General features: G+C 42.5%; 1 protein-coding gene across 1 annotated transcript; it reads right to left on the bottom strand.

Moving 5' to 3' along the window:
• Positions 1–13,783: 13,783 nt before the first annotated feature.
• Positions 13,784–75,298, bottom strand: CD28 (CD28 molecule). Its single transcript, XM_077448529.1, has 4 exons — positions 75,015–75,298; positions 30,293–30,625; positions 28,387–28,508; positions 13,784–16,816 (listed from the first exon to the last, which is right to left on the bottom strand). The coding sequence occupies exons 1-4, from the start codon at positions 75,067–75,069 to the stop codon at positions 16,694–16,696; spliced, it is 633 nt and encodes a 210-aa protein (XP_077304655.1). The 5' UTR covers positions 75,070–75,298; the 3' UTR covers positions 13,784–16,693.
• Between the last annotated feature and the right edge of the window lie 68,881 nt (positions 75,299–144,179).

Consider the following 144,179-nt stretch of genomic DNA (forward strand, 5'->3'; position numbering starts at 1 on the left):
CGCTGATCGAGCGGGCAGACAGCGATGACTCGAGTATAAGCCGAGGGGGGCACTTTCAGCCTCAAAAAAGAGGCTGAAAATCTCGGCTTATACTCGAGTATATACGGTAAGTGAATGAGAGCCGTCTTAATGTACACTACTGAAGTCGCTCCGACTTCAGAAAAGGTTCCTGTACTACTTCAATCCGACTTCTAGGCAACTTGTACCCATTGATTTCAATAGAAGTTGCCTCCAAGTCTGATCTCCTGTCTTAACTGAAGCAACTTTCCAGGAAGTAAAAATAGTTTTCTAGGCAAACCCCTCCCTCCCACAGAGCTGATTATTATGTGATTGGCCACTGGTAAAGTCTCCTCTCCTGGAAGCAACTTCAAGTTGCCTTGTAAGTTGCCTCAAGTGGTGCTGTGATTCATACTCAAGTCGTGTCCAAATTGCCTCCCAAAGTCTCGCTCAAAGTCGTGTTGCCCCTGTGTGAACGGACCCTTAGTTAGCATAAAGGACTAGTAATTCAGTTCATGCAAAAAATAAAGTGAATCCACGCTGTGCTATGTGAAGGGTTAATCCTGTGAACAACCCCGGGATAGTTCCACCAGTGATCTTGCAGCTCCTCAAACGTGGGTGCTCACACACTGAGTGCAGTGGGTACCTTACCTCACTGCTGTCAGTTAGACAGCAATATGCTCCAATATATCGGGTATATCCTCGATTGGGATGTATGTCCTCAGTAGGTATAGGTACACTCCAATGATTTGCGGTGTATATCCTAAGTGCAGTGTAAGCGCCCCCAAAACTTTTCCTCCAGATACTCCGCAAAGGATCACAAGTCAGACCCAAGAAAGAGAAAAAGGGGCTCCAATAGTGAAGTACGTCACACAAATACTTTATTATAAAAGTATTTTATAGTCTCTTTTATAGTCCCGTCGTATGCGGCTTACGTCACCGTGTTCTTGACGACCGTAAATTCCGACAACTTTGTCCGACCGCGTGTAGATAACACCAGTTTCGGACAAAATCTGTCGGAATTTATCCAATGAATTTGGTGATTGGAATGTCCGACCGTGTGTACGGGGGCTAAGACAACTGAGGAGTTGGTGTCATCTGAAATTACCCTGTTGTAGAAGTGTGTGAGAAGGTCTGTTAGGAAGTACTTCTGTGGGTCAAGGCAGGCATGGAAGGTCCTCTTTAACTCAAAATCCTGCTATTTGCTTTCAGGATTTTTAATTATTTAAACAGTCCTGAATTCAGGTATCACTGCTTTAATAGGTAGGCATAATAAGGGAATGCAAATGAAAAATGCTGTAAAAAGAAAACTGTAAATAGCAGATTCTGCTACATTCCAGTTCTAGCTCCCATCACCTGGACCCAGAACGGTTGATAACTCGTGGCCTCTAGGAGAACTGCCCTGTAGATACTGATGGCAACAGTGTCTTCATCCAGTTTTGCTGAAAACTCTGCTGACCTTCAAACTTAGTGCAGTGCTTTGGCATATGATGAACACAAAGTCGATTTAAATCCTATGTGGCTATTAAGGAATATATTTAAAAGCAATGTTTTGCGCCCAGAGTTCAGCTTTAACCACATAAGCCCCGGACCATTTTGCTGGTCAAAGACCAGACCACTTTTTGCGATTCGGCACTGCATCGTTTTAGCTGTCAATTTCACAGGCATGCACTGTGGCTCCCCAAAAAAAAATTCTTCCTTTTTTTCCCACAAATAGAGCTTTCTTTTGGTGGTATTTGATCACCCCTGCGTTTTTTATTTTTTGCACAATAAACAAAAAAAGAGACAATTTTGAAAAAAACACATTATTTTTTACTTTTTGTTATAATAAATATCCCCCAAAAATGTATAAAAAACATTTTTTTCCTCAGTTTAGGCCGATACGTATTCTTCTACATATTTTTGGTAAAAAAAATCTCAATAAGCGATTATTGATTGGTTTGCGCAAAAATTATAGCGTTTACAAAATAGGGGATAGTTTATGGCAGTGATGGCGAACCTTGGCACCCCAGATGTTTTGGAACTACATTTCCCATGATGCTCCACTACACTGCAGAGTGCATGAGCATCATGGGAAATGTAGTTCCAAAACATCTGGGGTGCCAAGGTTCGCCATCACTGGTTTATGGCATTTTTATTAATCTTCTTTTTTTTTTTATTAGTAATGGTGGCGATCAGTAATTTTTATTGTGACTGCGACATTATGGCGGACACATCGGACATTTTTGACACATTTTTGGGACCATTGTAATTTATACAGCAATCAGTGCTATACAAATGCACTGATTCCTGTGTAAATGACACTGGCAGTGAAGTGGTTAACCACTAGGTGGCAGTGTAGGGGTTTAGTGTGTTCTAGGGTTGTGTTGCTAACTGTAGGGGGTGTGACTGTGTTTTTACACATCACTGATCTCTGCTCCAATCACAGGGAGCAGAGATCAGTGTCATTGTTGCTAGGCAGAACAGGGAGATGCTTGTTTACTTTAGCAACTCCCCGTTCTCCCTCCCCGTGAGACGATCGCGGGTATCCCCATGGTGATCGAATCCGCGGGACCCATGATTGGAGTCACATAGGTCCCAACCGGCGTGCACGCGATGACACAGTGGCAAATTTAAAGGGATGTACCTGTACTCCCATTTGCCTGTCCATGCCATTCTGCCGACGTACATCGGCGTGCGCCGGTCAGGAAGTGGTTAAAGTAATTGTAAAGTCTTGCTTAAAAAATAAAAATAAAATAACAAATATGTTATACTTACCTGCCCTGTTGCAGTGGATTTGCACAGAGCAGCCCGAATCTTCCTCTTCTCGGGTCCCTCTTCTCTGCTTCTGGCCCCTCCCTCATGACGAGTGCCCGCATAGACCAGCAACTTGCTATGGGGGCACCCAAGCCGAGTCAGAGCTCCATGTGCCCATTCAGACATGAAGCCCCAACCCGGTCCCGCCCCCTCTCTCCCTTGATTGGCTAACTGACTTTGGTTGACAGCCGATGAAGCCTCCTTAGACTTTCACTTCAAGGTAATGACCTTATGGGCATTAAAAGGCAACAGGAGGGGTCCTCCCCTTCTTGGGTCCTTCTTTGCTGCTCCTGGCCCCTCCCTCATGATGAGTGCACTCATAGACCAGCAGCTTGTTATGGAGGCACCCAAAATGATTTAAAGCTCTGTATGTCCAGTCAGACATGGAGCCCCGACCCGGCTCCATCCCCTTTCTCCTCTGATTGGCTAACTGGCTAATGGCGCAGCGGCTGTGCCCCAGCCAATCAGGAAGAGACTCCCGGACAGCTGAGGGAATTGTGGCTATCGCTGGAGAGAGATGGGGCTCAGGGTAAGTATTAGGGGGTGCAGGGGTGGCTGCTACACACAAAAGTTTTTTTTTTTTATCTTAAAGTGGTTGTAAACCCTTACAAACCACTTTGACCTACAGGTAAGCCTAGATTAAGGCTTACCTGTAGGTCCAAGAAATATCTCCTAAACCTATACGGTTTAGGAGATATTTACCTGAAGACAGCCACGCATGCGCCGTAGACAGCGGTGCTCAGGCGCACTGGGTAAGCCGCAGATCGTGGTGATATGCTGCAAGTGTCGGCTCCCGTGCGCATGCACGGGAGTGACGTCATCGCTGCTCCGGCGAATCACAGCATGGAGACCCACCAAGAAGATGGAGGCTCGGAACTACAGCGATGACTTTGCTGGCTCCTGTATCAGGTAAGTGACACATAATGGACTACTATGTGATGCATAGTAGTCCATTATGCTTTACCTTTGCAGGGAATCAAAGAGGAAGTAAATCCAATTTTTTTTATTTACCACTGAAACAGGAATAGAAGGGAAATCTTTCAAACGGGGCACTTGTTCCCATGACAACTGTCTGGGGGGGGGGGGGGGATTTCCCTCAGATTAGAAAGATCTCCTCTCACTGCCTGTTGAGCCTGTGATTTATCTCCCTAATGAGACACAGACCTTCTCCTACTCTATTCAAAATGGAAAAAAATGGCTTTAGATATACTTCTATTTTTGACATTTCCCAATATATATCAATAAGATATGTTTTAAAAAGAAAAAAATACTTTTTCTTTATCATTAAAACAATATTAAACCCAAAAGCAAACATTTATTATGTTTCAGCTTACCAGCTCTCCAACAGAATGTATAAATGTATCAGTTGTATCAGTTTGGATGAGACAAACCAACTAACGTTGGGAGGGGTAATTAAAATGATCAAATCATATTTATTAATACGAAACCTTTACCCAGATGAAAAAACAAAACAGTTTGCTGTAACTAATAATAAAGTATTAGCTGAAGTTTGCCTTGAGTTTGTTAGTGTATTTAAATATGCTAATACATGTAACACTATCCTCCCCCCAACTGACAATTCTGCTGTGCCCCCTGCCTGTGCTTATTCATCAAGAGTTGTGCCTCACTAATACAGGAGGTGTGTTACTGGCCAGATCACCAGATATTACAGAGGGGAAAAAAACCTAAGAAAAGGAAACTGAGGCAGCCACCACATCTAATGTTTGGTAAGCTGAAATATAAAACATGTTTGGTTTTGGGTTTTATACCGTTTGTAAAAGCAGTCCTTAAGTCCTTAAACATGCTTAGGTCCAAGAGGAGCATCCTGGGAGAAGGACCGTTGGCTACAGGCAGAAGAAAATAAAGTATCTCCTTTCCCAGAAATGAATCACTAGTACAATTGTAACTTTTATGCCCCGCACACACGATCTGAGTTTTCGTTGGAAAGATCTTGGATGGTTTCACACAAAAGTTCTCTACACTTTCGACTGTCAATAATGTGGTGATGTACAACACTACGACGAGCCAAGAAAATGAAGTTCAATGCTTCTGAGCATGCATCGCATTGTTTCCAAGCATGCATAGGAATTTTGAGCATCGGAATTGCTGCAGACGTTTGGAATTTCTGATCGGAACTTTTTCCACCAGAAAAATAGAGAACCTGCTTTCAATCCGCCAGCAAAAGTCCAATAGAGCATACACATGGTCGAAATTTCCGACCAAAAGTTCTCATCTGACTTTTCCTGACACAAAGCATGACAGCATACACGAATGAGATAGGCTCTGCCTCCCGCCCAATCAGGACTGGTTATACTATATTTAAATAAGTCGCCTCCCGCTAGGCGGTATTCTCTTTTTTTTCTTCAAACGCTCAACTGGTTATAACTGTGAATCAATGAAGATTTTTATTTTTTACCCTCACCTGCCGGATTCATCTGGCCAGCCGCACAGGTTCAGCCTCTTTCCTGTGATGAAGCTCCTCCGTTCGGTTGCAAAGCTTCCATATGAGGGAGACCCCTCCAGGTCCAGATACTGGGGGGCTGGGATACTGGTCTCTGGATGCAGGTAAAACAGTTCTGTCTTGTGGTTAGTTGAGACGGATCCAGTCTCTCCTCCCTGGTGAGTTGTGGCCCCACACACACATTTTGTTGTTAGCTTGGCTTTGGATATGTTGGTTTCCCTTACAAAGATGCTTTAAGTTTTTTTTTGTGGTCAGGGCTGCCCCTTCTAAGATGGCTCCTTGTCTGTTTCCTGTAGCTGAAGAGTGAGATGATATAGGGGTAACTTCTGGCCCACTATAGCAGTGGCCGGGAGCTCCAGGCGGCTGCCTGGGAATGCATTGGTGTCCACTTGTCAGGTATGGAGCCTCTCCCACCCCCCTCCCTCTTAGAGCCAGTCAAGGAAGGGTGTTGCATAGAACAGGTAATCTTTCCATGGGCTGTCATGGTGTGTCTGAATTATTATGCTTTTAATATACAAGCTGCCAAAGTAGGTTAAACTGCTGAGTATAATTCATTTCAGTCTCATTTGCTTCACAGGTTTTGTTTGTCGGTCTATAGGACTAATGTGCTGCAAAGTTGAGTCTTTCTATCAACTCAGCAATGGCTGGCTTGGCAGGTTTTGGATCACCGTAGCAATGCCCTAATGCTTGGATTTGCAGTTTTAACCTTTGCAGGGCAGTTGCCTAGTGTAGGTGATCCTGCTAGGTATATTAACCCTTCATTGCGCTGCTTTTGACGACAGTTGGGATGTCACTGCTATGCATTGTGTTGCTGCTATGCGTTGTAGGGTCTGCGTTTAGGTGCAATGTGTTTAATGATTGCTATGCATTAACCTATTTTTTTTATGTCTAAATGCAAACGTAAAAAAATAAAAATAAAAATAAATTCAGTGTTCTGCTAAGGTAACAGTGCTTTAGTTGTTTTAGTACACTACTATCTGTAATTGCTTATGTCAAAGGGTTTATCCCTTGCTCACAGCATATAGATCCATTTGCTGCTTCAATGTCTGCAATTGGGTGTGTGGATGGCCACTGAGATTATATTAAGGCTATGTCCTAGCCACCCAGTTCTGCCAGGTATTTTATTATGACCACAAACCTGCAGCGCATATCTTGAGCCATAACCTTACCCAGAGACCAGCCATGTTCAATAAGGTGAGGGTCAGGTAGGTACGCCTTCATATACAAAAGAGTACGTGGGCAGTATGGATTGTAAAACTCTCCAGCCCTTAAGTACCAGCACCACTCCCCAAAGGAAAAGTGGCAACTTGTTCTTCCAACAGTTACAGGTCCTGTTTGGCTCTAAACTGCTATACATTCAAAGTGCTGCCAGAGGGGGCAGGCTAAAAGAAAGCATAAGGACCGTCCTGGGCGAAATGGGAGTGTGGTGAGCTGACGTATATAAGATGCTTTGCCAAGTTGTATATCAGGCGGCAGTAAAAAACAATGGCAGATGTGTTCACTCAAATGAAAACTGACTGGGTGGATGTCTAGTCGCTAAGGCTCAGGTACTAAGCTAATCAAACAGCTGAGTCTGTTTAAAGGGTACCTCCTGCCTCAAAATACGGGCCAAAGAGCATTCAACAGATTGGCCAGATGTGTCTTAATGACAGCAGAAGAGGCAAGATCCCCTCTGTAAAGCCCAACTCTTACCGCAGAAGCAGTTGGCCAAGCCAAGTAATCTTCATCAGACCAGCCAGAGGTGCCAGTCTGCCAGCGGATGATGTGATAGCCTTCGCAAAAACATGGAAACAACAATGGAAATTAATATTTATACTACCATCAAGGATTATGGTACGGCCTGTGTTGGAGTGCACTTCAGTAGCCAAGGCTATCTGATTCTCAGAAGACAAGTTGAGGGCAAACTTGGCCAGTAATACACCTCGGTGGTGTTTGGGTCCATGAGTGACATTAGACTGACCAGTGGGGCAGTGTAACCACTATGGAAGCAGCAGGCTGTTCATCTTACTATTCTGTGGGGTTAGTCAAGCCCTATGTTGTATCCCACTGATGGCATATACCTCTTATAAGTCGATTGGAATATGATTTAAGATGGAATCGGTGACTAATCCCATAGGCTATTCACCTAGGCCCAAAACAAAGAGTTGGTGGCAGGGCCTGAGAAGAGCTAGAGAAAAGATTGGAAAATCCATGATCGTCTTTAAATGCCTAAACTCAAGTCTGATCCGCTCGAGGAGCAGCAAAGTTCCTTTTCACTCAAATGTGTCCAGTAGGTGTTATATTGCAGAGATGTAATGCAAAGTTGGGCAAGAGACTCAGGATCAGTGGAGTTCGTACAGTACTTCTGTGTGTGTGATCTGTCTGCAACAAAACCTTGGGACAACAACGGAAGATTCCAGGTGTGCTGGCAAGTTGCATTTGGTGCAGGAAGGAAGTCAATAGAATCTCTTCCCACGCTTTCAACTACTCTAATTCCCACTATGGTTCCTTAGAGCAATCAAGAGTTTAAGAAAATGTTACCAAATCTTGTCCAAAGGAAACAATTGGTCCATTGTTGTCAGTCAGAAAGCAGAGTCAGTTCTCTAGACGGGTCAATTGCGCACTTTGCTACGCACAGTCTTCTGAGAATTTCACTTCGGGTTTGTTCAGCAACCATTGACCTTTCCACATTTTCCAGAACATTGCTTCCAGTAGTGTCGGTCTTGTAGAAGCAAGGGCTTCAGGTTCTTCGTGTGAGGCAACAGATGCGGGTGGCTCAACATCCTCTAGGTCCTGGAAAACCCTGATTCAGAGGGAAGGCCAATTAATGGCATTATAATAATGACATTTAGATGTTCAGGAGAATACTGTAGAATTGCCCCCACATAAGTCATAATACTGTCACCCTTCATGCGGGCAAGTCCTAGCTCTTTCCCATCTGTTTGTATCCTATGGTCTCAAATGGTCAAGAAGATTAAGAACATCATAAACTGGCCTTCTAAGGTAATTAAAGATTTTGCTTTCTATTCCAGGGAAGATTACCTCACATATGAGACTAGTCCCAGCAATGGTGACTAGGGATAGTTAAGCTTATCAACTTTCAGAAACTTCCAGATGTAAAAATCATTAAAGTCTATTCACCTTGGTGACCTCCTAGCTCAAGTCAATGACATAGGCCAGTGAAGATGAAGTGTCTAAGAGCAAGGGTTACAGTAATTCCCAAGTGGGGAAGTCGTTTGGGCAACACAGCCTGGGAGGCCTCAGGTATGCTCCAAACAGATGGCTATAGGTAATCTCCTATTGTCATGGCAGGAGGCATATCCTATTCAGGTTGCCAACAGTGAAACCTGTCTCATCTCATCACGCTGTGTTCTAGTGTCTCAGAATTTCCTGTCAGATATGGTAAAATACGAAGCCTTGGATGTTAAGGGTGGTCAATAGGAAGAATGTTCCCCTTAAAAGGGTGCTCAGAATGCCACCGTAGAGACAGCTAAAAAGATATTTTGTGTCATGCTGCTGGTTTTGCAAAGTGATACTGAACCTTGAACTCTGTAGGCACCATCAAAAAGGTAGTTCATCAGCCACAGCTCAAGGAAACCCTAGCAACCTCTGGAGGAATTCCAGGGGTCCACAGAACTCTGGTTGAAAATGGCTGCCCTATACCAACAAGCAGCTCAATGAATCTTAACCTGGCAGTAAACTCAATGGTCAGGAATGGAAGTCATTCCTGCAAGAGAAGCTTCTCTGCAGTGGAGCTACTAACATCCAGCTGGGTCAGCAGGTTAGCCTGTATAGCCACCAGACTCGTGATCTCTAAGCTCCTCGTCAGGAACATAGTGCATGGTTGGGCAGGTTGAAAAAGGACACAAGTCCGTCTAGTTCAACCAGGATCTGTAGTCATACAGCTGGGATAAGGACAATTATCTGGTGGCCTTGCAGGCCATGTTGTCCTCAAAGTACAATCTTTGGCCCAAGTTCCTCCTATTTTAGTCTTCCTGAGATCTCAGACCTTGCACATCAGAGCCAAGTGTATCCAAATTCAGCCACGTTACATCTAGCAACTGGGAGACCAAGTTAGAAAGGCTCATTGAGGGAGCTCGCCTTCATTTAAAAACTTGTGGAAGCCAGGGGAACCGGCGGCAAACTCCAGCTATACTAGAACATGGAAAATCTTTCAGAATTTCAGGATGAATCCTCTGCTCCCGACTGCAACTAGGGTCATTCTTCTGAACAAGACTACCTCAAGAGGTTCAGTGACACCAAAGTAGTATTTCTTAAGGACATCATGAACTCTTTCAGAGATCCAAGCGTCAAGCAGTAAACTACCTTATTGCTACCATGATCAAACAAAATGGCTCTGATTTCTTCTTCACCAGCACCAGACAAAGGTCTGCATCTTTGCTTCTGGGTCAAGACATCTCCCTTCCGGCATGTCCAAACTAGGATGTCAAGCGTCACTACAAGCTGGAGTAAGGGACTCTATGTGGAAGAAATACATGGAAGTAGTCCTCTAAAAGGTCAGACAGTGGCCTCTACAGGCCTGGCAGTATCAGAAGTAGACTTACACTGTCCGCTAAGGCAACAGCATTATCTCGGGTCAGAGTAGCCTAAAGGGCTTACAGAAGGAAGATAAATTCATCAATCTAGTGCAGAGCTCACTTTATCAGATGGATGTGCTCATGGGCAAAATTCAGAGGTCCAGAATTTTATAAAATACCAACCAGGTTCATATACTACAAACCATTTTTTTGCCTATTGCAAAGTCAATCAGACAACATTGGAAGCAAGGGAATCAACTTCAGTTCTAGTCTAACAATATGTTGATTCAAACGCTTCAGCATGGCCCTCCCTTATAGGTTTTTGTGGGCGAGCTACATCCAATTCGTGTATGCTGTCATGCTTTGTGTCAGGAAAACTGAAAATGTTATACTTACCCTACGGTAATTTTCCTTGCAAAGCATGACAGCATACAGGTCCCTCCCCTGTGCGTTTCGCATTTGAGTATAGTTACGAGACTGCCGCCTAGGGGGAGGCGACTTATACTATATTTAAATAACAAGTCCTGATTGGGCGGGAGGCGGAGCTTATACAATTCGTGTATGCTGTCATGCTTTGCATCAAGAAAGGAAAATTACCGTCAGGTAAGTATAAAATTTTCAGTTTTGCTGGCAGGATTTCCGATCGTGTGGACAGGGCTTAACTTTCTGGGAGTTTATAAAGTGATAGGAAGCACCAAGGGAGTGAAGTTGTGTAGGACAACATGTATACATCCAGGCAAGTGTAAGCTACTATGGGAACTCTGGATTCCACTGTACTGACAGTACTGTGATATTTCTGAAAGGTAATAAACACCTGCAAATGTTATAATGATTGTAAAGGTAAAACCGCGCTGGTCAACACTGGGTACTGGACAGACAAAAAACAACAAATCCGGGATGAGTACTATATGTGTAAATAATTATAGGTTGCTGCCCCCCACAAAAAGAAAATCCCCGCTAGGGGTTTCTTCTACCAATAAAAAGAATCTAACAACCGGGGTATCATGTGTAGAGAATTTTGATCGGACCAAGTGCCACGCATGCTCAGATCAAATTCCTACATCAAAGCTATTGGATACTAGCCTGAATCTAGTCCCATCGTAACGAAATTACGTCATCACGTTCTGAAAGATCGGATTTTTCTACAACATAGTCCGACCGTGTGTATGCAACAGTTTCGGACACAATCCGTCAGACTAAATCTGACGGACAAAATCCGACGGATTTGGTTGTGGAAATCTCCGACCGTGTGTACAGGGGCTTAGAATGCATCAACTGAACAGAATGTTATAGCCCATTTTAATACCTCTGAGGTAAAGATTAAAATATATGTTTTATCACTTGTAAAATGCTTCCCGGACTTTCTGTACAGACATCTTAGATAGTAAACCTTGTTTATATGTTTCAATTCTTAATTCTGATTTAAAATCCAGATTTAAACTTCACCTTTTTTATTATTTTACGTATATGAATACAGCATTTACTTTGACACTGTATTTCCGCCAATATTTTGTATATTTCTTTTGCCCCTGATAGAATAATCTATTAGCATCTCCATATGTATATACAGTATCTTAAAAATAACTAAATAATCTCTGGGCAGCAGAAAAAGGCAAACACATACTGAACATCAAACATTGGTAAATTTATTACTTCAGGGTGTGAATAGGAAACAATGTAGATGTGATTTTAGAAAACAGCTAGATAAGAAATGTTAACAAATGGATGTTTTGAGAAATTAACTATAACATTTTCAAATAATAGTATAATCATTTTTTTTTTCCTGTTAAAACAGATGAACAAGTGAAGAAAAAACAGACAGCAGTAAAAAAAATGACAGAGATTTTAACCCCATATTCCCATTGTTGAGATTTCCTCCATCAATTCCTATATTGGCACCCTGTCACTAGTAGGGATGAGCCGAACACCCCCCCCGGTTCAGTTCGCACCAGAACATACCGAACAGGCAAAAAATTTGGCAGAACACACGAACACCGTTAAAGTCTATGGGACATCAACATGAATGATCAAAAGTGCTAATTTTAAAGGCTTATATGCAAGCTATTGTCATTAATAGTGTTTGGGACACTTTTAAAAATGGAAGTTTTTTCGGGAGCAGTGATTTTAATAATGCTTAAAGTGAAATATTCCTTTAAATGTCATACCTGGTGGGTGTGTATAGTATGCCTGCAAAGTGGCTTTATTTTAAACAGTCCCTGCACAAAATGAGATTTCTAAAGGAAAAGTAGAAATCATTTAAAATTAATCACGACTATAATGAATTGCCCGCCTCTCTAACGCCCCAGGAAAGCCATGGGGAAGTCCCCGTGCGTCAGAGGCGGGCGGGGTCACCCAGGAACGTCACCGTGTGGCCCCGCCCTCAGTTATGAAAGAACTGTCACCTGCGAGGATGCGTTATTTTTGAATAAAGGACTTGTCCCAAGTTGCGTCTGGTCTACATTTGTACCAGTTACCATTTCACACAGGGGGAAGGCCAGGATCTGGGGGTCTCCTTGTTAAAGGAGACTTCTAGATGCCGCTAAGCCGCCCACCCGCAGACCCCCACAACCACTGAGCAAGGGTTGGGATGAGGCCCTTGTCCCCATCAACATGAGGACAAGGTGCTTTGGGGGGCTACCCCATAGCACCCTCCCCATGTTGAGGGCATGTTACTTAGTACGGTCCAGGAGGGGGTATCCATAACAGGCCTGAAGGGTCTGGTATGGATTGGATTTTGAGGGGGGTTTTGTTTTAATTTTGGCATGGGGTTTCCCTTAATATCCATACCAGACCTGAAGGGCCTGGTATGGAATTTGGGGGGACCCCCCACAAAATTTTTTTTTAAATTTTGGTTCAGGGTTCCCCTTAATATTCATACCAGACCCAAAGGGCCTGGTAATGGACTGTGGGGGAATCCCATGCCATTTTTTTCAATGACTTTTATCAGTATTGCTGAGACCTGACAATTCATTATAGCTGAGTACTTTTAAATGACTTTTTTCCCTTTAGAAATGTAATTTTGTGTAGGGAATGTTCTAAACACAGGAAAAATGTGCCACTTTGCCGGCATACTATAGATACCCCCCAGGTACGAAATGTAAAGGAATATTTCACTTTTATTGTCGCTTCCTGAAGACGTGAAAACGAAACGTACGTCGAGGCGGTTCCTGGTCATATTCGTATACACAAATTTCCGGTCCTCTTGGTTGTCGGTCACATTCGGTGGAACGCACGCTGTATACAATGAGGAACCACGAGTACATCACAAAACGATCTGTTAAGCAAGTAGCCCCAGTGCCAGGTCGGGCACTGAGTAATGTAAGCAGCAATTTGGCTTCATGTTTTTTACATTTTTGTTTTAAATAAACAGTATTATGCTATGGATATTGTTTGCTCTTTCTTCATGCCCCGTCTGAGCTTATGAGGAGGAAGGTGTTTTCCATAGAGTCCGTATCATATTCCGTGTGAGCAGGCACTCACCTGCACAAGCTCAGCCGACTATCTTTTTAATTAAAGTAGTCACTACAATCTAGTAAGTAGACTACTGTATCTTCACGATTGGGTATCTTCATGCTCAAAGTTGTGGTGAAGGGAGTTTTCACTAATTTCAGAAGATTTCATTGTATTCTGGCAAATGGAATTAGATGAAGCTTATCACAATTACCGTATATACTCGAGTATAAGCCGAGATTTTCAGCCTCTTTTTTGAGGCTGAAAGTGCCCCCTCGGCTTATACTCGAGTCACCGCTGTCTGACTGCTCGATCAGCGTATCGAGCAGACAGACGGCGGACATTAAAATTCAAAAGCCGCGCCTCCTTCTCCGCCTCCGCCTGTGATAGGCGGAACACTGAATTTCCCAGCAGTCAGTGTTCCGCCTATCACGGACATCCGTTCATTCTCATACTACGGACGAGTATGAGAGGATGTCCGTGATAGGCGGAACACAGGCTGCTGGGAAATTGAATGTTCCGCCTATCACAGGCGGAGGACGGAGGCGCGGCTTTTGAATTGTAGAATGGCCGCCGAGAAGAGCGGCGATCCTGGAGCGGCGATCCATCGGCACGACACGGGACGGAGGAGGCACGGGACGGAGGAGGCACGGGACAGAGGAGGCACGGGACAGAGGAGGCACGGGACAGAGGAGGCACGGGACAGAGGAGGCACGGGACAGAGGAGGCTCGGGACGACGGCGGCTCGGGACGGAGGCTTGGGACACAGGTAGGCTGGACACACACACAAGGCTGCACGGACACACACACACACACACACACACACACACACACACACACACACACATGGATGGATGGATGGATGGATGGATACACACACACACACACACACAGGGATGGATGGATGGATGGATGGATACACACACACACACACACACACACAGGGATGGATGGATGGATGAATACACACACACACACACACACACACAGGGATGGATGGATGGATACACACACAGGGATGGATGGACGGACACACACACAGGGATGGATGGATGGATGGATGGATGGACACACACACAGGGATGGATGGACGGACACACACACAGGGATGGACGGACACACAGGGATGGACAGCCATGTCTCACCCTCGGCTTATACACGAGTCAATAAGTTTTCCAGTTTTTTGGGGGTAAATTGGGGGCCTCGGCTTATATTCGGGTCGGCCTATACTCGAGTATATACGGTATATCTGTGGAGTTTAATCACTGCATGGACTTTGGCTTTATGTTTTCTTCCAGTATCTAATTGGGACTATATAATTAATTATTTTTGCAATTGTTTTTTGTTTTTTTGCTTATTAATGTTATGTTTTAGTGAGTTGGTACACCACTACAATCACGTATGGGTGTTATTGCAGTATTTTTCACTCCTATAATGTAATGTCTAAGATATGAGTTTTTTTCTCTTTTCAAAAAGCGCCCCTATTGTCACCAAATTTCACTTTTATTGTTTCACTTTAAGCATTATTAAAATCCCTGCTCCCAAAAAAACAAACACTTTTTATGATAATAACTTGCATATAAGCCTTTAAAATGAAAATTTTAGATTTTTCATGTTAATGTCCATTGGCGGTTATTTACGAAAGGCAAATCCACTTTACACTGCAAGTGCACTTGGAAGTGCAGTCGCTCTAAATCTAAGGGGTAGATCTGAAATTAGTGGAAGCTCTGCTAATTTTATCATCCAATCATGTGCAAGCTAAAATGCTGTTTTTTATTTTCCTTGCATGTCCACCTCAGGTCTACAGCGACATTACTTCCAAGAGCACTTTTAGTGCACTTGCAGTGCAAATTGGATTTTCCTTTAGTAAATAACCCCCATAGACTTTAACGGTGTTCCGGCGGCTTTCGAATTTTCCCCGAACACCGCATAATATTCAGTGTTCTGTTTAACACCCGAACAACCAAAGTTTAGCCAGAACTTATGCTTGGGCCAAACCGTTCGCTCATCCCTAGTCACCAGTACAGAAAGCGAATGGAAACCTCCCCAGTAGAGATACAGACAGCAATACAAACCTGAAGAAGATCAAACTTTTTTCAAGAAACTATTCTAAACTAAAAAAAAAGGTTCCAGTTAGATTTGGACATCATTTGTGTCAAAGCGCCAATTTCACAGTTTAAATACATATATTGTTAGCTCTTTTCCTTGGCATTCTGCTCAGATTCCCACGTCCTTGACCTCCATGGAGACTAACTTCCAATTAGGCTTTAAAGCCAGGTCCAGGACTTTCCCTAACATGTGACTGGTCAACAAAGAAGCAGCAGGAATTTCTTCACTATGATCTTCCTTCTTATAAGTATATGCTCTAGGCTCACAGAAGTGTGCAAAAGAGTCTGATTGCCTTAGAGTGTTGACTCGTGCTTTACCAGTCTGAGGGCTGCTGTGCAAGGGATGGAAGGAGACTGAAATGTGAGTAGTCAAGAAAACCACTAGCTCAAGAACCATCAGAACTCTTTCAGAAGTGTTGGATTTCTGGTTCCCCGCTGCCCAATGTGTTCCCTCCCACTGACCGCTAGGTCACTACAGAACAGAGCTGACTCTGGTAGGTCAAACTACTGAAGAAAGAAAGACACCAAGAATCTGGAACTTCCAGATGTGTTGGATTCTGACAATTCTCAAGCTGAGAGTTTCACTTGACTACAGAAGATGTGCAGGCAGCAGGAGAGGTAAGTACTAAGGAGTTGATTTACTAAAGACAAATAGACTGTGCACTTTGCAAAGCGAAGTTGCCCTCTGTAAGTGCAGTTGCTCCAGAGCTTAGTAAATGAGGTAAGGCTTCACTTTGAAAAGAGTACCCAATCATGTTCAAGGAAAATGTAAAAAAAAAAAAAAACTGAATTTTTGCTTCCACATGATTCGATGATGGAAGTCAGCAGAGATTCTGCTCATTTACTAAGCTCTGGAGCAACTGCATTTTGCAAAGTGCACAGGCTATTTTCCTTTACTAAGTCAACCCCTAAATATCATCTTTGCACAGAACAGTCACTTTTATACATTTATTTTAGTGACAGCATCACATTAATAATTAATATTAGTGTGGCCTTTTACACACATAATGTATGTTTGCTAATTCTTTCAATTTGTTTAATTTTGTACAATATTTAATGCAATATTTCACTGGTGTAATGTGAAAAAAAATGCATTCGTTCTGCTACTGTATCTTTACAAAGTTTACAAAAAATTTTTTTACTTACTGTACAATTATTACTGCTTAGCTTTGAGAAAAATATAAGAAAAAAAATAAGAAATATGTTATTTTTAATGATTAATGCAAATATGAAGAATTTGATAATCAGAATGTAAGAAAACCCACAGAATCAACTGGATACCCAGGTTCAAAAGAGGTATCTTGTTGAGGTAACAGTCCATGTAAATACCCTCAGATGGAACAGCTGGTCAGCTTTGGTAGAAATCAGCGAGAATGACAGTTAGCAGGAGTGGTAGCGTATGCTACACAAGACAAATGAGGTCGTGGCCGTCGTGGCACAACATTAATATATTCACTCTGTTGAATTCTGGTTCTTCTTCCTTTTGTCTGTAAAATAAAGTGTTGATTTAGAGTTAGAGTTGGTGTTAACAGGTATAGAAACAATAATAATGAAGAGATGAGGAGAAGGGAAAGGTGTTCTGTATTTCTAACACTTCCTTGTCCAGTTTGCTAGCATAACACAAGCCATAGCAGCTCATCTGGCTGGCATGGGGCCTGGGGTAGAGGGGGGGGGGGCATTAGGAAGGATGTTGAGGTAAAATAAACTGTGAAGTCTCTAGTCTAGTAGCACTGACTTCAGATGCACAGAAGGAGTCTCGAGAATTGCCACTAGTGACAGATCCCTCTGAATTTTCTATGCAATCAGCACCAGTGTTTAGTTGTCCGAGCAGGAAAGATTTATTTCCCTTTGACCTTCTGCTACACCTCAGCCACACTGAAATTATTGCTGTATGACTAATTAGTCTTTTGAGTCTATAAAAAAATTATAGTGTCTGGACCCTCAGCTTAAACCTGATAAGACAGCTGAGGTTTGAAGTTCTGTAAAACATTTTTATCAGGGTTTTGATGTAATTGTGTGCCAGAGCACTACTTATGTAATCATATATCATGTATGGATGATTATTATTATTATTGCTACTATAATATTAATAACTATTGCTACCATACCACATCTTTCTGAGGTAGCGGGTTTATTTACTAAAATTGGAGAGTATAAACACTGGTGCAACTGTGCATGGTAGCCAATCAGCTTCTAACTTCAGCTTGTTCAATTAGGCCCCTTTCACACGGGATGGATCTGTAATGATCTGCCCCATGATGATCCACTTGCTCAGCAGGGATCGCTCCGTTTATCCCCGCTGAGCCGGCGGATGACAGGGCGGTCCCGGCACACTGTGCAGGGACCGCCCTGTCAGATCTGTGCTCTCCTCTATGGGGGATTGGATGAACATGGACCGTCTGTCTGTGTTCATCCAATACACTCTGCAGACAGATAGAAAAATAGGATTTTCCTCCGTCTGCAGAATCGAACAATAGCGGAGACGGACAATATCGGGTGTCTGCAGATGTTCATCCGCAGACACCTGCTATCCCATAGGAATGCATGTATGTCCGTATTTAATCCGCAAATGGATGGATGAAATACAGATATACGGTCCACATGTGTGAAAGGGGTCTTAAGCTTTGACAAAAATAAAAATAAACCTGGAAGCTGTTTGGTTTCTATGGAGAGCTGCACCAGATCTTGCACTCTCCAGTTTTAGTAAATCATCCCCACGTGTGTGGGAGGGCTTTGATTTTTGTACTAACCTTTTTACCTAAAATAAAATAAAATACTTGTGAGTTAATGAAGACAGGGTAGTTATTTGGTTAAAATTAAGGTTATTGGTTAATAACGTGCACTGATGCCCCCTTCTTCCTTGACAACTTCTATCCACAAAACTGGTCTCCGGTAATGTACTGTGCTATTGACTATATTGACAGCTTTCCTACTCCCTGTTCTTGATTTAGGCATACTTTATGTAAGAACTAATTATAGTATTTTGTTATTGTCACTGCCAGGTGCACCAGAAAGGTCACTGGGGGCCCCACCAAAATGTTGTGGGAGCCCCATGACCTGTACTTTAGAACCTGGTAATGTAAGTGACCCTTGTCAAGTTGGGACAGGAAGTGTGTTATTGGCAGGATCACAGGTGAAAGTAAAGAGGGGAAAAAAAACCTGAAGAGAGAAAACAGAATACAGCCACCATTAGGGCCGATAAGCTGCAATAAATTCATTTTTTGGGAGGTTTAGATACACTTTAAAGTAAAACTTCAAGCAACTAAATAGACAGTTAAATACACACACTTTCTGATTTGCCTGTCAAACTCAAACTTTTAGTTGGTAAGTTGGGTGACATTGAATGTATCTGTGGTTAACTTTATTATGTTCATCTGGTGTGTGGAAATTAAACCCACAACAGTAAAATCTGTATATACAGCATATCATGCTTGTTATACTCACTGTGGAACTTAAGTGGTTAATCCTCTGCATTGTGTAAAAAGGCTGTCTATCTGGAGGGGAAGGCCAGCTAACACAGGCAGGGTAGCCAACCTGCACATGCTCAGTTGTGTCTTTTATGCCGAAGAGAATATTTACTTGTTCTCAGAGATAGCTAGGTCACATGATATTGGCATCACACATGTGAGCATGTATACAGGCTGAAGTGGAAATCTGCTCCTTCCTGAACTCTCAGCACTGGAGAAACTGTGGAGTTAATCACTGAACATGGTATACAGATCATCCAAAAAATATATAGTGGCAATATTTTAATGTAAAAATAATAATTTTTAAGCTGTGGGCACTGTAGGGGGGGAGGGGGAGATGACTATTTTCATATTACTGGGTTTAGTAACACTTTAATTGGGTTCCCTTGTGGCTACTCAAGTCATGAAATGAAAAGGTGGTGGGGTCATCTGAACTGTATTACAACCACATCTAGCTAAAGATTAGAAAAAATTAGAAGCCACATCTCAGTTACAAACAGCTTTAATTGACACATACAGTACATAAAGAAATGTTTGATTCCCAGGCACTCTCTTCTTCAGGGCTGTTTGAAGTTGATATTGTTATCTAGTCCAGGCTTGAACGTTCATTCATTACTTTCATTGTTCTGAAGAAACTGTTGTTTCGTTTACCATGTGATATCTCAAACCTAGCTTCAGCTTATTTCTAGGCTTGTGCAATTTGTTTCGTAACTAATCGAAATTCGGCCAAATTTTGCATCTTTCGGACATTCGGATGCATTCGAATGTCCGAATAAAAAAATATTGAATAACAACGAATACGAAAGAAATATAACAAATTAATTCAAATGAATTCGACATGATTCAGTAATTCTTTAAAGATCTAATGAAACAAAAGGTCAGCTCAAAGTAAATCTTATAGTCCAATCAGCTAATTAATTTTGTGCCGGAGGATGGATTACTGGCAAAGTGCATTCCTGAGAACTGAGTTAGAAGGGTGTTGTATTGTATTTGAGCCGAGGAGAAGAGACGTTGTCATTGTGTGTGTTAAAAGATTCAATCAACAAAACTTTCCAAACTACAAATCATTATTACGAATGTCTATACATACATAAATAGCGAATTTCAACAAATACGAACAAATGAATTAGACACTCTACGAATAATAACGAATTATCCGAAAACGTATTAACGTAACATAACGAAAATATAACAGAACGAAATGATGTATTTTACGAATGACAACGAACCGAAACTAAACAAAATTTTCCGTTGTGCACAAGTCTACTTATTTCCATATACTTTCAATAAAAGAACGGAGATATGCCTTCTGATATTTCTTTTGCTACTCCTGCCATGTATGTGCTTTTGGTAAAGACAGACTTATGATTTACACACACTATCCACACTGCATAGTGAGTCACGCACATTGTTCCAGATTAGGCAACACATCTTCCTGGTTCAGCCAAGCAGCTTCCTGTGCCACCTCTCTCTCCAGATTGCTCATTGGACAGAAAATCAGCACTATCAACTCAGTTCAATTAGTGTGAAATTGACCCAGGAAGATGTGGAATGGAAATAGACATACATATGTGGTGCAAAAACTATGGTAGATCCTGTTGCATAAAAGTCTATGTAGTCCTTGTAGTTCCACAACTGTGTGCTGTGGCAAACAAAAGAGGGGTGAGTAAAGGAAGTCCAATATGTCAGGGGCCAGGGCCAGCCTTAGGCAGGGAAACAGAAGAAGTCATCAGGATATGTCAGAAAAGAAACAAATGCAGGCACCTCTGAGTATGGACTGTTACAAATTGTAAACCAAAATAGTAAAAATTCACTTTTAATTACTCAATGACAGGCACATCTTAAATGTATGGTCCGGATGATGCATCTGTGGCACTGGTCTGCATGAAGAGTCTTCCTGGCCGGCAAGATGGTGGTATGTAGGAGGAAAGCCAAGAGAAAGGGGTGGAACACTCTCTGGATCACAGATCTGGTAGGGGTGATGTCACAGGTGTGTTTGCAACGCGTTTCCAAGTGAGCGCACCCTTTTGGTGGGAGGAATGCACGTACCTTTTTCAAGCAAGTAATACAGAAATAGATGTGCAGTATTTATACTCTACTAGTGCTGCCATCTAGTGGGTAAAGTATAGAATTGCTGTGGGCAACATTATTAGAGGTGGAATACGACCACCTAGTGGTACAAAGTTAGACTGTCAATAATAAATGTTCAAACTTTGGGACGATTAAAAATTAATTAGTTATATACAACAATAAAAGGAATAATTCAAGTAGTAATTAATATCTTGCAATTTTTGTATGTGGTCTAAAAAATCATGTGTACATAAGGATTAAATAGATCATTTCAAACAATTGTGAATGTACCATAAATTAGATTCAAATGGCAATAAAAGGCAACAAACAACAATTTAAAAAATATATAGTTAATTACTAATAAATAAGTGATAACATTGCTGGACATCAGTTGTATACCTTTATTAGATATGTGTGACTAAACCCATGGATCTGTGCATAATTCATATTGGCGATTATGCAGTATTTGTTCTATGTGATTGTATCAGCGTATATCCCCACTAAATGGCAGAACAGTAGACTATAAATACTGCACATTTATTTCTGTATTGCTTGAACAAGGACCGCGCATTCCTCCCACCACCAGGGTGCGCTCGCTTGGAAAGAAGTGGCAAACACGCCTGTGATGTCGTCACTACCAGCTCCATGCTCCAGAGAGCGTTCCACCCCTCTCTCTTGGCTTTCTCTCCTACACACCACCATCTTGCGGGCCAGGACAAGCCAGGACAAGCAGTCAGAGCAGCCAGGGTGACTCTTCATGCAGACCAGATCCACAGATGCATCACCATACATTTATTTGCCTGTCATTGAGTAATTAAAAGTGAATTTTTGCTATTTTGGTTTACAATTTGTAACAGTCAATACTCAGAGGCGCCTGCATTTTTTTCTTTTCTTGGATGTGAAATTGATCCAGGAAGCAGTAATGCTAAACAAGGGAGTAGCAGTGTTCTTAATAACTAGCAGAGGTAGCTGGCACAAATAATTAATCTATTAGCAACTGACTATTTTAGCCCACTATTTACCTTAATATCATTTTTTCAAAGCCAAAGTAAGGAATTGTATTAGACTAAATCAAGACTGCAAGCCTGTCAGCCACCTCTTTTTTATACACAAGTGTCCAAGCTGACAAGCCCAGTCAACTTGACATGCAACCAAGAGTTTTTATTAATGATTTATCTCATATATTGCATTATCTAGCATGCTAGTTTTCAACCTTTTTAAAACCGGAGACAGGAAAATTATTTTTAAACCTTCCATGCCCCAACAGAAATAAACTTTATACCAATACAATTAAAGAATGAACCAATGCTTGTGGATACTATGGAGGGTTCTGCAGCAGGCTGGGGGGACTCTGTAAGAGGCTGGATGGCACTGTTGGAGGTTAAAGGGCACTGTAGGGGATAAGGGCTCTCAGAGCCTGGGAACACTGTGGGCCACTGTGGAAGTTGGAAGGCATTGTATGAGGTTAAATGATCTGCAACTGGCTAGAGACCCAAGGGAAGGGAGCCATGGCCCAGTAGTGGGCCACTGTCTGGTGGTTGTGACTTATTAATCTAGAATATGATAAGGGGCAATCTGTTTCACCCTTGGTCCAGCTCTTTTAATAAACAACATTGCTAAGGTCAGTGGGCAGTCATAGCATTCTAGCCAAAAATTATAATGCTGTCTTTGTTAAAATTTACAAAATAGACTTCCGGTTCCGGTGCCACATGAGGAGGAGGTAAGCGGCCACAGCTCCCGCCGCATACCCCCTATAAGTCAGCTACAAAGCAGCCATCCACCTCGGGAACCCACCCGACTATCTGGGGAAGACCCTGTGCCCTTGATGGACCGATTTGTAGAGCGATCCGGACACCGATCGCTGACCGCCACGATGTCCGCGAGGGCGGACGCGGCCGAATCCTCGGCCAATATGGCGCCGGCTCACAGCCTCACGGAGCCCTCGCAGACATGCCCTCTGCTCCCAGGCATGGAAGCGATTCCCTCGGCCGACATAGCCCAGGCAGTGGTCGCTTTACTTACGCCCACGCTGACATCCTCTATTGACTCTGCAATACAAAAGGCTATGGAGCAATACCACAGCGAACTACAGGCCCAGGCGCAGCGCCTTACACAGGCTGAAGAGCGGATCTACCTCATGGAGGATGACACCACTGCTCAGGCTGCTGCTCTTGCTCGCCTCACCCGTTCTACCAGAGACCTGTGGATCAAATTAGACGATTTTGAGAACCGAGCAAGGAGGAACAATTCGAGAATAGTGGGACTACCTGAGTCTGTCTCCACCGCGCAACTAATGGACCTCTGCATGGTAACTATCCCTGCTCAACTGGGCCTTTCTACTCCGTGCGTAGTGGAACGAGCGCACCGCCTAGGCCAGCCCTCAGAACAGCGCAACAAGCCTAGAGCGGTCATTGCTAGATACCTGAATTACGCGGACAAACATGCCATCCTGCAGAAATTCCGCTCCCAACGCACCCTAACTGTTGATGGCGTTAACTTTCTTCTGTTCGCTGACTACTCAGCTGAAGTCATGAGGCTGAGAAAAGCGTTTTCACCAATCTGTGCCTCCCTCTTTAAGAACCATGTCAAGTTTACTCTGGCCTATCCGGCGGTTCTTCACGTTACTTCTCCCAATGGCACCCGACGCACTTTCAACTCACCCTCTGAAGCGGAACGCTTTCTCAATTACCCCGCAGACATGGATACCACGAATGACCCCTCGAAGAAGAGTCCCTCTTCTGGACTGGCGACCGATACTCAGGCTCCCACCGCTAACCAGCTGAGCCCTTCCAAGCCACCATACAAGCGCAGTCGCTCAACCACCCAGCATCCACGTACTGAGCTCCACTGAACTCGACCCTTCCTCCCTCCTGGTTCCCGACCTGGATGTTGGTAATGTTAGGATGTACTTCACATTGCTGGTACTGTCCGCCACTGATCTTGTTGTGCGGTCCTTCATGGGATGCTTGCCAATGAGACTGTGCCTACACACTGTTGTTATGTTTGGCGTTTCTCTTTTATTTCTTTAATGCAGGGGCATTTGCTCTTATTGTCAAACTGTTCATGATATGTTTTTTTTAGTTCCCGGAGATAGCCCGCCTAGTTCACCTACACGTTTAATTGTCACATTTTTGGCATGCCGATATCGTGCTGCTCTTTTGGGGCTCTAGGGTCTTCCCCCCTCCCCTTTCCCACCCTCCCAGTCCCCCCCCCCTCCTCCCCTGGGGCACTGATTTGTGTTCTCTCCCCTCTCTTACCCCCCCCCTCCCCGAGGATCATATTCAGCTTCTCCCAGGGGGTGCGTGCACCCGCTGGGAGACTTGTACCTTAGATGCATCTCGTGTGGAAAAAGGTGAAGTGGGCTACGGCTACTTTATGGTGTATACACCAAAACTGTTATTTTTTATTACATGCTGTTTAGTTCTGTCCCCTTTTCCCCTCTCTTCTGTGTCCTGCTCCCCCTTTTCTTTCCTCTCTCCCCCCCTCTTGTACTTGGGTACCCTTAGAGGCTTCCCTATCTTTGCGTACTCCCAGGTGCCTTTCAATCTATCTCAGAATTGATTTAATGGTTTTATTTCCACCTATTACCACCCCTACTGATCCCTATGGCTGACACCACTAGAGACCAATTTACTATAGTGTCGTGGAATGTTAAGGGCCTTCGGTCACCCACCAAACGCATGAAAGTTCTCCGTCACCTGAAGCGGTTGAAGGCTGACGTGGCGCTCCTACAGGAGACCCATTTAACCGACGGAGATCTTTCACGCCTCCACAAACTTTGGGTTGGCGAAGTTCTTGGTTCCCCGGCCGAAGGCCGCAAGGCGGGGGTGGCTGTTCTGCTCCACAAACGCCTACAATATACCACCCGTAACGTTCGTACAGACTCATGTGGTCGTATGATCACTTTGCACCTTACCCTGGCCTCTAAAGACATTGCTATAACTAACATATATGCGCCCAACTCCCCCGACTCGTCGTTTTTCCAGGAACTGGGAGCCTGGATCTCCCAAACACCTGAGGCCCTCCACCTGATAGGTGGGGACTTCAACTCTGTTATGTGCCCTTCTGAAGATAGAACTTACCGAGACTCCCGTACACCTGCACCCTCGGCCCTCGCCAACACTGACGCCACCCCCCTTGCCCGTACGATCTCATCGCTGAACCTCACTGATGTCTAGCGCTTGTCCCATCCTACAGAACGTGAATTCACTTTCTTCTCACCCCCCCACAAGTCATTCTTGCGTCTTGATTATGTCTTTGCGTCCCCGGCTCTCCTGCCGTTGGTGGGAGATCCCGACATCAAAGACATGGTCATCTCCGATCACTGCCCCGTAACGGTTAGCCTACTAAACGTGAAACCTCCCTCATCTTCACCCGTATGGCGCTTCCCCTCCTATCTGGCTGATAATGAGGATTTCAAACAGATGCTACTTACTAGTTGGACCGACTATGTAGAAACGAATGGTGAACACATCGCCACTCCTAATCTCTTCTGGGAGGCTGGAAAAGCCTTCCTCCGAGGCAGAATCATAGCTTATGTGACACAATATAAGAAACACTCAAAACAACACTATTTGCAGGCCAGTGAAAGACTTCGCTCCATGCACCTTGATCTCCTTCGCAACCGCACGCAGGCTAACATTACTGCCTGGCAGTTAGCCAAGCAGAACTTTGACCTTTGGGCGGAAAGGCAGGAGCAGATTGCCTCCTCCTTTTTGAACATGCGACTTCACAAATATGGCAATAAAGCGGGCAAGCTTCTGTCCCGGCTTTGTGCGGGCTTCAAACGGCCCACCCATATCCACGCCCTGAAACACACCGATGGCTCCATTGTTACCTCCCCTAAGACGATTAGCAAACTTCTGACCGACTATTACACATCCTTATACGCGGAAGACCCCATAAATCACACAGTCGCTGACCAGTTACTTTCAAGGGTGAGCTTGCCACAACTGACCGGACCACAGTTAGACGCTATTAATGCTCCCGTCACCCTGGATGAAATTAGGTTTACGATAAAATTGATGTCCCCTTCTAAAGCACCAGGCCCCGATGGGTACTCAGCCGAATTCTATAAACTTACCCGAGACTTTATCCCCGCTACCCTATGCAAAGTATTCACCGCCCTCTGGGAAGGTGGGTCATACCCCCCTACGGGTTCACAGGCCCACATTAAGTTAATCACCAAAAATGGCAAAGACCCCTTACACCCAGGTTCGTATAGGCCCATTTCCCTTATAAATGTTGACGTTAAGATTCTATCCAAAATTATAGCTTCACGCCTAGCCACCATTCTCCCCACTCTCCTGCACCAGGCCCAATCAGGATTCACAACTGGTAGATCGGCAACTTTGAATATTCGCAAAGCACTACTGGCATTGGAAAGAGCAAAACTATGCCCAGAACAAGATTTAGCCATCATATCCATTGACGCTGAAAAGGCCTTTGATAACATTAGTTTTGCCTGGCTATTTAAAGTGTTGCAAGCCTTTGGCTTTTCAGGCCCAGTTACACACTTCCTATGTCAGATGTACAACGCCCCGACTGCCAGATTAGTTACTCCGGACTTTGTTTCGCCCACTATCCCTCTCACCAAAGGGACGAGACAAGGCTGTCCCTTGTCTCCCCTTTTGTTCAATCTAGCGATCGAACCCTTATCTAGACTTTTGAATTCCCCCGACGGCGTCAGTGGAATTGCGATTGTGGACCAGAACTTACAGTCTGCTCTATTTGCAGACGACATTTTACTTTTTTCGTCCAACCCTGATTTTGACAAACTTTGTGGCCTATTTGCGTCGTATCGCCTATGCTCAGGATTCAGAATCAATTTTGATAAGAGTGAGGTTCTTTCCTTAAATCCGCGAAAAGCCATTGCCTGGCAATCATCTTCACCCTTCGCAAGGGCACGGCACCATATCACTTACCTGGGAGTGCGCATAGGTCGGGAGCCCTCTTCTCTTTATACCCTTAATTACCCACCCTTGATTGCTAAGATTACGCAAGAGTTAGAAGCTTGGGCAGGCCTGCCGCTATCACTCTTTGGAAGATGTCATCTTTTCAAGATGGTCTCCTTTGCGAGACTGCTGTACCCGATGCAAACCATCCCACTTTTACTTAAACACTCTGATGTACAGAAGATACACAGGGCCCTATCCACTTTTCTCCATCTCTACCCTCTATTCCCACCTAATCATGTACCAGGCGGACAAGTACCACATTACCCCTTTTAAGCAATGGGCCTCTATTTTCAATGACATGAACCTACCGGAAAGAATCCTGAAAGGATACAGACTTGTTCACAAACTTGTCATCTCTGAGAAATGGCGGGAAACTCAATTTAAGATCACTCATAGAGCTTACTACCCCTTCCGCACAAACAATGTGGATCCCTCGCAAGCCAAATGTCCATGGTGCTCCCTGGATCGTCCCACTCTACTGCACCGTTTATGGGACTGCACCTCAATATCGGCATTTTGGGACTCGGTTCTGGACTATATCCTGCACATCAACAAAACACCTGTACCTAAGGACCCACTTACCTGCCTGTTTAGCTGTGATCCTCCACCCCTGTCGCAGATGTCTCCTCGTCCAGTTACCCTTACTCATTGGTCCCACATATGCCTGTTGGCAGCTCGCAGGACTATTATGAACTGCTGGATTTCCACGACTCCACCAAGCCTACCAGGTGTTAAACAAACCCTGCTCTCCCTGTTCCACATAGAACGACTTGATGTTATTTCATCCCACTTCAACTCTACTCCCCGCTTCTTTGCTAGATGGAGGGACTTTATCGAGCAATCATTTAACTCGGAGGAGATCACATCCCTTGTTTATCCCTTTCGATATACAAGCTGGTACCTACGCCACAATATCGGCAACGCACTGGGGAGACTCAGGCTGGCGTCCTCACAAGCCAGCTCATCTCCTTCAAAGGACTCTGCTCTCTTGCTGAACCAACTTCCACCAGGTATACTCGACCCTATCTCTACTGAACCGGATGACATGCAATCCTCTACTCATCCCTCTACATTTCCATAACCCTCCCTGGACTCGTGGATATGCTTATACTAGTACTGTTCTCATGTCCTACATGTAGGGGACTTGTGTTACTGTTTTTTGCTCTTGTTTTTATTCCTAAGTAGGGGTGTTATGCCTGCCGAGAGCTGTCTTTTTCACTACCCTTCCTCAACATGATTATGAGAGGGTTCTCGCCTCCCTGGGTACCGTTCCCCATCCCCCCTTCTCCCCCCCTACCCCCTCTCCCCCCCCTCCCTTCTATTTTTTCTTTCTTCTCTTTTCCTTTTCTCTCTTTTCTCTTTGTTAACGACTAAACTGCTTGATGTCGCGACCCTTCGGGTCATCAGGATGTTGTATTCCTTTTTTCTTTTCTACCATGATACTGTCATACTGTTCAACTGATATGTATTGTCAATTTTTCAATAAAAATATGTTAAAAAAAAAAAAAAAATGTACAAAATAAAAAAGTAACCCTTGGATGAAAGAACGTATGTTTGTCTTACCACAATATATAGAAAAGCCGTAGTGATTATAATACTGTATAATGCAAAACATCCAAGTGCAATAAATAAGATCAAAGAAGGATCAGGATTATTTTTAATCTCTGGTTTGTTGCATGGAGGCTCTGAAAAAAAAGTTAAAGAAAAAAAGTTAAAGAAAAAAAAAAAAAGTTTCAAAATGTCATATAATCTGATATTTGTTTCAAACAAACTTAGACATTATTTTAAACATATTATTCACATTTTTATTCAGGGGTATAAAATAACACTTTTTTTTAATATCTTGGATCTATGCATAAATGATGCAGAATGAAAAATAAGGATAAGGTAATATTAAAATTTGACTAAAGCTGAAATTTAGATAAAGGTATTATATATTATTCATTTCTGCTCAACCTACAACTATGCATAAGTACCCAAAAACAAAACATGTTAAAAAATATTTTATCATATGTTTTAATATCAGTTTAGCTTATGATCTGTTAAATTAAGGCTGGGTTCACACTGCTATGCAGAAGAGCGGCTCATAGCAGGGATCTAGTGCATCCCTGTTCTCCGTTTTCAGGGGTGATCTGGCCTGAATTTTTTGGCTGGATTTGGACCTGAAACAGACCAGAAGATGCACAGGACCTCTGTGTAATTTGTTCTGCATTCGCCCAGAGCTCTGTGGACTGGCTCCATTGAGAGATAATCACAGTCTCCAAACATGGAAACCCACATCCCATGCTCACTAGTGTGAACCCAGCCTTACACTTGGGTTTATTAGCCTCATTCACACGGATGTAACAAAACACATTTACAAGCATTTTTTATTTATGGATTTGAATGAAGCTGCATTGTTATCAATGGAGATATTTACATGGATGCGTAAATTTATACTGCGTTCAAATCTGTAACCAAAAATCTGCATCTGAGGACATGCGTTTAGACGAATACCATTAAGAAAACAAACTGACCATTTATATGCTTAAAAATGATCTACTGATCATTTGCGCGGGAACTTTTGTTCAATAATGGGCAAAAAAAATGTACAGCCGTGTTATAGCCACGTGAATATAGCCTTATAACTGATAAAATATGGTATTCAAAAATATAATTTGACAAATGTAAAGTGCCTTGTAGTCTTCAGACCCAGAAGCATATTTGTTTTAGGAACTTCTGAGATGATTTGTCCTGTGTATGGGTTGTTTGTAACCTAATTTAGTTGCTCAGCTTTAACTGCTTCTGAGGTTTAGAAACATCCTGCACCCAGCATATTCAGCCTTGTACTGTAGATAGCTACTTTAATAAATCAAAGGATCCTAAACAGCAGTATTACACCTGGATATGCTGTCTGTTTCTTCTGAAATATACAGTAAGTGATGAAAAAAAGGCAAATAACAGGCCATGGACCAGCACCCATGTGGAGGTAACTTGTTATCCCTTGAAGCAGAAGATCTGTTTGTATGTCCCAAGTTTATTTCTGGTTCTGATGTGCATCAAGCTGATTCTGAGCTGCACTGGGTTGTTTCAAGTTGCTTTTGCATTACCATTAATTTGCATAAGTAAAAAACAGCTTGGAAATAAACAAACAAAAACATGTACAATTGCCCTTAAAGTCATAATAGACTGCACTACCTCCAACACCAAGTAAGAGTTTCAAAAGATCAGTGATATCAATAATTAGAAGCAATGCAAATGTTTACAGAACTAATTACATGATGCATAATCTGGATACCCATGTTTACCCTTCATGTAGAACTGTAGGCGTAGATCTCTCATTTTGGATAAAGTAAGGAAGGGATGTAACCCCTGTCAGGTTTTTGCCCCATTGGTGGTATTTTTAAATGTATAAAAAAGTTAAGAATATTTTCCACTTTCATTGATGCTTTGTGATAACCGTAAAACATTGAACTTTTTTTTTTTTTACCTTTTATATGAATAATAGTGCCATTATCCCATTCACTCTTGTAAGGTGGGGGATACATCTTTTCTTTGTGGAAAAAGTAAATGTCTGTATCAGTTATCCTCAGGTAAAAAGTCACATGGCGTTCCACTTTTGTCACTCGGCAGTTATTCTCGTCAAATGTTATCTGGGTGGAATTGAAGAATACTACACAAACAGTCTCTGCTTTGTTAACTCCTTTGTTCAAAGACACCATGAATTCCTCGTTTGTGTCATTAACGTCATGGTAAAAAGTTAAATTGATGATGTTACCTGGCAAGGCAGAGTGAATGTATCCTTGTGTACTTGGTACAGTATCTACAAAATTAGAAAATGACAATTAGGAAAATGATTAGCTTTATCAAAGAAGATAATGCTTATTTTCTTATACAGTGCATTATATTTGTGCATAAGAAAAAGTGTATTATATTTAGTACAGAACTGCATACAGAGGGCACATCATACTTGTCCAGAGCCAAGTACTTCAGGCTACTCTATGCCTAGAAAACCATGCATCTCTAATTATTCTGGTATTATATGCAAAAAAGATGCACAGTAGACCTCGGGAAAAGGCTGTATTGTGCAGAATGGCTAATACAAGCTTTTACCCCCACCCAGAGGATCCCAAAATGCACCATTAAAATTAGAAATTATTATATAAAACTAAGATCTGTGAATTAGATGCAAGTATAGTGACAGGGTTTTCTAATTTGTATCAGCAATTAACTAAATGATTTTATCTGATTCTCTTTTTATATGTGTGTTTCAATATGTGTATTTTATAAATGTAAGACCCTATCATTTTTATATTCATCTTCCATCTAAAATACTTGGTTGATCCTCCCAGTCACTTTTCTTCCATGTTCTAAATTAGCCTGGTCAGTTTGCATCCCATAACTAACCATTCAGAAGTACAGGACACTGTGTAGACTCACTGCATGACTGTATTGGGTAGAGTGGTCAGCCACCCCACCCTGGACCAATCACAGCCTGCTTCTGGCACACATCCTCTTCCAAGCACACCCTGCTTCTTGAACATGCCTCCTGCTCAAGCGTAGGCTGCATCTAGCCTCAGGATGAACAGACTGTGGAATACATGCATGGTCACATGAAAGAACATTTTAACCTTGTTAAAAAGGTAAGATCATTTCTGGAACTAAGCAAAAGCAGTTTTGGTACATGCATATCTGTCATAGAAAGTGTCTATTACATAGTATTTTCACAATGACTTTAAATTCCAAAAATGTAGGAAGTCAACTACTCCCCCCACACTATCCTCATGGAAGCAATTAGTTAACGCAATGATACTCCTCTATAAAGCAACATATCTGTCCTGAGGATGCCCCAAAAAATATGACAAGGTCTGGCATTTGTGGACAGACTCAGATTCCACAATAGATGATCAGCCCTCGGGGGATCAACCCAGATAGATCTCCTCTATCTCTGTCTAGCTTTGCTGAGCGCTGAAGCCTCGACCCCAGATGGATAGTCGGAGATGCTAGCCTAAAAATCAAAACCACTACATTTAGGTCCCTATAGAGTCCAGGGGCAATAACTAAAATCGAGAGACAGTCCCCCAAGAAACAGCATTTCATAACAAAATCCTACCATGTGTTACCTGAGCAGTGATTGTGTTGTGTTTAGTTATGTTGATTTTAGATAATCTGTTAGTAGTACTATGTTATGCACATGACTATGTGCACCAGTTGGCCGGGGTATGCCCCAATGACCCTGTTCTGTACTACCAAAGAAAAAATTTGAATGAAGAGAAATAAAAAAAATAAAAAAATAAAAAAATTCCAGAAATGTAAATCTTCATAAAAAAAGTGTTTCAAAATGTCTCTTTATTAGGATATGGTTATTGTTAATTTAATAGGACCCCTTTCACACTGGAGGCATTTTTCAAAATAGCGCCTGAAAAAAGCCTCAGCTGTAAACCCAATGTGAAAGTCCAAGTGCTTTCACACTGGGGCGCTGTGCTGGCAGGGCATCACAATAAGTCCTGCCAGCAGCTTCTTTGCAGCGATGTAGGAGCGGTAAATACACTGCTCTTCCACCGCTCCTGCCCATTCAAAACAGTTGGGCAGCGCTGCCATACCGCCGGCAAAGCGCCACTGCAGTGGTATTTTGCAGGTGGATTTAACCCTTTTTCGGCCGCCACCAGGGGATGAAACTGCTAGCAGCAGAATAACACCGCTAAAATTACGGTAAAGCAACACTAAAAATAGCGCCGCTTTACCGCCGACGCACGGGGTGGCTCAGCATGCAAGGGGTCTAACAAATATTCCGTGCAAGAAGTAATCATTTCCCTAAACCTGTGACAATAAGAGATTTATACATTTGTTACTGTGCATACTCTATGTCAGCGGTTGTCAAATACAAATTGTGCTTGATGGTTTTATTTTCATCAACACTGTCTATTTGTCCTTATTTGTGGTGGGAAAGTCCATCCGTAAACAAAAAGCAAAAGCTTTAGCAATATACATCGTATATACTCTGTATAAAACATTGCCAAGTATGTTAAGGTTTGGTTAAACTAAGCAAGTTATCTTGTACATGATTCATAATTCATATTAAAAGGGGTAAAATAGCAATTAGGAACAGGCAAATGATTCGGGCCAAGCGTAAGTTCGGCCTGAACATTTGCCGTTCAGGTGTTCGCCGAATACCCACATTTTCTGTGCACTCGTGGGATGTTCGTCAATAGATTGTTAAGGAGCGGGGCAGGGAAGCATCGGCACTTGGTGACATCACCGACCTAGCATGGCAAAACCATTGCACAGAGCAGGTAAGTATAACATGTTTGTTATTTCGAGAAAAAAAAAATCAAGACTTTAATATCTCTTTAACCACTTAAGCCCTGGACCATTTTGCAACTAAAGGACCAGGCCCCTTTTTGCGATTCAGCACTGCGTCGCTTTAACTGACAATTGCGCGGTCGTGTGACGTGGCTCCCAAACAAAATTGGTGTCCTTTTTTTCCCACAAATAGAACTTTCTTATGGTGGTATTTGATCACCTCTGTGGTTTTTATTTTTTGTGCTATAAACAAAAATAGAGCGCCAATTAGGGGGCAGTGTAGGGGTTAAGTGTGACCTAATGTGTTTTTTTTTTACTTTGGGGAGCGTGGCTTGGTGTGTGATGTCACTGATCGTCTTACCTTATGACAGGGAACAGACGATCAGTGACAGCCTCACTAGGAAGCACGGGGAGAGGTATGTTTACACTTACCTCTCCTCGTTCTTCAGCTCTGTGACCCGATCGCTGGACATTGGCGGCGAGCGGGTCTGCGGGTCCCGCAGCCACGGTCACGGAGCTCAGGACCGCTCGACCCACCGCTGGGCTCTTAAAGGGCAACGTACCTGTACGTGTGTGTGCCCAGCCGTGCCATTCTGCTGACATATATCGGCGTGAGGCGGTCTTTAAGTGGTTAAGACTATAAGGTAATGAGGGAACCATCTTGTTAACAGACATCCATTTTGGGTAATGGAAAATTACTGTCAGCATGACATAGAAACCTATTGCTTAAGGTCATATGTGTTTTTGCTTGTACAAGGTTAGATATCTGTTCAGAACAGATGGATGCGGTTAAGCTACTTCCCTTTTTAAGAGCAGAAGTAACTTCATGGCGTTAGACCACAGGCCTGTCTTGCATCACACCTAAGAAACATTTTAAACGGAATATATATTTATATATTTAGCTTTTGTTACTAGGCAGAAATATTGCTTGTGCAAAAAACCATGATGACGTAGTAAAATATACTATCTTGCATATTTTATGTGGCAGTCCCTGATTGGCTAAACCACAGGGCTGTGTTTTAGCTCAAACTGCATAAAACTACTGTGTGCTCCAATAAACCCACAGTCATTATTCACGTACAATCGTGTATGTGTGATGTCTGTCCACCGGTGATCGGGACCTCCGCTCTTCCATCCTAGCCTAGGCTACCAGGGGTATTATTAAGAAGACGAGAACCTAACAAAGACAATCATTAACATTTAGAGAATATTTATTTACAGGCATACCCCACTTTTACGTACACAATGGGGTTTATTTACTAAAGCTGGAAAGTGCAAAATCAGGCTCACTTCTGCATAGAAACCAATGAGCTTCCAGGTTTTATTACCAAAGCTTAATTGAACAAGCTGGGGTTCGAAGCTCATTGGTTTCTATGCAGAAGTGAGCCTGATTTTGCACTTTCCAGCTTTAGTAAATAAACCCCTTTGTGTACTTAAAAGTGGGGTATGCCAGTATAGCCTTTTTAACCAATAACAGAAAAAACAAGAATAGGCTGTAAGAGAATTTTTCCCAGAGCTTAGTGAATGTGGTGAAATTTCACACTGCAAAGAATACCCAATCATGTGCAAGGAAAATAAAAAACAGCATTTTTGGATGATGGAAGTCACCAAAGCTTCACCACAATTAACCTCCCTGGCGGTATGCTTCAGTCTGGATTTAGGTGCTGAAAGCGGTACAATTATTTTGCATGGAAATTTGGCGTCTTATATTGTAGTCCTGTAATTCTTAGGAATAACTCTCTTAAATATGTTCAAACCAGAGTCTAGCAGACATCCCAGGTATGATAAAGTCTATAATATAATAAAGAATAATAAAAAATATTCAATAATGTAATCAAATCCTAAAACACTGAAAAAGGGACAGTTTTTGGTTGCTATGGATAATCTCCAAATTCCAGGCAGAAAAAACAATATTTATAATATAAAAGTGCATGCAGGGCATTTCACAGACCACTAGGGACAAAGGAGGTGTGTAATTTTGTAATACAGCACTGTAATCTGTAAGCTTACAGTGCTGTGTGTGTTTTGTGTACTTTTACTTTTTTGAATTTGCCGCAGTTCTCCGCTCCCGTGCGTCATAACGCCACAGGCAACGGAGCTCGGCGGCATTCAGCATTGTGAATCGAGCGGAGGACGGCTCGCTCACACAGCGCGGATGACATCGCTGGATCCAGGGGACAAGGTAAGTCTCACTGTGTCCTCCCCTGCATACAGCGAAGCGATCCCGAGTCTGGCTCGGGGTTACCGCTCCTATCAGTAAATTCCTAACCCGAGCCAGACTCGGGATTACCGCTAAGGGGGTTAAAAAGCTCTGGGATGATTGCTTTGTAAAGTGCAGATTCCCTTGCAAAGTGAACAGTCTGTTTGCCTTTAGTAAATAGACCCCATAACATTAGTGTAGTAGTTTTAGGCATTTTAGAAATGTTCTTACACTTTCCCAAGTATTTACTATTTCAATACATCTTTCAATGGTAGCGAGTTTGGCTGCCATTATGTGCATATACTATTTAGATGCTATACCTAAAGCTAGGTTTTTGATATTAAGACACATCGGGGTTGATTTGCTAAAAGGCAAAGTGCATTTGCTCCAGGACTAGAGTAAAGCTTCACTTTGAAAAGAATACCCAATTACGTGCAAGGAAAATAAAAAAAATAGCATTTATGCTTGTACAAGATTGGATGAGGAAAGTAAGGAGCTCTACTAAGCTCTGGAGCAACTGCTCTTGCACAGTGCCAGAATGTAAAAAAAAAATGGTGTAGGGCCCCCCCCCAAATCCATACCAGACCCTTATCTGAGCATGCAACCTGGCAGGCCGCAGGAAAGGGGGGGGCCCTTAAACCGTACCAGGCATCATGCCCTCAACATGGGGAGGGTGTTTTGGGGTAGCCCCACAAAGCACTTTGTCCCCATGTTCATGGGGACAAGGGCCTTATCCCCAGAACCCTTCCCCAGTGGTTGTGGGGATCTGCGGGCAGGGGGTTTATCGGAATCTGGAAGCCCCCTTTAACAAGGGTGGTACACAATTATATGATACAGCCTTGACATGACTACAGATTAACATTACTTGTCATTGCATTTTTAATTAGATTCACTGTATGACTTTAGAAATTCCACCATTTGTTCACAGCTTGTAAACTAAGAAAGCTGTGTAGACAGGAAAAGGGTACTGCAATGGTGTAGCTCAATCCACCAGAGCATCTTCCTATATCTGGCCAGTGGTTGGAAACAGATTCAAAATGTTCATTACAGGGACTTCTGGACTAATAATTGAAGGACATAACAAGAACATAATATTTTTTTTCTTTTATTTATTATTACAGGTACTTATATAGCACTGTCAATTTATGCAGTGCTTTACATATTTATTGTACATTCACATTAGTCCCAGCCCTCATGGAGTTTATAATCTAAAGTCTCTAACTCACATTCATACATACACATACCAGAACCAATTTAGACAGGAACCAATTAACCTACCAGCATGTCTTTGTAGTGTGAAAGAAAACAGGAATACCTAGAGGAACCCCACTCGGGACAGGGAGAACATGCAACTCCAGGCGGGTAGTGCTATGGTTGGGATTCGAACCGACAACCCTATATATGTGTTTTATTGTCAGCACCTCTATAAGCATTTTATTGTTGGCACCTTTGTGCTGCGTGTGGATGTATTTACAAAGCCATTGTTATTTGCAAAAGACAAAGTTGGTGTAACACATGAAACAATAGTAGAAAACGTAAGCTTGTACTGAAAGTAGTAGTGGTTAAGTTAACCAGCAGCTGACTGACTGGGTTTATTACATCAGAAGGAAGACCCCTGTGCACATGAGACATATCTATTTCCTCTCATTCAGGGGTCCTCCCTAGCAAAGACGTAAACTTCGTGACCCAGATTTGCTGACTTGCAAAGACAACAGCTGAAAGCAGCACTGCAGGTGTGTAACTCAGGAAGTGGAGATCAGTAAACAAAACCACAATGTGAAAGGGAGGATAAAAATTTAGATTGTGCTTAGTTTCTTAAAGGAGAACAATCAAGTTGTGGTGTTCTGGGTAAAACAATAACTGAATACTCTCATTCTTATACCAATCACTCTTGCAAGAAAGGAAAGGGGGGCATATTTTAGCACAGAACTTTTTAGCTAATAGAGCCACCATTGCCACACCCTCAATCACGAGGATCATGAAATATTAAAAAGAGAATAATGATCACATAAATCCACTGGAGCTTTTTTTTTCATTTCTATCATGTTCCCTTTCCATTAAAAATAACTAATGCAATCACCTAAAGCAGTGGTCTCCAAACTATAGCCCTGGGGCCAGATGCAGCCCTTTGCCTGCCTTTATCCAGCCTTGTGGAATTATTCCTTCCACTGACACCAGCAATGGGACATAATTCTCTCCACTGGCACCAACGATTGGGCATAATTCCTTCCACTGACACCATCAATTAGGCATAATTCCTTCCACGAACACCAACAATTCGGCATAATTCCTTTATCTGACACCAACAATTCGTCATAATTCCTTTATCTGACACCAACAATGGCGCACTATTCCTCCCAATGAAGCCAACTATTTCTCCCCCTAATACCAAAGATCGGTCTTTATTTACTCCAACTGGGCAAAGTTCTGCCCCCCTAAAGTCTGAAGGACAGTAAACTGGCCCTTTTTTTAGAAAGTTTGGAGATCCCTGATCTAAAGGATGGATGAAAAGTTTAGTGCAATATAAATAACACTGGTAGTTAAAGTACTAAGCACACAACAGTAAAATCAGTTATTATATGCAGTAAAGCATGCTTGTTATACTCAATGTGGAACATAAGGGGTTAATTCGCTGCATTGTGTAAAAAAGCTGTTTGATCCTTCCTTCTCTGATCCTTCCCTTCTTTTACTGTCCCCAATCCATCTCTTCATAAGACAGAGCCTTTGGAGTCATTCTGCCCAGCGCTCCAGAACGGCAGCTCTCACGCGCCTGCAGGCACAGTGTTGCTAGAACATGGCGTGACCCTGATCTCTGTAAAGAGCCATGTCCGTGTCTCTTTAACCATGTGTCCAATCACAGCCGGTCACATGTAAACATGGAGATGCCGGTAATTGTCTCTCTTTGTCTCACATTGACAGTGTGTGTGGTGAGGAGAGCCTATCAGCGCCATCACACAGGGGGACATCTAGGAATGCAATCAGGGCACTGATCATCAGTGCCCTGATTACAATGTGGCCATATAGTGTAACTAATCACTGCCCACCACTGCCCGTCAGTACTGCCTATCTGTGCTGCCTATCAGTGCCCACCAGTGCCGCCTATCAGTGCCCATCAGTGCTACCTATTATTGCTCATCAATGCCACATATCAGTGCCACCTATCAGTGCCCATAAGTGCGACATATTAGTGCCTCCTCATCAGTGTCACCTCATCAGTGCCCATAAGTGCTGCCTCATCAGTGCCCATAAGTACCACCTCATCAGTGCCCACCAGTTCAGCCTATCAGTGCCCATCAGTGCTGCCTCGTCACAGTGAAAAATTACTTAGTTACAAAATTTACTAACAGAAAAAAAGTAAAAAAAATGTTTTTTTTTTAATTTCTGGTGTTTTTTTGTAAAGAATTAAAAACCCAGCAGTGGTTAAATACCACCAAAAGAAAGCTCTATTTGTATGAAGAAAATTATAAAAAATGTGGGTACAGTGTATCATGACCGTGCAATTGTCATTCAAAGTGCGAAAGCACTGAAAGCTGAAAAATGGCTTGGGCAGGAAGGGGGTGTAAGTGCCTGGTAGGTAAGTGGTTAAATATGCTACCACATCCAACAAAAGCCAACCACAAAATCCCCCCCCCCCACCAGCAGTCGGTCGGTTGCACTTATCCCATCACCGGCGACTTCCCCCTGCTCGGCAGTGGTGGCCTCCCGTTCTCCTGCTCTCCATCACTGGTCGGCTTCCGCTGCTCTCACTCTCCACGGCAACAGCGGTTTCCCCCTGTTTGACAACCTCCTGTTCTCCTGCTCTCCACTTTTGGCTTCCGTTTCCTCCCTCCTCCTCAGCGGCCAGTCGGGAGTCTTCTCTTTTCTGCTAATTGGAAAACGGGTCTCACAACCACTTCCGATTGGCCGGATTGAGGATCAGTGTTTCAACAGCGAATATTCATTCGCTGTTGTAACACACCTGGGTGGAGTCCAGGTCGCATGCTCTGCTACCTGAGCCAATTTTGAAGTCTATTAGAGCCTCTGACTCAAAAAAATGCTTCAAAAAAATCTCCCGCCGCTGTAATTCATGCGCCCAGTGCTCCAAAAGATGAATCTATCCATTATGCATATAGGGGGGTGGCGTGAGAGAGGGGGCGGTGATTGGTAAGCTGTAATATGTTACATTTTTAGTTAAATCCTTCCGGGGCTGAAGTGGTTAATTAATAGTGTCTACTGTTGATCCTTTCTTCTTACCCTCCAATCTCCATGTGTCGCTTCTGGCAGTTCAGCAGGTGATTGAAGGCCTCACATGTTTCTCAGTGAGGCTATGTAGGGGGAGTGCCCCTTCTCTCCACTCAGGTCTCCAATTACACTTAGCCCTCTGCTCTGTGCTTTGGAGTGAGTTATGTTGGCTTTATGCCCCCTTCCTCCTGGAAGCTGAAAAATAAGATATTTTCTGTGTACTTTGGAAGGCTCTGGAAGAGAGAGCTGCAGCTGAAGAGGTACAGTTGCCTAAGATTTATCATTATCATTTCAGTGGGTTTATGTGAAGGTTTATTACCACTTTGAGGTAAATGCAAAGGAGGAGAACAAGGAGTTGAATAAGGAGGAAATAAACTGTTTGTGCTTGCTGCATTAGTGGGCGGATGACAAAAGGAATCCCGTGACTGCTCTCTTCTGAGCAAGGCCCTCCCCAAAGAGTTGTTGACATAGCCACAGCCGGGACAAGAGGTGTGCAGGGGCAGCTGCCCTGGGAACTGTGATATCAAGTGAGGTGGGGGGTGCTACAAGGAGATTAGGGGGGTGATTTATGTTGGAAGGGGGTAAGTATTGCTATAGGTGAGGGTTCTAGGAGTTTTTTTTTGGGGGGGGGGGTGCTAAGAGTAGTGATTTAGGAGGTTTGTGTTGGGAGGGGTGCTGGGAGGGGAAGGAGATGTGTACTAGGAGGGAACATTTTTATGGGTAGAGGATTTGTGCTAGGGGGGATGAATTATTTTTTGTTTAAGCTGGGGGGGGGGGGATTTATGCAAATAGGGGGGATTTCAGCAGGGGGTTAGATTTGTACTGAGTGGGTAGGATTTTTGTTCACACATAGTGCTTATACATCTTGGGGAGGGGGATGTGAGGGAAGGGGTAAGTATTGTTCTAGGAGGGGGACATTTGGGGGGGGGGTGCAGTTTGGCATGTTCACCCTAGGTTTTGGATGATCTTGTCCCTGACTTGGATATAGTCAGCAAAGGACTTCTGTGTGAAAAGGAAAGTGACTTCCTCTTTCTGTCACACACTGCACACACGGAGCAATCCGTGATTTTTTTATCAGCAGTTGGGGGCAAGTGTACTGTGCTGGGGTAATTCTGTTACTCAATAACTCACACCCAGTAATCCTGTGAGTGTGATAGTGAGACACAGGATCGACACAGTAGAGAGTGCTACATGAATATGACAGAGCATCTGATCTGCTCTGCCTCCTGTCCTATCCTTGCTTTGTCTGCCCGTCCCCATAATGTGCACACACTTCCAGTGGAATGGGTGGCTGTGTGGGCTAAGGATGAGCTTTGGCTTGTTTGCATACTCCTCGTGCAGAGCCCGCCAGGAAGTCGGCGCAGCGCAGTGCTAATCACAGATAGTGAGACATTGCCTCAATGCGCGGCTGCAGAGATCGGGCAATGTCTCATTGCCTGTGATTAGCGCACGCTGTGCCGACTTCCTGGCGGGCTCTGCACGTGGAGTATGGGAACACGCCCAAGCTTATCCCTAGTGTGGGCATGTGCAGGAAGCATACAGAGTACACAAAGCAGCTCTAGTTCCCAGCTACCTGAACCTTATAATTGTGAACAGAATTGTGAGTAAGCAGGCAAACTGAAAACCTCACACTTTCAGATGTCCCTGCCACTGTTGCTCTGAGGGCTCATTCACAAGTACAGCAAACTACAACTCCTCTGAAAAAGCAATCCACACTCAGATTGCTTTCAAGAGGTGTTTGACAGCCAGTGAGGAGGTGATGTGATGCCTTCTCACTGCCTGTTTTAACCCCTTAAATGCTGCCCCACCAAAGCCATGTACATTGCACACAGTTGCAACACAGCTCCATTTACTTGAACGGTTATGTTCAGTGGGTGGAAATTTTGTTGCAGTTGCAAAGCAAAACATTGCAGCTGCAGAATGTGTACACCCCTGACCACTGCCTTGTCAATTAAAGGGAGAGCAGTAAAACCACAGCTCAACCACATGGTTTTACTGCCGCCAACCACTTGAGTGAGAGAGTCCTGAATGAGAAAAAGCAGAGCTTCTGAGTCCTATGGAAGGAGTAACCACTGTGTAGATACCTATTAAAGAGACCCCTATACTTCCCTTTGTGCTCACTCACTCTCACCCCCTCTCTCCCCCCACCCTCTTCTTCCCCCTTTTCTTCCTCTGCCCTATCTTTTAGCCTCCTCCCTAACATCTCTTTCTCTCTTTCTCTTATTCCTTCCACCTTCTGTCTCTCATCCCCTATCCCTTCCCCCCCCCCCCCCCCCATTCTGACTGCTGTACTCTGTATACTATGTTGTATGCTACCTAAAGTGGTTCCAAAGGCTGAAGGTTTTTTATATCTTCATGCATTCTATGAATAAAGGTAAAAATCCTTCTGTGTGCTGTGGCTCCCCCCAGCCCCTCCTATCCATACCAGAGCCCCCTCCAATCCACCGATGTTTAGCTGTAAGGGGACGATTGCTCCTCATTGGCTGAGACAGCAGCAGGATCCTATTGTCTCCCACTGCTGTCAATCACAGCCAGTGAGCTAATGAGGGAGAGCGGGGTCGAGCTGCAGCTCTATGTGTCTTATGGAAACATAGAGCAGCGGCTCGGGAGTGGGCACGCAGTGGTACCCAAGGACAAGTAGCTTTCTCTGGGGACACTGCTTGAGGGGGAGGAGCCAGGAGTGCCGGACGAGGACCCAAAAAGACGAGGAAGATCAGGCCTGCTGTGTGCAAAATCATTGCACAGAGCATGTAAGTATAACAAGTTTGTTATTTAAAATAAAAAATAAAAAAATAAGCTTTAATATCACTTTAAGCTTGTCATAGAAGGATTGAAGAAGTTATATGAGTAAAGGGGTGGGTGGCGCTGCTCGTCACCTGAACAGTGCTCCTCCGCAATGGATCACTCTTTCCAGGTGAATGTAAAATAGGTGAAAAAACACTGCCGTCACCTTAAAGGTAATCCTCCACAGGGAATCACTCTTTAAAGAATAAGTAATGAGTGCTAAACTCAAAATAAAATAGATATCCTAACGGGTGTTCTCATCCTGTGTTTAAGGCAAGTTTATACAGCTAAAGCCCTAATAATAGTGATGATTGCAAACTGGTTTATCAGCTTGCAATGTGAAAGTGAATGTGCTTAGTGCAATAATGAGTGTTCCCACCCAGTCAGCAATTATAACTGAATTTCATCCTAAATCCTTAATAAGCAAAAAATAAGTGCATTTACATGTCTGTTGAAAAAAAAAATTGTTGCGAAATATATATTATTATAAGTTCAGTCTTTTAGTAGTACAAAAAATAGTAGGGTTTCAAGTGACTTTGTGCTTGTCCAAAAGTGACTCGTGCCTATGTAGCAGTTTAGGTGACTCCCCTTCAGAGCACCCCACTCACCAGATATCTGCACCCATGCAGGGGTAAATCGCCATGCAGTGAGTGTGGTAGCAGTGCTCAGGGCAATCGCCTCCTCCTTAGCTCAGGACGTAAGGGGGTATCCAGATCCTTGAGCCTCTCCGGGAATAAGCCATTCCCAATAGATTGGATTTTAGTAGTTACCTCCTCTGTGGTAAACTGCAGGTTACCCAAATTCCAATGACCTCTAAATTATAACATATCATCAAATGCATGAGGTAAGAAAATGCCCGATGCCTGGGATGCTGAGCCTGGAGCTGTGGGATCCATCCATCCATCCATTTGGAGGTCGGAAGACACACAGGGGATATGGCCAGGCATCGGCCATTTTCTTACCTTATGCGTTTGATGATCGCTTATAATTAAGAGGTCATCAGAAGTTGGGTAACCTGTGGTTTAAGAATAAAATAAGAAACATAGGTAAATAATATAGTATAATAACACAGTGATGTGCATCAGAATATGTTTTATGATGTCATCTTAACCTGCTGTTACCTTATGATATTTGCCTCTACCCAGTGGACTTTTTTATATGAGGACATTGGCCATTTGATTTATATTTGGCATTTGCACATCACTGTGTTATTATACTAATATTATTTACCTATGTTTCTTAGGTTATCCTTGATCCACTCACTTTGATACTTTCATGTGTACACCGTTCGGTTTCTTTTTGCGCTACACTTATATTTCAACATTACTATTGGGACTTTGTGTGTTAGCAGCTTTATTTTCTTTTTTTGGGTTTAGCGCGGTATTTTTTCACATTTACACAAACCATTGGTTTACCACGGAGGAGCTAACTACTAAAATCCAATCTATTGGGAACGGCTTACCCCCAAGGATCTGGATACCCAGTTAGGAGGTGATTGCCGTGAGGACTGCTAAAACACTTACTGCATGCGATTTACCCCTGTAGGGATGCAGGCATCTGGTGAGTGGGGGACTGAAGGGGAGCACGGAAGTCACCTAAATTTCTACATAGGCACGAGTCACTTTTGGACAAACACAAAGTCACTTGAAACCCTGCTATTTTTATGCACTACTAAAAGACTGAACGTATAATTAATATATACATATATATATATATATATATATATATATATATATATATATATATATATATATATATATATATATATATATATATATTTATTTTTTTCTCACCAATTTTTTTTTTTTAACTGAATATGTTAATAAAAAATAAAAAAAAGTCAAAAGACAAGTACTGCAGTTGCTGACTTTTAATAATTGGACACTTAACTGTCCCAGGGTCCAGCAATGCGGAGGAACAAAGCCCTGCTTGTCTCCCCCTCCTCTCTGCGGTGCCGGCATTGTCACTGTAGGCACCCTGCTGTGCCTTCACAGCTGGGTACACACTGCGCATGCACGAGCCGCGCTGGTGTAGTTCAGATCAGTTCCGCTTATCTGTCTCCTACCCCCTCCGATGTGAGATTTGGCACCTTTCAGGGGGGAATGGGTACCTGTTTTTGACAGGTTCTCCTTGCCCACTTCCGGAGACAGCGCCGCTATGCTGTCCCTTGGAAGTTCGACCCCCTCCTCCTTCCTCCGATTCACGCAGTTTCCCCTATGAGGAATGGCGGCGGCAGCACTCGACAGCTGACCTGAAAATCAGTTGGGGTGCCAACATCTTGGAAACCCTGGACAGGTAATTGTCCTAATATTAAAAGTCAGCAGCTACAGTATTTGTAGCTGCTAACTTACATTTTTTGTGGGGGAGCCGGCAAACACCTCTTTAACTCTAAAAGAAAAAATATTGTCACCCTCCTAGCTATACTGTGTGAATAACTAAAGTGACTGGACAGAATTATAAATCCTTTTGCCAGATAAGACAATTCATACACAGTATGTATATATCATCTGTGTATTTAGCTATTTTGCCTGGAGCTCAGCCTGGAAAGTTGGAAAGTCAGCTATCAGGCAATAGCCTTTGGCCCTTTATGATAGCATGAGAATGTCAGTTATAACTGGTATTTTTGTGAAAGAAATATCACTGTCATTGGATCGGCCTAGACTAAGGTCGGCTCCACTAAAACCTTTTTTTTCATGTGCAATAATGAAACATACTACAATGTGTTCATGCCCCATGTCAATATCCCATATTTAGGGTTGCCACCTCGTCCCTTTAAAACCGAACACATATTAATTACATGTTCTGTGGCTGATTCAGGTGGTAGCTAAACTCACTTTGTACCTTATCTACATTAAATTAGCCCCAAAACCTGTGTAATTCATATGTGTTTGGTTTTAAAGGGATGAGGTGGCAACCCTACCCATATTCCCTGGGGGCCGAAAAAGAAAGTAAGTGTAAACAAATAAAGGAGAGCACAAAACTAATAACCAAAGTGTCCAAGGAAAATTTAGATAAGTCTATATCTGAATGAAGTAAAACAGCAAACACATTTTACAGGATCTAGCACTCTCCCCTTAAAATGGTTAAAATAATAATTTTTCATGCGCTAATGCATGTTGCATTAAAAGTGAAGACAGCAAAGAGTGCCAACCCAATAATCAAAGCATACAAGGAAGATTGCACAATGCACTCTATATGAACATTTATTGTCAATATCCTATATCCCCTGGGAGGCTGTGGAAAGAGTCCAAACAGAAAAAAAAAGAGAAGTGTCACACTAATAGAGAGTACAAGAAAGATTTTGATTGGGCTATATCTAAATGTGGTAAATATACAGTGCCTTGAAAAAGTATTCATACCCCTTGAAAATTTTCCACAATTTGTCATGTTACAACCAAAAATGTAAATGTATTTTATTGAGATTTTATGTGATAGACCAACACAAAGTGGCACATAGTTGTGAAGTAGAAGTAAAATTATATAATAATAATAATAATAATATGATAAATAATAATAATAATGATAAAATAATCAATTTGTTTTACAGATAAATATGTGAAAAGTGTGTCGTGCATTTGTATTCAGCCCCCCTGAGTCTATACTTTGTAGAACCGCCTTTCGCAACAATTACAGCTGCAAGTCTTTTTGGGGGTGTCTCTACCAGCTTTTTAATTAGAGTGCATCTAGAGAGTGAACATTTTGCCCATTCTTCTTTGAAAAATAGCTCAAGCTCTGTCAGATTGGATAGAGAGCATATATGAACAGCAGTTTTTAAGTCTTGCCACAGATACTCAATTGTATTTAGGTCTGCACATTGACTGGGCCATTCTAACACATGAATATGCTTTGATATAAACCATTCCATTGTAGTACTGGCTGTATATTTAGGATCGTTGTCCCAGGTCTTTTGCAGACTCTAGCAGGTTTTCTTCTAAGATTTCCCTGCATTTGGCTCCATCCATCTGACTAGCTTCCCTGTCCCTGCCGAAGAAAAGCATCCCCACAACATGATGCGGGGATGGTGTGTTCAGGGTGATGTGTAGTGTTAGTTTTCAGAGTTTACAGAGTTACCATGGACCTCTTGCCCGCTTCTCTGATTAATGCTCTCCTTGCCCAGCTTGTCAGTTTAGGTGGACTGCCATGTCGTGGTAGGTTTTCAGTTGTGCCATACTCTTTCCATTTTCGGATAATGGATTGAACAGTACTCTCCACAACTTTATCCCTGACCTGTCTAGTGTGTTCCTTGGCCTTCATGTTTGCTCACTAAGGTTCTCTAACAAACCTCTGAGGGCTTCACAGAAGCTGTATTCATAATGAGATTAAATTGCACACAGGTGGACTCTATTTACTAATTAGTTGACTTTTGAAGGCGATTGGTTCCACTAGATTTTAGTTTGGGGTATCAGAGAAAAGAAGTCTGAATACAAATGCAAGTCACACTTTTCAGATATTTATTTGTAAAAAAAAATTGAAAACCATTGATAATTTTTCCTTCTACTTCACAATTATGTGTCACTTTGTGTTGGTCTATGTATAACCGCTAAAATGGCTACACACTTTCTGGCCTGCTTTAGTAGATCTTCCAAACCTGGGTACCTATTTAGGAAATGCTGCCTCACCAAATTGAGAACATGTGCCAAGCATGGCACATGTGTTAACTTACCCTGTCTAAGGGCAGACAGGAGGTTTGTGCCATTATCACACATCACCATTCATGGCTTCAGCTGGCATGGAGTGAACCACCTCTGGGGATGTCCCTGCAGAGCTGCAAGAATCTCTGCTCCGGTGTGGTTCCTGTCCCCTAGACACACCAGCCGAAGCACTGCTTGGCACCTTTTAGCCAGACTCATTGAATAGCCCTTTAAAAACGTAGTGGGTGCTTGAGGTTTATAGGACAATTCAGCAGAGGAGGGCATGAAGGAGGAGGAGGGGGTAGAGCTGACAAATCTGGCATCATCAACAGCTTTATGAGGAAGTGGGGGCACAATTATCTACATCACTGAGCCCTGCCCTGCATCCTTCTGAGTTGTAAGCAGAGTTACCCAGTGTGCTGTGAACCAAATATATCATCCCTGCCCATACTTGCTGGACCACGTGTCAGCAGTAAGTGGACTTTGCGGCTGACTGCCTTGTCCAACAATGCCGCAACATTGCCTTCCACCCGATGATAAAGAGACGGAATGGCCTTATGTGAAAAGAAATAGCGACTGGGAACTGTGGTGCGGCACATTCTGCAAATTCACGGAAGGGGGCAGAATCCACCAAGCGGAAAGACAGAAGTTGTAGAACCAGCAGATTTGACAAACTTGCTTTTAGACTTTGGGCATGTGGGTGGAAGAGACTGTATTTTTTTTTCCGCTGCAGCAGACGGGGCAGAGAAATTTGCCAGCTATAGTCTACAGATGGTGGTGTGCTGATGCCAGATGTGCTGCAAGGACACCCTGCGCTATACCATCATCCCTGTCAGTGGTGGCTGCTGAGAGGTCATGAGGTATAGCAGGGACAGACTGAGGTGAGTAAGGAGGAGGGACAGATTTGTGCCCCTTCTGTGTGGATTTTAGCTGCTCTTGCCAACGGGCTGAGTCGTGGGAGGTTAAATGTCTTGTCAGGCCTGATGCTGGGGCTACAGCAGGAATAGCTGTGGACAAGGAGGAAGCTGCAGGGGACAGTGCACTAGTCTCTGCTTGAGTAACGGAGGATGAGGAGGATGAGACCACAGAATAAGAATAGAACACTATAGCACACTAACTGTCTAATAGCACTGAACAGAGACCTGTTCTATCTCTCTCCACAGCGCTATCACACTACAAATGAGCGCTATGGAAAGAATTATTTTATAGTGTGGGGTGGGATTAAGAGCAATGAGCCATGATTGGATACAGTCATCATGACAGCGTCCAATCATGGCTCTGACAGTCCTCTGTGCCCTGACTGGTTGAAACTTTCATTGCTTCAGCCAATCAGGGCTTTCAATGCACTGTGTGGCAGTGCAGTGAATTTTGGTCGTTCAGTAGGCCAAACAAATGGTCAAACGACCTTATAATTTGGTTGTTTTCCGAGAACTCCCGAACAGCCAATGTTTGGCCTGAACTCATGCTCTCACCTTTTGCCCATCCTTTGTACATACTCACCTATGCGCTGCAACTGTCCTCCACCACCTCTAAGGCTGGGTTCACAGTGGTGCGATCTCAGGCATTGCATGGGACTTGCACCGCATGCATGTGCACATCACATGCAATGTCTGTGCAGTGCGAATTCAGCAATAGTGCAGAACTACAGTGCCTTGAGAAAGTATTCATACAGCTTGAATTTTTCCACATTTTGTCATGTTACAACCAAAAAAACGTATTAGGATTTTATATGGAAGACCAACACAAAGTGGCATATAATTGTGAAGTGGAAGGAAAATGATAAATGGTTCTCAAAATATTTTACAAATAAATATCTGAAAAGTGTGGTGTGTATATATATTCAGCCCCTCTATATCAATACTTTGTAGAACCACCTTTCGCTACAATTACAGCTGCAAGTCTTTTTGGGTATGTCTCTACCAGCTTTGTACATCTAGGGAGCAAAATGTTATCCCATTTGTCTTTACAAAATAGCTCAAGCTCTGTCAGATTGGATGGAGAGCGTCTGTGAACAGTCATTTTCAAGTCTTGCTACAGATTTTCAATTGTATTTAAGTCTGGACTTTGACTGGACCATTCTAACATAATAATATGCTTGGATCTAAACCATTCCATTGCAGCTCTGACTATATGTTTAGGGTCATTGTCCTGCTACAAGGTGAAGCTCTGCCCCAGTCTCAATTCTTTTGCAGACTCTAACAGGTTATCTTCTAAGATTGCCCTGTATTTGGCTCTATCCATCTTCCCTTCAACTCCAGCTTCCCTATCCCTGCAGAAGAAAAGCATCCCCACTACATGATTCTGCCACCACCACATTTCATGGTGGGGATGGTGTGTTCAGGATGATGTACAGGGTTCGTTTTCTAACCAAAATGTTGCACGTTTGCTGTGTTCCCCACATGCCTTCTTGCAAACTGCAAACGGGACTTCTTGTGGCTTTCTTTCAGCAATGGCTTTCTTCTTGCCACTCTTCCATAAAGGCGAGATTTGGGGAGTGCACAACTAATAGTTGCCCTGTGGACAGATTCTCCCAAATGAGCTTTGGATCTCTGCAGCTCTTCCAGAGTTACCATGGGCCACTTGGTTGCTTCTCTGAATAATGCTCTTGCCTGGCCTGTCAGTTTAGGTGGAGAGCCATGTCTTGGTAGGTTTGTGCCATACTCTTTCCATTTTCGGATGATGGATTGAACAGTGCACCATGAGATTTTCAAAGCTTGGGATATTTTTTTATAACCTAACCCTGCATTAAACTTCTCCATAACTTTATCCCTGACCTGTCCGGTGTGTTTTGTGGCCTTTATGATACTGTTTGTTCACAAATGTTCTCTAACAAACCTATGAGGGCTTCACAGAACAGCTGTATTTATACTAAGATTAATTGGACACAGCTTGACTCTAGTTAATAATTAGGTGACTTCTGAAAGCAATTGGTACCACAAGATTATAGTTAGGGGTATCAGAGTAAAGGGGTCTGAATACAAATACACTTTTCAAATATTCAGTTGTAAAAAATTTGGAAAACCATTTATCCTTTTCCTTCCACTTCACAATTATGTGTCACTTTTTGTTGGTCTATCATATTTAAATCCCAATAAAATACATGTATGTTTTTGGTTGTAACATGACAAAATGTTGAAAATTTCAAGGGGTATGAATACTTTTTCAAGGCACTGTAAGTGCATTCCTGTGATGGAGAAGTGAAGTATGGCCAGAAAAGCTTTTGGGCTACTTTCACACTGGGGCATTGGGGGCGTTGGAGGCGTTGGCACAGTAAAGCACCACTATTTTTAGCTGCGCTTTACTGACGTTTCGGCCGCTAATGGGGCGCTTTTAACCCCCGCTAACGGCTGAAAAAGGGTTAAATGTGCCAGCAAAGCACCACTGCAGAGGCACTTTGCCGGCTCTTCTGCGGCACTGCCCATTGATTTCAGCTCCTTTGGGGGTCAGTGCTACACATAGAATGCAGTTTTTGGTTAAGTTCTATTGGCAGATAGCATTTAATTTTATTTGTTTTCTTTTTTTTTAATGCACAATAAAAAAATTGTGTAGAATAATACTTGGCTATATGTTTTACTTCAAATGACAGTTTGGGAGTAGGCTGTTACATTTAAAAAAAAAAACTGTGTAAAATTGACAAGGGACACCAACATAGTTTTATCTTTGATCTTAAAAACTATGGGATAATGGTGTTGTGGTAACTTGCCCAAATAAAAAAAAAAGCATAATAATATTATTCTTGATATCACTAGAAAAAAAAAGCTTTCAAAAATTAATTTGCAATAAGTCCATCAGTATCACCAGCAAAGCAGCTTCATTATTATCCCATTAAAGAAGAAGAGAATGTGCGCTGCATTTCAAGGTTTCATAATTTACCACGTCACAAATGTAAATTCTGGCTCGTCCTCGCTTCTGAGCATGCATGTTTGTACTTTGGACTTTTGTCCAATAGATTTGTGTAAACACACTCGGAAAATGCGACAACACACATTTGTTCGCCGAAAATTTTTAAAACATGCTAACCAACGTTTGTCCACGGAAAATCCGACAACAATTGTCCAATGGAGCATTCCCGTCATACCGGGATAAATTTTTGGTTAGTTACTGTAGAATTGGAAAAAAAATTGAGCCAATGTTTTGCTTCCTGGACACCCCCTGGCTCAGCAAACTTCAACATAAAAATCAAGATCCAGGTGGAAAATCCTTGGCCAAACAACTACAGCCAATCAGATGTTGTTATTGTTCTGGTATCCTGACAGCTGTGAGAGCAGCAATATCCAGCAGGCGAGCTTCCTCCATCCACACTGTTTAGCCTTTCACACTGGTGGAGTCCGCCAGTGGATCTGCCCACTCAGAAGGGGATGTCTCTGCTGATGCAGTGTGGACAGGGGCACAGCCTGCTGTTCTCTATGGGGCCATCGGATTGAAATTAACTTACTATCCATTTCCATCTGACTGTCAACCGACCAGCCAGATTCCCATCCGTATGTGTAAGCTGCAACATGTCTGCTGACATCCGCAGCTCCATATAGAGAAATAGATGGTCTGATCGGGTCCACCTGAAAAAAATCAGACCATGAGTGGTAAAGGGGTTAAAGGTTTGGCTTTTATTTAAAAAAACAAAAAAAAAAACAACAAACATGTTAATTTTACCTGCGTAGTGCAATGGTTTCACACAGAGCAGCCCAGACCCTTTTCTTCTCATGTCCCCCACCAGCACTTCTGGCTCCTCCCCTTTGACCAGTGCCCCCAATAGCAAGCTGTTTGCTATGGGAGCACTGGTGCGTGCTCGCTCCCAAGCCCTACTCTATGCGTCTATAGGACATATAGAGTCGCAGCTTGGCCCTGTTCCCCAATGAAGGGTATTGTGGGGGCTGTGGGGGGGAGCAGTACACATAAGGTCTTTTACCTTCATGCATAGAATGCATGAAGGTTAAAAAAAAAAACTACAGCCTTTACAACCACTTTAATATGTATGATTAACCTTACACTAATTGTGCCAACTGTCTGACAATTCAGCAAAATTAGTATCGTTTTCTTTTCTGAGATGACTACACAATACTGATTATTCATTTTAGTCTGCACCCAGCAAAGAGTTCTCTGACAGGAACTAAGAAAAACATAAATGCTTGCATTGTAACCACCACACCTGTTACTAAAATCTCCACCTTTTACCTCCGTAAGAACTAACTAAACAGTTAGAGCTGATTTATGAATGTTAAATATATTCATTTAACACATATTAACAATATCAGTAAATATGTATTAGTGATATTCTAGGTTAAGGTGTATGTAAACCCTAACAGTTAGTTTCCCTTATTTGTTTCTTTTTGGTCTGACACCATTGAATGTATTTTCTTATATCTGTTTAAAGTGGTTGTAAACCCTTATAAACCACTTTGACCTATAGGTAAGCCTAGATTAAGGCTTACCTGTATGTCCAAGAAATATCTATATTTGCCAAAAGACAGGCACCGCTGTCTACGGCGCATGCGCCGTAGACAGCGGCGCACAGGCGCACTGAGCGTGCAGCTGTCAACGGCGATATGCTGCAAGTGGCAGCTGCCGTGCGCATGCGCGGGAGTGATGTCATCGCGGCTTCGTCAAATGACAGCGGCGGAGCAGCGAGACCCACCGAGAAGATGGATGCTCCGGACTACAGGGGACATCGGTGACTTCGCTGGCTCCTGTGTCAGGTAAGTGACACATAATGGACTACTATGCGATGCATAGTAGTCCATTATGCTTTACCTTTGCAGGGAATCAAAGAGGAAGTAAACTCATCAGGGTTTACTTCCTCTTTAATGACTGCAAAAAAAACATGTTGATCTTGTAAACAATTAACCTCCCTGGCGGTACGATTATTTCGGATTTTAGGTGCTAAAAGCGGTACCATTATTTTGCATGAAAATTTGGCGTTTTATATTGTAGTCCTGTAATTCTTAGGAATAACTCTTAAATCTGTCCAAACCAGAGTCTAGCAGACATCCCGGGTATAATAAAGTTTGAAAAATGAAATCATAAATTATAATATAATAAATAATTATAAATAATTGTACCAAATAATAATATAAGAATAAAAAAAATTATTCAATAATGTAATCAAATCAAAAACACTGAAATTTGCTCAGTTGCAGAATTGCCACTGTCATTACTTTTCAGTATTTTATGACGGATCTCCCTACAAATCGCTATCGCTCAATTCTGCGAGTGATTCCAATTTCTTATCGCTGTTTTCTAGCTGGTCTGAAATCATTTTTGATGTAAAGGGACAGTTTTGGTTGCTATGGACAATCTCCAGTTTCCAGGCATAAAGAACAGTTTTTATTACATAAAACTGCATGCAGGACACTGGGCAGACCACTAGGGACAACGGGGATGTGAAATATTTACATACAGCAATGTAATCTGTAAGATTACATTATACTGTATGTATACTGTGTGTTTCACTTTTTGAATTTGGCGCTGATCTCCGTCCCCGTGCGTCGCAACGCTCGCAGGGAACGGAGATCAGCGATGTGATAGATTGAGCGAGACATGGCTCGCTCGTACAGCGGGGAGACATCGCTGGATCCGAGGGAGAAGGTAAGTAAACCTCCTCCTGGATCCAGCGATGCAGTCCCGAGTCTGGCTCGGGGTTACCGCTTTTGGTATAAAAATTCCACCCCGAGCCAGACTCGGGAAGACCGTCAGTGGGGTTAAGAGCAGTCCTATGTGCTCTGCACACTATGTGTTATCTCAAAGAGTTTATTTAGCCAGAATTGAACTTAGCAAAATACAATGCGCAGGGCCAGCCCACAAAAAGGCTCGGTTCACACTGGTAGTATAGTGTGAGGTTGCATGTGATTCGCACTACAGTGGAAATCATATGCGATGTCTGTGTGATGGGAATACAAACATACAGATTGTATGGCTGAATTTGTATCTCATTCAGACCAAAGTCGTGTGAGACCCTTTTTTTGGTCCACACCAGAATCGGATTGCATGGATATTCACACCCATGAGATCCAATTCATGTTCGAACTGACAGTTTGCATTGCAATATCTATTCTGGGGGGTGTCACTAACTTTGTATTGATACCCATTCACATATGGTAGCGTGAACTGCCTGCTTGTCGGGTGCGATGCAGGAACATGGGCTGGATTTGCACGGGTTCTCGCATTGCACCTGTGTGAACGGAGCCTTAGCCCTGGTTCACATTTTAGCGATTTGGCATGCGATTTGTCACGTCAAATTGCATGCCAAATCGGCGGCTATTGCTGGCAATGGCACCTTCCTAAATGGTGCACCGCCAACTCTGCAGGGCCACACCAATTCCCAAAAGTATTTTTAATAGACATCTGTGAAGCAACGAGCACAGATGTCTCTGAAATCGCCCCCGAAATCGGGGCTGACATGCGGAAAGGAAATCAGTTCAGCTAATTTAGGCTTAAGGTCCATTGAATTTCTGACAGATAAACAGGCATTTTTTGGGCTTGCAGACTCTTTAATAAAATAAAACATGGGGAAATGAGTTCTACTGCATTTTTTCTTTTTTTTTGATTGACATACATTAGGCCTTAAACCCCTTTCACACCGAGTCGCCCCAGGCGTCAGCAGTAAAGTGGCGCTATTTTTAGCGCCACTTTACCGTCGTTTTAAATCCACCCGCAAAACGCAGCCGGAGCGGCTGCCCCATTGATTTCAATGAGGAGCAGTGGTGGAGGAGCGGTGAGTTGACCGCTCCTTCACCGCTCCAAAGAAGCTGCTGGCAGGACTTTTTCTGATGCCCTGCCAGTGCACCGTTCCAGTGTGAAAGTTCACGGGCTTTCGCACTGGAGTGCATGGAGCAGCCCTTTTGAGGAGGTTTGCAATCGCTATTTTTAGTGCTATAGTGCCTGCAAAACGCCCCCCTGTGTGAAAGGGGTCTTATGCACACTGGATGTTAAAATAATGTTATAAAAACGGCAGTAGCTTTTCAATAATTTTTTCAAACATTTTCAACGTATTTGCAATAGATTTTTGAGCGTTTTCCGCTTTAGCTTTTTTTTAGGGGTTTATGTTTTAACCGCTTCAGCCCCGGAAGATTTTACCCCCTTCCTGACCAGAGCACTTTTTGCGATTCAGCACTGCATCAGTTTAACTAACAATTGCGCGGTCGTGCGATGTGGCTCCCAAGCAAAATTGATGTCCTTTTTTTCTCACAAATAGAGCTTTCTTTTGGTGGTATTTGATCACCCCTGCAATTTTATTTTTTGCGCTATAAACAAAAAAAGAGTGACAATTTTGAAAAAAAAACATTATTTTCTACATTTTGCTATAATAAATATCCCCCAAAAATATGTAAAAAAAAAATTTTTCCTCAGGTTAGGCCGATACGTATTCTTCTACATATTTTTTGTGAAAAAAATTGCAATAAGCGATTATTAATTGGTTTGCACAAAAGTTATAGGGTTTACAAAATAGGGGATAGTTTTATGGCATTTTTATTAATATTTTTTTTACTAGTAATGGCAGCGATCTGCGATTTTTATCATGACTGCGACATTATGGCGGACACATCGGACATTTTTTACACATTTTTGGGACCATTGTCATTTATACAGCAATCAGTGCTATACAAATGTACTGATTCCTGTGTAAATGACACTGGCAGTGAAGGGGTTAACCACTAGGGGGCAATGTAAGGGTTAAGTGTGTCCTGGGGCATGTTTCTAACTGTGGGCGGCGTGGCTACATGTGACATGAGGTCAGTGACACTGTCACTAGGCAGAACGGGGAGATGCTTGTTTACATTAGCATCTCCCCGTTCTTCCTCCCCGTGAGACGATCGCGGGTATCCCCACGTCGATTGACTCTGCGGGACCCACGATCTGACTCACGGAGGTCCCGGCCGGTGGCGCGCGCGCGATGCCACGGCGGCAAATTTAAAGGGACATATCTGTACGCCCATTTGCCTGTCCATGCCATTCTGCCGACGTACATCGCCGGTCAGGAACCGGTTAAACATTTTTTTTTTCAATGGATCAAAAACATTAAAGAATGTTGGAGAGATGTGTTTGTGAGCGTTTATCAGCGTTTTTTGATGTTAGAGCGTTTTTACAGCTAAAAAACTGCTGAAAAACTCCTCTCAGAACCCACTGTTTTGGGATTTTTTTACAGCCAAAAAACTTCGTTTTGGGATTTTTTTACACCCAAAAAACGTCCCAGCCAAAAACAGTTGATAACAGCCTGTGTGTACATGGACACTTAGGATAACATCATGGGGAGTTTATTGACTGTAGAAAAAAACGTCTGAAGCTAAAAACAGCTGCTGTAAAAATGTCCAAAAACGTCCAGTGTGCATGAGGCCTGAGGATACAGCATGAAATTCAGCATGAAATTGGTAAATGCCAACTGATCAATAAAGTGTTGTGTAATGCATTTATTTAGAGGCTGCAACATTTCCTAAATACAAACAAAATGAACACTTTTATCTGTTTCATTGCAGAGATGGAGCAGCTTATATCCAAACCCATCACCAGGAATTCATAGAGCACTGATGCAGGAGCAGAAAAAGTTCCCATTTCATAATGTTAAAAGTGACAGATGTCAAGTGTGAGGATGTCATGAAAAGTATATTGTTCCCCTTGATCTAAAGGCAGAAGGTTTTTTAATCGCTTCTGGACCAGCCGCCGCAGTTTTACTGCGGCAGGTTGGCTCCCTTGCGTGAAACCACATAACTATACATTGGCTGGCGGGGTCTGAATAGCAGGCGCACGCCCACTGCACAGCGATCGTGACCAGGAGACACAGAACAGGGGCGAGTATGTGTAAACACACATTTCTCTGTTCTGTTCTGACAGGAGTGACAGGTCATGTGTTCCTATTAGCTATGAACGATGATCCATAACTTCCTCTAGTTAGTCCCCTCCCCCATCAGTTACAATCATCTCCCAGGGAACACAGTTAACCCCTTCACTGCGCCCTACTGTTAACCCCTTCACTACCAGTGACATTTTAACAGTAATCAATGCATTTTTAAATCGCACTGATCGCTGTATTAATGCCAATGGTTCCAAAAATGTGTCAAAATTGTCCGATGTGTCTGCCATAATGTTGCAGTCATGATAAAAATCACAGATCGCCGCCATTACTAGTAAAAAAAAATAATAATAATAAAAATGCTATAAATCTATCCCCTATTTTGCTATAACTTTTGCACAAACCAATGTAGAACAATACATGTTGGCCTAAACTAGTTTTAAAATAGTTTTTTTTATATATTTTTGGGGGATATTTATTATACCAAAAAGTAAAAAATAAAGTGTTTTTTTTTTCTAAATTATCACATTTTTTGGTTTATAGCGCAAAAAATAAAAACCGCAGAGGCGATCAAATACCACCAAAAGAAAGCTCTATTCATGAGGAAAAAAAGGACATTAAATTTGTTTGGGTACAATGTCGCATGGCCGCGCAATTGTCAGTTAAAGTGACGCAGTGCCGAATCGCAAAAAGTGCTCTGGTTAGGAAGGGGGTAATAGGTTAATTAAGGCTGAAGTGGTTAATTAAGGTAGAAATCCTTCTGCATGCAGCTCTCCCCTCCCCCCTAAGCTTACCATAAATACTTAAAAGCAATAAACTTATGTGGGGTATCCGTGCTACCTAAAATCTACACACGAATCATTAATACAAAGGTGATATAAAATGAAATACAAAAATGGGAGCAGCCAGCACAATTTGTTTAACAAATAACAATATAAATAAGGCAACATGCTTTCTACGCCTGGAGATGAAATCAGTCTGTTAGATAAAAGGAAGAGATGAGGCCCCTGCACCAGCTTCAGTGTGAATTTACAGCACACCACACCACACCACAGTGCCACATTAAATCTCCTTACCAGATGAAAGGTAAACACAGGCATGAATCAGGATCTTATGCAGAAACTCCAACATCAATTGCTCAATGGATGGCGGCTGTATGTTGTATCAACTCCGGAAAAGGGCTTGCAATCAATCACCTCTCCCAAAATCAAACTCAGTTAGGAGATCTACTCTCTGGGTTCACTTGTGTATAATCCCACAATCATAGAGCAGCTTTCACCACCAATATAAGGAAGCAGCACATAGTGAAGCCCGTAGATGAAAGTGTAACAATTTATTAAATGTTGTACTTGCAGAAGGTAGTAAAAAAAAACAAGCATTGATTAAAAGTCGTATAATGCTGTGGCTCAAAACGTGCTTATATCTCCGGGGTCCCAACTAACGTGTTTCATCCCGACATCAAGCGTGATTTCTGTCTCCTCTTTCCTTCCTCTGCTATCTACATGAGTAAATTTTGGCAAGTTATGCCGACACCAGACAAACCCTGGAGATGGCACTGCCACCCCCAGAACACAGCAGGTGATTGACAGCCTCAGCTGTGCATATTTCTCTATGAGACTGTGTAGAAGGGGGGGTGTGTCTATTTCATCCACTCATGTCTCAGATTACACTCAGCTTCCTGTTATATTCTGTACAGTGTGTGGCATCAGATCCCCATCCCCTGCCTTTTGGAGCGAAGAATGCTGTGTAAATTCTGAAATTTGAATGTCCTTCAAGGAGAGATAGCTGCAGATACACCAGTACAACGTATGTAGGAGAAATTGTTTCAGCTCTGTATATCACCTGAGGTTATTCACTTCAGTGGGTAAATGTAAGGGTTTACAACCACTTTAAAGTGTCTATAGGAATGTCTGACACCTGAATTTGGCATTTATTTAGCCACCCACAAGGTGTGCTATGTTACCAGTTTAGATACATGGGAGGGAAATTGAAGAATGTCTCTAAAGTGCAACTATAAAGTGGTTCTAAACTCTAAAGGTTTTTTACCTTAATGCAGAAAATGCATTAAGGTAAAAACCTTTTAGGTACACCTGCCTCCCCAACTTCCTCTAAATATTTATCTTGGTCCAGTGCTGTGCACAAGAGCAGCGGAGCTGCTCTCTTTCTCCATCCTTACTGGACAGTATGAGAGCAGTGGGAACCATTGGCAATAGCTCCTGACAATCAAATGCACTGACGAGGAAATGGGGTGCCAGGGCGTGCCACATGATATGGTGTGTCAACAGACGCACACAGCGCGACTCAGAGGCAGGCCCACACAAGTAACCCCCAGCTAGAGGGTTGCTAGGGGGGTACTCAAAGGGGAGAGGAGCTGGAAGCACCAGCAGGCACCAGAAAAGAGAAGGATTGGGGCTGTTTTACACAAAAGTATTGCACAGAGCAGGTACGTATAACATGTGTGTTATTTTAGAAAAATAAAAAGTTAACCTTTCATATCACTTTAACTTTGATGAGTGACTTTCTAAAAAAGTATTTTATATTTTGAGATTATCATTAATGAATGTGTATTCCAGAATAACAAGGAACAAAAAGGAAAGAAATACATATATTGTTGCTGGAGTTTTTAACAATTCTCTGATTTTTATTTATTTTTTAATTTTTGCTTTATAATGTTTTATATTTTAACTAAAGATCATTTAACATGGTTTTTCGGTCAGCTCCGTCTACCAGTTTTTCAGGTGGATCTGATCAGAAGCTTCATGGAAGTCTTAAAGAGGAAGTAAACCCTGATGAGTTTACTTCCTCTTTCATTCCCTGCAAAGGTAAAGCATAATGGACTACTATGCATCGCATAGTAGCCCATTATGTGTCACTTACCTGACACAGGAGCCAGCGAAGTCACCGCTGTCCCCTGTAGGCTGCCGCATCCATCTTCTCGGTGGGTCTCGCAGCTCCACCGCTGTCATTCGGCGAAGCCGCGATGACGTCACTCCCGCGCATGCGCACGGGAGCCGAGACGCGCGGCATTGCGCGGCATCTTCGTTATCGAGGATGCCACGCTCAGTGCGCCTGCGCGCCGCTGTCTACGGCACATGCGCCGTAGACAGCTGTGCCCGTCTTCGGGCAAATATCTCCTAAACCGTATAGGTTTGGGAGATATTTCTTGGACCTACAGGTAAGCCTTAATCTAGGCTTACCTGTAGGTCAAAGTGGTTTGTAAGGGTTTACAACCACTTTAAGGCAGGTAGATGTAAACGAGCATGCATCCCTCTTGTGGTCACTCTACTGTATCTTCCCAATGTGTCCCTCTTTATTGATCTGATCTATAAAGGTTTATATAAATGCATTATTCATCTACCAAAAGTTTTATACAAAACTAAATCTATCATTCAGCCTCTATATTATTGCAATTATCACTTTAAAACAAGCATAAAGAAAAAGTGGTGGCAAAAATTGCACTTGTGTGTTTAACCAATCCATTTTGGTTTAATAATTCTTCATGATCCACATAAAGTGGAGTGAGTCCTATTCCTACATTCTTTCTGCTAAAAATAAGTGTTTCTTATCACAAAAAGTTGTAAGCTATGGAAAAGGTTTATAGCAGGCAAAAATCGTTTTTTTTTTGTTTTTTTTTGCTTGCACCTGATTGTTTATCCTTGGTAAGTTGAAACTTTACCTACCGGCAATTTACAAAGCTCTGGAGCAACTGCACTTGCAGAGTGCAACTGCACCTGTGCAAGTGCACAGTCGATTTGCCTTCAGTAAATCAACCCCACCACACATTTGCCAAGACTTCCATGTGACAATGCCGAGGCCTGTTGATAGATCAAAAAAGGTCAGGAAAGGAATAGAGGAAAAAAACATTACTATTCACTGACTTCAGCCTGTGTGTGACTGAGGTGAGAAAAGCAGAACAAGAATTTCACATTGAGATCCACCAACAAAACCTACAACCACTAAACAAAACAATAAACATAAATCGCATTAGCTTAACAGTAAAACCACAAATGACTTCTAAATGTACAAGTAATAAAAACATACTGTTAATGCTAGTTAGGTACTGCCTTGGACATGAGCGTAAGAGTTAATGCCTTCCCCGGTTATTTAGTTTTGGTGGGATATAGTAATGAGAGCAAATTGTGCCGCAGAGGTTCCGATCATGTGCCCAAGTACAGAAGAGTTAAGTGAAGTAAAGTACATGCATGAAGTCTGTGCTATGCGCATGGTGGAACCCCATACCACTAATGGGAGTGAGGTAGCAGTGATACAATGGATGGGTGGATGTGGGCAGGGCTCAGCATTTCCCTCCTAAATGCAGGGATCCGAGCGTTAACTGAGAACAGTTATGGTGCAAGTGTACGTTCAAGGCTTGCCTTACGCTCAAGTATTCCTCCACAGCAGCCTCAGCCTTGAAAATGGCATTGAAGTAAAGGTGCCATATGTGCAAGGAGAATAATCCTGTTAAAGTGCCTAGGGTAGCCCAGAAGAACCCACCCTGGGGTAGGCCTCCCATGTGACCCTGGCTTGGTGCCCATCAAGGAGGAAAACCGGCTTAGCTAATTCCCATCAGAAGACCCTGCTAATTCCTATATCAATGTACTCTCAAAGCCGGCCCAGGGGGATTGCTTACTCTTTGATTTAGAGGAGGACCTGCCATCATTCCCGGAAACCTGAGGTCCCTTGTTCACGTTCCTCTTTGCCACAGGCACCTCTAGCTGCTATATCAGCCCTGATGAAGCGTACAAGATATAAGTATTTCCAACCTCCTGCAGCTTACTTACTACAAGGATCTTTTGGTGGTATTTAATCACTACTGGGTTTTTAATTTTATGCTATATAAAAAAAAAAAATGGTTGCCTCTGTATGAGTGGTTAAGGAATATAACTTGTAGCGCCACCTATAGCAGTTTCCTTTCCTATAAGCTAAGGAAGCCTAGTTTGCTGGTATGTGGCTGCCCCAAGGATCCCCAATACATTAGTGGGCAGTGTAAATCCCCATTACATTGGTAGTCAGTGTAAATCCCTGCTTACATTGGTGGTTCCTGTGAATGCATTAAACCCTCCCTTACATTGGTGGTCCTTTAAATTGGTGGTGAATGTAAATTCCCCCTACATTGGTGGCCAGTGTGGAAATCCCTCTTTATTGGTTGTTGATGTAAAATCCCCTATTACATTGTTTGTCAGTGTAAATTCTTCACAATATTGGTGATCAGTGCACATTTCCCTTTACATTGGTGGTAAGTGGAAAATTGCCCTTACACTGGTAGTCAGTGTAAATCCCCCTTTACATTGGTGGTCAGTGTAAATCTCCCTTTACATTGGTGGTCAGTGTAAATCCCCCCCAATATTGGTGGTCATTGTAAAAGTGTCACTCTTCATTGGTGGTCAGTACAAATCTCCTTCCCCCTTACACTGTTGGTTGGTGTAAATGCTCCTATTACATTAGTGTCAGTGTAGAAATCCCTCTTTATATTGGTGGGTGGCATAAAATTCCCTGTTACATTGTGGTCAGTGCAAGTTCCCCCTCCATTGGTGGTCTGTGTAAATCCCCCCTCACATTGGTGGTCATTGTAAACTCCCCCACTATATACGTGCCAAATATTTCCAGCTTTGGGCTGCATGATTCAGAATTTGCCAAAGTGTACTGCCTCCTAACTAATTCTATTCCTCATCATTGCCACTGATCCCATCTAACCCCCATAATTGCAACTGGTCACACCCTCTCCCCCAGCATTGCCACTAGTCCTTGGACTTTTCTGTCTATTGATGGGTTCCTTCACCCAACCCCAGTCCATGGTGGTGTGCAGACAGTGAGGAGATGATGTTATGTAACCTTTAGCAACCAATTAGTGAGCTGTAAGGATATGCAGTAACCTCAAGCAACCAGTGAGCAGTAATAATGTGCAGTAATCTCTAGCAACCAATTAGTGAGTGGTATAGATGTCCAGTAACCTCTAGCAACCAACCAACAATCAGAAGTCATGTGCTCTAACCTCTAGCAAATAACCAGTGAGCCATAATGTGTGCTGTAACCTCTAGCAGCCAGTCAGTGAGTGGTAATGATGATACACTGTAAACTCTGGCAACCAATCGAAATCGCTGCATAATCTTATTCAGGAAACTGATTTTGAATCTAGCTGCTATTTATTGTAATTTTCAGAGCAGGTGGAGAACGAGATTGTGTGAAAGGGCGGGGGATCTAAGAAAATTTTGCCCAGGGTTAAATCAATATTTAAGATGACCCTGATTGTACATAATCCCCCTCACAGCAGTACAATGTCACCATAGTTACACCGCACTTGCTCTGGTGACAGAATGCAGCAAAAAAAAAAAATTATATATTTTTTTACAATTTTGCTGTCTCAGCCTCTCAGCCATCTGCTGAAAGCCCAAACCAGCATCCTCCGCAGCCCAAAAGATTGCTTCTTCAGGGTTCATACTTGATGATGACCAGCTGAAATATATGAAAAACACATAACATATATACACAATACAATATATACATAAAATTATCTCCTCTTTTTCTCTACTAAATGCAAAAAAAATATACTGCAAAGGGGGAGACGACAAATACAAATAAAATAGAGGTCCTGGGGAGAATGAGAGAGGGACCCTATAAGGGGAAGTGAACCAAATAGAAGGGAGCCAGTGCCACATTTTAAGAGGCCAAGAAAAGGAACAACCAAACTTACCTAATCTGAGAAAAAACAAGGAAATATAAAATTTAAAGCAGGAGTCCACCGGGACTCCGCGTTTTTTTTTTTTTTTTTTAAAAGCCAGCAGCTACAAATACTGCAGCTGCTGACTTTTAAAATAGTGACACTTACCTGTCCAGCGCGCCCACGATGTCGGCACCCGAAGCCGATCTCTAGGTCGTCTGTCGGGTCCTGCCGCCGCCATCTTGGGTATGGGAATCAGAAAATGGAGCCTTTCGGCTTCATTTCCCGGTTCCCTACTGCGCATGCGCGAATCGCGCTGCGCAATAAGGACGCTCCCCGCTGCCTCTGGGATCTGTGTGTTTCCCAGCAGGCAGCGGGGCACTTGCGGAAAGGGGCGTAAGTTACGCCCCTTTCCGCAGAGAGCTATCCCGGAAGTGGGTGCAGTTACCTGGATTATCCAGGTAACTGCACCCCCCTCCCCCCTGAAAGGTGCCGATTGTGGCACCGGAGGGGGGGAGGGTTCCGATGAGCGGAAGGTCCACTTTAGGGTGGACCTCCGCTTTAATTCACATCCCAATTGGTAATGAGCCACGGGTGCAGGGCCAGATTAACGTATGGGGCTATTGGAGCTGCAGCCCTAGGCCCCTACTTAAATATAGGCCCAGCAGGGTTGCACTGACCATTTGGGCACTGCCATTGCCCTACTGATGCTGCCCACTGTTAAACTCAGCCCAAATGCATTTTGAATTTTTTTTTTTTAAATAATATAATAATGATATTGTAAAAAATAATTAAAAAAAATGAAATAAAAATATTTTAAAAAATACCGTCCACTGCCCTACTGACACCCTCCACCCCCCCCCCCCCCAAAGCATTGTGGGAAAAAAAGTTCAATTGTAAAAAATAAAAATAAAATAAAAAAATAACAATGTAAACAATAAAAGATTGCAACAAATAATTGAAAAAATGTATAAATGTAAAATTTGGGCTCATTCAAACAGGTTCTCTTGCACATACAGTGTGAATGAGCAGTTTGTTTAAAATACATAATTTGTTATAATAAAACAATTTTGTGTTTAATTTTATTTATTAACCATAACCATATTTATTAACCATTCAAAATCCTCAGCACCAGGCCCATGATGCTCATAATCTGGGCCTGCACGGGTGTGCAAGAGAACAAAGGGGGGCAGACTCAGAATGCAAGAACCCCCCCCCCCCCCTTAATGGGTGATGATCCTGATAAACGTCGAAGGTTGAATCTAAGACATAAAATATAAATTGATTATATGTGTATGCACATCAAACATATGGCCTCTGCATAAGTTCCCTTATTCTCACAACTTAACAGTTAGTACAAAAACTGGTAACTGTTAAGTTGTGAGGATAAGGGAACTTATGCGCAGGCCATATGTTTGATATACATACACTTATATTGTCTATGTATATTTTATGTTCTAGATTCAACCTGTGAAGTTTATCAGGACAGGATCATCACCCACTAAGGGGGGGGGGGGTTTCCTGAATTCTGATCCAGGCCCCTTTTATTCCTTTGCACACCTATGGCTCATTACCATTTAGGATGACATTTTAGTTTTATATTTCTTTGTTTTTTCTCAGGCTAGGTAAGTTTTGTTATTCCCTTTTTGGCCTCTTAATCTGCAGCAGTGGCTTGCTTCCTTTTGGTTTATGTTCACCACAGGGTCCCCTTCTCGTTCTCCCAGGGATCCCTATTTTACATATAGCCCCCCCCCTTATTCCCCCTTTTTTGTCTCTTGCCATATATCTATTTGCATTTGATAGAGGAAAAGGGAGAGAATTTTTGTATATATTGTATTGTAAATGTATTTTATGTGTTATTCCGATATTACGTGTTTTTCATATATTTCGGCTGGTCGTCATTAAGCGTGAACCCTGAAGAAGCAATCATTTATGAAACGTGTCGGTTCTATACACTTGTCTGTAGAGTGCTTGGTTTCTATAAGGATAGGCATAGCTGGTACATAAATAAGGGTAAGCACAATAATGCATGATCGAGTACAACCCTATCTTAAGTAGATTAAAGCATATATACTGTAGTATATCTTAGCAATCGTGATTGGATGCACCATCACGATACCAGCCTTTCCTTATACTGTTTTTTCTTTATAGATCTATTATATATATATATATATATATATATATATATATATATATATATATATATATGCTGATCACTATTCCCTGAAGAAGAGTCAACACTCGAAACGCGTCTGAATTGCTATAGCTGTATCTGTGATTTATGCTCATAATATTTGCATCCTCTATACTTTTAAATTGCCCTCTTTATTGTCCTTGCACATACATTTGGCGGCACAGTGGTGTAGTGGTTAGCACTCTCGCCTAGCAGTAATAAGGGTCGCTGGTTCAAATCCCAACCATGACACTACATGCCTGGAGTTTGCATGTTCTGACTGTGCCTGCGTGGGTTTCCTCCGGGTACTCCGGTTTCTTCCCACGCTCCAAAGACATGCAGGTAGGTTAATTGGTTTCTGTCCAAAATTGGCCCTAGTATATGAATGGGGACCTTGGATTGTGGGCTCCTTGAGGGTAGGGACTGATGTGAGTGTGCAATGTACAGGGATAGGGACTAATGTAGACACTCACTCAGGTTGAACTAGATGGACTGGTATCTTTTTTCAACCTTACTAACTATGTAACTATGTATCTATGTAGGCCTTCACCTACATACCTTTGTCTGTTTCAAATAAACACTTACTACGCATTGCTACACCCAGAAGTTGTCTTTTCCCTTTAAAGTCCCTCGAGGAACACTTTCCATGTACTGACAGAGTTTGAGGAGAGGCGAGCCGATCTCCTCACTGAGGACATCTAGGCATGCAGTCAGGGCATTGATCATCAGTGCCCTGATTACAATAAAGTGCCCATGGTGCCAAAAGTGAGTGCCCACCAGTGCCAGCAGTGAGTGCACTGCCTACCAGTGCCCACAAGTGCCAGCAATCAGTACCCATTAGTGATGCCAGTCAGTGCTGGCTATCACTGCTACCCATCACTGCTGCTCATTAATAGTGCCCATCATTGCTGCCTATCAGTCCCGCCTATCTGTGCCCACCAGTGCCACCCATCAGTGCCCACCAGCACTACAACCTCAGCCACATATCTGTGCCACCTATCAGTGCCCATAAGTGCAGCATATTAGTGCCACCTCATCAGTGCCCATAAGTGCCACCTCATCAGTGCCCATCAGTGCCGCCTCATCAGCACCCATCAGTGAAGGAGAAAAATGACTTATGTAGCGCCGGCTCCTGACGAGTATGCGCTATATGTTTTGAAAATTAATATTCCTAAAACCCCAGTTGGGTTTTAGGGCTAATTTTGCAAATTAGTACCAGTTCTCCCTGGCTGCAGGTGTCACTGTCACTGCCAGCAAGTGGTAGAGCGCAGTCTAGTTGGGTGTATTGAGTGCCATCCTTTTCTTGGAACCAGCCCAGTGGGAGTGTTTTCCTGCTGTGCATTCTGGGAGGTGGTATTTAAGGTGCTGAGATCACATGCTTCGGGGTTCCAGTCCAGAATATATTTTCCGTTTTTTTGGTCCTGGTCCTCCTGACCAGCCCTCATGGCCCTCCTGGCATTGGGTGCAGATCCATGCAATTCTGAGCCTCGGGGCTGTATAGCCCGAGGCGAAGCAACTGCAGGGACAGGCCTGAATGGATACGGGGCCATAATGATCCAAGGGTAGTCCTGTGCGTCTCATCTGAGGAGAGGCCCAGCAACTGGAGAAGCATCCAGGGAAGAACTCTTCAAGAGAAGGCCATTCGCAAGGCTGGCTTCTCTGAAGGAGCCTGGAGGCACAGTTGAAGGACACTTTGTGGATCTATATGCATACGGTATGGCTGGACCGGCTGAGAGATACTGGTACCGTATGATAGTTTTCTAAATTTGTCTACGTCCCTCAGTTACATCCAAGTCTGTGGCAGAGACTTTGTTTCTTAAGTGTTCTACGTCCAAGTCTGTGGCAGAGACTTTGCTTTACTTAACACCCTGCCGGCTGCTAGGCCTAGTGAGAGGAGATCTATACGGAGGACGTTGTGAGAATCCAGCTGTGAAACATTCATTCTCTGAATTTCCTCTATAAGAGACATCATATTTTTGCAGTTCCAAAAGAACCTGAACTTTCTTCCTAACCCTCTACCCTGCATTGAGAGATTGTGTTATCTTCTAAATAAATAACCCAAAAGAAGATTCAGTGTCAGTTTCTGCATTTCTTTGGGCCATCTACCACGGGAACCCCGAGACGGAGGCGAGGTCAAGAAGGTAACGGTAAGCCCAATAAAACCAGCAGCTCCTTCGAGGGTCAGTGCTACACTTATTTACTTTCTTAAAAAAAAAATAAGAAAAACTTTTTTTTTCAAAATTTTCAGTCTTTTTGATTACAAAAAACAGAAGTGATTAAATACAACCAAAAGAAGGCTCTATTTGTGGGTAACAAATTATAACAATTTCACATGGTTACAGTGTAGCATGACCACGCAATTGTCATTCAAATTATGACAGCACTGAAAGCTGAAAAATGGCCTGGTCGGGAAGCGGGTCTAAGTGCCCTGTATTGAAGTAGTTAAACTGAATAAAAATCTCTGACCTCAGGGCCAGGCTCTGGCAGTTTAATGTACATGAATCAGATGTAAACACCGGCAAATTTGGTGTGGCAGCCGGACAGAATTCTAATGTCTATATTACTCTTTATTAAACCCCCCCTCTATTTTCAGCCATGTATCTTCAAGGGGTCAATCACCCGTGTGGCAGCCTTTGTCACCCCTCCCAAAAGTGATCAGCAGTGGCTTGTTTTTTTTCAAGGGCAATTGACAGGCCACTGGGAGGCATTATGTCACCTCCTCCCCATTTGCTTTAACCCTAATCAAATCCCACATCACTGCGCTGCAACTGCATGTATTACACACGGTTGGCGGGTGGTTGCCAAACGCAATATAGGGTGTCTTTTTTTGCATTAACGAAAGCATTGTGGCTGCGGCATGTGTACAACCCCATCCAGTATCAGTCGCAGCTTATGGTGGCGGTCGGGTGAGCAAAAACCTTAAAAACTACCTGGAGAGCCTTTGTTACAAATAATGTAGGCAGTAAAGACATCAGTTGATAATGTAAGGGAAACCTTTACATCTTTCATGTAATCATTTGGTCACTGGACTTCAAACAAATAGTGAAAAAACTCTTTTTAGCCAAGTTATAAATTTGATAAAAAAAAAAAATATTAAAGCGACAACAGAGAAGCCAGGTGCTGGTTCACCAAAGAAAACATTAGGAATACCTTCAGAAATAGACACTTACGGAAGTGTTGATGTTCCTTGTACCCTTTTGCACTCAATGGTTGGACTGTCTGGCCAACTTAGTCCGTCGAAACACATTTCAGCGGACAGTCCGCTCGTGTGTGGGCTTCAGCGGACTTTTTCAGCGTGCAGTCTGGCGGACTAAGTATTTCGGAATTTCCGTAATATTGTCCGTCGTACTTTGGTTTCAGCGGACAATCCGCTCGTGAGTAGGCTAGTTCGACGGACTAAGTATGGCGCATGCTCAGAAAGGATTTACACGGCGAAAGGTTGCATTGCTGTGTATTGGACTTCCTATTTCTAGTCCCGTCGTACGTGCTGTACACGTCATCGCGCAAACTTTCGACGGACTGTTTGTGCATCCGTGTGTGGTCAAGTCCGTTCATTCAAAAGTAGGACGGACTGTCCGTCGGATTGTCTGACGGACTAAGTTGGCCATACAGTCCGCCCGTGTGTACGCGGCTTTACTGTGTCCTGGAGTGACACAGAAGTTGGTTGGAGGAAACATTGATTGCACTGGGGGGGGGGGGGCAAGGACAGAATCATGACATTCTTGGAAGTGTCCGAATCTACCTATCACAGTCCTATGCATAAAATAAATTAGACTGGGGGGGGGAGTTATTGTTATTATTTATTATTATTATACAGGATTTATATAGCGCCAACAGTTTACTTATCGATTTACAACTTGAGGGAAGAGAGTACAAATACAATACACTTTAATACAGTAGGAATCAGAGGGTCCTACTCCGCGTTAGTCAATGTAAGCAAAGTGTGCTCCATTGCCTTACACAATGCTGCCATTTTAACATATTTCAAGCACAGGGCACTGATGGGGTAGTGGTCTAGGCATCTTACAATAGGGCGAAAGCACAAAGTGGATTTTATCGGAGTAATAGTTCTCACTCATAGTCTGGTAGTCAAGTAACAAAGGAAATGCAATGCTGTAACATTGAGTACTGGTGCTACCACCTTGAGTTTGCAGTATGTTAGGGATGTGTGAATCACAAGTGTCTGACCAAAATTACAATATTTTGGAAAATCTTGCAGTTCAAATCTGTGTTTTGCGATTTAAATGATCACAGCTCCTTTGAGACTTAAAGCGGAGTTCCGCCTAAAAAAAAGAAAAAAAAAAGAAAAAGAAAAAGTCAGAAGTAGGGATGAGCTTCGTGTTCGAGTCGAACATACGTTCGACTCGAACATCGGCTGTTCGCCCTTTCGGGCCAATTCCGAACGTTAAGGGCCGTTCGCACCAAATTCGTGTGGCGCTCATGGCCCAAAATGCACTGCGATGGCGCAGTGCATTGCTGGCTCATGATTGGCCAAGCATGCACTGTGACCCCGCATGCTTGGCCAATCACAGCGCCGGCAGCGAGGAGAGCCATGATTGGCCACAGGCAGGATGCCTGTGGCCAATCATAGCTCAGGCTGTGTAGTACACGCCCCACACTATATAAGGCCGCCAGCGCGGCGGCCTTGTGTAGTGTGTTGGCATCTGTAGCAGTTAATGGGTGTTCTGTGTACCTTCAACACAGTATACACCGATCGTTATCGGCCGATTTTTCGTTCTTGCTCTTCTGTAGTGGTTGTTGTCTGCGTGCCCTGACCGCAGTATACACCGCTATATTCACCTATATATCTAGCGATATATCTATCTTTTATAATAGAGCTGTCAGTCAGTGTTAGGAGATTGTGCGTGCTGTCTGCGTGCTCTGAACGCAGTATACACCGCTATATCCACCTATCTAGCTAAATATCTTGCTCGTTTTAAATAGAGCTCTCAGTCAGTGTTAGGAGATTGTGCATGCTGTCTGCGTGCTCTGAACGCAGTATACACCGCTATATCCACCTATCTAGCTAAATATCTTGCTAGTTTTAAATAGAGCTCTCAGTCAGTGTTAGGAGATTGTGCATGCTGTCTGGGTGCTCTGAACACAGTATACACTGCTATATCCACCTATCTAGCTAAATATCTTGCTCGTTTTAAATAGAGCTCTCAGTCAGTGTTAGGAGATTGTGCGTGCTGTCTGCGTGCTCTGAAAAAGACGGACGGCAAAACAAATTATACAGGGGTGATAACCCTTCCCTATGTTTTCCAAAAAGCTTAAAAATAGTTTTTTTGACTGGAGCTACACTTTAAAAATGTACCAGTTGAAAATTACAAACCGATTCAACTTAACACAACAAACCTACACAGTCCCTGTCTTGTTTGAACCGCCTGTATACTGCTGTTCTGAGTATATAGGGCCTGGGGGCCACACGTATTTCCTTTTTTTAATATGGGTACGGGGTTCCCCTTAATATGTGTACAAGACCCAAAGGGGCTGGTAATGGGCAGGGAGGGCTACCCATGCCATTTTTCTCAATGATTTTCAACCATATTGCAGGAACCAGATATAACATTAAAACCGCAAGCAGCTTTAAATGATGTTATTTCCGTTAAATGTCATTTTGTGCAGGGACTGTTCTAAACACCGGAAACACGTGGCACTTCACAGGCATACTACAGACACCCCCCAGGCACCATATTTAAAGGAATATTTCACTTTTTTTTTTCATTTTAATCGTCATTAAAATCAGTGCTCCCGCCAAAACGGCCGTTTTTAAAAGTTTGTTTTGCAGTGACCCATGTCCCCTGGGGCAGGAGCCAGGTCCCCAAACCCTTTTTAGGACAGTATCTTGCATATTAGCCATTAAAATTAACACTTTTAATTTCGAACGTTCGAGTCCCATAGACTTCAATGAGGTTCTAACGTTCGTACGAATTTGGGGTCCGTTCGAAAGTTCTGGTGCGAACCGAACCGGGGGGTGTTCGGCTCATCCCTAGTCAGAAGCTACAAATACTGCAGCTGCTGGCTTTTAAAATAAGGACACTTACCTGTCCAGGGCACTCGCGATGTCCTCACCTTATGCCGACCTGTCCCTCAGCTCAGGTGGAGATGCCGGCATTGCTAGTAAGTTAATCAAGAAGTCAAGTATTGCGGCTTCACAGCTCTGGTTCCCTACTGTGCATGCACGAGTCGCTCTGCACATTCTGAGTGGTCCCTGCTGTCTTCTGGGAACTGTGTGTCTCCCAAAAGGCAGCGGGGGGGGGGGACAGAGAAGGGGCCGGACATGGCGTAGATTGCTGTGGATATTGCGGTGATCTTTCGCCGGAAGTGGAAGCCAATACCTGTATTAGACAGGTATCTGCTCCTCCCTCCCCCCTGAAAGGTGCCAAATGTGACACTGGGGGGGGGGGGGATCCGGACAGCTAAAGTTCCGCTTCTGGTGCCACAATTTGCACCTTTCGGAGGGCAGGATCCCTCTTCTGGCAGTCCGCGCCGTGGCCCATGACATCACCTAGGGTCTCCCTCCTCCTCCTCCTGTCGCCGGGCCAGTAGGAGAGAGGAGTGGGGCCTCGCCCATGCGCAGTAGGGTTCCCGGCATAAAGCTGTAAGGCTACATTGCCTGGTTCCCTTACCCGCAATGGTGGCAGCAGCACCCGACAGCTGATGGAAACATCAGCGGCGGTGCCGACATCCCTAGACAGGTAAGTGTCCTATTATTAAAAGCCAGCAGCTGCAGTATGTGTAGCTGCTGGCTTTTTTTTGGGGATAGACCTCTGCTTTAATAATGATTTTAAATGGTGAAACAGATGAAGCAGGCATACAACGATTGTATCTATAATATCTCTATGAAATAGACATTGTAGTAAATATGATGCATTTAGTAGAAATTCCCTACAGAAGAATAAGGAATGGTTCACTTTACAAGGGTTACTGGATAAAGGAAAGCTATGTTCGGTTTGAAAACTTAATCATATGTTAGATATTTTCTTTTTAAAAATATGTATTTTGCTTACTCAAGATTGGATGGTTGAAGTGAACAAAGCTTAACCTTGTTTTGTAAGTTTAGTTAAAATGGAACTACACCTCATCTAACCACCACAAACCAAAAATGCTCTTTAATTTATATTTAATATTCAAAGCAAACTCCCCATCCATTCATGTCTCCATGCTTTATTTTGTTGAGAAATTACTATGAAAAATACCCCCTAGAATTTCTGGCCATAGCTATCTTGAGTAAGGGCAGATGATTCATGTAACATTTACTTCCTGAAATCCACCTGCCCTTAGATCAGGTATGCAAGCAGGAGAGGAGGTGCTTTTCTAAAAAAAGTCCCCCCTCCCCTACTAACGACTCCTGGCATGTATGACATCATTTGCCTGGGCATGGGAACCAGAAAGTAACCGAAGACATGCAAAAAAAAAGTTCAAAGACAAGCAAATATGATATGCTTTCCTATGTATTTACTAATGCTAGCAGCATAATGATGAAAAATTATCAATGTTGATTGAGAGAGTGAAGTTCCACTTTCAGATACACTTTGCAAAGTGAACATCTCCTAAATTTCTGCTAAGTCAACCCCACTGAATGCATGCATGTTGACTACAATTTACTGATATAATAGAGACATTTACTGCATGCCAAATTTACCTGTACCATTTGTAGCCAACGTAATTAAGCACCCACTACTACTTTAGTATAGCAAACTCACTGTATATATTAAAGACATGGGATGAGATTACAAAACATAGAAATGCAGAAAGGAGTGCAAGACCAAAACTGGATAAAAGAGTCAAAGGTCGTTTTAATTGCTGGTAAAAAAAAGTAATATAAAAACATCCAATGCATTTTGTAGGCAACACCACTTCTTCATCGGGGCTCAACATAGGATAAAATTTGGATGGACTTCACAAATCTATATTAGAACCAGTATTAAACTCTTGTGGAGTAACAAATTGACAGCAATTGCTCAGCAAATTACTGCCTTCATATACCGTAATAGTATTAAAAATCCAATTCCAACTGTCACTTAACAAGTTACAAAACATTATATATATTATTATATTATATTATTGCAGTTTCTGTATGGGATCAAATACTTTTCTATATAGGTTAAATATTTTACTTTTACTTTTTAGAATAATAAAAAAAAAACACTGCAGCATGCCGTTTACTTTTGTAGGATATTTAAGAATCAATATGCAGCCAGGAAGAGGTGGTCTTTATGGCTTTGTTTTTTTTTGTTTTTTTTCTTGTTAAGTGGGTTTCTTGTTTTCCGGATACCCTAGCAGTCATATGAGCTGCTTTGTATATGTTTACACCTTGATATTGAGTTTTAGCTACCCTGACCTAATTGAACAGGACAGGCAACTACTGTTACACATGTAAAAGATTTTTGAAATTAGGAAATTATAATGCTGCCACTGCTGACATATACTTATAAAGATTCTACTTCCTTGGCTGCCCTTCCAATTTAGTGGCTTCAGAATTTTATTCCTTAGGCTGTGATAAGATTCAACTTGCATGGCTGCCCTTCCAATTTAGTGGCTTCAGTATTCTTTCTGAAGCAGTGATTTATAGCAAACATGCAGATCAGAACTTCTGATGTCCCGCGTGCTTGTTCCGGGTCAGTGAATCAGAAGGTACTGCAGCCAGAGACAGCCAGGCAACTTACATTTTCAAAAGTAACCTAGCAATGACAAGCCTCTGTATTTCTCTTATTTAATTTATTTTATTTATCTTCTCTTAGCGTATTTCTTGCTTTATTTTATAAGCTGAAAGATTTAAATGTTCATTAGGCACAAACATACATAAAAACACATAATACATAGGGATCATTCCTAATTAAGAAGATGAGGATTTACTGGAGCTGGATATAGATCAATTTGCTTAGTAAATGTATTAAATAAAACAGCAAGTGCATCATTTCACAGAAACTAAAAAGCAGTTGCGGCTGCTGAATAGTAAAATTCAAACAGTTGCTAAAGACTACAGCCTATAAATCCATTATAATTTCACATATGTCAGGTATATTGTTACTTTTAAATGAATTTGCTGGCTGGTGTTATTGGTTAATTTCATTTGTTAATACATTACCTTTCCTAAAAGGTACCTGTTACCTTTTATTTTGAACTTTACTAAAATACATGCATTTAATCCACAATTAAACTTGATAATATACAGTATATGAGGGGGGTCACAATCATATAAAGGTACAATTGGATAGTATAACTCAGTGGTCATCAACCCTGTCCTCAGGGTCCACTAACAGGCCAGGTTTTATGCATTACCTTGGGGAGATGCAGACTAGAATACTGCAATCACCGAGCAGCAAATTATATCACCTGTGATGTTTTTCAGTTATCTTGCAAACCTGGCCTGTTAGTGGGCCCTGAGGACAGGGTTGATGACCACTGGCGTAACTGACATATTTGCATTTAGAACCAAAATGTTTATGACTTACCTTTGCACTGAACCAATGTGACCAGACCTACTGTTAGAATTATCCACAGAACCATGGCTGCATTACGTCTTAGAACTTAGAACTTAACTCCATGCATCTATGGGGAATGACATACGTAACTAGGGTTCAGGTAGATCTTGGGTTATTCATTCACATATCGGTTGCATGCATCAGAATAGGGCCTCAACACACTGACAGCATATTCTACTCCTCATCAGACCCCAGTGTAAATGTGACACCTGTTTCTCTCATTTTTTCCAATGCTTATCTCCGCCTCTATCTTACCAAATCTCTCACACTATAGGCTTTCATTCAGCCCTAACCACATACTAGGCAGGAAACCAGGCTGATGACTTCAACTTTTCTGCCTAACGTTTTAAGCAAAAACAAGACTATGTTATAGACAAATAATAAATTATTTTCATTTCCTCAATCTTTTACTTTTTCCAGTGAATAGCATTTAGTTTATAAGAAACACAGCAGCAAATTTTACATAGCATATGAGCGTGACTTTCAATTTCTTGCCTTACATAGTAATATGGATTTCTACAACATCCCATACTGTATATTTAGAAAAAAAAAGCCGTGTGTCAACATGATCATATCCAGTTAGAACAAGCTATAAGAAGCCAGTGGTCGATGGAAGAAATGAGATGTGTAACATTAGACTACAATATTACATATCAATGCAATCCTACTATCTCAAAATTGGGGCATTTACTATCCGAATATATACGGATACATTTCAGGTAAAAATGTACACTGCTTAATTTCTCAGAACACTTTTATTCTGGAGTCAGAGGAGATTGGTACCTGCCTTTTAGTTATGAACCCCACCTTGCCCTTTTTAGACTTTGCTAATAATTAAAATTTCGTTACAGAAAAATCTCTGCCTGACAATATTGCAACTATTCATGACTAAACACTTTATTACACAGATGTGCCACTTCATAACAGAAATGGACCAGTTTGTAAACAATGCCTCCTGCATTTTACTTAGCCCTACCTCCTTGGAATCAAAAAAACATGGCTATGACACCACTTAATGGAGACATTTATCAACTAGGCCACATATGTCAAACGGAAGGCTCAGGGGGCTGAATCTGGCCAGCCGGGCCTTATCATGTGGCCTTTGTACCCAGTTTTGCACCTGGAATTTAGCAGAATTCCATTCCTCCACCTCTGGTTTTCACCCTTTGCTCCGCTAAACCAGAAGCATTCAGTGTTTACAAGGGACAGCTCTGCTTTTAGCATCTCCGGGGTCTAACAGATCCTTGTGCACATTCACAGTGGAGCACATCTGTACAGATCCTTAGAATCTGATAGAAAGAATGATCTTCCTTCAAGGCAGAGCTGCCTGCACAACGAGGTACTGGAGCCAGGCCAGGTAGGAAAGAGTACAGTAAATGTGAGGAAGCTTTGGGGTTGGGGTTGCATGCGGTGCATAGCACACCCCTAAGTCATGAACTCGGTACACATTGCACCCCTGAACTCTGCACGCTATACGTAGCCTACTCCTGAATTCTGCACTCTGTATGTAATGAATTTCTGAACCCGGCACTCTGTACATAACAAACTCCTGAACCCTGCAGTCTGTGCATAACAAACTCCTGAACCATGCACTCTGTATGTAATGAACTACTGAACCCTGCGCTCTGTTCATAACAAACTCCTAAACCCTGCAGTCTGTACATAATGAACCTTGAACCCCGCACTCTGTATGTAATGAACTTCTGACCTCTGCACTCTGTACGTAACAAACTTCTCAACCCTGCACTCTGTACATAATGAACTTCTGAACCCTGCACTCTGTACATAACAAACTCCTGAACCCTGCAGTCTGTACATAACAAACTCCCGCACCCTGCACTCTGTATGTAATGAACTACTGAACCCTGCACTCTGTACGTAACAAACTCCTGAACCCTGCAGTCTGTGCATAACAAACTCCTGAACCATGCACTCTGTATGTAATGAACTACTGAACCCTGCGCTCTGTTCATAACAAACTCCTAAACCCTGCAGTCTGTACATAATGAACCTTGAACCCCGCACTCTGTATGTAATGAACTTCTGACCTCTGCACTCTGTACGTAACAAACTTCTCAACCCTGCACTCTGTACATAATGAACTTCTGAACCCTGCACTCTGTACATAACAAACTCCTGAACCCTGCAGTCTGTACATAACAAACTCCCGCACCCTGCACTCTGAACGTAATGAACTACTGAACCCTTAACTCTGACCGTAATGAACAAATGAACGCTGCACTCTGAACGTAATGAACAAATGCACCCTGCACTCTGAACGTAATAAACAAATGAACCCTGCACTCTGTACATGACAAACTCTTGATCCCTGAACTCTGTATGTAACAAACTCCTGATCCCTGCACTCTGAATGTAACAAACTTCTGAACCCTGCAACCTGTACGTAACAATCTCCTGAACCCTGTACTCTGTCCGTAACAAACTTCTGAACCTTGCACTCTGTAAGAAACAAACTCCTGAACCCTGCCATCTGTATGTAACAAACTACTGAACCTTGTACTCTGTACGTAATGAACTTCTGAACTCTGCATGCTGTACGTAACAAACTTCTGAACCCTGCACTCTGTATATAATGAACTCCTGAACCCCAAACTCTGTATGCAATGAACTTCTGAACCCCGAACTCTGTATACAATAAACTTCTGAACCCTGCACTCTGTATATGGCGCCCCCCTAAAACACTCACTCTGTATATAGTGCACCCCTGAGCTCTGTATTCTGTGCATAGGGCACCCATTGCACTGCACTCTGCAACACACTCCTAAACTCTGTATTCTGTATGTAGAGCACTCCCATACAACTGGGGTGCACTAGGGGGCAACCATACTTATGATGCAATGAAATTGAGTTTGACACCCCTGAACAAGACATAAAACTTGAATACATTTGTTACCCACAAGCTCTATGCTATCACATTACAGTGATGACCCTGTTTTGATGTCTAGTTGAAGTAGTGGTGAATTTCACTAAATGACCTACAATGTCTAAAAATGAATGCAAAGCATATGGGGATCTTGCCTTTATTACCCAATTAAATTCTAGCATGCCATTGTTTAGAGAAACCTAGAAAACGTGGGATACTTCAACACTTGATTGTAAGGCATGTCATACTTACCTCTATCCAATCAAGAACCAAGAACCCAGGGCAAGGAGGCAGAGCGTGTCTCTGGTGGGAGAATACAGGACAGGTGAGTAAAACAGGGGGGGGGGGAGCTAGGGCAACACGTTTTTTTACCTTAATGCATAGGATGCATTAAGGTGAAAAACATGAGGGTTTACAAACCCCTTTAGGTTTTACTCTTCAACTAATATTTCTGTAAACTAGTGCCTATCTGTCATCTCTCTGTTACTTAATGTGGTTGTAAAGGCAGGGGGTGGTTTACCCTAATGTATTTTCTGCATAAAGGTAAAAAATCTTCCATGTTCAGCTTCCCCCAGCCTCCCCTAAATACTTACCTGAACCAGATCAAACCAGCGCTGCACTTGAGAGCAGCAGTGCTGCTCTCTCTCTCTCCTCACAGGCTCAGAGACAATAGTGGGAACCATTGGCTCCTGCTGCTGTAATTCAAATTCTGTGACGTCAATAGATACACATAGCCTGGCTCTGGAGAAAACCCACACAAGTGCCTCCATAGCATGTGGTTTGCTATGGGGGCACGCACATAAGAGGAGGAGCCAAAAGCACTGGCGGGGGACCACAGAAAAGAAGGTTTGGGACACTCTCTACCAAACCATTCCACACAGCAGGTATGTATGCCACGTTTATTATTTTCATTTAAAAAAAATACGCTTTATAATTACTTTAAAGCTGATTTCCAGGTTTCATTTAATTTTAAATAGTTTGTTTAGATCAAGCTGGCCCACGCAAACTATTTGCTTCACTAACAGTTGCAGTGGCTGTGTACACTGTATATAGCACTGCCTTCTAGCTGGAGGACAGTTCCCGGAACAAAATCAAGTCAGGCTGAGCGGCGCTCAACTTTCCTCTGACTGGCTGAGAAGGAGTTTGTGACATCAGGCCCACCTCACTGCCTCAGCCTGTTCAAGGAGCAGGAGGGGAAGTTCCCAACCCCTTGCAGGAAAATAGCATTGCATACTTTATGTAGCCAAGGCTACATACAGTTTATATGGCCCACAGAGCAAACTATTTAAAAGGTAAATGAAACACATAGATCAGCTTCAAACACAGGTGGGTGTATCCTTTTCTTGTCACCTGTGTGAGCTGTCAATATTTGATGGATGTGCCCATGAATGCAAAAGACCAAACCTATTTTCTGGTTGTGCCACCAGCTACTCTAAAGGAAAATATTTGGGTGGACAGTCTGTGATGACTGGGCAGCTTTAAATTTAGGTTGACTGATTGTATTTCTTACAATTTTTTTAGTTGGTTATGTCTTACATCAACTTTGTCAAGCGTTATATAATATATTTGGCACTGTTGGCACTGAATTAACATCTTCCTGTTATGAGGCCAAGTGGAGAGTGGGCTGAAAGGGAACATTCTTGGTGCTATTTTACACCAACTCCAGTCTCTTCTAACCAGAATCCTGGTTGATCTTCTCTTTTGAAGAGAAGAGGTTGTTACCTCGACATTTCATATTGCTGGTGCCTGTTGTACCATGTGCTTGTTTTAAAAAGTATCCTGTTCTTTTTGTATTCCTTCCTTTGTGTGAAATACCTGGTGATCCTGCCAGTTCCCCTGCTCTGCTATTTAAAGAGGAAGTAAACCCTGATGAGTTTACTTCCTCTTTCATTCCCTGCAAAGGCAAAGCATAATAGACTACTATGCATCGCATAGTAGTCCATTATGTGTCACTTACCTGACACAGGAGCCAGGGAAGTCACCGCTGTCTCCTGTAGTCCGGCGCATCCATCTTCTTGGTGGGGTCTCGCTGCTCCACCGATGTCATTCGGCGAAGCCACGATGACGTCACTCCCGCGCATGCGCACGGGAGCCGACACGTGCGGCATCTTCGTCGTTGACGGTGCCACGCTCAGTGCGCTTGCGCCGTAGACAGCGGTGCCTGTCTTTCGGCAAATATCTCCTAAACCGTGTAGGTTTAGGAGATATTTCTTGGACCTACAGGTAAGCCTTAATCTAGGCTTACCTGTAGGTCAAAGTGTGTTGTAAGGGTTTACAACCACTTTAAAACTGTCCATGCTAGGCACAGAAGCGCATACATCCCAGCGTGGCCAGTTTTCTTGCTGTGCTGGGAGCATAGCCTGCCTGGCCTTCAATGTCCAAGACTTGGGCCAAGACATCCCCTACACAGTTCTTAACTGTGAAAATCAGTGTATTGCTCTCTCTCTGCCTCCTGCTGACAACCCCCAGCAGTTTCCACCCCAGCTCTCTAAGCTCTACATGCAGCTCTGAGAGCAAAGCTCATGAGATCACTTATAGAACAATAAATAAGAAATAAAAATAAATAAATAATATATATATGTGTGTATATATATATATATATATATATATATATATATATATATATATATATATATATATATATATATATATATATATATATATATATATATATATATATATATATACATATATATATATATATATATACATATATATATATATACATATATATATATATATATATATATATATATATATACACCCATATATATATATATATATATATATATATATATATATATATATATATATATATATATATATATATATACACACACCACACACATACATACAGACACAAATGATTTGCCTTACATTTATATTTTAAACTGAATGGGTTGTTTCAAGTTAATGACTATATCAAATATGTTCTATGTATTTCTTCCACATTTACATGCAGGTCAAGCTTTCCAGCAATAGTGACAGTTATAGGGGTTTGTACAAGCTATTATACTGTCACAACAGTCAGGAAAAAATAAAGTTGCTGTAACTTATTTGAAAGTTCCAACTGGAGTTAGTCTGTAATTTGTTTGTCATATAGAGTGAGAATGCTATAGAGTGACAGACTGCATTATATATATATATATATATATATATATATATATATATATACACACTTTTTAAAAAATGATTATAGTTCTAAATTTAATTTAATTTAAAATTGTTCAATGATCTTTGCTATCATTATGTTCTTTGACATTTTTTTTACCTTTTTTATATACCACAACTGCAAAGTATGACCACAAACATGAAGAATGGCTATCTCTGGAAGAGTAAAAAAAAAAAAAAAAAAAAACTTTAAAAAGATAAAGTCAGATGGAGTAAAAATAGATCTTCCATTCATTGTATATTTCGTGCTAACATGTAAACGCTTATCAAAACCACAAAGTACAACTTCACTCAGTCTCCAAATTATCATTTATCAGAATGATAATTTGGAGACTGAGTGAAGTTGTACTTTGTGGTTTTGATAAGCGTTTACATGTTGCAATCTTTTGCATAAACCATTGCAACTGTTTGCTTTTTACTGGAATCCGCCCACCTGCTACAAGTTACATGTGTTCAGCAGGTTATAATATCCTCCTCATATATCATAGTGTAACCACGGCATTACACCAGCTAAGTATATTAATTTTTATGGTAAATATACTAAGCCTATCTGAAGCTAAAAAACAAATTAGGGTTTTGTCAGAAGATACTACATTCAGTATATAGACTATGGGGTCTAATGGATATATATATCAACAGAAATGAACATTGATTCAATGAATATTCCAGTATTTTCCGTCTTTTGTCATAAAATAAACAGAAAGTATTCAATCCCTAACCTTTTCAGCCTCCTAAAGTAAAAGCCCCCTTAATCGTTTTTCTGGTGTGGATTGAGTGTGAGAGTGTTGGGACCTTTGTTAACATTTGTGCTCTCGGTTTCCGCCTTTGAGAGATGTATTATGTCTATTTGACAGATGTCAGACAAAACAGGAAGTGAGAGAAAATTTACCTGTAAGCTATAGGTGTCAGGCAGTACAGAAAGAGGGAAAACCCCTAATGGTATACTATCAGCAATACAATTGGTTATTCAAAGAAAATGTCACTGTTAGCACTTAACAGCTGAGATGGTTGTGATGTTGTTCAACGTAAGTTTTAAAAAAAAAAATGTCATCAAGCAAACACCTGATAGGTTAATTTAAATTAAATAAGAAAAAAAATAAGGGGCAAGGGGATTTTATTATGTTTTTGGTTGTGTCTGGAAATCAGGTTTAAAGCAAACCTATGACCAAAAATAATTGGTACCTACCTTGTCTTGAAGGCACCTCAATTTCTATTATTTATTTTATTTCTCTTTTATTCCTAATGCTTTCATCCCTTATTTTTAATTTTACTTTACCATTTCCTTTTGTCTTTTTCTTCTCCATCATCTCTATTATTTTTTTTTCCTGCATTTATTTCCTTTCTTATTAATTGACTTTCCTGATTCTATTTTTAACTTATATTTTGTTGCTTCCTTTTTATTTTTCTGTTTTCTGTTTCCTTTGTTTTGTGATTTTTTTTCACTACAGTTTCTGACACCTGTGTTTCTTTTGTATATTTACATTTTTTCTTTTTTTTTCGGTAGCTTGCTCTTTTTAATGTATTGTTCTACTTGCTATATTTCCTTAACTGGGCTTCTATAATATTTTCTCCATTTCCTTCATATTTTTATCTATTTATGTACTTTATGAACTTTTTTCCTCATTTTCTCATCCCACCTCTCTTTAGTCCTTTAATCCTCTAATAATTAATTTTTTCTTTTTCTGTAATATTATTATGCTTTATACAATCTTTATTTTTCTGTCTGTGTTTATTTCTTTGTTTTCATATTTTCTTATCTGTTTCCCCCTTTCCTATCTTTGTATTTATCCCTCCTCTTTCTTTTTGGTTGCCTCTATTTTTTTTTTTTTTGCTTTGTTTCCAATATCGATTTTTGTGTGTTTCTTTACTTTTTTTTTTTTTTTGCAGCTTCCAGTTTTGCTCTCCTTCCTTAACATTCCCTCTCCTTTAACATTTTCAGTGAGCTTTAAAGTTGGTGGAACAAAAAAAGAAAGGAATTATGAGGAAAAAGTCATAAGTCATGTTAAAATCACCTGGGCTGTAATTATATCATTCATATCTCCATTAAGCGCCTTAATGCTAAGCAAAGGGAATATACTTGAGGAGGATGTATTCACATTAACACACATGAGACAATTAGCCAAGGCTTTCTTCAAAGATATCAGCAAGCCTTTTTTCTCTCCATGGAAGAGAATCTTTCATCCCATCAATATTTATTTCAATACCATAATTTAAATCATATTCCAAGAAGTTTAATAACTTTCATAACCTTGCATTACATTAAAATAATTAAAACAAAAGTTTGGTTGCACATAAATATATTAAGAGAATGCACATATGCCTTGGAAGCCTGGGAAAATAAAGTGCATCTCTAGGCAAGTTTTTTCTTTTTAGTTTTGCATAGAGTAGGGAAGGGTGTCAAGTTTTTATTACTGATATAAGGGATGTAATACAAAATACAAAAGCTTAAGAGTCGTGCACTCAATGAAAATATCGGACGAATGATCGTCTGTTTTTTTTGCATGCTATTCATATCGAAACTCAATAGGTTACCAAACTTACGAAAATTCTTGTACGACAGAATACAACTTTGGAAGTGATGTAATGTATTGTATTGTAATGTATTATTTTGTTTCTGAGCATGCATGCTCTTGAGATTTTTTTCAGACAAAAACTACACCGATTAAAAACTGTACAATCTGGTATCTTACGAGAAATATTTTTTGTTTTTGTGCCTTTAGATCATTTCATATGAACTGTCATGATCGGCTCTCGAAAACTGTGAACTAACAATCAGATTATTGTACAATCGCTTCAAAAGTGGATTTTTCATCTGATTTTCTGATGTGTATTGGGCAATAGTGTATCAATTCACAACGAATTGTGAGATTTGGAGATTAGGAGATTGTGATTACTTTATCGGTTAGAAGAAAATGTGTAAATGGCTTCACTAAAAAGGCCATGCACATGGAACAACCTGGATGTCAATTCACTGTAATCCAACAAGACTATATAGAACTGTAAAGTCTTATTATTATTAGTCTCCAAAACATATCCAAAGGAATGACTGTGTTTGAATAGACATTTACTGCCAGTCACAGTATACTGTATATCAGTGGTTATCAACCTCGGTCCTTAAGTATCCCCAACAGGCCATGTTTTCAGGTTTTCCTTTATCTTGCACAGGTGCTTTAAATCAGAGTCAATGACTTGGTATTTTGGGCAGCTATTTTATCTAAGAGAAATTCCCAAAACATGGCCTGTTGGGGTTACCTGAGGACTGAGGTTGAGAACCACTGCCGTATATGAACTTAAGCAGTGAGCTTCAGGAATTGCCATCACAGCCTGCCTGTTCCAATTTGCAAAAACAGACATGAACCTGTAATGGAAATTTGTTGGTTCTGTACATAATTGTATTCTATTTTATATGTATTGCACGATGCCCTCACTGTGCACACGGCACTAACAATGTTTTCAGTACATGTTTTGCATTCTTTCAAGTCCTGATAAGAATTAGCCTGCCTATGTAATGCCCCTTGTTACCATAAACGTACAATTGTAATATTAATGTGATACCTACGTAATCATGTGTATAAAAACCTCCAAATGCGTCATAATAAAGGAGAATGGTTATTTGGAAAGATGCTGAGCGTATCTTTTGTGTCTGTTCCCTACTCCGGTAGTTATTATTTATTTGGAACCACTAATCAATATGAGGATAGGAGTTGCCTATCATCAAAATATCCATTTCAGGTGGCACGCTTGGCCAGGAGGGGTTATCAGGTGACCCTGAGTATCCGAAACGAGGAGCTTGAGACGACCTGGGAATTTCTGATAATCAGCCGGCTGAGGTAAGCCTTTTGCTTACATTTGAGTTATCAGACTTCCTTGATCGGTAAGGCATTTTCGGGACAAAGGGTACCTATTTTGCTCCCCTTAATCGAACTGTATTGATTGGTGGTTATATGTTATGTTGTCACTGTCTACTGTCCATCGGAGTGTTATAGAGAAAGGGAATAATAGTGCTGTTCACATGTATATGTAGTACATCTGCTAGATAAAGTAGTTTAGAGGCAAAAGGGTATAGGCACACGTAGAGAAGACTGGCCAGTCATTATGGGCATTAAATTAAGTAAGGGAATGATGGGTAAGAGACCCTCAAAAATGCCCAGCGCAAGAGGAGCACTATATATGAACCGAAGGTGCGGTTCTGCCTATACTGAGCCCCTAGATTAATGGTTAAAGTGGACAGGGATCCACAAAGGGTAACTGGGTTACCACCAAAGTCCACAGGGACAAAGAATCATGCAGGGTATACAGCTAGAGAAACAGCTATTTATGTGAGCAGGATGGATCAAGAGTGACATTTAACACTAGACAGAAAGGGACTTTTTGATGTTAAGTTGTGGGATGAATTTGGGGTCAGGCACTACAAAAAGTGAAGTCAAGAAACAGTAATGAGAGTTAAAACAGAATCCTTTATATGTTGTCAGAGAGGGAAGATGGGATGAGCACTATAGCTGCCCGTATGATCATAGAAGGTAAAGTATGTGAAGTATGGTATTACAATACATTAGATGCAAAGGATATCAGAACAAAATAAAGAAAGCAGAAGTTTAAGCAAGGAAGTATTAAAAAGCGTTAAAAGAAAGTGAGAGAATGATATGCATGTGTTGTGTACAAATGGGAATAATGTAAGCGATTTTAGAGCGATACTTGTGTATGTTTGTGAATGTTGGAACCTTTAGTTCTATCGCTTGTGTCATGTACGCAGATGTGACCCCCTCCTTTGTGCTCTCCTGAAAGGATGTGGCTGGGATGAGAGGTTGGTGATAAGCTTGAAGGACACCATGTCAATTTCAGTTTTTTAGACAAAACATTTATAACAAAATGTGCTGGGTTAACGAATCTAATAATAAACAATGTGATCACAATTATTTTTGAATCTATTTTCCAAACATGGTAAAATGAAGGTTACATTTAACTGTGCCTTACACAATTTGAATATCCTTTAATAGTGGAAACAGTGCATTAAAAAAAACAAAAAAGAGAGAAATTGAGTTAAATTAAGTAATATGTCCCCCTTTAAGGACATTTATCTGTGCATATATATTAGTGTGTGATATTGAAATTATCATATGAGTATTCATTTCTAATATGAGGTTAACAATTTTATTAATAAATATAGATATATTGAAACTGGTTTAGACAACCTTTGGTTGGAATTGAAATCAAGTGTCAGGAACTTACCAGCAATAGACAGGTACAGCTGCGTGCACACAGGCGTCGGCGTGTGTCTTCTGCGCGTTCGCGTACGCGTTCGCGTACGCGTTCGTTTACGCGTTAGTGTGCACGTTCGCGAGTGGCGATTCGTACGCGCGCTCGTTCACGTGGTCGTGCGTGGCGTGCGTGCGCTCCTTCCCGCCACTGAGCGTTTAAAGGACCCTCAAGTGCGCCGGTGCGGCGCTGTTTCGTCTCAGCTTCCGTGTGTCTGAATATCTGATCCTGAACCCGGTTACCTTTGAATACCTGATCCTGAACCTGATTACCTGCTACCGTTATCGACCCGGCTTGCTTGACTTCTCTGCCTTCTCCAATCCCGACCCGGCCTGCCTGACCTCGAAACCTCTTCTGCTTGTGATTCCGTTGCCGACCTCTGCCTGCTTACCGACACCTCTTCTGCCTTCCGTTACCACCAGTCTGCTTACCTTCTGACCCGGACCGTCTGACTCTTCTCCAGCCTGCTGCCAGTTCCAATCTTCGGCTTCTGAAGCTACTGCCTGCTTCCAGCAAACCGCAGTCCACTCAGCCTTCAGAGGGATCTCCGCTCTTCTACCAGCTCCAGCGGCCCTATCCAGCAGGCCCTCCTACCCACTGTGCTCTCGAGACCGCTGTTCCCATTCCAGCGGCTCCTGAACCAGCGCTGTAAGAGAGGTCTCCTCCTACAAGTCGGGCTCCACATCTGGACTCTAACATCAAGGTTAATGGGGAAATTGGTAAAAATTGAATTAGTTTAGATTAAGATAACAATTTTGTAATTTTACATTTATTGAGTGGAAGGAGAAAAAAAAAGATTAAGATGAGGTTGTTAATTTGAATACAGCTGCAATAATGTTTAACAAAGCCAAGTTGAATGGGATACATAAGGAAGTTTTTCTACAGAAATGAAATCTTAAAGTCTGATAATAACTTAATGTGCGGTCCATGATGTGAGAGTAATAATAACATTTAAATATAACAGACTCATCACATCAAGTCCACACACCCTGTTAGGATAGATGCTGCCTGCAGCCAGTTGGTTTATAGTTTTTGATGGCCAAGTGCTTTCTGGTCCGTCATACATATTGTTGGTCCTTTTGTTTTTATGTATTTTTATTTTTGAAATCCAAAGCAGAATGTGTTGATTGTGAAATGGTGTGCCCCTTTTCCTTGTAAGTGCAGTGGGTATAAGTAGAAGAATATTTTGGATTTATGGACATCTCTGCATGACTGCAGGGTATTCTTATCATTTATTATAATATTGCCAGGAAAAAGTTGTCTTTTTGAAACATGAAACTGGAGTTCTTACACAAACAGCATGATAGGAAAAAGCCATTGTTATATTTATGCAAGCTATACCCAGTAATCAAGGGTTCACCCCGATATATCAGAGCTGTAACTTTATGGAAAGTTGCTATTAGACAAAGTTACAGACATTATTTTGGTCAAATATTTAATTTATAATGGTCCGACATTATGCACAGCAAATATATAGCTAACTAAATGTTTGTCTAATGAAAGGTTCAAAATATGAATTTGTTTTGTGTGTTTATGTACAAATCTAACAATGAAAGATGTGTACATTTGAATCCAGCCACTTTATTGCCTCTATTGGAGGAGGCTGGAGACAAAGAAAAAAACACATGTGTTGAATTGATGATGTAGGAATCAGCTGCTGTGAGCCCAGTGCAGGACACACTCCCTGAAGACCCGAGTATTTACTTTTTTGTAGTGTTATTAGGGTTTTATACTGAGGATGACGTTTATCACCCAGAAGGATACTCTGTATTCAGAGTCATTGGATCCTTTTTCCCCAGCTCCAGAAACAGAGCTCCATGTTTTAGCAAAGCATGTGAGCTATAAAAGAGTATATATTTATATATGAAAATTTCAAAACAGGGAAGGGGGAAGAAGGGGACAGAGAGGACTAAGGAGATTTTTATACGGTGCGATTATAAATTCTATGAAGACAAGATATAATAAAAATACATTTATTTAAATACATAAAAAACACTATATTGCAGTATATAGTGTATACAAGTGACAAAGACAATATATGCGTTTATACTAGATTGAAGGGATCCCGGCGAAGCAAGTTAATAAGCCAATAGCACTTGTTCCCAACATGTTTCGCAACGAGCTTCTTCAGGGGAGTGTGCAACTGAACAATAAACACAATATAAAATTAATATACAGAAACACTGAATATACAATGTAATTATAACAATATCAAAAATCCTATGGTATAGATTAAGCAACCCAGACATATGCAATCTAAACATAATGGCGCTTACCACTCACCAATAGGCAACCGCAAACCAGGAGTAAGCACTGGATGTAAAATACGTACAAAACAGCCGGCCAAATCAGAGGACAATCGGCCTTAAGGAGGACACAGATGGAGGAAAGTCAGCACTGGAAAATTGGATAATAGATAAATAAAAAAACAGAAGAAATGCACAGATATAAGTAGTATTCTACGAATATATAGACACTGGCCTTCAAAAAATGAAGGAAAGGGGGGGCAAAAAGCCTCAATAAAGTAATACTATCTAAATACTGATTAAGCAATGCGCTTCTTTGATAACCGCCATAAGTATAGCTAACAAAAAAATAAATATTTTTTTTTTATTTATGGGTATAATAACCAAATATCATTGTAAATAGAAAATAAGAGGGGATTTATAGTCATACCTCTGATACTGCATGAGAACTTGGACCAAATAAACTGATAACACACTGGGATAAACCCTTGCACAAGGGGAAGGGTAAATAGTCCGGATTAATAAACAGCCAAGCAAACAGTTTGATAGATGTCTGGCTGGTAGAAACCCACAGAAAAGGCGATTTCCCTGAAAGTAATCAGAACATACTAATCAGTGGATGGTGAAAATAGATAGCAGAAAGGTTAAATGATAAGTTGAGAGTAAGACAAAATCTTTCAATATATCGGTTTACCAATAGGTGGCTGTAGCAGCGTACTATCGTTTCCTCAGTCATTCATGCATGCACTGTAAGCCAGAAGTAGTGCTGCTTAAATACCCCCATCCATCGAGCCGGCGTCTGACGTCACCGGCTCGATGCGGACATACTGGAGGAAACACTGCGCATGTGTGGAACCAGGAAGACCACCGGCCAAACTACACTTCCCATCATGCCACAACACTGGGGAAGGAACAAACCAATGGGACGGGTGTCAATATGATTGACAGCCAAGAGATGGCCGCAATTGGTCTCAGGGGTGACAGAGACAAGAGCAGGCGGGTGCGGTGCCATCTGGTCCAGTCCCCAAAAAAAGGGGTCATACACGGAGATCCGCCATACGGGTGTCACCCGAGTAGTTAACCCGAGAGGCACCCTGGGTGTCCGTATGTCCCCCAAAGAAATTAGGCCAATATATCCCCCGATCCATGCCAGCGATGCAGAAGAAGGGGTTAACAGTAATCCCGGATGCGGCAGCAGAGATGCCTGGAGCGTCACCATGTGAGCACCGATCGTAGTGAGCGGCAGAGATCCAATGCAAGCTCAGCACGACCCACGTTCGCAGATACACACAGTTCTGGGTGCCATGATAATCAACATTATATTTTAAATCAATATGAAAAAATATATATCAAATAAACTTTCAATAACAATCAATTAAATTCATAGAAAAGATACATAAATATGAAAATAAAATAAAAATAAAAAATAAAATATAAAATGAGAAAAAAAAAAAAATATTTATATAGATAGTCAGCATATAGAGAGCTTTTGGTTCCATTTGAAGGGCCAGAAGTTTTAAGCATGCCAAGTTAATTTGATCGGCTGTTTTCAGCCTTCCAGGTTCTTGCTGAGGTAACCATACTAACAGTAAAACTCACATATGGAAGCAGACCAGGCAACTCTAAGGATGCTGCATTTACAGCCCCGGACACTTGCTGGGTCTGTGCAACTCACAGATTCCACCCTAGTTCTGGCCCAGTATAGCTGGGATTAATAATTCAACTTTAAAGCGGGATTCCGCTCTTTTTTTTTCTTACCTGTGTTACAGGTGGGCGACTGCTACCTTCGCTTAGCATCCACGTCCGGCGTTTTTTTGACCCCGGCGCGACGATTCTTTTCCTCGGGATGACTTTTAAAAAAGTGCTCTGGCGTTTTCCATTTTAAGTGTGGGCGTCTGAAGCCCACAGGCATTTACTTCCTGTGTATCGATGACGCTCGGCTCCCAGCATGCTCCGCTCCATCTCGCGCATGCTCAGTGTGCAATAGTGGTAATGGCAGATACAGCTGCCTGCCCACTTTAAAAATGGCAAATTCGGACACGCCCTCGTCACGTGACCGGCGTCCTAACGAAATCTCGCGAGATTTCGCAATTTCATTGTCCCCCCATGGATTCTTGGGAAATAGCTTAGAAATTTCCCAGGGACCATTGCGAGGACGATAACCACGCCTACTCCCACGGGAGGACAACCCGGAAGTCAGCAGAAACATCTGAAATAAAAGGTAAGTAAAGAATAATTTTTTTTTTCAGGGTTCATTTAGGTAAGTATTCAATCTGGTGATTTTAATAAGATGAAGTTTAATTTTTAGGTACCAAACCGCTTTAAGGACCCCAGAACGAGAAGCACAAGTGGTCCACAGAGGGCAACTTCTTACGAAACAAGACTTTGGAAAAGGTGATCATTTATGTCTGCCAGACACTCTTTTCCCTTCAGCTTGACACGTGGACCATGTCATCAGTCACAAGTAGTTATGGCTGCCTTAGTAAATGAGTGTGGGATAGAGCCAGGGTTCTCCACAGTTGTTTTTATAACATACCACTTCTTGTTTTACCTGTTACCAAAGGTGTTACCAAAAGCTGAACATCCCTTCCAGAGATAACAAAAAGATATATCCAGATGCCCAAGTCAGGATCTTACGACTATGTATTTTGTTTGTATGGACATGTTTTCTGGATGTCCAGTGGAAAATGCTACTGCAAAGGCCACAGTAAAAAAGTGTTATCAGAAGTAGTTTGTAAGTACAGAGAGTGCAAAATCTACAGAGAGTAACAGAGGAAATCATTTTTATAGGAGAGTCCTTACTAGATGTTTGGAGGTTTTATTTTTACACCCCCTACTGTCTACAATGTAGCGGACAAATTAGAGTAAGAAACTAGAAAACTTTTGCCTGAATGTTTTATTATATTTTATCAAGCCCCTAAGTGGATGTTGGACTCTCTCCCTTTGGGATTTGGGTTGGGAGTGTGTTACTCACTTGCTTATATTTTGTCTCAGCAGCTGAAGTCCTCCATTCGGATCTCACAGAGAATGTTGCTGATCTTTTAAGGTTTTTGACAAACTTATTTATGTGTTTTCTCCCCAATTCCAGATCCTAAAAGTTTGGAAGGATCTAAAACTAAAGCCAGGTGACTTGTGGATTGTTAAGAGACATTTATATATAAGGAAATGTTTGGAGACTCAATGCAGCATCTATTTCATGTACAGTTTTGCAAAACTTGAAAGAAAAGTCACCTGGATCCACACCAGACACTGCAAAAATGATTAAATTAAAGAAATCTCTGTGTTTGATTTGTTTCCCTCTTGGGATAACAGTCTAGGGTAATTTTTGTCTGTGTTTACATGTGCTGATAAGTCAGCATACCAGCAATTAAGCTAGAAGGCCATTCTGGCCACAGGAGTGTACAGCCAGTACTGTGTAAATATGTCTTATCAATCATTTGTTTTTTACAGTGAAAAGTCGTTTTGTAATGAAAAAAGCTGCTCAGCTATTATTTTCTCCACAATGGAGTTTTTGCCTCTTTGGCCAGGATTACCTCCACCTAAGTGTGTGGAGGTTCCAGGTTAAAGATGATAGCAGGTATGGTTAGTGATCAAAATATTGATCAAAAGAGAGGAGACTGTAATGGAAATTTGTAAGTTCTGTACATAATTGTATTCTATTTTATATGTATTGCACGATGCCCTCACTGTGCACACGCCACTAACAATGTTTTCAGTACATGTTTTGCATTCTTTCAAGTCCTGATAAGAATTAGCCTGCCTATGTAACGCCCCTTGTTACCATAAAAGTACAATTGTAATATTAATGTGATACCTACATAATCATGTGTATAAAAACCTTCAAATGCGTCATAATAAAGGAGAACGGTTATTTGGAAAGATGCTGAGCGTATCTTTTGTGTCTGTTCCCTACTGCAGTAGTTATTATTAATTTGGAACCACTAATCAATATGCATCAAAATGTGATCAGCCTGAAAATTCAAATCCGACCACTAACAGCGCTTATACTACATATCAGTGTAACCATCAATCACCTATACAGATCATGTAGTATCTTTAGATCCAATGCCTAATGCAAGAGCTTATAACCACTACCACAAAAACAAATTATGTTTAAAGATGTGAACACACACTGTTCCACGTTAGTCAGTCCAGCATCAAAAAATAGAGCCCTTCACATTCGTTTTTATATATATCATTAACATGTATATTCTGCGCTCTATCTTCCAATATGCCTGGATATGCGTGGTTGCAGTCCTACACCTTCACCAAACTTTTCACCTCCGTGAATATGCACTCAGATGGCCGCTTACCAGACACTAGTCTCTTTTGAGCCTATCTCCGCTGTGCGGAACTCCTCTGTGTGGTTCTGTGTGCTCCGCTGGTTTCTCACTCATTAGTTGTGGACATGGAAAAGATTCAAGTGGTCTGATATAGTGTAGTACCTTTTATTAAGAATCAGAATTACCCTACCCCCCTTACATAATATGCTTACATTATAGTCATTTAAAAAAAGCCTGTAACATTTGGGGTGTCAGATATGCCATACAAGCGCCTCACCGGTGGGCTGCAGATCTCGTCCGTCGTAGTCCCCGAGTAGAGACCCGGGTCCTTGTCGGCTCTCACTCCCCTTCTCTTGCTCGCGTGACCACGCCCTGACGCGTTTCGTGTTTACGTCTTCAGAGGGCGTGGTCATGCGACCTCCGTAGCAATCTTTTATACCATTGTAATTGTAAGTGAGGGGCGTCGCTAACCTCAGCGACTGCGCTCGTCCCTCCCATCGGATCCAGCAGCTGTCAGCAGAGGAAGATCTTACGGTCTTCCCCTCATGCTGCTCAGCTTCCGGTTCAAGTGTCACCGGAAGTCTATCCCTCCTATCTTTTTGACCTAATAGTTCTCACATTTAATATATTCTCTGAGATTTATTAATCTAATCCAAGATTTCTTATGTTGTTACATTGTTTCAAACGTTATGATGATGATAACTCAATATGAGAAGCTCCTCCTATTAATTAATATAATTGAAAATGCATCTAATTTGTTCTAATAATTACGAATATGGCAATTAACATCAAGTTCAATGTTGAGGCCCTTAGGGCTAAGCGTATCTGTAAGGAAAATCCATTCGGTTTCACGGCGAGAGATCTCCCTCACCATGTTGGAGCCTCTCCAATTTGGATGTATTTTATCTATCCCCCAGAATTTAAGGCCCCTATGGTCTCTCATATGTTTATTCCTGAAGTGTAATGATACGCTATGTTCTTTGTATCCTATGGTAATATTATAAATATGTTCTGCGACTCTTGTGGACAGCATGCGCTTGGTGCGACCTATGTACATGAGGCCACATGGACACTCAAGTGCATAGACTACATGAGTAGATCTGCAGGTGATACACTCTTTAATTGGGAATGTTGCATTATTCGCCGTGGATGTAAATTGAGTCAATGCTCTTAAATGGGTGGTAACCTGTCTGCACGCTTTGCATCTCCTACAAGCGTGGAATCCTGTCTGTTCTCAGAACATTTTTAATCTTTTCGGTGGGTTAAGTACTTTTTTGACCACCTGATCTCCAAAAGTGGCATTTTTTCTATATATAAAAGGTGGCCTTGCTGGTAGGGTTTGTCCTATTATTCTATCCAATTGAAGGATATGCCAATGTCTAGTGATAATGGCCTCTACATCTTTGTATTGTTTATGGTAATTGGAGATGAACCCCCACTCATAGGTGGTATTATCTTGTTTGGTTTTTGGTTGTAAATATTCATCCTGAGTCTTTTGGCTTATATCCACAATTAATTTGTCCAGTGTTTCAGGCTTGTATCCCTTCTCCACAAACTGGAGTTTGAGTGAATTTGCCTGCCTGATGTAGTCTTCATCCACAGTACAATTGCGTCTAATCCTGGTGAACTGGCCTTTAGGAATATTGGCCAGCCACCTGGGGTGATGTCCGCTCCGTACTGGTATGAAGCTATTCCTGTCAGTGTCTTTAAAGTATGTTTTAGTGCGTAGGTAATTCCCTTCTTTAATTACCTCAACATCCAAATACTGTATTTGTAGTGAGTTCCAATTGTACTCCAGTTTGATGTTACTCTTGTTACTATTTAGATGTTCCATAAATTGCTTGAGCGATGTTTCCGTACCCTCCCAAATAAGGAATACATCATCTATATATCGACTGTAAAAGGTCAATTCCCTACGTCTATTAAGAAAAATCCAGTTGTCCTCCCATTGGCTCATGAAAAGATTCGCTATGCTGGGAGCAAATTTAGCTCCCATGGCGACTCCTGTCTTCTGGCTGTAGAAGTCGCCATTGTACCAGAAATAGTTGTGCGTTAAGCAATAGTCCAGTATCATGCCTAGGAATCTTTTCTGCTCAAATGGAATGTCTTCTCTACTACTTAGAGCCCAATTCAACGCTAGCAGTGCGTCTTCATGTTGTATTATAGTGTATAAAGAGGACACATCTGCCGTCACCAGATAAATATCCTTATCTGTTGTAAAATTAATTTGCTTAATCTTTTGTATGAAGGATGTGGTGTCCTTTAGATATGCCTTAGTGGTCTGGACACTCGTTTGTAAAAAAACATCGAAATATTCACCCAATCGTGATGTTACCGATTCAATGCCGTTTACTATTGGTCTAGCTGGTGGCTTGGCGGCATCTTTGTGTATTTTGGGTACCGTATAGATTGTGGGGATTCTGCTATAACTGGGGCATAGATATGGTTTCTCCTTCTTAGTGATTATTTTCCTATAGTATCCATGGTCTACCAAATTAAATAGTGTCTCCCGGTACTGTTTTGTAGGGTCCCCTTTAAGTCGATTATAGGTCTCTTGATCCTCCAACATAGTCTGCAGTTGGGTATGGTAGTAAGCCTTGTCCAGGATTACAACCCCTCCCCCTTTATCTGCTGGTCTCACTACTATGTTCTTTCTCTTTTCCAATGCCTTGATGCCTTCTTCTATATGTCTCGGGTTCACCTGTTTACGTACCTGTAATGTTTCTAGATCTTTTAATACTAGTTGTTTGAATACCTCTACCTGATGGTTTGAAGGATGTGGGGGATTAAAAAGTGACTTATTTTTGAGTCCACTATCAATCCCTATAGTGCCATTAACCCTATTGGCCCAGGCAGTTGTATCATTTGACAAAACATACTTTTTAATGTTTAATTTTCTTACATACTTATGTATGTCCATGTAAACATTGAACTTGTTAATTGGCTTAATTGCAGTGCATTTGAGGCCTGCATTTAAAATATTAGTCTCTTTTTTTGTAAGTGTGACACTGGACAAATTGTATATACCACTCACTCGCGTTCTCTGGGCCTTTTTCTGCTGGACGCGGTGTCCTGACGCCTCTTCGTGTGTTGTTCTTATGGGGCCTGGGGTGATGTGTGTTGCCCCCTCCTGGGGGGGTTGCCACCATTGTTGCTGATAGTTGTAATTTACTGGTCGTCCCCTCCAGGGGTGTGTAGCTCGTACTCTGCCCCTGTGTTGTCCCCTCCTGCCCCTCCCTAAAAAAGGTGGGTTGCGTTTGGGGGTTTGTGTATACGTTTGATGTGGGGGCTCCTCATATAGCGATTCATAACGATTTTGAATATCTATATTGTAATTATTTTCCCTTGATGTTCCTGGGGCAGGGTCCCTTTCTCTCCCCCTTCTATTGCCCTTATGTCTCTCTTTCTGTGTCCCATATATAGGCCGTGCAGGGGAATTGTTTATTCTGCTATATTGTTTGTTATGTACTAATTGTTCTACCTGCTGTGTGTTTATACCTAAAGGTTACGGTGTGGAGTATATGTCCCTATCTTTATCCATATTAGTCCCTACCATCGTTGTAGGGTCCTGCCATGAATAAGTTTTATTCGTCTTAAAATCAATAATATCTCTCCTAAATTTTTTAGCCTTTTTCTTTTCAAATGTTTTTATTGAGATTTTTAGCAGAGTTAGTTACAACAAGGGTTACAAAGCAAAAGCAAAATAATATATAGTAATAAAAGTAACATAACACAGTATAATGTAGTGACAGGATTTTCTCAGCACAATATAGCATATAAACAAATAATCCACAATAAAGAATAAAGTAGTATTCCCAAGTATCTAATATTCATAGTCATAAAGGGACTCGAACAAGAGTAAGTCTCTTAGAATTTGTATAATAAAGTCTGTAATATAATTATTGTAAGATTTATAAATAGCGATATGCATAATGGCCACTTCTGGACCCCAAGACACCCTTCACAGGGATCTATCTGTGTCTTGGAGTACCTAGTCCAACATCCTAAAGGAAATTCAAACACAGTAGTTATCTTTTATGAAGGAAAATAAAGATCTATTCTTACTCCGCAGCTCAATTCAGATAAACAAACATGTGATATATTTGTCACTTTGTTATGAAATTATTTTTAAAGCCATCCAAAAAAAAATATTAAAACGCACAGGAGTTCTTTCTTCTATATGATTAAAGAATCAGCATTATCTAAATTGTGGAAGTATAATTTTTGTACCATGTACTCCAAGGTTCCCATAGTTGTTGTTCCTTAATATATAGGGATTTGTCATTAGGAAATAACAATTCGTAGGAGTGGTGGAGTTGGGTTAATTCTATAACTTCTGTCAGAGTAGGAAGAGAGTCAGTTTTCCATTTTCTAGTTATGGATAGTCTCGCAGCTAAAAGTATATGTGTTACTACTTTACGATATTGTTTGGGAATCGTATGCAAATTCATATTCAGAATGGCTAGTTCTGGTGAAAGTTGAAGGACAATACCTGTTACGGAAGTGAGTAAATGGGAGATTGCCTGCCAGTAGTTATGTAAGCTTGGGCAGTCCCACATAATATGAAATAGGGTCCCCAATTGGGTACAATTTCTCCAGCAATTAGGTGACGAGTTCCCCTTGAATTTTGCTAGGATATCTGGAGTCAGGTATTGTCTTTGAACAATTTTTTGTGCCAGTTCCCATAGTGTAACACATGTAGTGGCCCTATATATGCTTCGTAGGGAAGCCATCCATTGTTTAATTGAAAAGTCTTGCCCCAAATTGTGTTCCCATTTAAGGAAGGAAGGTAGTTTGCTGGGTATGTTTTTTTCCCCTAGAATTGGGTATATTGTAGCTACTCCTTTCTGTGAGGTGGCATGGTTATTGAGGAAAGACCATATTTTAACCGGGATTGAAGCTCTGAGTTGTGGATTGTGTAGCAGACACTTTTCTATTTGAATATATGTAGATCGCTGAGAATTCGGAAGCTGTAATTCATTACTTAACTGAGAAAAAGACTTTAATGAGCCCTGTTGGAAGAAGGAACCAAGTTTGATATCCCGACCCAAATTCCAGTCGTGTATTTGTACGCCAGGAATTAATGTTGGTATAATTGTTAGAGGAGGGTTTAACACCGTGATTGGAGTTTTATCCCATTTGTATGTGATGATTCTCTGCCAAGAGTGTAGCGTCGCTTTCACCGTTGGTGGGTATTGAGCTGTAATTGTGGACTTAATTTTCCTACTAAGTAACCAGAATTGCATATTAGGCTGTCGTGTGATGTCTTTCTCAATTTGTCCCCATAAAGTTTTAGGAGTAGGCAAGAACCATTCTTGCAATTGGGTCAAAAGAGTTGCGTCATAATAATCCTGTAGATCAGGTACGGTCGCACCACCTATATTTCTATGTTTAATTAGTATATGGTATGCGCAACGGGATTTTTTGCCATTCCATAGATATTTTCCCAAACTGCTTTGTAAGGATTTAAAGTAGTATTTAGGGATACATATTGGAAGGGACCTGAGTTGATATAATAATTTTGGTAAGGTCATCATTTTGAAAGCTGCCAGGCGACCAGCCCATGTAAATTCGAATTTACTAAGTGTTGTCAGATCTGTTTCAAAATGTTTCTTAAATGGTAAAAAGTTTGTTTTAAATAACTGTTTTGTTTTGTTAGTGAGAGTGATTCCTAAGTAAGAAATCCCCTCATCTTTCCAGTGTAAGGGGTATTTATTAGACAATAACTGCCTGGTTGTGTTATCTAATCCTAGGTCTAAAATATTGGACTTAGTTTCATTGATTTTATAATATGATGCTGCTCCAAATGTCGTTAGTATATTTTGGAGATTCGGGAGAGATGAAATAGGATCAGACACTATAAGCACTATGTCATCTGCGAACAGACTTATTTTATTATCTATTTGCCCAATTTTTATACCAGATAATTTTGTGTCAGATCGTATACGTTCTGCTAGAGGTTCGATGGCTAAATTAAATATTAAAGGAGATAAGGGGCAACCTTGTCGTGTTCCATTCGAGATGTCAAAGGGCCTAGACATCATATCATTTGTGTATACTCTCGCTGAGGGGCCCTTATACAGTGCAAAAATTGCCGATAAAATATTTCCATGAAAGCCGAATTTTAAAAGCACTGACTGTAAATAGCCCCAATGGACCCTATCAAACGCCTTCTCTGCATCCAAAGAAAGGAGCAGAGAAGGCGTTTGATGTCTCTCAGTGAAGTGTATAATATCAATCAGACGTCTTGTTGCATCTGAAGATTGTCGACCTTTAGTAAAGCCAGATTGATCTTTGTGAATGAGGTCTGGTATGTAGTTCATCAGTCGATTCGCTATTGCTTTGACGTATATTTTGATGTCAATGTTCAATAATGAAATCGGTCTGAAATTTTGGGGAGCATTGAGATCTTTGCCTGGTTTCTGCAGTGTTATGATCAAGGCCTGAAGCATCTCAGCCGGAAATTCTGATTTGGATGCCGCTTCGTTAAAAAGTGAGCATAAGTGGGGAGCCAGTATATCTCGAAGTAATTTATAGTATTCTCCTATCATTCCGTCTGGGCCCGGAGATTTATTGTTGGGCAGGGAGTCTATAGTTCTAGCAATTTCTTCCACTCAAAATGGGACGTTAAGATCAGAGATTTGATCAGTAGTTAATGATGGGAGACTAATAGTATCTAAGAAATCACTTATTATCTTTGGGGTAGGTGTGGGAGTTTGAGAATCATCTTTAAGATTGTAAAGGGAGCTATAATAACAGCTAAATGCATTCGCTATGTCTTGGGGGTCTTGCAATTTTTCTCTAGTAATAGGGTGGTATAGATATGGAATCTTTGATTTGGAATATCTGCCTTTGATCCGAAGTGCCATGTTTTTTCCTGCTTTGTTGCTAGTATGGTAATATTTAGCTTTAAGTTTTCTAGTATGTTTTTCAAATGTATCCAATAAAGTCATTCTGAGTTCCTGTCGTAATATTTGTAGTTTAGTTTTCAGTTGTTGTGATGGGTGAGATTGGTTTTGGGAATCTAATGTTTTAATGTCAGCAGTAAGTTTCTCAATGAGTTTAGTTTTATTTTTCCTGAATTGAGCATTCAGTTGCATTAGGATTCCCCTACTAAATGCTTTATGAGGGTGGCGGAGTCTGACACCGATCCCACATTATATTTAAAGAATTCAGTTATCTGGTTTTGTATAGCTGTAGCATAGGTAGGCATTTTGATAAGATATGCATTTGTTCTCCATAGAAAATGGGTCTTTTGAGAGTGTTTAGGTAGAATAGTCATACTAATGACTATGATCAGTCCAAGTGATGGGTGCAATGTCAGACTCCCTCACCCGCTGCAATAACCACTTATCCGTAAAAATATAATCGATACGAGTATAGGTATTATGTACCAGGGAATGATATGTGTATTCACGATCTCCAGGATGATGGCATCTCCATACATCCTCTTTTTACATATTTTTTATATATTTTTTTATACATTTTTTCCATATATCTCTTTATATATAATTTTTTTTATATCTATTTCATACAGTTTGTGCATATTTGTTTATATACTCTGCCTTTATACTCTTATTGCAAAACACATATTATCTAATGAGTAATCAAATGTAATTGTTTTGCAGGGTCTATAAAAATCCATGTAAAACATACTATGTATGTACAAGTATTATGCAGAGTATAAAGGTGCATGTATGACTAATACAATTAATTTTGTGAAGCCAGATACCATCTATCCTGCAAAGACTATACAAGTAGTAATGCGGGATGGATGAATTGTTTATCATCATATGCAGCGGCGGAGGTACAGACTTCCGGTGACACTTGAACCGGAAGCTGAGCGGCATGAGGGGAAGACCGTAAGATCTTCCTCTGCTGACAGCTGCTGGATCCGATGGGAGGGACGAGCGCAGTCGCTGAGGTTAGCGACGCCCCTCACTTACAATTACAATGGTATAAAAGATTGCTACGGAGGTCGCGTGACCACGCCCTCTGAAGACGTAAACACGAAACGCGTCAGGGCGTGGTCACGTGAGCAAGAGAAGGGGAGTGAGAGCCAACAAGGACCCGGGTCTCTACTCGGGGACTGCGACGGACGAGATCTGCAGCCCACCGGTGAGGCGCTTGTATGGCATATCTGACACCCCAAATGTTACAGGCTTTTTTTAAATGACTATAATGTAAGCATATTATGTAAGGGGGGTAGGGTAATTCTGATTCTTAATAAAAGGTACTACACTATATCAAACCCCTTGAATCTTTTCCATGTCCACAACTAATGAGTGAGAAACCAGCGGAGCACACAGAACCACACAGAGGAGTTCCGCACAGCGGAGATAGGCTCAAAAGAGACTAGTGTCTGGTAAGCGGCCATCTGAGTGCATATTCACGGAGGTGAAAAGTTTGGTGAAGGTGTAGGACTGCAACCACGCATATCCAGGCATATTGGAAGATAGAGCGCAGAATATACATGTTAATGATATATATAAAAATGAATGTGAAGGGCTCTATTTTTTGATGCTGGACTGACTAACGTGGAACAGTGTGTGTTCACATCTTTAAACATAATTTGTTTTTGTGGTAGTGGTTATAAGCTCTTGCATTAGGCATTGGATCTAAAGATACTACATGATCTGTATAGGTGATTGATGGTTGCACTGATATGTAGTATAAGCGCTGTTAGTGGTCGGATTTGAATTTTCAGGCTGATCACATTTTGATGTATATGATAAGGTTGGTTTTATAACAGCAGCTAAATATTGAGATTTAACCCCAAGTGGGAATGATTTGACCACATGTATGAGCGCTGGGAGCAGAGGTAGACACATCAGATATTGAGTGAATACCCCTGCAAAATATATATATACTGTGAATTTCTGAGTTTAATCGGTTATTTTACCTAAAGCGAACATGGATGCGGTCAATTTTTTGGATAATTGCAATATAGATCTAAGCACCATTTTTTCTGCAGAAGAGAATTGGGAGGAAAATGAGGACATGAATGCTACATTAAACACCTTAGCAAATATTTTAGAAAAACAAATCCGCACATGGTGGGATATAAACACATTTGAACATTACATAAAGGAACAGATCATAATGCGTAGCATGAGATGGGAAGTCAGCCCAGGATGGCTTAGATGACCCAATCTCTACTACAGAATGGTTAGATTTTTTTAATGAAGTAGGTATGAAATTACAACATTTAGTATTGAAACGCAAAAAGAAGAAGATGGATATATTAAAAGTGAAAATAGCAGAATTACAAGTAAAAATACAAGCCATTAGAGGCACACCACAATTAACGAGCTTTGATGAGAACATTAAGAAACATCTAGAAAAAGTAGATAAAGAGGTGCAAAAGAAAAAGACTAAAAAATTTAGGAGAGATATTATTGATTTTAAGAGGAATAAAATTTATTAATGGCAGGACCCTACAACGATGGTAGGGACTAATATGGATAAAGATAGGGACATATACTCCACACCACAACCTTTAGGTATAAACACACAGCAGGTAGAAAAATTAGTACATAACAAACAATATAGCAGAATAAACAATTCCCCTGCACAGCCTATATATGGGACACAGAAAGAGAGACATAAGGGCAATAGAAGGGGGAGAGGAAGGGACCCTGCCCCAGGAACATCAAGGGAAAATAATTACAATATAGATATTCAAAATCGTTATGAATCGCTATATGAGGAGCCCCCACATCAAACGTATACACAAACCCCCAAACGCAACCCACCTTTTTTAGGGAGGGGCAGGAGGGGACAACACAGGGGCAGAGTACGAGCTACACACCCCTGGAGGGGACGACCAGTAAATTACAACTATCAGCAACAATGGTGGCAACCCCCCCAGGAGGGGGCAACACACATCACCCCAGGCCCCATAAGAACAACACACGAAGAGGTGTCAGGGCAGGACACCGCGTCCAGCAGAAAAAGGCCCAGAGAACGCGAGTGAGTGTTATATACAATTTGTCCAGTGTCACACTTACAAAAAAAGAGACTAATATTTTAAATGCAGGCCTCAAATGCACTGCAATTAAGCCAATTAACAAGTTCAATGTTTACATGGACATACATAAGTATGTAAGAAAATTAAACATTAAAAAGTATGTTTTGTCAAATGATACAACTGCCTGGGCCAATAGGGTTAATGGCACTATAGGGATTGATAGTGGACTCAAAAATAAGTCACTTTTTAATCCCCCACATCCTTCAAACCATCAGGTAGAGGTATTCAAACAACTAGTATTAAAAGATCTAGAAACATTACAGGTACGTAAACAGGTGAACCCGAGACATATAGAAGAAGGCATCAAGGCATTGGAAAAGAGAAAGAACATAGTAGTGAGACCAGCAGATAAAGGGGGAGGGGTTGTAATCCTGGACAAGGCTTACTACCATACCCAACTGCAGACTATGTTGGAGGATCAAGAGACCTATAATCGACTTAAAGGGGACCCTACAAAACAGTACCGGGAAACACTATTTAATTTGGTAGACCATGGATACTATAGGAAAATAATCACTAAGAAGGAGAAACAATATCTATGCCCCAGTTATAGCAGAATCCCCACAATCTATACGGTACCCAAAATACACAAAGATGCCGCCAAGCCACCAGCTAGACCAATAGTAAACGGCATTGAATCGGTAACATCACGATTGGGTGAATATTTCGATGTTTTTTTACAAACGAGTGTCCAGACCACTAAGGCATATCTAAAGGACACCACATCCTTCATACAAAAGATTAAGCAAATTAATTTTACAACAGATAAGGATATTTATCTGGTGACGGCAGATGTGTCCTCTTTATACACTATAATACAACATGAGGACGCACTGCTAGCGTTGAATTGGGCTCTAAGTAGTAGAGAAGACATTCCATTTGAGCAGAAAAGATTCCTAGGCATGATACTGGACTATTGCTTAACGCACAACTATTTCTGGTACAATGGCGACTTCTACAGCCAGAAGACAGGAGTCGCCATGGGAGCTAAATTTGCTCCCAGCATAGCGAATCTTTTCATGAGCCAATGGGAGGACAACTGGATTTTTCTTAATAGACGTAGGGAATTGACCTTTTACAGTCGATATATAGATGATGTATTCCTTATTTGGGTGGGTACGGAAACATCGCTCAAGAAATTTATGGAACATCTAAATAGTAACAAGAGTAACATCAAACTGGAGTACAATTGGAACTCACTACAAATACAGTATTTGGATGTTGAGGTAATTAAAGAAGGGAATTACCTACGCACTAAAACATACTTTAAAGACACTGACAGGAATAGCTTCATACCAGTACGGAGCGGACATCACCCCAGGTGGCTGGCCAATATTCCTAAAGGCCAGTTCACCAGGATTAGACGCAATTGTACTGTGGATGAAGACTACATCAGGCAGGCAAATTCACTCAAACTCCAGTTTGTGAAGAAGGGATACAAGCCTGAAACACTGGACAAATTAATTGTGGATATAAGCCAAAAGACTCAGGATGAATATTTACAACCAAAAACCAAACAAGATAATACCACCTATGAGTGGGGGTTCATCTCCAATTACCATAAACAATACAAAGATGTAGAGGCCATTATCACTAGACATTGGCATATCCTTCAATTGGATAGAATAATAGGACAAACCCTACCAGCAAGGCCACCTTTTATATATAGAAAAAATGCCACTTTTGGAGATCAGGTGGTCAAAAAAGTACTTAACCCACCGAAAAGATTAAAAATGTTCTGGGAACAGACAGGTTTCCACGCTTGTAGGAGATGCAAAGCGTGCAGACAGGTTACCACCCATTTAAGAGCATTGACTCAATTTACATCCACGGCGAATAATGCAACATTCCCAATTAAAGAGTGTATCACCTGCAGATCTACTCATGTAGTCATGTGGCCTCATGTACATAGGTCGCACCAAACGCATGCTGTCCGCAGAACATATTTATAATATTACCATAGGATACAAAGAACATAGCGTATCATTACACTTCAGGAATAAACATATGAGAGACCCTAGGGGCCTTAAATTCTGGGGGATAGATAAAATACATCCAAATTGGAGAGGCTCCAACATGGTGAGGGAGATCTCTCGCCGTGAAACCGAATGGATTTTCCTTACAGATACGCTTAGCCCTAAGGGCCTCAACATTGAACTTGATGTTAATTGCCATATTAGTAATTATTAGAACAAATTAGATGCATTTCCAATTATATTAATTAATAGGAGGAGCTTCTCATATTGAGTTATCATCATCATAACGTTTGAAACAATGTAACAACATAAGAAATCTTGGATTAGATTAATAAATCCCAGAGAATATATTAAATGTGAGAACTATTAGGTCAAAAAGATAGGAGGGATATTGTATACATATACACACGTGTATGCAATGTTTAAATTTCCGTTGGTTGTTTAACCACTTAAGGACCAGGCCTCTTTTTCGGACTTGGTGTTTCCATGTTTAAAACTGTTTTTTTTGCTAGAAAATTACTTAGAACCCCCAAACATTTTATATTGTTTTTTTTCTAACACCCTAGAGAATAAAATGGCGGTTATTGAAATACTTTTTTTCACACCGTTTGCGCAGCGGTCTTAGAAGCGCACTTTTTTTGGAAAAAATTCACTTTTTTGAATAAAAAAATAAGACAACAGTAAAATTAGCCCAATTTTTTTTTATACTGTGAAAGATAATGGTATGCTGAGTAGGGCCGCGTACACACGCGGGGACTGTTCGCTCAACTTTGTCCGCTGAACAGTGTTTCAGCGGACAGTCCGCTCGTGTGTGGGCTTTCAGCGGACAGTTTCAGCGAACAGTCTGCTGAACAAGGTTTTTCGGAATTTCCGAAAAACTGTCCGCTGAAACTTTGTTTCAGCGAACAGTCCCCTCGTGTGTAGGCTTGTTCGTCAAACTAAGTTCCGCGCATGCTCAGAAAGGATTTACACGCCGAAGGTTGCATTGCAGTGTATAGGACGTCGTTTTCTAGTCCCGTCGTACGTGCTGTTCACGTCATCACGCACGGTTTCAGCGGACTGTTCGTTCATCGTGTGTGGGCAAGTCCGTCCATGCTAAGTTTGAGCGGACTGTCCGCTGAAACTGTTTGACAAACAAAGTTGAGCGAACAGTCCCCGCGTGTGTACGCGGCCTAAATTGATACCCAACATGTCACGCTTCAAAATTGCGCCCGCTCGTGGAATGGCGTCAAACTTTTAGCCTCAAAAATCTACATAAGCGACATTTAAAAAATTCTACAGGTTGCATTTTTTGCGTTACAGAGGAGGTCTAGGGCTAAAATTATTGCTCTCACTCTACCGATCGCGGCGATACCTCACATATGTGGTTTGACCACCGTTTTCATATGCGGGCGCTACTCACGTATGCGCTCGCTTCTGTGCGCAAGCTCGTCGTAACGGGGTGTTTTTAAAAAATTTGTATTTTTTTTTCTTATTTATTTTAATTTATTTTATTTATTTTTACACTTTTAAAAAAAAAAATTATAAAATGGATCACTTTTATTCCTATTACAAGGAATGTAAACATCCCTTGTAATAGAAAAAAGCATGACAGGTCCTCTTAAATATGAGATCTGGGGTCAAAAGGTCCTCAGATCTCATATTTGGGCTAAAATGCAACAAAAAAAAAAAAAAAAGAAAATCTGACATTTAAAAAAAAATATACCTTTAAGAGGTATGGGCGGAAGTGACGTTTTGACGTCGCTTCCGCCCTCCTATGGTATAGAGACGAGTGGGGGCCATCTTAGCCTCACTTGTCTCTATGCCCAGCCGACGGAAGGACCCGATCGCCTCCGCCGCTACCGACGGCTCCGGTAAGCGGCGGAAGGTGCGGGAGGGCGGCGGGAGGGGGGGGTGGCGAATCCGCCGCGGAGACCACCGTTATCGTACAGCCGACCGCCGCCTGAAGAGATGGATATCTCGGTTGGGGCAGCAGCTGCTGCCGTTACCGAGATATCCCTCTTCAAAAAATGGACGTACATCGTCGTGCGGCGGTCGGCAAGTGGTTAAACATTTTTTAATTTTTATTTTTTATTTTATATTCTGCTCTTTTTACATATTTTTTATATATTTTTTTATATATTTTTTTATACATTTTTTCCATATATCTCTTTATATATAATTTTTTTTATATCTACTTCATACAGTTTGTGCATATTTGTTTATATACTCTGCCCTTATACTCTTATTGCAAAACACATATTATCTAATGAGTAATCAAATGTAATTGTTTTGCAGGGTCTATAAAAATCCATGTAAAACATACTATGTATGTACAAGCATTATGCAGAGTATAAAGGTGCATGTATGACTAATACAATTAATTTTGTGAAGCCAGATACCATCTATCCTGCAAAGACTATACAGGTAGTAATGCGGGATGGATGAATTGTTTATCATCGTATGCAGCGGCGGAGGTACAGACTTCCGGTGACACTTGAACCGGAAGCTGAGCGGCATGAGGGGAAGACCGTAAGATCTTCCTCTGCTGACAGCTGCTGGATCCGATGGGAGGGACGAGCGCAGTCGCTGAGGTTAGCGACGCCCCTCACTTACAATTACAATGGTATAAAAGATTGCTACGGAGGTCGCGTGACCACGCCCTCTGAAGACGTAAACACGAAATGCGTCAAGGCGTGGTCACGCGAGCAAGAGAAGGGGAGTGAGAGCCGACAAGGACCCGGGTCTCTACTCGGGGACTGCGACGGACGAGATCTGCAGCCCACCGGTGAGGCGCTTGTATGGCATATCTGACACCCCAAATGTTACAGGCTTTTTTTAAATGACTATAATGTAAGCATATTATGTAAGGGGGGTAGGGTAATTCTGATTCTTAATAAAAGGTACTACACTATATCAGACCCCTTGAATCTTTTCCATGTCCACAACTAATGAGTGAGAAACCAGCGGAGCACACAGAACCACACAGAGGAGTTCCGCACAGCGGAGATAGGCTCAAAAGAGACTAGTGTCTGGTAAGCGGCCATCTGAGTGCATATTCACGGAGGTGAAAAGTTTGGTGAAGGTGTAGGACTGCAACCACGCATATCCAGGCATATTGGAAGATAGAGCGCAGAATATACATGTTAATGATATATATAAAAACGAATGTGAAGGACTCTATTTTTTGATGCTGGACTGACTAACGTGGAACAGTGTGTGTTCACATCTTTAAACATAATTTGTTTTTGTGGTAGTGGTTATAAGCTCTTGCATTAGGCATTGGATCAAAAGATACTACATGATCTGTATAGGTGATTGATGGTTACACTGATATGTAGTATAAGCGCTGTTAGTGGTCGGATTTGAATTTTCAGGCTGATCACATTTTGATGTATATGATAAGGTTGGTTTTATAACAGCAGCTAAATATTGAGATTTAACCCCAAGTGGGAATGATTTGACCACATGTATGAGCGCTGGGAGCAGAGGTAGACACATCAGATATTGAGTGAATACCCCTGCAAAATATATATACACTAATCAATATGAGGATAGGAGTTGCCTATCATCAAAATATCCATTTCAAACAGAGCCCACTATCCTAAGATGGACCTTTTAAAAAACAACTTTCTCCATAATCGTAGTGGAAAAGTTGCTTCATGTGTTCAGCCCCATGGGGATCTCTTGTAAGTTCCTGGGGCAAGGTATGTCCTTGCAGGCTAGTGTTATGAAAGACTTGTGAAAATTGTTGAACATAAAGCAGTTACATTTTTCTGTGTATGACCTTAAGACAGATAGGCTTTTAAACAATTAATAGAAGGGTATGCTGAAAAATGTGGTGGACAAAGATGGGATAGATATGGGCTACTATCATATCTTATGTTTGCCATTTGAGAGTTCTCACAGACCTCTGCTCTTTTCTCCCTTTAAATTAGTATGATATAAGTAGGGTCTTTCAGACATTGCTAAAGAAATGTGAGAAAAAGTGACCACTCCTTACAAAATTATCTTAAAAAAGCCATAATTCCTGCAGTCATAGAGATAAATAGAGTTAAGAACCACATGCAGCAAGCACAAGAATCTCAGTCAGATTTAAAATCAATTTGGTAAAGTTAAGAATTTTAATCCAGAATATTGTAAGCATATCCTAGCCACCAGGGCAGAAAATATGCTAAATGGCAGGGCATGTATGAGGCATATAAGATAAAAGTATTAAGTTTATCGTGTAAGCATTGGATCAAATGACCCTATCAGTAGCTTAAAAACAGGTGGTGTATTTTTTATTACTTGCCATTGTGTATTAATGCAGCTAACTATGACGTTGTTACAAACACATAAGTATGTGTTAATCCTAAAGTGTAACTCCAACTTCATGGGAGAAAATGTTGCAATTTTGGGTGTCCTCACATCCTCTGTCCTCACATTCTCTGCAACAAAAATTTCAGTTTTAGTGAGATTCTCCCAAAGGGATAATCAGCTCTAATGCAGACCCTGACACTTTCCCCATTAGAACCTTGCAAGTGCAGTAGCTAATTGATCATTTAATTCCCATTTATATGCACATTGACACAGACAAAGAAACAGCTATTATTTCAGAATAAAAAAAGTTTGCTAAAATCCCTGCAATGTACATAGATCACCTACCCCTCACATGTTCATTTTTTTTATTATATCTTTTCATGTGGCAACACTGAAGAAATGACACTTTGCTACAATGTAAAGTAGTGAGTGTACAGCTTGTATAACAATGTAAAGTAGTGAGTGTACAGCTAGTATAACAATGTAAAGTAGTGAGTGTACAGCTTTTATAAAAAATTGAAATTTGCTGTCCCCTCAAAATAACCTCTGGCAAAAAAAGTGAGTACACCCCTAAGTAAATGGGGCCAATTAGTCATGGTGGAGCAAAGAAGTCGAGTTCACGTGCTTAGCATCATATCCAGAGGTTGTCTTTGGGAAATAGACGTATGAGTGCTGCCAGCAATGCTGCAGAGTTTGAAGGGGTAGGGGGTCAGCCTGTCAGTGGTCAGACCATATGCCGCAATCTGCATCAAATTGGTCTGCATGGCTGTCATCCCAGGAGGAAGCCTCTTCTAAAGATGGTGCACAAGAAAGCCCTCAAACAGTTTGCTAAAGACAAGCAGACTAAGGACATTGATTACTGGAACCATGTCCTGTTTCTGAGTAGACCGAGATAAACTTATTTGGTTCAGATGGTGTCAAGCGTGTGTCGCACCAACCAGGTGAGGAGTAGGGATGAGCCTAACACCCCCTGGTTCGGTTTGCACCAGAACTTTCGAACGGACCCCAAATTCGTACGAACTTTAGAACCCCATTGAAGTCTATGGGACTCGAACGTTCAAAATTAAAAGTGCTAATTTTAACGGCTAATATGCAAGATACTGTCCTAAAAAGGGTTTGGGGACCTGGCTCCTGCCGCAGGGGACATGGGTCAATGCCTAAAATGTTTTTAAAAATGGCCGTTTTGGCGGGAGCACTGATTTTAATGAAGATTAAAGTGGAAAAAAAGTGAAATATTCCTTTAAATATCGTGCCTGGGGGGTGTCTGTAGTATGCCTGTGAAGTGCCACGTGTTTCCCGTGTTTAGAACAGTCCCTGCACAAAATGAGATTAAACAGAAATAACATCATTTAAAACTGCTTGCGGTTTTAATGTTTTATCTGGTTCCTGCAATATGGTTGAAAATCATTGAGAAAAATGGCATGGGTAGCCCTCCCTGCCCATTACCAGCCCCTTTGGGTCTTGTACGCATATTAAGGGGAACCCCGTACCCATATTAAAAAAAGGAAATGCGTGTGGCCCCCAGGCCCTATATACTCAGAACAGCAGTATACAGGTGGTGCAAACAAGACAGGGACTGTGTAGGTTTGTTGTGTTAAGTTGAATCTGTTTGTAAAAAAAACTATTTTTAAGCTTTTTGGAAAACATAGGGAAGGGTTATCACCCCTGTATAATTTGTTTTGTCGTACATCTTTTTTCATCTCACTTGCTGTTGTCTCCTTCCGTTTGCAAGTAGGAGATGTTTGTAAGTTGGATGTTTGAAAGTAGGGGCCTGCCCTATATGCTCTGCAGAAATGGCGGAACAAGGTGTTGGTTTTGCCACAACATTGTAAGCCCTCAAAGTGACTCTTGGTGGGCGCTGGAGCGCCCCGCTGTGAACGATTATATCAAGAATTGTAATTACATGCCATTGTTGAACAGAGGTAGAAAAATTGACCTTTGGTGGTTGTGGTGCTGGTGCCACAACACTATAAGTCCTCACAGTTACTCTGGGTGGGCACAGGAACGGGCCCTCCTGTGAAATATTATATCAAAAATTGTAATTAAATGCCCCTGTTAAACAGGGGCAGAAAAATTGGGCCTTAGGCACTGGTGCTGGTGCCACGACACTGCAACCTCTCCCATATACTCTAGTTTTATTGCAGGAATTAGCCCTGCTGCAAAGCATTGCATCAAAAATTGTAATTAAACGCCCCTGTTAAACAGGGGCAGAAAAATTGGGCCTTAAGCACTGGTGCTGGTGCTGGTGCTGGTGCTGGTGCCACCACACTGCAACCTCTCCCATATACTCTAATTTTATTGCAGGAATTAGCTGTTCGTCCCTTCGGCGAAGTCCGAACATTTTGGTCCGTTCGCGCCAAATTCGTGTGGCGCTCACGGCCCACAATGCACTGCGATGGCGCAGTGCATTGCTGGCTCATGATTGGCCAAGCATGCACTGTGACCCCGCATGCTTGGCCAATCGCAGCGCCAGCAGCGAGGAGAGCCATGATTGGCCACAGGCAGGATGCCTGTGGCCAATCATAGCTCAGGCTGTGTAGTGCACGCCCCACACTATATAAGGCCGCCGTTGGCGTCTGAAGCAGTGGGTGTTCTGTGTACCTTCAACACAGTACACACCGATTGTTTTTGGACGATTTTCGATCTTGCTGTTGTGTAGTGGTTATTGTCTGAGTGCCCTGACAGCAGTATACACCGCTATATTCACCTCACCTATATAGCTAGTGATCTATCTTTTATAATAGAGCTTGCAGTCAGTAGTGTTAGGAGATAGTGCGTGCTGTCTGCGTGCTCTGTACCCAGTACATACCGCTATATCCACCTACATAGCTGTTCTCTATTTGAGCCCACTTGCCATCTGCAGGAGTTATTGGAAGTTGTGTGTGCCTCCAGCACAGCACAGTATACATCTGTATATACCCCTTTATCTCTGGTGTTCTATAATAAAGGCATCTGCAGGAGTTAGTGGGTGTTCTGTGTACCTTCAACACAGTACACACCGATCGTTTTCGGACGATTTTCGATCTTGCTGTTGTGTAGTGGTTGTTGTCTGCGTGCCCTGACCGCAGTATACACCGCTATATTCACCTCACCTATATAGCTAGTGATCTATCTTTTATAATGGAGCTTGCAGTCAGTAGTGTTAGGAGCTAGTGCGTGCTGTCTGCGTGCTCTGTACCCAGTACATACCGCTATATCCACCTACATAGCTCTTCTCTATTTGAGACCACTTGCCATCTGCAGGAGTTATTGGAAGTTGTGTGTGCCTCCAGCACAGCACAGTATACATCTGTATATACCCCTTTATCTCTGGTGTTCTATAATAAAGGCATCAGCAGGAGTTAGTGGGTGTTGTGTGCCTCTAGCACAATATACACTACCCAACTGCTTTTTTACCCAACTCCCTTCAGGCCATTACCATGTCTGGAAGGCCAGCAAGGAGAGGCAGACAGGCGCGAACCGATAAAAGAGGGCAAGCAGGCTCTGTGTCTAGAGACAACAGTGCTGGTCGTGGACGCGGTGCATTGTCATCAGCACGTGGCCATGGGACACGCTTGTCCTTCTTTTCGGCAGCTGGACATGTTGAGCCGCAACATGCCAATGACTTGGTAGAGTGGATGACCAAGCCCTCTTCATCCTCCTCATCTTCTCTCACTCAGTCTCAGGGTACTAGCAAAGCAGCTGCCAACGCATCGTCTTCCCTCGTCTCAATGTCATCATCAGTGACTCCTTCCCTAGACCCACCACGTCCTCCTGAGGAGTCTCCTGAACTCTTTGAGCACAGTGTTGGGTACATGCTCCAGGAGGATGCCCAGTGTTTTGTGGGCTCTGATGATGACACTCAGCTAGAGGAAGGCAGTAGCGTGAGCGCAGAGAGAGGGGATGCTCAAGAAGGACAGCAATCTGGCAGTCATGTTCCACAAGCTGCAGCATACTGCCAGGTTTGCTACAGCGATGAAGAGGGAGGGGATGATGAGGGCACTGACTCCACGTGGGTGCCTGGTAGGAGAGAGGAGGAGGAGGAGGAGGAGGAGGCACATGTCCAACGAGGCAGGATGCCCTCCGGGGGCCAGCTTAGGGGCAGCACACCGACTGAATCACACCGCAGAGGTCCGCCTGTGCAGAGCGCTGCCTCTGCGCGTTATTCTAAAAGTTCTTTGGTGTGGGCCTTTTTTGAGACGAGTGCATCAGATCGCACCGCTGCTATTTGCAACATATGTCTCAAGCGTATCTCACGTGGCCAAAACATCAGCCGCTTGGGCACCACATGCTTGACCAGACATATGTTGACCTGCCATGCAGCTAGTTGGCAAGCGTACCTCAAAGACCCACACCAAAGAACAAAGCGGACCTCTCCTTGCTCCTCATCAGCTGGCATCTCCAACCCCACTAGACCTTCAGTCCTCTCTGAAACCTGCTCTGAGAGGAATGAAGGTGTAGAATTAGGTGTGTCACAGCCAAGTGCTTCCGGGAACTCTGCTAGCGGTACACCCACATCCGATTATAGCAGGCAAATGTCCCTGCCCCAGCTGCTGGACCGGCAAAAGAAGTTCACTCCCAGCCATCCACATGCCCAGCGGTTGAATGCTAGCTTGGCTAAATTGCTAGCACTTCAACTGCTGCCTTTTCAGTTGGTAGACTCGGCCCCCTTCCGTGAGTTTGTACAATGTGCATTTCCTCAGTGGCAGGTCCCCAAACGCCACTTTTTCTCACGGAAGGAGATTCCGGCTCTCTACCGGCATGTGGAAGGCAATGTCCTTGCCTCGCTGGACAGGGCGGTCAGCGGTAAGGTGCATATTACCTCTGACTCATGGTCCAGCAGGCATGGACAGGGACGTTACCTGTCTTTCACGGCCCATTGGGTCACTCTTCTGGCAGCTGGGAAGGATGCAGGACAAGGTGCAGTAGTGTTGGAGGTTGTTCCGCCACCACGCCTCCAAAATGCTACTATTGGTTGTGACACACCTCTCTCCTCCACCCCCTCCTCTTCTTCTTCCTCCATGGCCTCTTCCAGTGCTCTGTCCTCAGAACCAGCGGTGCTCTGTAGGCGTTCCAGGGGCTACGCAAGTACGCAGGCAAAATGATGCCATGCCGTGCTTGCGCTGGTTTGTTTGGGGGACAGGAGCCACACTGGGGCGGATGTTTTGTCAGCTCTGCAGGGGCAGGCCGAGAGGTGGTTGATGCCACGCCAGCTTAAGCCAGGAATGGTGGTTTGTGACAATGGCACCAACCTCCTCTCCGCCCTCCGACAGGGACAACTGACCCATGTGCCCTGTGTAGCTCACGTCCTTAACCTGGTGGTGCAGCGGTTCTTGGGCAGGTACCCCGGCTTACAGAATGTCCTGAAGTAGGCCAGGAAAGTCTGTGTGCATTTCCGCCGATCATTTAATGCCTGTGCTCGGCTGGCTGAGCTCCAAAAGGAGTTGAACCTGCCCAAGAACCGCCTTATATGTGACGTGCCCACCAGATGGAACTCAACATTGGCCATGCTGCAGCGGCTGCACACGCAGCAGAGGCCCATCAATGAGTACCTGTGCGACTACGGCACCAGGACAGGGTCAGGGGAGCTCGGTTTTTTCTCACCACGCCAGTGGGGAATGATCAGGGATGCATGCACTGTCCTGTCACCGTTTGAGGAGGCCACAAGGATGGTGAGCAGTGACAGTGCATGCATCAGTGACACTGTACCTCTTGTCCACCTCTTGGAGCATACGCTGCGTGGAATAATGGACAGGGCACTTGAGGCAGAACAGAGGCAGGAAGAGGAGGACTTCCTTGCCTCTCAAGGCCCCCTTTATCCAGACAGTGTTCCTGCTGTGCCACCCATCACACAGGAAGAGGATGAGGAGGAGGAGGATGATTGTCTCAGCATGGAGGTGGAGTCTGGCACTCAGCATCAGCATCAGCAGCAGCAGCAGCAGCAGCAGTCTTGTAGGGATGATTTACAGTCCCAAGAAACACGTGGACTTGTACGTGGCTGGGAGGAGGTAGCTGCGGATCATGTTGTCCTTAGTGACCCAGAGGACTCCGGACCGAATGCCTCAGCTAACCTACGCTGCATGGCCTCCCTGATCCTGCAAAGCCTGCGGAAGGATCCTCGTATTCTTCGGATCAAGGAGAGGGACCATTACTGGCTGGCCACTCTCCTTGATCCACGGTACAAGGGTAAGGTTGCTGACCTTATCTTGCCATCGCAGAGGGAGCAGAGGATGAGACATCTCCGGGAGGCCTTGAAGAAAGGTCTGTGCAATGCGTTCCCAGAGACTGGGAGGTTACAAACTCCTGGTCCTGGACAACGTGTTGCTGAGGCATCGGTCAGAAGGAGCGGTGGAGAAGGTGGCCGTCTGACTGATGCTTTCAGACAATTTTTTAGTCCGCAGCCCCAAGGTATGATCGGTTCCAGCACCCATCGCCAGCGTCTGATTTACATGGTGCAGGAATACCTAGGGGCAAGGTCAGACTTGGACACCTTTCCCACCGAAAATCCTCTGGCTTACTGGGTCTTGAGGATGGATCACTGGCCAGAGCTTGCACAGTATGCAATTGAGCTACTGGCCTGTCCTGCATCCAGCGTTCTTTCGGAACGCACCTTCAGTGCTGCTGGTGGCTTTGTTACCGATCACAGGGTAAGCCTGTCCACCGAATCAGTTGATCGACTGACCTTCATCAAGATGAATCAGTCTTGGATCACCCACAGCTACCAAGCACCTGAAGCTGATGTAACAGAATAATTTTTTTTGAAATATCACATCCCTTCAAGACTGCCTATGCTGATGCTGAGTGACTGTCCTGTTATGTTGATTGTCTATCCTCTTCCTCCTCCGCTGATATGTTGGAAGAACATTTCTGGTTCTGGTTGATGCCATCAGCCCAATTTTTCTGCCCCTGTTTAACAGGGGCGTTTAAGTACAATTTTTGATGCAATGCTTTGCAGCAGGGCTAATTCCTGCAATAAAACAAGAGTATATGGGAGAGGTTGCAGTGTGGTGGCACCAGCACCAGTGCCTAAGGCCCAATTTTTCTGCCCCTGTTTAACAGGGGAGTTTAATTACAATTTTTGATGCAATGCTTTGCAGCAGGGCTAATTCCTGCAATAAAACTAGAGTATATGGCAGAGGTTGCAGTGTGGTGGCACCAGCACCAGTGACTAAGGCCCAATTTTTCTGCCCCTGTTTAACAGGGGCGTTTAAGTACAATTTTTGATGCAATGCTTTGCAGCAGGGCTAATTCCTGCAATAAAACTAGAGTATATGGCAGAGGTTGCAGTGTGGTTGCACCAGCACCAGTGCCTAAGGCCCAATTTTTCTGCCCCTGTTTAACAGGGGCGTTTAATTACAATTTTTGATGCAATGCTTTGCAGCAGGGCTAATTCCTGCAATAAAACTAGAGTATATGGCAGAGGTTGCAGTGTGGTGGCACCAGCACCAGTGCCTAAGGCCCAATTTTTCTGCCCCTGTTTAACAGGGGCGTTTAATTACAATTTTTGATGCAATTCTTTGCAGCAGGGCTAATTCCTGCAATAAAACTAGAGTATATGGCAGAGGTTGCAGTGTGGTGGCACCAGCACCAGTGCCTAAGGCCCAATTTTTCTGCCCCTGTTTAACAGGGGCGTTTAAGTACAATTTTTGATGCAATGCTTTGCAGCAGGGCTAATTCCTGCAATAAAACTAGAGTATATGGAAGAGGTTGCAGTGTGGTGGCACCAGCACCAGTGCCTAAGGCCACATTTTTCTGCCCCTGTTTAACAGGGACATGTAATTACAATTCTTGATATAATATTTCACAGGAGGGCCCGTTCCTGTGCCCACCCAGAGTAACGGTGAGGACTTATAGTGTTGTGGCACCAGCACCACAACCACCAAAGGTCAATTTTTCTACCACTGTTCAACAATGGCATGTAATTACAATTCTTGATATAATCGTTCACAGCAGGGCGCTCCAGCGCCCACCAAGAGTCACTTTGAGGGCTTACAATGTTGTGGCAAAACCAACACCTTGTTCCGCCATTTCTGCAGAGCATATAGGGCAGGCCCCTACTTTCAAACATCCAATTTACAAACATCTCCTACTTGCAAACGGAAGGAGACAACAGCAAGTGAGATGAAAAAAGATGGACGACAAAACAAATTATACAGGGGTGATAACCCTTCCCTATGTTTTCCAAAAAGCTTAAAAATAGTTTTTTTGACTGGAGCTACACTTTAAAAATGTACCAGTGGAAAATTACAAACAGATTAAACTTAACACAACAAACCTACACAGTCCCTGTCTTGTTTGCGCCGCCTGTATACTGCTGTTCTGAGTATATAGGGCCTGGGGGCCACACGCATTTCCTTTTTTTAATATGGGTACAGGGTTCCCCTTAATATGCGTACAAGACCCAAATAGGCTGGTAATGGGCAGGGAGGGCTACCCATGCCATTTTTCTCAATGATTTTCAACCATATTGCAGGAACCAGATATAACATTAAAACCGCAAGCAGTTTTAAATGGTGTTATTTCCGTTTAATGTCATTTTGTGCAGGGACTGTTCTAAACACGGGAAACACGTGGCACTTCACAGGCATACTACAGACACCCCCCAGGCACCATATTTAAAGGAATATTTCACTTTTTTTTTTCACTTTAATCGTCATTAAAATCAGTGCTCCCGCCAAAACGGCAATTTTTAAAAACATTTTAGGCATAGACCCATGTCCCCTGGGGCAGGAGCCAGGTCCCCAAACCCTTTTTAGGACAGTATCTTGCATATTAGCCGTTAAAATTAGCACTTTTCATTTCGAACGTTCGAGTCCCATAGACTTCAATGGGGTTCTAAAGTTTGTTCGAATTTGGGGTCCGTTCGAAAGTTCTGGTTGCGAACCGAACCGGGGGATGTTCGGCTCATCCCTAGTGCTGGTGCCACGACACTGCAACCTCTCCCATATACTCTAGTTTTATTGCAGGAATTAGCCCTGCTGCAAAGCATTGCATCGAAAATTGTAATTAAATTCCCCTGTTAAACGAGGGCAGAAAAATCGGGCCTTAGGCACTGGTGCTGGTGCCACGACACTGCAACCTCTCCCATATACTCTAGTTTTATTGCAGGAATTAGCCCTGCTGCAAAGCATTGCATCAAAAATTGTAATTAAACGCCCCTGTTAAACAGGGGCAGAAAAATTGGGCCTTAGGCACTGGTGCTGGTGCCACCACACTGCAACCTCTCCCATATACTCTAGTTTTATTGCAGGAATTAGCCCTGCTGCAAAGCATTGCATCAAAAATTGTAATTAAACGCCCCTGTTAAACAGGGGCAGAAAAATTGGGCTGATGGCATCACCCAGAACCAGAAATGTTCTTCCAACATATCAGCGGAGGAGGAAGAGGATAGACAATCAACATAACAGGACAGTCACTCAGCATCAGCATAGGCAGTCTTGAAGGGATGTGATATTTCAAAAAAAATTATTCGGTTACATCAGCTTCAGGTGCTTGGTAGTTGTGGGTTATCCAAGACTGATTCAGTCGAAGGTCAGTCGATCAACTGATTCGGTGGACAGGCTTACCCTGTGATCGGTAACAAAGCCACCAGCAGCACTGAAGGTGCGTTCCGAAAGAACGCTGGATGCAGGACAGGCCAGTAGCTCAATTGCATACTGTGCAAGCTCTGGCCAGTGATCCATCCTCAAGACCCAGTAAGCCAGAGGATTTTCGGTGGGAAAGGTGTCCAAGTCTGACCTTGCCCCTAGGTATTCCTGCACCATGTAAATCAGACGCTGGCGATGGGTGCTGGAACCGATCATACCTTGGGGCTGCGGACTAAAAAATTGTCTGAAAGCATCAGTCAGATGGCCACCTTCTCCACCGCTCCTTCTGACCGATGCCTCAGCAACACATTGTCCAGGACCAGGAGTTTGTAACCTCCCAGTCTCTGGGAACGCATTGCACAGACCTTTCTGCAAGGCCTCCCGGAGATGTCTCATCCTCTGCTCCCTCTGCGATGGCAAGATAAGGTCGGCAACCTTACCCTTGTACCGTGGATCAAGGAGAGTGGCCAGCCAGTAATGGTCCCTCTCCTTGATCCGAAGAATACGAGGATCCTTCCGCAGGCTTTGCAGGATCAGGGAGACCATGCAGCATAGGTTAGCTGAGGCATTCGGTCCGGAGTCCTCTGGGTCACTAAGGACAACACGATCCGCAGCTACCTCCTCCCAGCCACGTACAAGTCCACAGGTTTCTTGGGATTGTAAATCATCCCTACAAGACTGCTGCTGCTGCTGTTGCTGAGTGCCAGCCTCCATCTCCATGCTGACACAATCATCCTCCTCCTCCTCTTCCTCCTCCTCATCCTCTTCCTGTGTGATGGGTGGCACAGCAGGAACACTGTCTGAATAAAGGGGGCCTTGAGAGGCAAGGAAGTCCTCCTCTTCCTGCCTCTGTTCTGCCTCAAGTGCCCTGTCCATTATTCCACGCAGCGTATGCTCCAAGAGGTGGACAAGAGGTACAGTGTCACTGATGCATGCACTGTCACTGCTCACCATCCTTGTGGCCTCCTCAAACGGTGACAGGACAGTGCATGCATCCCTGATCATGCCCCACTGGTGTGGTGAGAAAAAAACAAGCTCCCCTGACCCTGTCCTGGTGCCGTAGTCGCACAGGTACTCATTGATGGCCCTCTGCTGCGTATGCAGCCGCTGCAGCATGGCCAACGTTGAGTTCCACCTGGTGGGCATGTCACATATAAGGCGGTTCTTGGGCAGGTTCAACTCCTTTTGGAGCTCAGCCAGCCGAGCACAGGCATTAAATGATCAGCAGAAATGCACACAGACTTTCCTGGCCTGCTTCAGGACATCCTGTAAGTCGGGGTACCTGCCCAAGAACCGCTGCACCACCAGGTTAAGGACGTGAGCTACACAGGGCACATGGGTCAGTTGTCCCTGTCGGAGGGGGGAGAGGAGATTTGTGCCATTGTCACAAACCACCATTCCTGGCTTAAGCTGGCGTGGCATCAACCACCTCTCGGCCTGCCCCTGCAGAGCTGAAAAAACATCCGCCCCAGTGTGGCTCCTGTCCCCCAAACAAACCAGCGCAAGCATGGCATGGCATTGTTTTGCCTGCGTACTTGCGTAGCCCCTGGAACGCCTACGGAGCACCGCTGGTTCTGAGGACAGAGCACTGGAAGAGGCCATGGAGGAAGAAGAAGAGGAGGGGGTGGAGGAGAGAGGTGTGTCACAACCAATAGTAGCATTTTAAAGGCGTGGTGGCGGAACAACCTCCAACACTACTGCACCTTGTCCTGCATCCTTCCCAGCTGCCAGAAGAGTGACCCAATGGGCCGTGAAAGACAGGTAACGTCCCTGTCCATGCCTGCTGGACCATGAGTCAGCGGTAATATGCACCTTACCGCTGACCGCCCTGTCCAGCGAGGCAAGGACATTGCCTTCCACATGCCGGTAGAGAGCCGGAATCGCCTTCCGTGAGAAAAAGTGGCGTTTGGGGACCTGCCACTGAGGAACCGCACATTTACAAACTCACGGAAGGGGGCCGAGTCTACCATCTGAAAAAGCAGCAGTTGAAGTGCTAGCAATTTAGCCAAGCTAGCATTCAACCGCTGGGCATGTGGATGGCTGGGAGTGAACTTCTTTCGCCGGTCCAGCAGCTGGGGCAGGGACATTTGCCTGCTATAATCGGACGTGGGTGTACTGCTAGTAGAGTGCCCGGAAGCACTTGGCTGTGACACACCTAATTCTACACCTTCATTCCTCTCAGAGCAGGTTTCAGAGAGGACTGAAGGTCTAGTGGGGTTGGAGATGCCAGCTGATGAGGAGCAAGGAGAGGTCTGCTTTGTTCTTTGGTGTGGGTCTTTGAGGTACGCTTGCCAACTAGCTGCATGGCAGGTCAACATATGTCTGGTTAAGCATGTGGTGCCCAAGTGGCTGATGTTTTGGCCACGCGAGATACGCTTGAGACATATGTTGCAAACAGCAGCGGTGCGATCTGATGCACTCGTCTCAAAAAAGGCCCACTCCAAAGAACTTTTAGAATAACGCGCAGAGGCAGCGCCCTGCACAGGCGGAGCTCTGCGGTGTGATTCAGTCGGTGTGCTGCCCCTAAGCTGGCCCCCGGAGGGCATCCTGCCTCGTTGGACATGTGCCTCCTCCTCCTCTCTCCTACCAGGCACCCACGTGGAGTCAGTGCCCTCATCATCCCCTCCCTCTTCATCGCTGTAGAAAACCTGGCAGTATGCTGCAGCTTGTGGAACATGACTGCCAGATTGCTGTCCTTCTTGAGCATCCCCTCTCTCTGCATTCACGCTACTGCCTTCCTCTAGCTGAGTGTCATCATCAGAGCCTACAAAACACTGGGCATCCTCCTGGAGCATGTACCCAACACTGTGCTCAAAGAGTTCAGGAGACTCCTCAGGAGGACGTGGTGGGTCTAGGGAAGGAGTCACTGATGATTGTGAGAGAGGATGAGGAGGATGAAGAGGGCTTGGTCATCCACTCTACCAAGTCGTTGGCATGTTGCGGCTCAACATGTCCAGCTACCGAAAAGAAGGACAAGCGTGTCCCATGGCCACGTGCTGATGACGATGCACCGCGTCCACGACCAGCACTGTTGTCTCTAGACACAGAGCCTGCTTGCCCTCTTTTATCGGCTCGCGCCTGTCTGCCTCTCCTTGCTGGCCTTCCAGACATGGTAATGACCTGAAGGGAGTTGGGTAAAACAGCAATTGGGTAGTGTATATTGTGCTGGAGGCACACAACACCCACTAACTCCTGCAGATGCCTTTATTATAGAACACCAGCAATAAAGGGTAGATAAAGGGGTATACTGTACTGGAGGCACACAACACCCACTAAGCCCTGCAGATGGCTCTATTAGAGAACAGCAATAAAGGGTAGATACAGGTGTATATTGTGCTGGAGGCACACAACACTCACTAACTCCTGCAGATGCCTTTATTATAGAACACCAGCAATAAAGGGTAAATACAGATGTATAGTGTGCTGTGCTGGAGGCACACACAACTTCCAATAACTCCTGCAGATGGCAGATGGCTCAAATAGAGAAGAGCTATGTAGGTGGATATAGTGGTGTGTACTGGGTACAGAGCACGCAGACAGCACGCACAAGCTCCTAACACTGACTGCAAGCTCTATTATAAAAGATAGATATATCGCTAGCTATATAGGTGAGGTGAATATAGCGGTGTATACTGCGGTCAGGGCACGCAGACAACGACCACTACAGAAGAGCAGGATCGAAAAATTGGCGGATAACGATCGGTGTATACTGTGTTGAAGGTACACAGAACACCCACTAACTGCTTCAGACGCCAACACACTACACAAGGCCGCCGCGCTGGCGGCCTTATATAGTGTGGGGCGTGTACTACACAGCCTGAGCTATGATTGGCCACAGGCATCCTGCCTGTGGCCAATCATGGCTCTCCTCGCTGCCGGCGCTGTGATTGGCCAAGCATGCGGGGTCACAGTGCATGCTTGGCCAATCATGAGCCAGCAATGCACTGCGCCATCGCAGTGCATTGTGGGCCGTGAGCGCCACACGAATTTGGCGCGAACGGCCCATAATGTTCGGAATTCACTGAAAGGGCGAACAGCCGATGTTCGAGTCGAACGTATGTTCGACTCGAACACGAAGCTCATCCCTAGTGAGGAGTGTCTTGCCTACAGTCAAGCATGGTTTTGGGAGTGTCATGGTCTAGGGCTGCCTAATTGCTGCCGGCACTGGGGAGCTACAGTTCATTGAGGGAACCATGAATACCAACATATACTGTGACATACTGAAGCAGAGCATGATCCCCTCCCTTTGGAGATTGGGCCGCAGGGCAGTATTCCAACATACTGACTCCAAAAACACCTCCAAGACAAACACTGCCTTGCTAAAGAAGCTCAGGGTAAAGGTGATGGACTGGCCAAGCATGTCTCCAGATCTAAACCCTGTTGAGCATCTGTGGGGCATCCTCAAATGGAAGGTGGAGGAGCACAAGGTCTCTAACATCCACCAGCTCTGTGATGTCATCATGAAGGAGTGGAAGAGGACTCCTGACGCCCAAGATGGTTAAGGCAGTGCTGGAAAATAATGGTGGCCACACAAAATATTGACACGTTGTGCCCAATTTGGAAATTTTCACTTAGTGGTGTACTCACTTTTGTTGCCAGCAGTTTAGACATTAATGGCTGTGTGTTGAGTTATTTTGGGGAGACAGCAAATTTACACTGTTATACAAGCTGTACACTCACTAATTTACATTGTAGCAAAATGTAATTTCTTCAGTGTTGTCACATGAAAAGATATAATAAAATATTTACAAAATATTCACTTTTGGGAGATACTGTGTATATATATATATATATATATATATATATATATATATATATATATATATATATATATACGCAGTATAGCAGTATACTGTATTCACATGAATAGTAAGAGCTCCTTAGATGCTTTTGCTGCAAGTTAAACACAGCAAGACAGTGATATTCTCCCAGGTGAATTACAACGAATTGAGTATTATACGTAACAACACATTTGTGAATAAAGAGTATAAATTTGTCTCTGTGTCATTTTCAAATTCTGTGTTGAAAATTCAGCTCCAGACCCAGACACCAAGATGACAGATTTGAAGCACAAAAGAATCTGTGATACCCATCACTATGGCAACAGTGACGTCTCTTCACCTTTGCAGACGGCAGTATGCTCTGCCAGTCATTTCTAAATTGTTCTACTCCCAGGTAACTCTCAATAGGTTAGATTAAATGGGGAAAGACAGTCTTGTGTCAATCTATTATCTTCATGGAACAAAGACATAGTGAAGCAAAAGTGTCCAGTGTCAAACCCGTGATCTGACAAAAGTCAATTAATTAAATGAAACAGGTCTACAGAGCATTATGTCTCTTTTATGTCTTTATGTATCCTTGTGAAACTTATTTGTATTCATGGACTTTTTAAATCGCAGTCTAAACATCATCATGGAGTTTGCATGTTCTCCCTGTGCTTGTGTGAGTTTCCTCCTGGTACTCTGGTTTCCTTTCACACTCCAAGGACATGCTGATAGGTTAACCCCTTAGCTGTTTTCAAATATGCAGCCTCTCTGTGCCTGGTCCTTAGTGCAGAGGGGCGTCAATCTGCGGGAATTTCCACCAATAGACCGGTGCCTAGAGCGCGGACACTGCTCGTTCCCGGCACAGTTACCTAACCAAAAGATCCCAATCGCAAGAAGCGTTTTTTGAAGGAGAATTTTTGGACCACATGACTCCGCTGACAGCCAATCACTGCGGTCATGTGATCTTAAGCTGCGCCCCACCTCCTGGCATCATAAACCTCTTAAAGGGCCAGGAGGCACCGGTGCTAAGAGCTTAAAGAGGTTATAAACGTCACTCCCACGCATGCACGCTGAAGCCGTCGGTCGCGGCACAGGCTCTAAAGAGAAACCCAGCAAACCCCATGTGACTTTTTAGGTACCAATATATATGACATCTAATATCAGCTGTTGAAATTATATCAACAGGAGCATTTCAATTAAGGTAAATAATTTTATACAGAGATATGTTTCTTTCTAATGTGTGATTCTTTGCACTGTTAAAGTGTTACTAAACCCACAGCAGTAAAATCAGTCTGTATACAGTATGCAGTAAAGCATGCTTATTATATTAACTGTGGAACCTAAGGAGTTAATAATATGCATTGTGCAAAAAAGGTTGTTTGATCCTGTCATGTCTGCCCCCCCCCCCTTCGTCCACAGTCCCCAAACTACCTGCCGATAGAACAGAGCACTGGGGACAAGGCACACATGCTCAGTTTGGTGTGTATTGCTAAAGACAGCCAGAGTAGAATGAAAACTCCTCCTACAAGCTTTAACAGGACACTTATAGAAGTCATAAGACTACTGCAACGGCTGATGAAAAAATGGAAAATTGTATCAAATACTTACTGTAATTTTCCTTTTCTGACACCAATACATGGCAACATACATATGATATAGCTCCGCCCCTATATCCACCCACAGGTCCTGTTTAGATCTATAAAAGTCTGACTGAGAGCTACCTCCCCCATTCTCTGTATAAAGCACAAAGATCAGAGGGAGGGTTCATATGCTGCCATGTATTTGTGTAATTAAAGGAAAATTACGGTAAGTATTTGATAGAATTTTCAATTTTCCTGACGTCAAACATGGCAGCATACAAATGATACATAATGAGCTTTTGAGAGGGAGGGTTTAATGCTACAAACTTAGTCTTTATTTGACAATAGACATAAAAGCTTTGATGGTTTTCCTCCCAAACTCTACTGTAGTAAGAGCTGCTGGATCTACTATGTAGTGTTTTAAGAACGTATTATGTGATGACCAGCTAGCCTCTTTGCAGACTGTCTCCAGAGACAATCCTGCCCGTGCCGCCCAAGAAGAAGGGATCGCCCACGTTGAGTGAGCACTAACCACATCTGGAGGATCCTTTGTGGCCGCTCTATATGCGCGTTGAATAGTTTTTACTATACAGGCCGAGATGGTTTTGGTCGAGGCCTCTTTCCCTTTAAATTTTCATGATGAAAAAGTCTGTCAGAACGTCTGACTGTAAAAGTAGCCTGGAGATAGGCTTTGAGGACTTTTGGAATGTCCAACTCATGCAGACCAGCCTCTGATTCCCCTGGGAAGGTTGGAAGCACCCATTCACTGGAGAGATGAAATATCGATGCCACTTTTGGGACAAAATGATCTAATGGTCTCAGCACAACCCTGTCTGAGAAGAACATGGAATAAGGTTCTGCTGCCCCCAATTCTTGGAGTTCCGACACCCTCCACCTGAAGTTATGGCTAATAAGAAAGCTGTTTTTAAGGTGATGTCCCATAATGATCAGTCTTCTGTTGGGGTATGAGGAGGATTTGCTAGAAAATTGAGGACTACTGGCAGGTCCCATTGAGGGAACCTGTTTCTTTTGGGATGGTGTAGTCTAAGTACCGCTCTCATTAAGTGCTCCACCAGCAGGTTTGCTGCCCATTTCTTTTGGGTAAAGGCCGCGATGGCTGAAATTTGCACCTTAAGTGAGTGGTGCCCCAAATCTAGTCCAGATTGCAGGAAAGACAGGATTTGAGATACATTTGGGTCACTAGGTTTAAATTGACATTCAGCTGCAAGGCTTGTGAACCTATTCTATATTCTGGAGTGGATGGCATTGGTTGGCCCCTTTCTGGAACGCTTTAAAGTTCTAATACCCTCTAGAGAACATCCTAACTCTTGTAACCCTTGCCTTACAATCTCCAGGCCGCTAAGGCCAGTAATGATGGTTGCAGATGTAGGGTATTTCCTTCAGACAGGAGATGAGGAGTTACTGGCAGAGTGATCCATTGCCAGAAAGACCTGTGAGACCAAAGGCCAAATGTGATGAATGTCAAAATCTCTGTCAACAATCTCCTCAGGAATTTCAGGATTAAAGAGATTGGAGAGATGGCATAGGCCAATTTCCCAACCAAAGACTGGGTGAAGGCATCTGTCCCCTCCGCTAATGGATGAGGGTAGAGTGAGAGGAATTGGCTCACCTTGCAGATGATTGATGAGTCAAAAATATCCATCTTGGGGACACCCCCACTCGTGGATGATCTGTTTGAATATTTCTGGGTGAAGGGACCCTATTCATTGGGGTCCATGAATTGTCTGGATAGGCGATCTGCTTCCAAGTTCTGACAGCCTGGAAGATATATGGCTCTCAAATCTGGGAGATATTGTTGCACTAATGTCATGATTGGTTCCACCTCTCTCAAGAGGGATTGGCTGTGCATCCCTTGTCGCTGTATGTAGGACACTGTTGCTATGTTGTCCAAATGGAGTAGGACCCTGTATGCGAGGCAGCAAAGTGACCAACGCCATGAATGCTGCTTGAAGAATATTGGAAACTAGGCCCTGAGTGGGAAATTCCCCTCTGCCATGGATCTTGAGTTGTTTGCAAGTGGCGCCCCACCCTGCTGCACTGTCATCTGTGGTAACAATGATCAATGGCTGCAGCCCTAATGGACAATGCTGTTTAGTGTTTATTTCATCTACCACAAAAGACTCTGGTTCCTCCGGCTGGTGATCCTGATTGGCTGGGCTAGATGAACTCTTCCACTGCATCAGGAAACCTTGTTGGAAAACTCTGTGTTTCCCGTGAGCCCAGGGGATCATCGGAATACATGAAGTCACCCGAGAGGACTCATACACTGGGATGCTGACATCACTGGTGCAACCAATGCCTGTTGGAACTTCTTCCTGATTATGGGGAGTTTCTGAGGTGGCAAAGAAACTGTGGCCACCTGAGTATTGAATTGGGCCCCTAGGTAGACCATATTCTGTGTAGGCTCCAGCTGACACTTGCAATGCATGTCCCTTAATGCAAATCTGAGGAACTATTGGTATGACTGAAGGATCAGGACATGCTGGTAGGCATATTGCAAGTCCACTGAAATCCTCCAGGTTGAATAATCTGGATTATGGTATGGAGAGACTCCATCCTGAGTCTATCCGGATAAACTGATTCAGCCTCATGAGGTAGTTCTTGAGGCTGCCGTTTGAATAGCCAATAAGGGCTGAATCCGCTGTTTTTCGGCAGTGGTCTTGCCGGAACTGGGCCACTTTGAGCCACCTGGCCCCAACTGCATCCTGGGCAGACCTGGTGTTAAAAGGGCTTCTAGGTATCTTGGGGAGCCACAGGGGTCTTAGAACCGAAAGGTGCAGGGGGACTGCATAGCAAAAGAGAGAAATAAGGGAAGCGAGAGAGAAAAAAATACATATATACCCCCTTTTCTTTTCCTTTTTTTTGGCAAAGAGTAACAAATTTAAATAAAACAAATCTGGGCAACCCCCCCCCCAACCTCTACTAATTCATTGCCCCCCCCTTTTATCCCCCCATTACTAGGATAGCAAGACTTACCTGTCATTGACTGCTCCTCAGAATGAGATGCTGCCTCTCTGGATGCCTGAATAGCAAAGGCATCCATTACTTGGCCATGATTTGTGCTCTGTAAATAGAGAGAGAGAGAGAAAGAGAGAGACTCAGCCCTCTCTCACCTCTGTTCTCATCAAAAAAGGGCTAGTATAATTAGGAGGGAAGCCAATGGCCATCCACACAAAAGGACACTTTTAGGCTGGCTGCACATCATATAATCCTCTGCTGATTTTTTCCCTCAATGTCAAACCTTAAGAGCATCAATTTGTATGCAATCAGGCAAGCACCTGCACCACATGGTCCCATCAAATCTAAAGGAAATCCGACAACAAAATCTGCACAGTGTGTATGGGGTCTTTAGAGACATGAGAGCAGGAAAAAAGAAAAAAGTTTTATAGAAATTGACAGACTTGGAAGAGGAGATAAGAAATCATGCGGTCCCAGCTGCTGGATCCAGACTCCAAAGCTGGCATGCCACAAGAGGATTGTCATCTCTGATTAGAGAACATCTCAACCTCAAAAGACCACTAGAAGGGGTTACTTACCTTGTTGGTGCGTTTAGCAGCCTAAGATGTGGAGCTGCGTACTGGGAGAGGCTGAACCCAGATGGACTCCGAAGTTGGTAGGTAAGAGATTTATCCTGAGTGTAACGGTCTGTAGGTGTTGATCTTTTGAGGACAAAAAGGAAAATGGGGGAGGTAGCTCTCAGTCAGACTTTTATAGAGCTAATTAGGTTCTGTGGATATAGGGGCAGCGCTATATCATAAGTATGCTGCCATGTTTAGCGTCAGGAAAAGGTATTTGGCAGTTTATATTTACTAAAACTACTGCATTTTCATGTTATGTGTACTGCGGGATACCAGATATAACAAATACAGGGTCCTGGGTTTAGTAGCCCTTTAAGTCAATTAAATATTTTTACTCTTAAAAGAAGAAGTCTCACTTTTTATTTTATTCAGTCCCTTGGGGGGCCAAGTGCATATAGCGCTCAATTCTGTTAGAATCTGCCCTGCCTTTGCTAAGGTACAAACAAGGCCAAGGATAAATCCAAGGGAAAACCCAAGCTTAACTTACCAATCAGCCCGCAGACAACCAAATAACCTGTCTACCAGTATGCGTTAAAAGAAGGGGTTTAGTCTGCACACATTTGCAAATACATGCGTAAGTCACAGAGCCTCATCAAGGCACCCTGGTATCTGTGGTACCTAACACTAACTTATAAGTGTCCCCACAGTGGAGGCACATGCATTCTGATGGATAGGTGAGAGCGGGTGGACTGAAGGGAAGTCACCCTTTCTTAAAGGTACAGGGGCACACTGAACACCCAGCATATAGCACAATGGGTGCAAAAATGTCAGTGTGCTGCCTGACCAAAAAACACAACAGTGATACAAAAAACACGCCACTTGCTCCTAATCTATAGCTGGCTATTGCAGTAAGAAGCATTGGAAGGCTAACAACATGGTAAGTAGCATAAGTAGCATGGGCACCCCTCACATTTTTGTAAATATTTTATTATATCTTTTCATGTGACAACACTGAAAAAATGACACTTTGCTACAATGTAAAGTAGTGAGTGTACAGCTTGTATAGCAATGTAAATTTGCTGTTCACTAAAAATAACTCAACACGCAGCCATTAATGTCTAAACCGCTGGCAACAAAAGTGAGTACCCAATTAGCCATTTTCCCTCCCTGGTATCATGTGACTAATTAGTGTTACAAGGTCTCAGGTGTAAATGGGGAGCAGTTATTTTAAATTTTGGTGGTATCTCTCTCATTCTCTCATACTGGTCACTGGAAGTTCAACATAGCATCTCATGGTAAAGAACTCTCTGAGGAAGTGAAAAAAAGAATTTTTGCTCTACATAAAGATGGCCCAATCTTCAAGAAGATTGCCAAGACCTTGAAACTGAGCTGCAGCACAGTGGGCAAGACCATACAGAGGTTTAACAGGACAGGTTCCACTGGCCTTGCCACTGTCGACCAAATGACCAAATACGTTGAGTGCATGTGCTCAGCATCATATCTAGAGGTTGTCTTTGGGAAAAAGACATATGAGTGCTGCCAGCATTGCTGCAGAGGTTGAAGGGGTGGGGGGTCAGCCTGTCAGTGCTCAGACCATATGCTGCACACTGCATCAATTTGGTCTACATGGCTGTCATCCCAGGAGGAAGCCTCTTCTAAAGATGATGCACAAGAAAGCCCACAAACAGTTTTCTAAAGACACGTAGACTGAGGACATGGATTACTGGAACCATGTCCTGTGGTCTGAGGAGACCAAGATAAACTTATTTGGTTCAGATGGTGTCAAGTGTGTGTGGCAAAATAACTCAACACACAGCCATTAATGTCTAAACCACTGGCAATAAAAGTGAGTACACGCCTAATGTCCAACTTGGGCCCAATTAGCCATTTTCTCTCCTCAATGTCATGTGACTTGTTAGTGTTACAAGGTCTTAGGTGTGAATGGGGAGCAGGTGTGTGACTTATTTCATTTTGAATAGAAATTCGGACTACATTTTCGTTAACAGGAGACTTGGATGTATACGAATCATAATGTTAACAAATTTCAATGAATCCAAAATAATTAATATCAAAAACACTAAAATGAATTTGTATTTCTTTGGTTTCATTTTTTTTTGTGACTTCAGAGGGTTTTATACGTTCAATAATATGCGCCACACTCTGTATTGGTATGATTGGCCAAAGCTTCAAAGCATCAAAGTTGCAAGCAAGTTGCAAAGAAGTCGCAGGCAAGTCGGAAGCAAGTCCATGAAAGTTGCAGGTCGCATCAAAGTTGCAAACGAGTCACATCGTACCCACAATGCAAAGTCACACTGCAAACATAATGAATGAATCTGAAAATATATGAATTGATTTGGAACAACAACATACGAAATTAATCAGAATATACGAAACAAATTCCAAAAATGAATCATTCTTATATAACAAATATGAGGAAACGGAATGATTGACTTAATAAGTGAATCCAAAACGAAACAAATTTTTTTATCATGCACATCTTCACTTGGTCTTCATCGGGAATAAATACAAGGTAAAACAAATGAATGAGACTTTAAAGGTAAAATAGAGCCACTGCGTGGAGGGCTGTATACAGTATTTTTTGTAATGATATTGCTATTATTCCATGTATTTACACAATATCTACTTTTTTAGAGAAGTATTTATATGTATGTCATTATGTATTCTTTCTGGCATTAATTGATGATGGAGTGATCAGTAGATGTGGTGTGACTACTGGCTTCAATCAATGGAATCACAAATATCTTCACTACTTTCTTGGCTCTTTTCATCTTTTCTCCCTTACATTCCCTATTTGGCTTAGAGGTCATATTTCGATGCAGTACTCCTGCATATAATCAATTATAAGACTAAAATTTCACAGGAACAAGAAAACATTATATTTCTCCTTAAATTAAAGGCAAAGTCTACTTTTCTGGCCAAATTTTTTTATCATGCACATCTTCACTTGGTCTTCATCGGGAATAAATACAAGGTAAAACAAATGAATGAGACTTTAAAGGTAAAATAGAGCCACTGCGTGGAGGGCTGTATACAGTACTTTTTGTAATGATATTGCTATTATTCCATGTATTTACACAATATCTACTTTTGTAGACAAGTATTTATATGTATGTCATTATGTATTCTTTCTGGCATTAATTGATGATGGAGTGATCAGTAGATGTGGTGTGACTACTGGCTTCAATCAATGGAATCACAAATATCTTCACTACTTTCTTGGCTCTTTTCATCTTTTCTCCCTTACATTCCCTATTTGGCTTAGAGGTCATATTTCGATGCAGTACTCCTGCATATAATCAATTCTAAGACTAAAATGTCACAGGAACAAGAAAACATTATATTTCTCCTTAAATTAAAGGCAAAGTCTACTTTTCGGCCCATTTAGGGTGTAATTGAATAAAGTAACATGAACATGGTCGCAGTCTGCAAACCCCTACCCCCAAGCTGCCCCCTCTTACTAAATATGAGGATCTGTCTCCCAAAAGGCTTTTTATAATTTTTTTTTTCAATTTGACACAGCTGTACATGGCTCTGACTACACAGCCGCGTCATCTATTTATAAAGATCTGTGAATGAAAAGACTACAAGTATCATCTTCCACCATGCCAGGGGGACTCATAATTCTTAATGGAGCAAAGTGAGATTATGCTTATGATCTTGTAGTTAATTTATATTTCCTCCAGCCCTGCAAAGGTCTGTATCTTTGCATGGACCTACAGCTGGGGGAATAGTATGTAGGAGCCTGTGCATTTCATCCACAATCTTCTGATGGCAGTTGCAATGCTTACAGGCTGCAATGCAAATACATAATAAATGGACATTTGTATTTTATCATGTAGGTGCATCTAATATTTTTTTTGCAAAAGTTGGAATATGTATTTAACAGAATTATAACATTTAGACCTGTATAATGTATAATAAATCTGCATGCAGGAAAGGAGTTACATACTTCAGAGCTTAATGGGTAATTATATTGGTTTTGACACAGTGGCAAAATTATCCACTAAAAAGGAAACAAATTTACGTTTAATGTGCATATTAACCTACTACATGCATAACACAATAGCCTTGCAGGGACAATAAATTATTATGCGATCTAATTTGTTATTCTGACCTTTAAGTTCTCTGGCAGATAAAAGAATCTTTCTGAACAATTTTACACTTAGGAGCAACCTCTTCTACTTAGGTTGAAAAGGTAACTTATGTGGAAAGTAAAGTCAAACTCTTGTTTAATTGCTTAAAGGGTACTTTTCCTCAATTCAAATGTTAAAAACACTGCAATCATTTTTAACAAACCTTACCTGCTTGTGTTTTGTAGATACTGCTAAAAGCCTAGTAAGTTTACCTGTAAAGCTTAAAACCCTAAGGCCGCGTACACACGGGCGGACTATTCGTCCAACAGTCCGCTCGTGTGTGGGCTTCAGCGGACAGTTTCAGCGGACAGTCTGACGAACAACGTTTTTCGGAATTTCCGTAAGACTGTCCGCTGAAACTTGGTTTGAGCGGACAGTCCGCTCATGTGTAGGCTTGTTCGTCAAACTAAGTTCCGCGCATGCTCAGAAAGGATTTACACGCCGAAGGTTGCATTGCAGTGTATAGGACTTTGAATCTCTCGTCCCGTCGTACGTGCCGTTCACGTCATCGCGCAAGTTTTCAGCGGACTGTTCGTTCGTCGTGTGTGGTCAAGTCCGCTCATGCAAATTTTGAACGGACTGTTTGTCAAACTGTTTGACGAACAAAGCTGTGCGAACAGTCCGCCCGTGTGTACGCGGCCTAAGGGTTCTAGTTATAAAGCAGTGGTATGGCTTCTGCTAAGTGTCCCAGGCTCTTTTGTATTATCTGTTGCCATTGTTACTAGAGTGATCATCTAGAAGAAAACATACTTCAGTCTTTTCTGAACTATGATACTGATTTTGTTTTGTACGTTGCTTCTCCCACCTTCACTAGTAACTGCTATCTCAATTCTTTAGAATTATGCTGAGTGGGTGGTTTAGTGAATTATAGCTTCTGGAAATGTTATAATGAATTACTGGGTTTATAAGTGTACATGTATTTAAAGTGTATGTTTAGCCAAAACATGTTTTTGAAGTTTTAAATCGATTGGGAAAAAGTCAAAACCCTACTGGGTTCTTTTTGCTATCAAGGGCTCTTCTAGAGATATTAAAGCCGCGTACACACGGGCGGATTGTCTGGCCAACTTAGTCCGTCAGACAATCCGACGGACAGTCCGTCATACTTTCGAATGAACGGACTTGACCACACACACCACTTTTTGAGCGGACTAATACGGCGTACTAAGTCCGCCATACTATCCGCCCTACTTTTGAAATGAACGGACTCGCCCACACACGCGGAGGAAAGTCCGCTCATTTCGAGCGCGTCTCCAGGTAGGCGGGGCCCGCGAAGGAGACGTCGCTGACCCCGCCGCCTGGTATGGACTTAAAGGGGAACCCCAACACCGAAAAAAATCGGCGTGGGGGTCCCCCCCAAGTCCACAACAGACCCTTGTCCGAGCACGCTACCCGGCCGGCCAGGAAAGGGGGGCGAGCGAGCGCCCCCCCTCGTGAGCCGTACCAGGCCGCGTGCCCTCAACATGGGGGGGTGCCTTGGGGAAGGGGGGGCCGCGCGCCCCCCCCACCCCAAAGCACCTTGTCCCCATGTTGATGAGGACAAGGGCCTCTTCCCGACAACCCTGGCCGTTGGTTGTCTGGGTCTGCGGGCGGGGGGCTTATCGGGGCTTAACGGAATCCGGGAGCCCCCTTTAATAAGGGGGCCCCCGGATACCGGCCCCCCACCCTATGTGAATGAGTATGGGGTACAATGTACCCCTACCCATTCACCTGTAAAATAAAAGTACCAAAAAAAACACAACACACGAGATAAAATACTTTATTGCACAGCTCCGGGGGTCTTCCGTCTTCGGGGGTCTTCTCGCCGGACTCCTCCGCTATCTTCTTGTAGCTCTTTTGCTAGTGGAGGAGTCCGGCTTTCTTCCTTGCCGCCGGCCTCTTCTCCCGACTTCGGGGGTCTTGTCCCCCTCTTCGGTTCTTCTGCCGGGCCACCGCGCCTTCTTATAGCTCTTTTACAGGCGGTCTTCTGTCGCCGCCGCCGCCGCCTTCCGTTCTTCTTCTTCTTCTTCTTCTTCTTCTTCTCCAGGAGATGTTGCCTCGACGATCTCTCCGGCCGGAATGCCAGGGACGCACTGCGCGGCCACTTATATAGGGACAAGGGGCGGTGTCACATGGCTTTATGTCACATGGGTACTTTTATTTTACAGGTGAATGGGTAGGGGTACATTGTACCCCATACTCATTCACATAGGGTGGGGGGCCGGTATCCGGGGGCCCCCTTATTAAAGGGGGCTCCCGGATTCCGATAAGCCCCCCGCCCGCAGACCCCGACAACCAACGGCCAGGGTTGTCGGGAAGAGGCCCTTGTCCTCATCAACATGGGGAAAAGGTGCTTTGGGGTGGGGGGGCAGCGCGGCCCCCCCTTCCCCAAGGCACCCCCCCATGTTGAGGGCACGCGGCCTGGTACGGCTCACGAGGGGGGGCGCTCGCTCGCCCCCCTTTCCTGGCCGGCCGGGTAGCGTGCTCGGACAAGGGTCTGTTGTTGACTTGGGGGGGACCCCCACGCCATTTTTTTTCGGCGTTGGGGTTCCCCTTTAAGTCCATACCAGGCGGCGGGGCCAGCGACGTCTCCTTCGCGGGCCCCGCCTACCTGGATACCTGCTCGAAATGAGCAGACTTTTCTCCGGGCGGGAAAAGTCCGCTCATTTCAAAAGTACGGCGGACTGGCATACACACGGGCGGATTGTCCGCCGAAATGCGAGTACGACGGACAGTATTTTGAACATTCCGAAATACTTAGTCCGCCGTACTGCACGCTGAAAAAGTCCGCTGAAGCCCACACACGAGCGGACTGTCCGCTGAAATGTGTTTCGGCGGACTAAGTAGGCCATACAGTCCGCCCGTGTGTACGCGGCATTACCCTCTCTTTCTGCTCTCATGACAATGGTTTCACCAGACAGAAGTGAGAGAAAAGAAATAAAAATACTTTCTTCTAGTAGCGTAAGCATAGGTTAGAACCCTGTCAACCTGTATCCCTGTTGGAGATTTTCTCTAATTTCTTGTCTGGTAAATCTGTTGTCACCAGTACAGAAGGTAAGGGGAGATCTCCCTAATGGGGACCCAAATAGGAGTTAAAGTCTGACAGGGGAGACATTGCTTACCCATTCTATACAATGTTTTAATAAAAGTTTTGTATGGACATATATTTTAACATTTCATTTCACCTAATAGATTACTAACCCCACACTACAACCTCACAGTAGAGGAATAGATTTTCCTGCTGGAACATTGAGTTATTGCATGCCTCCACTTTTAAAGGGACAATACCCTGAGTGCTCTTACGCAAAATTTTGGACCCAACCAGCACCACTTAGCCCAGCAAATTGTTGCAATTACAAATGTTTTTTTCTTCTTTGGTTGTATTGGTATGACACAAAAAAGTGGATTATCAAACGCCAAATCTGACACATTCCACACAAAACTCCAAAAATGGACTGAACAAAATTATTGGCACCCTCAATTTAATATTTGGTAGCACACCCCTTGGTAAAAATAACTGAAATCAATCGCTTCCTGTAACCATCAATGAGTTTCTTCTGAACATCTCTCTCTACTGGAATTATGGACCACTCTTCTTTTGCAAACTGCTTCAGGTCTCTCAGATTGGAAGGGTTCATTTTCCTTTTTGCTGTTCCTGTTTGGGGTATTTGAGGACCGAGGTTGAAAACCACTGCTCTATGGGATTTAGATCTGGACTCGTTGCTAGCCAGTTCAGTACTGATTTTCAGCTTGTTAACTATACTACTTAAATATTGCAGTACCATTGTTTGCTGCCGTTTTATTGTTGCAGTTCATTCTTTTAATTGTTTGAACTTTGTGGCATATCTTCTTAGCTGTGAACCATTACAGCATCATCTCTTTTGTGTTGATTCACTCCTATACAGTCCTTTCTCAGATTCATCTGGTTGCAATACACTTTGCTGCTACTTAATCAGTTTGTACCATTTCTGGTGTATATATATTTTTGTGTTTCAGGGTTAGATCTATCTATATATGCACATATGTCTGCAATTGATATTCCCAGCCCAGCCAGCTGTGTCAGTGAATGCAGAGCTATTTGCAGAGGTGTGTGCACAGGAACACAGAATTTGCCACATCAAGTGGTTCCCAAATGTAAATTACTCCAATAAACCAAATAAATTCAATGATCAGAAATAATAAAATACAAAATGAAAAAAACACATAAGACCCCTTTCACACTGTGGTGTTTTTCAGGCACTTTAGCGCTAGAGATGGCCTCTGAAAAGCCCCTGAAAACTGCCTCCGATTCATTGCAGTGTGTCTTTTCACACTGGGGGAGATGCGCTTGGGGATGTTACGAAAAGTCCTGCAAGCAGCATCTTTGAGGCGGTTTGGGAGCGTTGTATTTAGCGCTTTCAAAATGCCCTGCTCATTGCAATGAATAGGCAGCACTTCCAAAGCGCCTGAAATGCGCCGCAAAATGGGACTTTTTACCTTGTTTTTAAGGTGAAAATCACCCAGCTAGTGGCCGAAAAGTGCAGCTAAAACAGCGCTAAAGCGCCGCAAAAACGAGTGGTGCTTTAGCGCTAATGGCACAGGTGCTGCAGTGTGAAGGGGGTCTAAATCCATACAAAGTGTAAATTCATATAGTGACAAAATAAATAAACAAAAAATGACAAATATTTCACCTGTGTAGCCTTGTAAAATGTGTATTACAGCTGACACTATGGGGGATATTTACTAAAATACAACTCCCAAAAGTAGTTTCTGCACTATATTTGGCAACTTGGAGGGCAATTTCAACAGACATCTGTGCATGAACCCCAGAGGTTGGACTGAAATGCCGCTTTGAAATAAAGTGAGTTCAGCTAAACTCGGAGGATTTCAAACCCGCCATCAGTGTGAATGTGGGCTAATTGTCAAAGCTTAATTAAACAAGCTGAAGATAGAAACTGATTGGGTACCAAGCACAGCTGCACCGGATTCTGTATGCACTAGTTTTAGTAAATCTCCCTTTATGAGCGCGCTCACAATCCCCTAAACAAAGTATATATGCAATAAAAACAGTGATGCACAATATGAATATACAAAAGAGTTATTAGTGGCCTGTGTGTAATGTGTCCACTTTAAATCATATTCCAAAACACCCCCTGTGTAAAGTGTCCATAAAGCAAACAAGTATTATCACATATTGGTGTTTGTTTATATATCTTTGTATTTGTTAATGGAATAGCACAAGTTAACTGCAACTTAACTGCATTATTGACATGGGCAGCTGAGCCTATTCAATGTAATGTAAATGTCAGTGTCTTCCCCCCTGTGTGCAGCATCCAGACACTTATAGACATTCGTGGCTGTGCGCTGCTGTACTTGGGCATGCATCAGTGCTATCATAAACACAATTGTAAAGTATAGCATACGGGCATATTCAGAAAGAAAAAAGCTTTAAGTCTTAACTACTTACCCCCTTCCCGATCTTGTTTGCTTTATGCCACTGCGTTACTTTAATTGACAATTGTGCGGTCATACAACAATGTACACAAATTAAACGTATATAATTTTTCCCACAAATAGAGCTTTCTTTTGGTGGTATTTGATCACCAATGGGTTTTTTATTGCACTATACACGAAAAAAGACCGAAAATGAGGAAAAACCAATTTTTTTTATATTCTTCTATAAAGCACATCCAATAAAAAAAAATGTAAAAAAAATCTAATGTCTTCATAAATTTGGGCCAATATGTATTCTGCTAAAATAATGTAATGTAATGTAATGTAATGTAATGTCTGGCCCCTCCTCTCCCCCCCCCACCCCCACTGCCTTCTGGGAGACCAACAGGCCCCAGAAGACAGTGGGACCATTCAGAAAGCATGACTCGCTCATGCACAGTAGCCTTCACTTCTTGTTTCCTTTAGTAAGGATGCTTGTGCCTGCGCCCGGAGCTGATAGACGGTCAGCTTGGGGGGCTGACATTGCGGGCTTCCTGGACAGATAAGTGTCCTTATATTAAAAGTCATCAGCTACAGTATTTGTAGCTGCTGACTTTTCATTTTTTTTTCACCCAGACTGGAACTCCGCTTTAACTATGGCCAGCCGACTGTGGCTCTTTACAGCTTCAGAGCCAGCTGCCCAGTGAGCATGCACAAGCCCTGTGATGTGTCCCAAGAGGCTGCGGGGGAAGGAGGGGATGGCAGAACTTCAGCTCAGATCACTGTGGCGATCTGACTGGAAGTGGGAGTGGGTACCTGTCAAGATCCTGCGAACCGTCGTAGCTATACGTCGGTCCCTTTAAGTAGGATAGCAGGTGTGCATGTGCCCGCTGCACAGCGGGGGTGCTGATGCTCATGACCGCCAGCCACAATCGATTACGGGCATGAGAGGCAGAACAAGGACATGATGAGAGGAGAGGAGAGAGAGATTATGAGTTCCTACGAGCTGGGAACCACAATCTCTCATCTCGCATCTCTCATCTCACGCACATAGGGAACACAGTTAACCCCTCAATCACCCCCTAGTGTTAACCCCTTCCCTGCCAGTGACATTTACACAGTAATCAGTGCATTTTTATAGCACTGATCGCTGTATAAATGCCAATGGTCCCAAAAATGTGTCAAAAGTGTCCGATATGTCGCCATAGTGTTGCAGTCCCAATAAAAATCGCAGATCTCCAGCATTACTAGTAAAAAAAATAATAAAAATGCCATAAATCTATCCCCTATTTTGTAGACACTTTAACTTTTGCGCAAACCTATCAATATACGCTTTTTGTCAATTTTATTACAAAAATATGCAGAAGAATACACATCGGCCTAAACTTAGGAAAAAATTTGCTTTTTTAAAAAAAAAATTGGGGCTATTTATTACAGCAAAAAGTACAAAATATTATGTTCTTTTCAAAGTTGTCGCTTTTCTTTTGTTTATAGCGCAAAAAAGAAAAAAACGCAGAGATGATCAAATAGCACCAAAAGAAAGCTGTATTTGTGGGAAAAAAAGGACATCAAATTTGTTTGGGTACAGTGTTGCGCGACCACGCAATTGTCAGTTAAAGCGACGCAATGCCTTATCGCAGAAAAATTGCCTGGTCATTGAGCAGCCAATTCTTCTGGGGCTGAAGTGGTTAAGCTCACCACACATGTTAAAATCGGATTGCACCTTTGAATTTATCAATAAGTATGTAGTGCAAGGGCCTTCCTGATTGGATACAGAATGACTGAATAGTTTAGGTAGATCCTCATACTACATAGCTTCAGTAAATATAAAGTTGATTGGACGAAGACTTTATGGTCATATGTTAACATGTATAGTGACCCTGAGTACTAATGGCTTTATTCCAAAGGAGTGCAGCAGCAAAGGATAAAGAGATCCAAGACAGGGAAGACAGCAAAGCAAAATGAAATGAAATGGGGGAAGGGAAACAGCCTCATCCACTTTTTATCATGGAATACAATAAGCCTCATAAGATTTAGCTTAGATTCACAGAGGTGCCATGAGTCCTTTAGGACCCTAATAACCATGCCTAACCTAGGATTTCACTGATGTCGAGGATGTGCTTTGTAGCAAAAAGATATATCACTTTTAAATAACAGTCTTTCTGCTTACAAGATCTTGGAATTTACAAAGTGTGGGTAATTTTTATATGCTAGTTTTAAGTTTATCTATAGCCCTTTTTTTTTGGGGGGGGGGGGGGGTAGACTAGGGAAAAATTTGAATTTTTATCAAATTTTATTGCTCTCGGACACACCATTGGAGAGATTCCTTTGCTTTCTGAACGGTAAAGAGGTTGTCCCCAGGACTGGGAGTGGCAATCTCTATAACAGCAACACAGACAGAAGTAGGGAAATTATGTTTCTAAACTTTCCCCCATTCTGCCCAAACAAAACAAAAATGTGGGGTATAGGTACAGTTTAATTTTCTTTTCTTTCAAATTTGGAAAAGTATTAACTCTTTAATGTACAGCTGCACACTGATTCTTCAAAACATATTATTGTGGATAATAATTTTTTATAACACCAAATTATAAAAAAAGAAAAAAACATGCACATCTGTCTGCTATTCACAGTTGTTACATAGTGAAAATGAATCATGAGTGCCCTCTGTTGGCAGACGTCTACCCAGAACTAACATGCACATCTAGCTGTAAAATAATTCATATTATTGTTATTATTATACAGGAGTTATATAGCGCCAACAGTTTACGCAGTGCTTTATAACAAGATATTCTGTACTCCCTGTAGCCATATGACATATTGGTTTGGGACATGCAAAGAAAAAAAAGAAAAAAGCAAAGAAAAAAAAATTACGTTGTTATATCTCTAGAGAAATTTGAAAAAGAGATTGTCAGGTTGTCATTTGGATCTCGCAGGTTGTCATTTTGAACTCGGAGGGGCAACCAAATGTTTTCATTCTTTCTGTTTTTTTTGTGTCAATGGTTTTTATTACAGACGTTCACGTTCAAATAATCTTTATGAAATAGTTACAAGGACGCAAAATCCCCCAAAAAATCAGCATTCCTGAACCAGTAAACTTCACTGAAACAGAGTGATCAACAATATAGCGTAGTTGGGGAGATTTTACTCTCTCCTAGTGGCATCTCACCAAAATTTTGCCACAGCTGATAAAAAGAGAATTTAAAGAAGAAAAAAAAAAAGATGAAGAAAGGAAGTAAGAAAAAAAAAGTGGGGGTTAAGGTTTTAAAAGGGGGACGGGGGAAGAATCAGGAAAGAGTAGATTTGGGTGGGTCCCTTCACTCCGGGTTTTCCCTCACAAACATGCCATGCCCTCAAGGAACCTGAACATAAACGATCCAGTGGTTCCACACTTTTTCAAATCTAGTTTGCTTATCCCATCGAATACTAGGCAGTTTTTCATTGATCCTGACCCATGAGATCTTGTGTTTTGCCGGGGCAATATTGATTACAGGCGAATTTCCATGCATGTGCAATGGATATTTTAGTCGCTAAAAGGATAAAACATATGAGAGTGCGCAGATGTCTGGGGATCTCTTCCGGAAGGTCACTGAACAACCCCATTTTGGCCCTTCTAGGTATATTTTGTCCGGTCACAGAGTAGATTAGTTGAACATTCTAATCCAGAACCGTCGGATCTTCAGGCAAGACCACCAGACATGGTGCATATCTCCTTCCTGTCCGCATCCCCGAAAGCATGAGAGGAGGTACCAGGGTATATTTTTGCTAGCTTTGTAGGAACAAGATGCCAGCGTGATAACACTTTATAATTTGCCTCCACTAATGAAGTGTTGAGTATGCCTTTGTGCACCATGGTCAACCATTTCGTCCACACCTCCTCCTCAATTATCTCCCCTAGGTCCGCCTCCCATGCCTTTTGGTAGGAGGGTTTGGTAACCTAAATGATGAACACGTTGTATAATTCCATGATCCCTCTCCGTGATTCCGGGCCTTTCACACACCTGTTCTCAAAGAGGGTCCTTGGGGTTATATCTACCCTCTGTAAGGTTTGTAGGAAGTGTATAATTTGCCAGAGACAAAATGTCTCTGTGGGGGGCATTTCTAAGGTTTCCTTAAAGTAATTTGGCTGTCTTACCCCCTTATGATCTATAAAATGAGTGGTTCTGTAAAGCCCCTTGTTGACCCACCAGATGAATTGGGCAATCTGTTGGCCCGAGATGAAATGGGGATTGATGAATAGTGGAGCCACTGGCGAATGGGGTGATTTTAAGAGATACTGTTTATGTACTGTGTCCCACAAATGTAGGGAATGTGATAAAGAAGGGCTCAGCCCCGCCCGATGCTCTTTCGCAGGGAGCCACATCGGGAGATCTTGGGGAATGGTGGGGCTGGCCTGTACCTCCAAGTGGACCCAGTCAGGTCTATATCTTTCATTAAAAATTTGATATAACTGGACCAATTATGCTGCTCTTTAGTATTGTAGGAAATGCAGAACTCCCAGTCCACCTAGACATTTAGACCTATATAGTGTAGTACGGGCCACCTGAAAGCCCCTTTGTTCCAAATAAATTTATAGATCAAGGATTGTAACTTCTGGAAGAAAACAGAAGGAACTGGAATTGGGACGGACCTAAAATAGTAAAGTATTCAAGGGAGAACTGTCATTTTAACAGCCGCTATTCTACCCATCCAGGAAATATTGTGTGTTTGCCAAATTTTCAGGTCACGTTCTGTGGAGTCATAGAGACTTTTTGTCATTTGTCTGATACAAGGTAGCAATGTCAGAAGTCAGTTTGACCAAGATACGGGAGCAACTGCGTACACCATTTAAATGAGATGAGTCTAAAACTGTTTCCGGGAGATTTATATTTAGAGCCTCTGATTTCGATTGGTTTACCTTTAATCCAGAAATGGTTCCAAAATCGAACATTAAGGGTAATAATTGGGTAAGGTTGTGATAGGATCCGATATGAATAGTAACATATCATCTGCACATAGGCCACATTTGTTTGATTTGCCGCCACTTTCAATACCGAGGATATTGGGATTGGAACGGATAGCTATTGCCAACTTCTTAATAGCTATCACAAAGAGGAGTGATGACAGAAGACATCCCTGTCTAGTTCCTCTCTTGATTTGCAAAAGGTCCGATGTACGACCAAAACCAATAATATTAGCCCATGGGTTGGAATATAGAGCACTTATTAGATTAAGAAAATTCGGTCCACAATTCCATTTCCACAATATGTGGAACAGAAAAGGCCAGGATATGGAGTCAAAGGTCTTATGCAGGTCTAGTGATAATGGCATGCCCTGTCGATTATCCCCACCGTCCCAGTTTGAACGCATTACAGAGACCAGGTCTATGGCCCAACTAATGTGATCCATGGCATGTCTACTCGGGACAAATCCAACCTGGTCAATGTGAATGTATTACGTTAAAAATTTATTGAATCAAATATTTTGGTCAGGAAGAATTTTAGGTAGTTATTGATCAAGGATATTGAACGGTAATTGGCCACATCAGTATGATCCTTGTCCAGTTTAGATATCAAACTTATGTTAGCTTTTTTTAGAGTCCACATCAAGGGTTGCGCCATCTCTTATTGCCATAAAGAACTGGAGAAGATGGGGGGCTGAGTAGCAAATTTCTTATAATATGCTGTAGAGAAGCCGTCTGTATATATATATATATATATATATATATATATATATATATATATATATATATATATATACACTGTAATGTGCAATGGTTTAAGGCAGGTGTGAAGAAATGCTGTAAAGTAAAAATTATTTAAAGAAGAAAAATCTAAATCAGATCAAAATTTGGTTTGACTACACTTTGCCTTCAAAGCAGCATCAGTTTCATGTACAGTTGCACACAGTACTGTACTGTCTCTCTTCATGTAATCCCAGACAGACTTGATGAAGTTGAGATCAGAGCGCTGTGGGGGCCAAACCATCACATAAAGGACTCCCTGTTCTTTCTGCTGATGATAGTTCTTAATACAAATG

Source organism: Lithobates pipiens, unplaced genomic scaffold, assembly GCF_037356315.1.
Source record: "Lithobates pipiens isolate NorthernLeopardFrog02 unplaced genomic scaffold, aLitPip1_a1.2 Scaffold_22, whole genome shotgun sequence".
Lineage (NCBI taxonomy): Eukaryota > Metazoa > Chordata > Amphibia > Anura > Ranidae > Lithobates > Lithobates pipiens.

Coding starts and splice junctions, on each gene's coding strand:
- CD28 (XM_077448529.1), bottom strand. CDS start 75,069: ATGGTTCTGTGGATAATTCTAACAGTAGGTCTGGTCACATTGGTTCAG. Junction 28,509..30,292: donor CACTATTATTCATATAAAAG/GTAAAAAAAAAA, acceptor CTTTTTTTTCAG/AGCCTCCATGCAACAAACCA. Junction 16,817..28,386: donor CGGCTTTTCTATATATTGTG/GTAAGACAAACA, acceptor TTTATTTTACAG/ACAAAAGGAAGAAGAACCAG.